Consider the following 117,900-nt stretch of genomic DNA (forward strand, 5'->3'; position numbering starts at 1 on the left):
TGCTCATGCTCTGTCTCTCTCCGTCTCAAAAATAAAAATAAAACATTAAAAAAATTTTTTTAAGTAAAAATAAGTAAAAAAGTATTTAAAGATACACAATGCGGGGCGCCTGGGTGGCCCGGTCGGTTAAGCGTCCGACTTTGGCTCAGGTCACGATCTCGCGGTCCGTGAGTTCGAGCCCCGCGTTGGGCTCTGTGCTGACAGCTCAGAGCCTGGAGCCTGTTTCAGATTCTGTGTCTCCCTCTCTCTGTGACCCTCCCCCGTTCATGCTCTGTCTCTCTCTGTCTCAAAAATAAATAAACGTTAAAAAAAAAAAAAAAGATACACAATGAAAATCTTCTTGCCTGGTCTATTCAGTTCCTATTCCTTTTCCCCAGTAACTAACTAATAAGTAACTAGTTTCTTTTTTTTTTTAATTTTTTGTTAATGTTTTATTTATTTTTGAGGCAGGAAGTACTTAGATCATTCAAGAAAATATGAATATATGTATGTATATATATGTATGAATATATATATATATGATATATATATATCCCTCCCTCACTTTTTACGTGAGAGCATGATATGTACATTGTTCTGTATCCTTGATTTTTTAATACAGTAATATATTTTGGATATTTGTTCCTATCAGAATATAAAGGCCTTTCTCATTCCCTTTTATAGTTGCATAGAGAACATGTGAATTCTCATTCTGATGGAAATTTATTCTTTTAATTTATTTTTAAAAAATTTTTTTGTTTATTTATTTTGGAAAGAGAGAGAGGCAGAGTGTGAGCAGGGGAGGGGCAGAGAGAGAGAGGGAGACCCAGAATCCGAAGCAGGCTCCAGGCTCTGAGCTGGCAGCACAGAGCCCGACATGGGGCTTGAACTCACGAACCGTGAGATCATGACCTGAACCAAAGTCAGACGCTCAACTGACTGTGCCACCCAGACACCCTTTGGAACTTCATATATTTAACTTATTGGGATCAGTGATCCTTCCAACTTGAATCTTTGTCTTTTCGATTGTGGTACCAAGAAACATTTTGCAGCGTCACATGATGGATGCCCTGTGTGAATTATCTAACTTTTGAGTATAATTTTGAAAATATCTAACTCACTTTAAAAATGAGTTAATTGAATTGCACCAAGAAGCATAAAATACCTAGGAATAAATCTTTTTTTTTTTTTAATTTATTTTTTTAATATATGAAATTTACTGTCAAATTGGTTTCCATACAACACCCAGTGCTCATCCCAAAAGGTGCCCTCCTCAATACCCATCACCCACCCTGCCCTCCCTCCCACCCCCCATCAACCCTCAGTTTGTTCTCAGTTTTTAACAGTCTCTTATGCTTTGGCTCTCTCCCACTCTTTTTTTTTTCCTTCCCCTCCCCCATGGGTTTCTGTTACGTTTCTCAGGATCCACATAAGAGTGAAACCATATGGTATCTGTCTTTCTCTGTATGGCTTCTTTCACTTAGCATCACACTCTCCAGTTCCATCCACGTTGCTACAAAAGGCCATATTTCATTTTTCCTCATTGTCACGTAGTATTCCATTGTGTATATAAACCACAATTTCTTTCTCCATTCATCAGTTGATGGACATTTAGGCTCTTTCCATAATTTGGCTATTGTTGAGAGTGCTGCTATCAACATTGGGGTACAAGTGCCCCTATGCATCATACCTAGGAATAAATCTAACCAAAGATGTAAAAGATCTGTATGCTGAAAACTATAGAAAGCTTATGAAGGTAATTGAAGAAGATATAAAGAAATGGAAAGACATTCCCTGCTCATGGATTGGAAGAATAAATATTGTCAAAATGTCAATACTACCCAAAGCTATCTACACATCCAATGCAATCCCAATCAAAATTGCACCAGCATTCTTCTCGAAACTAGAACAAGCAGTTCTAACATTCATATGGAACCACAAAAGGCCCTGAATAGCCAAAGTAATTTTGAAGAAGACCAAAGCAGGAGGCATCACAATCCCAGACTTTAACCTCTACTACAAAGCTGTAATCATCAAGACAGCATGGTATTGGCGCAAAGACAGACACATAGACCAATGGAATAGAATAGAAACCCCAGAAGCTAGACCCACAAACGTATGGCCAACTGATCTTTGACAAAGCAGGAAAGAACATCCAATGGAAAAAAGACAGTCTCTTTAACAAATGGTGCTGGGAGAACTGGACGGAAACATGTAGAAGAATGAAACAAGACCACTTTCTCACACCATTCACAAAAATAAACTCAAAATGGATAAAGGACCTGAATGTGAGACAGGAAACCATCAAAACCCTAGAGGAGAAAGCAGAAAAAGACCTCTCTGACCTCAGCCGTAGCAATCTCTTACTCGACACATCCCCAACGGCAAGGGAATTAAAAGCAAAAATGAACTACTGGGACCTTATGAAGATAAAAAGCTTCTGCACAGCACAGGAAACAACCAACAAAACTAAAAGGCAACCAACGGAATGGGAAAAGATATTTGCAAATGACATATTGGACAAAGGGCTAGTATCCAAAATCTATAAAGAGCTCACCAAACTCCACATCCGAAAAACAAGTAACCCAGTGAAGAAATGGGCAGAAAACATGAATAGACACTTCTCTAAAGAAGACATCCAGATGGCCAACAAGCACATGAAAAGATGCTCAACGTCGCTCCTTATCAGGGAATACAAATCAAAACCACACTCAGATATAACTTCATGCCAGTCAGAGTGGCCAAAATGAACAAATCAGGAGACTATAGATGCTGGAGAGGACGTGGAGAAACGGGAACCCTCTTGCACTGTTGGTGGGAATGCAAATTGGTGCAGCCACTCTGGAAAGCAGTGTGGAGGTTCCTCAGAAAATTAAAAATAGACCTACCCTATGACCCAGCATTAGCACTGCTAGGAATTTACCCAAGGGATACGGGAGTACTGATGCATAGGGGCACTTGTACCCCAATGTTTGTAGCAGCACTCTCAACAATAGCCAAATTATGGAAAGAGCCTAAATGTCCATCAACTGATGAATGGAGAAAGAAATTGTGGTTTATATACACAATGGAATACTACGTGACAATGAGAAAGAACGAAATATGGCCCTTTGTAGCAACGTGGATGGAACTGGAGAGTGTGATGCTAAGTGAAATAAGCCATACAGAGAAAGACAGATACCATATGTTTTCATTCTTATGTGGATCCTGAGAAACGTAACAGAAACCCATGGGGGAGGGGAAGGAAAAAAAAAAAAAAAAAGAGGTTAGAGTGGGAGAGAGCCAAAGCATAAGAGACTCTTAAAAACTGAGAACAAACTGAGGGTTGATGCGGGGTGGGAGGGAGAGGAGGGTGGGTGATGGGTATTGAGGAGGGCACCTTTTGGGATGAGCACTGGGTGTTGTATGGAAACCAATTTGACAAAAAATCATATATTGAAAAAAAAAAGAGTTAATTGCCTAATGTTTTATGAACTTACCAAAACTCTTCTTTAACTCTTATTTTCAGTATTAAAAGTATCTTAGGGTCAAAAGTACATAGTTTTATTTCATAGTCTCTAAAGGTATACTTTATTTTCTTTGGTTTCAAATAATATCATTAATGGTTGGCAAATAATATTTTTGCATAGTGTTTGATGTTTTACCAAGCACTTTCACATAATTTATTTTTTAATAATTATTCTTTTTTTAAAAATATATATTTATATTGAGAGGGACAGAGACTATGAGCAGAGGAGGGACAGAGAGAGGGACACAGAATCCGAAGCAGTCTCCAGGCTCTGAGCTATCAGCACAGAGCCTGATGCAGAGCTTGAAATCACAAATTCACAAATCGTCGTGAGATCATAACCTCAGCCGAGGTTGGACGCTTAACCGACTGAGCCACCCAGACGCCCCTCACATAATTTATTTTTTAACTATTCTTTATGACTATCCTGTTAAGTAGAAATCTTACAATAAAGAAAGAGAAAAGTAAAGTTCGAGGAAATTGTACCTTACCTAAGACCCCACAGCAAGTGTTGGACTCCATGTGCAGCTATTTTTTTTACTGTATTATAGGTTAATGGTTCGGTTTCAAAATTCATTTAATGCTATAACTTACAGATTAGTATTATCATGATCAGCACACATATATTGAACACAAAAATATGCATAAAGTAGGCCGTGAGAAATCTTAAAATCTAGATGAAAAGATAGGTCATTTACATAAAAATATAACTAGTATTCTGTAAGGGCAAATTAGTGATGCATATTATTTTAAGAGTTTAGGTGAAGATTAGATTCCTATGAAAAAAATGGAGGAACTGTGAAGGAAGGGTAGCATCTTGCTTGATAGGTAGAGGGAAAACCAGAAAACATTGACACCTAGAGATTTAAAAGGGAAGAAAAGATCAGAGGCGTAAGTAGGATTTGAAAGATAAGGAATGAGAGATAGTTGGTAGGTCTACATTGGAGGAGATATTAAATGTTTTGCTCAAAACAGGTCTCACTATAGTCTTTGGGCAAGAGAGTGTCAGGTACTAAGCTGTCTCTAAAAATTGATTTAACAGTGGATTGGACTAAGGAGCCACTAGAAGCAGGAAGATCGTTTATTTAATCCATTCAGTCAGCAAATGAGTGACACTATGCCGGTAACCAAGATAGGTAAATACTGGTCTCTGACCCCAGAGAATTCACTGAAGAAAGACAGATGAGCAAATAAATAACTACAAATTGTGCTAAATGTTAAGGAGAAAATGTACAAGGAGGAGGTAGAGCGTTAAGGTGCAGGGACTTAATTTAAATAGGATGGCCAGGGAAGCATGTTCTGACATGTGACATTTAGGCTGAAACCTACAGGATTAGAAGGAATCAGCTGCTGGAAGAGTTGGCAGAAGCGTCTTTCAGACAAGAGGAAGAAGCTGTGAATGGTTCTAGGGTAGGAAATAACACATATGTTTAAGAAACTGAAAGGCCTTTCTGGCTGAAGTCTAGTGAAAGCATAAGAGACTGTTAAAAACTGAGAACAAACTGAGGGTTGATGGGGGGTGGGAGGGAGGGGAGGGTGGGTGATGGGTATTGAGGAGGGCACCTTTTGGGATGAGCACTGGGTGTTGTATGCAAACCAATTTGACAATAAATTTCATATATTGAAAAAAAAAATGTAAGGAATTTGAATCAAATTCAAAATATAATGGAAACCAATGAAGTGTTTTTATTTTATTTTTTTTTAATGTTTATTTTTGAGAGAGAGAGAGTGAGAAGGGGAGGGGCAGAGAGAGAGGAAGGCACAATCTGAACAGGCTCCAGGCTCTGAGCTGTCAGTACAGAGGCCAATGTGGGGCTCGAACTCGCGGACCACGAGATTATAACCTGAACCGAAGTCAGAGGCTTAACTGACTGAGCCACCCAGATGCCCCCAATGAAATGATTTTAAACAACAGAGTGATATGATCAATTTAGTCACTCCCATTGCAGTGTGGAGATTGGATTGAGAGAGGGAAAGTATTTAATGGTATTTAGAAAAATTTGGAAATAATACAGGCCTGGGGAGGTGAGGACCTGAATAGGGTCCTCAGTATGGACTAGTAAGGAAAAATGAATGAAAGAGATATGCTAAAAGGGGAAAAAACTGTGGTGTCTGGGTTTAGAGAGAAACAAATGAAAACAGAACCATGGGTTCCAACTTAGGTTAATGAAGGAATGAATCTAGTTGAAAGTATATTTATTTCAAGTTAGTAGCAATGATGGTACCTCAGAGACTATCCAGAGAAATAGGCACATGAGAAAAGCTGGAGATGCAATTTGGCCATGTAATTGCCTCATGGAGGTAACAGCTGGATAACAATCAGGAGAAATAAATCTCAGAGATGATATAGAGAAGAAAAAGCAATGACCAAGACCTTCTAGCCTAGATTCTTAATCTGTTTAGTCAATTTCATTACTTTGATTGTTTTATCAATCTTTGAGTTAATGCTAATCCCCTTAAGGTAAAATGAGAAAGATTGTGGTAGGTAAAATGTGAAAGATTTTACCATTTTATGGATAGATGTCGCATATCATACATAAGTCACTTCTCTTTAATTGATAAATGTAATATAATTCCTGAAGAGATGTTTTTGTGGGAAGGTGTTGGAGGAAATGATTGACAGCATGATCTTAAAGTTCTTCCAGAAGAATAAGAAGAGAATAAGGAGAAATAGGAGTTGGAAAGGATGTGGTGAAATGAATGGCTTTTTTTTTTTTTTTTCACTACCTACGTATTTGTGTAAATTGGGCCAATTCTTCTGAAAGAAAATTCTAAGAGGGTTCATTATTAAGATTCCACTGAATTTTGGTTTAGGAAGATAGGATGCAGTGGAATACTATGTGGTCATTTAAAAATAATACTCCTAGAATAATATGCTGACAAGGGAAAATGTTGAAAATACATTGCTAAATGAAATGAAACTTGATATTAAAGAGTATTAAGACCAAACACCGTTAAAATGTTAATCATTAAGCACGTGGCACGGCGTGTACTAATTCTGTAATTGGAAGGAAGGAAGCTAATTAAGACGTGAGAGCAGGTAGTCAGCTACCCAAATTGTACAGAGGACAGTGAAGGCTAAGATTATTAGATCTGACAAAGAAGGGGATTGAGAGGTTATTTGCTGTTCTTTGTAATAGCAGAAGCATTGTGCTCTGCATCAGAATGTTTGACCTGTAGTCTAATGTTTTCTTCCTCATGATCTTGGACAAATCACTTCATCTAAATATAAAATACAGGTATATGTGCTGAACTATAGATAATAGTACATGTCCTATATATTTCATAAGATTTTTTTGTGGCTGTCAAAAGAACTAATATAGAAGTACCCCATAAGTTATAAAAAGTGTCAAATGTAAAGTAGTATTGTTCCAAGAGAGCTATGGGAGCTTAAAATAGAGATTGGGTGATGAAATAGGGGCAAGAAATACTAAATTACTCATTTGAGAAGCTCAGTAATACAGAATGGAGGGAAGTAGAATAGTAGGTAGGCATGACAATAGGATAGAGGAATGGAAACATTAAGGGAGCAGAGGAGAAAATACATTAAATAGTCAATAATCAAGTAACAATTAGTGAGTCTATTTGGTATGCATAGTAGAGATCGTAGAAGTATTATAGCACAAGGGTCTTGTGCTCACAAGGGAGATTATGGTGAGATTAGAGAAAAAAAGACATTTAGAAGATTGTATACTAGATCATGTGGCACCAGCCATAAGAGCTACAAGAATTTAAGTATAATGAGAAGAATACATCTTATATATACTGATATTATGCCATTATTATATATAATGGTATATCAGAACGAACTATGATAATCTGGGGAAGCCTAAAGGAGCAGATAGAGCTTGAACTGGTTGCTGGACTGGGGAGAGAATTTAGATGTATATTCTAGATGAGGAGACTAGCCTGCCCAAACAAAACATGTGAGAATGACTTAGATGTCTATGAGGAATAAAGTAGAAAGATGTGGGATAGATTTGGGAATGCACAAAATCTGAATGATAAAATACCTACTTTATAACATTGCAAATTATAATATGGCTGAGTTTGTCTTTCCCCAAATACATAATGGAATTACTAACTACCTTATAGCTATCATATTTTTAGGTGTCTATTTCTAGGCAGAAAAGTTTTACCTGAATACAAAGGCAGTGTCAGCAAATTTTGTACCTAGGAAGTACAGTCATCACAGTCAGAAGTTATAAATCCATATTCCAAAGTGCTAAATTCAGATTGATTATATACTATTAGAGAATAAATACGGGTTTTTCCTAGACAGAATACATAACTACTTAAAGTGATAGGAAGGATAGTTAACCTCTAAAAAAAAAGCTCTGTAGGATCTTTCACAGCATCAGAAATTACTATCATTAAGACATTCTCTTGTATTACCTATCTTAGGCCACTATTAAAGTATTGTTATTAAATAAGAAGGAAACTGACATGGAGGGGGAAGCAAAGCTCTCTCTTCTGTTAACAATTATTATTGTTAAATTATTAAAAAATTATTAAAAAATATTAAAATTTTTTAAATAAATTATTTAAAAAATTATTTAAAAAATAACAATTCTAGGTTGATGGGGGGTGGGAGGGAGGGGAGGGTGGGTGATGGGTATTGAAGAGGGCATCTTTTGGGATGAGCACTGGGTGTTGTATGGAAACCAATTTGACAATAAATTTCATATATTAAAAACAATAACAATTCTATCAGCAGATTAATTAGCTGTTACTTGTGTATACCAAGGTTCTCAGATCTAAGTACAAGAGAATCAGTATAAGACAAATTAAGTTTAATAAAGGAACGGGAAAGAGGTAGATTTGAGGTGGCAGTGACTAGGGGCAGCAGAGAGATCCCTGGACACATACCGAAAGGATGTAAGAAACTTGAGAGGCAAAGATAGATGGACAGAAGGAGACAGATAGCAAGGCTTAATTTCTACTACGAGTTTGCCCTATAAGTGATCTATTTTGTAGGTATAAAATGAGAGTTAGATGTGTATGTACCTCAAGAGAATATTTAAGGTGAATGCTTAAAAAAATGCTAGGTATCTATATTAGTTTTTTGAATCATAGTTTAAGCTAATTGTTTAGAATTTGCATCTAAACTGAAAGTATTTTCTCTTGATAGAGGTTAATGAACTTGCAAAGGCCTTAAACAAAGTCACCAATGAAAAAGTTGTTGTTGATGATATAAAACCTATACTGAAAGGCTTGGGGATTTATTTGCCAGAGGAAGAATTGCAGGAGATGCTTACATCCATTTCTCTTGATAGTAAGTATTTCTTTTCTGAGTCATTTATTACATATCACACTTGTGTTTACTTTCACTCATAAACCCACAGAGCTGATTGATTAGGAATCAAATGCAGTGAGTTCAACAACATTAGATTTTCCCTATTAGGCTTGGGTGAGAATTTGCTTTGGATTATTCTCATATTGAATTATCCTAGGGATGTATAATCTTCCTGTCTTCATCCCATTGCTTTGCCTCCTGAGGTTTGAATCATACGTTTTTATTGGACAGGAGCTGTGCAGCTCTCTCAAGCCCCTGAAATGCAGGGCCAAGCCTTAGTGTGGTGACACACACTTACCAGTTTGGTTTCCCCACAGTCCTCAAAGGGCTACAGTGGTGTTTTTGGAATCCTGCCAGTGGGAGGTTTAACTTACATGCAAAGCAAAGGGGTACTTTTCTTCTTCTTCAGTTCCAAATACATGGCCAATAAAAAACAAAAGATGCACACTTCCTTTACTAATATATCTTTGCTTATAAGTATATATATAGTCTCCATTAGGTATTTCGGTTGGGGTTTGGTTTATGGTACTTGTAGGGAATATCTTCTTCCTTCGTAACATAGATAGTGGTAGTAGGACTTGTAATGCTGAAAAATTCAGAGAATGTCACATACCAAAAAACACTGGTCCCAAGTGGTTAAAATATATGTAAAATTCATAAAACACTCATTGGCTCTACAACAAAAAAGACTGCAAGAGTTATCATAATCATGTTCCTTTTTATAGTCTGAGGTGTGTTTAGCAGAATCAGAGTTAGAAAACAGGACTAACTTGGTTCTGAAGATTTGGTAAGCATGCATATCTTTTGAGCTCATCCCTTTGTATCTTTGGGTTAAAGACCATTCATTTCTTGATGTTTCATTTTCAGATGAGGGGAAAGTGAACTTAAAAGATTTCCTGACTCAGTTAATGAAAATGCCATATTTTACAAAAGTTCAAAGTAAGTGAGAATTTTTTAACAATAAAAATTTTGAGTGGAATCCTTTAGTTTTGATTATATGCATTTGTGCAGTTTTCTAATGCTGAAACACATCATGTATATAACAAATGTACTCTGGATGATGAATCAGTAAGGGATCCTAGTCCTGACCTTTTCTTGACTTAAATTTTATGAACTTATAGTATTTTTCCATCACTCAAAAGGGATTAACTAAGTGTTAATAGCTGAATGAATAAGGAAACCATAAAAAGGATGAGATCATGCCATTGGAGACAACATAGATGGACCTAGAGGGTATTATGCTAAGTGGAATAAATCAGACAGAGAAAGATGAATGCCATATGATTCAAATTATAAGTGGAATCTAAAAAAAGCCAAACAGGGGCACCTAGCTGGCTTAGTTGGTGGAGCATGTGACTCTTGATCTCAAGCTTTTAAGTTCAAGACCCAAATTGGGGGGGCGCCTGGGTGGCTCAGTCGGTTAAGCGTCCGACTTCGGCTCAGGTCATGATCTCACGGTCCGTGGGTTCGAGCCCCGCGTCGGGCTCTGTGCTGACAGCTCAGAGCCTGGAGCCTGTTTCAGATTCTGTGTCTCCCTCTTTCTCTGACCCTCCCCTGTTCATGCTCTCTCTCTGTCTCAAAAATAAATAAATGTTAAAAAAAAAAAAAAAAGACCCAAATTGGGTGTAGAGTTCACTTAAAAATACAACGAAGAATTATAAATAAATAAATAAATAAATAAAGCCAAACAAACAACAAATAAATAAATAAGCAAATAGCAGAATCAGACCTATAAATACAGAAACAACTTCGTGGTTGCCAGAAGGGAGGGTCTTGAGGGTTGGACAAAAAGGGTGAAGGTGAGAGGGAGATACAGGCCTCCAGTTATGAAATGAATAAGTCACAGGAATAAAAGGCACAGCATAAAGAATACAGTCAATGATATTGTAATAGTGATGTAATGGGACAGATGGTGGTTACCCTTGTGGTGAACAGAGCGTAACGTATAAACTTGTCAAATTACTAAGTTGTATACCTGGAACTAATGTAACATTGTGTGTCAGCTATACTAAAAAAAAAAAAAAAAAAATCAATGTTACCTTTTCTTTTTTTATCCTATTATATGTTCATAAAAATGGGATTTTATCATGAGAAGATTAACTATTGAAACATGTAGGAATATGTTGAAACATACAAGCTTCCTCCATATTTTGTAAGAGGTATTCTTCTCATTATTCCACTGCCTTAGCCATGAGGCATTGAATGTAATCTGGTTTTAATGTGTTCATTTAATTGACATCTCCAACTGTGAGATATCTGTGATATCTGTGGAACTTCTGGGTCTCCTTGGAGCCTTTGTTCTTGAGATTAATTGAAATGGCTTAATTTCCTCTAAATTTTAATTCCCGAGATTGAAACTGAACAAAATTCAGAAGGCCTAATTTAGGTAGCTACAAAAATGAAATTATTCCCTAGATTGTAGGTGTTTAGGATGTAACCAAAATGGTATGTTTTTTCAACTGACAAAATATTTTGTCCTTAATCTCTGGTTTTCTGAATGGGATCTATAAAACTCTCCTAGGTATGTTGTTTATAAGCAAATCTCTTACAGGATTAATGTTTATGATATGATAGTGTTTATCATAATACATTTAAAATTTGTTTTCTTACTTGAACAATTGAACCATGATACTTTCAGAAATGAATGTTACCTTTTTTTGGTATTGATAGCAGTGCTGATCCTTCCATTATTTGGGGGACTTTTTGTATGTATGTGTTGGATATATCCAAGTATCCATTGAATGAAAAAAATTAAGAATAGTCACATCAAACTATGGCTGGTTATCTAATTTTTGGCAAGAGAATTGCTAGAATTACTTTTATGCTTAGTTATCCTAGCTTTAATGGAATTCCCAGCCTCTGATATGCCAGAGATGAGTATAAGCGGATGTCCTGAGATTCCTTTATATGTAATCATTCCTCAATCTCAAATTAAATATTTACAATGCCCTGTTTAGCCTAGCGCCTAAACGTTCTATGAAATCAGATAGCCTGCACTTCACACTTGGCTTTACATTTAATAACTGTGTATGCTTAGACAGACTAGCCTCTCTAAGGCTAGGTTTCCTTATCTGTTAAATAAGGGAAATATTGGTAACAACCTCACAGAATCTTTGTATTAAAATGGGATGGTGGAGGGGTGCCTGGGTGGCTCAGTCAGTTAAGCATCCGACTTCAGCTCAGGTCATGATCTCGCGGTCTGTGGGTTCAAGCCCCGCCTAGGGCTCTGTGCTGACAGCTCAGGGCCTGGAGCCTGCTTTAGATTCTGCGTCTCCTTCTTTCTCAGCCCCTCCCCCACTCTCACTCTGTCTCTGTCTCTCTCAAAAGTAAATAAACATTCTAAAATTTTTTTTAAATGATAAAATGGGATGGTGTGTATAAAGCACTTAGCATAGTGCTTAGCAAGCACTAAGCTGAATACTTAATAAGTGGTAGAAGTAGCAGTAGTAGTACTACTAGTAGTAATTATTGTCACTCAGGACCCACTGAATATTACATATTTTTTAACTTCGTATATTGCATATTTTTTTGAATATAGAAAAAGAAGGCCCCTTGAAAACTTTGGCCGCCATTAGGAAAAATGAGGTCACTCCTGATGATCTAGACTCCATGATGAAAAATATAGGAGTTCCATTATCCCAAGATGCGATTCAAAGATCCCTGAAGAATGTGGCTATCACGGGTGAGCATTTAACATTTCTAGGTATCCTTTATCTTAGCTGACATGCATGTGTTTGAACTTTTCAAGAATCCTTAAAGGGTTTATCCACTTCATGGATTATCCGAGCTCTTTTCTACCAACTACCCACTTGGGTTCTACTTATTTTAAGTAGCATCATACAGAGGAGGATCTATACGGTAGGAGGGTATGTGTCTGAATGATACGCATGAGTCTGTCTTTTTGATGGAATCTACAAAATATCAAACGTTTTTCAGTATAGCAATTACAGTTGCCAATCTCTGTTCATATTCCTTGTTCTCTGACATGCATTTTTTCTTTCAGAAGATGGGAAAGTGAATTTAGAAGGGTTCATTGGCAATTTAGTCAATTCAGGATTTTCATTTCTACCTGAAAGTAAGAATTTTCAGTTGAATGGAGATAGCTAATGATATGTAGGTTATAGATCTCTTGGGAAAACCCTAGCTAGATTTTGAGATGGTCTTAAACTGATTTACCACTGGCATAATTGTCTAGTATCTTTACTCCACACATGTCAAATGTGTATGTAGCACATGAGAACATGCCCTTTAGAGAGCTCTAGTTACCTCTTCTGCCTAGTCTGAGACCAGAGTCTTAACTGCAGTTATCTTTCCACTGAGGACCTTGTGAAGAAAAAAATCACATTAATTAGAATGACTAAACCAGCACTTAGAATTACACTGTTTGCAAGTTACTCTACTTTAACTCAAGTGTAATTGTGTGAGACATATTAAAATGATAAATAGTGGGTTCCTGATATTGATTTACAATAATTCTTCTTTAAGAAATGAGTGAAAATCTTTGTTACTGTTAGGAAAATTTTTCTTCAGGTTTGTTTTTTTTCTTTTGTTATTTCTTTTTTTTCTCTTTTTTTTTTTTTTTTTAACGTTTATTTATTTTTGAGACAGAGAGAGACAGAGCATGAACGGGGGAGGATCAGAGAGAGAGGGAGACACAGAATCTGAAACAGGCTCCAGGCTCTGAGCGGTCAGCACAGAGCCCGATGCGGGGCTCGAGCTCACAGACCGCGAGATCATGACCTGAGCTGAAGTCAGCCGCTTAACCGACTGAGCCACCCAGGCGCCCCATCTTTTGTTATTTCAACGTTGTTTTCTTTGGTTATTTCTTTGTATGGGCTCCATGTTTTTGCCCCTAGTTTCTCTTTATACACTAATTCAAAGTTTAATTTTAGCACAATGTTTGTCAATTATAATGTTAAGGACCCTTTTCTTCTTTGGGTTTGCATAGTATTTCTGTAACCTTAGGCCTCTGAATTCTCTGATAAGCTGCCCTTTCTTGCCACGATGGTGCTGAAAAGGAAGGAATGATTTACATTTTGCACGTGTAAGTGAGAAGAATATCTCTGACACCAAGCCAAAATTATACACACATTCAAACCACTTCATATCGTCCATTTTTAAGTGCCCTCTATGGTTGCAGAAATTCAAGGTTTACTTCTTTGACCATGTCCACCTACTTTTGGATAAGCACATATATGTAGCTTTGATAAGCAAAAAAATATTTATGAAGAGATGTTTTGTAGAGATGCCTGGGATCCAGACCTGAGCTGAGATCAAGAGTCGGATGCTTAATTGATTGAGCCACTCTGGCGTCCCTAGAAATGCCTTTTTTGAGACAACTTCCTAATAGTATATATCAACTGCTTTTGGGAACTGGTGTTAAAAATGGCCATATCAAGGGGCGCCTGGGTGGCGCAGTCGGTTGAGCGTCCGACTTCAGCCAGGTCACGATCTCGCGGTCCGTGAGTTCGAGCCCCACGTCAGGCTCTGGGCTGATGGCTCGGAGCCTGGAGCCTATTTCCGATTCTGTGTCTCCCTCTCTCTCTGCCCCTCCCCCGTTCATGCTCTGTCTCACTCTGTCCCAAAAATAAATAAAAAACGTTGAAAAAAAAAAATTAAAAAAAAAATGGCCATATCAAGAGTGTCACTATATCTTCAGAAGATGTTGCCCATTAGATTATTTAGTGATGAAAAGTGTCTTGAAATTTAGATGATTGATTGATTTTTTAGAGAGAGACAGGGCAGGTATGCTCACCAGCAGGGGAGGGGCTGAGGGAGAGGGAGAAAGAATCTTAAGTAAGCTCCATCGTGAAGCCTGATGTGGCTCTCCATCCCACAATTTACCATGAGATCCTGAGCTGAGCTGAAATCAAGAGCTGGATGCTTAACTGACTGAGACACCCAGGCACTCCTTGAAATTTAATATCAGAAAAAAAAATCTCTCTTCCAAAGACCAGTGTGCTTCTTTGTGTAGGTAATAACCCGAGTTCCCCTTTATGCCTTAGCTTCCAAAAAGTTTCAGATCTAAACTTAATATTTAAGCACTATTAACCATGTTGGCCTTGTTTGTTATTTACTACCTTTTTCTCATGTGTTTTTGATGCTCACATTTCTAATTATGATTGTTATATTTTCTATTTCTCCATGAAATTTTGTCAGTTCTGTTATATACTTTTTAGACTCTCTAATTTTGCTCATCTGCATTTATGATTGTTATATCTTCCTGATGAATTGGCTGGCAGAGAATACCGAATGTATCATTTTGGAAGAGAAATCACTTTTTCCTCTGAGTACAAGCTGAAAATTGATTCCCCATTCTATGGCTACATGACTCCTTATTTACCACATTTTTTTAATGTTTATTTATTTTTTTGAGACAGAGAGAGACAGAGCATGAACGGGGGAGGGTCAGAGAGACAGGGAGACACAGAATCCGAAGCGTGCTCCAGGCTCTGAGCTGTCAGCACAGAGCCCGACACAGGGCTCGAACTTACAGACTGTGAGATCATGGCCTGAGCCGAAGTCGGACCCTCAACCGACTGAGCCACCCAGGTGCCCCTACCACAGTTTACATAGTGGCTCCTAACTGTTCCCTCAACATCAGCCAGTAACACTTCTTGTCTAATATCATATGGGCTGTACTGGGTTAAATGTTCCTGTGCTTATAGCCATATTCTCTTTAAAATGATCAAAAGAACATGTTTCTATTTCTGATAGAAGAACTGAAAGTGTGCATCTGAATACATGTCAAAAGACTCTTCTTTTCACACTGAAATGGAATATAGCGATGTGAAGATAATAGGAAGTATTTTTCTGAAATTGAAAATTATTAGCATTTCCCATTCTCGTAGCTTTTACCGCTTCTATTTTTCTCCTAGGAAGTAAGGTTGATGACAGCAACTTAGACACTTTTCTAGGAAACATGAAGATGGAGATGTCAGGTAAAGAATTTTGTAAGATTCTGAAGCACCTGTCAGTTGAAGGTGACATTTACATAGACATCGTTCACATGGTTCTATGTTGTGAGAAGTCTTTTTATTAATGTAAACTTCTTAGATATAAAATTCTTATAGAAAGAACCATAGAAAATGATAAAAAATAATAAAAAATTACCTTAAGTGTTATGCTTTAGGCTCTCTTCCTTGAGAATAAATTTTATGGTTTCCAAAAGTTCCATTTGGGAGGTGTGGAAGAAAGATGGAAATGTATTTGTTTTGTTAGTACTTTAGATCCAAACTTACGTTTCTAGGAATACTTTGGCAACCTTTCCTCTGTATCACTGATTCAAAAAGCATCATTAAGATCCCACAATATTCTTTTTATTATTTAAAAAAAATGTTAATGTTTTCTATTTTTGAGAGACAGAGAGACAGAGCATGAACAGGGAAGGAGCAGAAAGAGAGGGAGACACAGAATCCAAAGCAGGCTCCAGGCTCTGAGCTGTCAGCACCGAGCCCGACGAAGGGCTCGAACTTTGGGAGCGGGGTAGCACCCTAAACTGCCACCGTTACCATGTATACCCAGTCCAATCCACCAAGAAAGGCCTGGCACACAACATTCTGTTCTTTAAACTTTTTTTTTTCAATTTTTCCTCCTTTCTCCTTTTAAAATGCTATTCTGCACTTTGAAAACAGAATCAAGACATGATGAAGAATCAGCTTCTGAAGAAAAGGATTACTATAGAATAAATACAGCTGTATTACACTGCTATTAAATAGCTCAATGCAGGAAAAAATTTACAAGATACAAGTTTGTTTGTGTTTTTTACAATATTAAAAGGCAGGAGTTTCAACTTTATAAATCTAAGAACATTTTATGCATAGGGTAACGTGCATTACTGTTATTTAAGGAAACACTGACAAATCCTTTAACTTGCAAATCTGATTAAAAAATATCAAAATGTTGAAAGTTGTGGAACAACCTACCCATTAAGCAATTTATCTACTATTTTTATATGATTACAAAATGTGAGGGGCACCTGCGTGGCTCAGCCGGTTTAGTGTCTGACTTCAGCTCAGTTCATGACCTGGCGGTCGGTGAGTTTGAGCCCCGCTTCGGGCTCTGTGCTGACAGCTCAGAGCCTGGAGCCTGCTTCAGATTCTGTGTCTCCCTCTCTCTCTGCCCCTCCCCCTCTCACGCTCTGTCTCTCTGTCTCTCAAAAATGAATAAATGTTAAAAAAAATCAAAATGTGATAAAAAGCCCTTATCTTGCCTCCCCCCTTTTGGTGATATGATCATACCTGGGACAGTCATAAGATTGGCCAAGGAGGGTGATGAGCGAGCAATGGGAACCACAGCTAGGACCAGACAGGGCTCCACAGGCAAGGGGAGCATGAAAGAGGAAGGGCCTAACTGATATCGACAGGGAACTGGATGTGAAGGAAACAGGACTAAATGAATCAGTCTGTAAAAATAGAATTTTACAGGGAAGATGACTGCTCATGTCCTAGACCCCCTAGTTTGCAGAGAAGTGGGAATAGAGGTGAAGTAGTCCTAACATGGACTTTATAGACCAGGGCAGGTAATAAAAGCATTCTGAATGGAAATACTGGTGTGTGGGGTTATGTACCTGGTGGGGTGGAGCACAGAAAAGAATATGAAGGCATGGGCGGGGGTGGGGGGGAGAGAAATACAGTTGTAGTAAAAATCATGGGAAATTGTTGATTTCTTATGCTGTTTCACAGTTAAGAATTTCATGTGTTTGAACCTCATTATGATCTCTGTAATTTGTACCTCATTTTACAGCTGATGGAAGAGTTGAACCTAATAAACTAATGAATAAAGCTGAAGCTGTTACAGGTAAGAAGTTGATATAAAACTGAGAGAGCGATGCTTTAAACTTTTTTTAATGTTTTATTGATTTGCGAGGGGGGGAGGGGCAGAGAGATGGGGAGACACAGAATCAGAAGCAGGCTCCAAGCTCTGAGCTGTTAGCACAGAGCCAGATGCAGGGCTCACACCCACGAACCATGAGATCATGACCTTAGCTGAAGTCAGACACTTAACCAACTGAGCCACCCAGGCGCACCTGAGATAGTAATGCTTTTAAAACATATTTTTGCAAGAGTATTCTCAGCAATATTTTTTAAAGTATTGAAGTATAGTTGACATACAACGTTATACTAGTTTCAGGTGTGCAATGTAGTGGTTCAATAATTATCTACTTAACTAACTGCTCACCATGGTAAATGTCGTTACCATCTGTCATCATGCAACGTTATTATGATATTACTGACTATATTCCCTATGCTGTACTTTTCATCTTTGTGACTCTGTTCACCTATTTCATGTATCCCCCCCACTCCCCTTTCCTCTGACAACCAACAGTTTGTTCTCTGTATTTATGAATCTATGGTTTAAGAAAGTGCAACTGGGGGGAGAAATAGAGATAAAGATCTCTCTCTCTCTCTCTCTCTCTCTCTCTCTCTCTCAAAAGAAGGTTCAAGTGTTCTTGCTGCCTGCTGCACACCCCCATCATCTCTACCCTCAACCCTTCTTTCTAATCAAACCCTGATAGGAGGTAAGATAGAAGAAAAACTCTAGATGTGTTGATGGGATGGGAGTGAGGGTATAGAAAAAACCAAGGAGACCTTTTGTCGTGCTTCCTATTTGGAACTCTGGGATGTCACCACCTCACTGAGTGTCCAGACAGGATGCCATTTTCACCAGAATAGATATTGCGGTATGGTGTTCTTAGGCAGAGGGAGGGCTGGAAACAGGCCACCGCTTTGCCCCCTTTGGCTTTGTGTGGTATGAAGGATATCCAGTTTTCCCACGTACTCCCAGTAAGCAATGTAGAAGGTTTCTCAGAGATGGGGGTCAGTGGGTCTGCCATGGGACACCAAGTCAAAGGGAGAGGTGATCCCTCCAGAGGCTATGGAGTAGACAGTATGGTCTGGGGACTAACAGAATACTTGACTGAGACACAGAGGACCTCATCACCAGTGAATGCTAGGGCTTAGCCAACCAAGTTAGTGAAGGAAGGACCAAAGAACCTTGACTTTGCTAAAAAACAAAACAACAATGACACAGACCACAACGACACAGACCACAAGTTTCTCAGGCCATCAGCTTCAGCAGGAGATGTCAGGACTCATGAAATGTGGATTTTGTTGAAGAGGCTATCGAGAATCCAGAGGGCAACCCAAGGTCTGGCCGCCCTCCTTCACGGGCAGCAGGACCCCCAAGCTTTCCCTGATACTACGAGGAGGCCTCTCAGAGCGGAAGTGCGGAAAGGTTTGAAAAACTGAGAATTTCCCAAAATAAACTAGGTCAACCAAAAAGGAACTTTTTATTTTAAACCGGAAGAAACTAGGTTAACTCTATTTTTTAAGTTTTTGTTTAAATTCCAGTTAGTTAACATACAGTGTGATACCAGTTTCAGATGTGAAACTGTTTCTCCTCCATCACCTGTTTCTCCTCCCCTCACCCACTCCCTTCAGGTAGTTAACGGACTTTTCCCCTCCTCTTCTTACCAAACAGGCTATGGGAAGAAGGAGGAAAGGGAGCTTCCTTGTGTCATTTTTTTTTTCCCTTTCAACCCTCTGGTTCACAGTAAAATGAAATGTTAGATTTTCAGGTTTGCTTTATAAAAAGTAGCTTTTGAAAATTAAAAAAAAAAAAAACCCTCTTTCCTCTGAGTTATATAAATTCTATGGCTGAATAGAAAAGTTTTATGGAAGAAAAGGAATATGAAAAAGAAAAATACATGAGTACAATTTACGATGTCATACCTGTACCACATGTTTCAACATGGCAGGATGTCACTCACAGCTGCTTCAAGGGGAAAAGATTTTGACCTAGCTTTTATATTATTATGGAGATAGGTATTCGAGATGTATAAGCCAAATCAGAAAAGTGCTTCTTTATGAAACTTAAGCAGTTTCATGAATTCCATTTCTCTTTCTCTGTGATTTGAATTTTGCCTTGTCTTTAGCTAACAAGAAGCTGTATCATTATGAAATCTTACCTTTCCAAGGTGAGACTGATGATGAATCAACAAACCACTCGCAATGTATCACTTATTGTCTTATTTCCTAATCATGTGATAAAGAATCCTGATACTCTCCAACATATGGATTCAATATAATTGAAATTATTTTATCTTGGTAGGTTGTTTTCTTTGGGGCTTTTATATTGATCTTATTGATATGAATTTTAACAAATTTTCCAAGAGACAGAATTTATTATTGCAGGTTAATTGTGAAACGCAGAATAAGAATGTAATTATTCTGTGATTTTGGTTAGCACAGGCAATGATCTAGTTAGAGCTAAAAAAAAAAAAAAAAAAAAAAAAGGAAGCCAATGCTACTTTGGCTTAGATGTAGTTATTAAAATGTATCACGTGGGGCGCCTGGGTGGCTCAGTTGGTTAGGTGACCGACTTCAGCTCAGGTCATGATCTCCCTGTTCGTGGGTTCGAGCCCCACGTTGGGCTCTGTGCTGAATGCTTGCCTGCTTCAGATTCTGTGTCTCCTTCGCTCTCTGCCCCTCCCCCACTTTGCTCTGTCTCGCTCTGTCTCTAAAAAATAAATAAATGTAAAAAAAAAAAATTAAAACAAAACGTATCAAACGTCTGCTACATACCTGACAGAGTTCTAGATCTTTTCATAAGTGTTATTTTATCTTCACAGAAGCTCTGAGAGATAGTCTCATCTTTGTTTCATACAACAGAAAACTAGGACTCAAAGTTAGGTTATTTACCTAAGTTCCAGTAGATAATATATAGTAGAGAACAATATTCAACCCTTGTGTTCTTACTCCAACCATGGTGATTTTCTCATTTCACTGGAACTGCCTATTTATTTTTCTTAAAAATTTTTAACATTTAGTTTCTTTTGAGAGACAGAGACAGAGCATGAGTGGGGGAGGGACAGAGAGAGAGAGAGAGAGAGAGAGAGAGAGACATACAGACAGACAGAATCTGAAGCAGGCTCCAGGCTCTGAGCCGTCAGCACAGAACTAGATGTGGGGCTTGAACCCAGGAACTGTGGGATCATGACCTGAGCTGAAGTCGGACACAACTGACGGAGCCACCCAGGCGCCCCCTGCCTGTTTCTATCATAAAAATTATACACTGGAAAGTAATTCCGTTCCTTTAGAAGTTTATGGGGTATATGGTTATTTTTCCAAAAAGGTTTAAGAGAAGTGAGCTTAATTCTAACCATATTGAAGCTCTGCCTTAAACTGAAACATGTTCCATGGATCTTGCATATTTCTGCCAAGTCTATAATGAATGGGTAAAATATATGGAACATTTCAGCATTAGTAGGCATTTTCATATTTTTTTCTCTTTCCCTAAGGAGAGACAGTAGCTGTCAGAGACCTGGACAAGATACTAGGGAACATGGGCTTTGAACTCACCAAAGAAGATTCTGGAGAGATGAAAAGAAAACTTCCACTTTATGGTGACTCATTTTAGATATAAAAAGTCTTTCAGGAAAATTTGGTCTCGAGGGTCTATGTAAGAGTTATTCTGAAACCAGATTAATTTTGTGATGTAAAATCTTAGGGAAAAATGTAGTTCTAGAACAAGAACTAATCCTGTCTTCCATTTTCTGAATGTATATAGAATACAAAGCACTTGACTAGACTGATTCCAAGACCATCTTTCACATCTGGGAATGTTGAGGAAGCACAGTTAAACGACGGAAAAGGAAATAAATGCAAGCCCACTGTGTACCCTTCTCACATTCCCCATCATTCCTCTCTTCTGACACAGCCCCATAATACTACTGAAAGTTCTCTCTGGGCACCAGTAACCTGCCATTTGCTAGTTGCATTAGACATTATTGACTTTTTATTGGAGCTTTCTACTGTCTTTTGTATCAGTGATAATTCTCACCTTCTTGAAATTATTCTCCTTTGGCTTCTGTGTTTTTTTCCTCCTAACCTGGATCTTCTCATTTTTTGATTTTCATTTTGCATACTCTACCTGGGTAATCTCATCACTGTCTTTTGTTCAACCTATCATCTACATGCTTATGACTGTAAATCTGTGTTTCTATACAGCTTCAAACTGGTGTATCCAAATGCCTGCTACACATTTCTACTTGGATATTCCGTGGGACGCTTCTTTTTCTCAACTGAACTGAATTTAGAATTTAGAACTGAATTCAGTATTTTCCTGTCCAGTCTCCTAGTCCTGTATTCTCAATCTCATTTGTGCTCTCCCTATCCATCTATTCACCTAAGCTAGATATATGGAATTCATTTTTGATTCCCCCAATTCCTGTCAACCACGATCTGGATTATCTGCCACCTAATTTTGTAAGTTTTACCTTTATATAAACCTAAATTTAAAAATTGCTGCACACAGATGGGTAGATGGATGGATATGTGACAAGCCAAGTATAGTAAAATGTTAAATAGTAGAATCAGATGGTGGGCATATGGGTGTTTATTGCACAGTTCCTTCAACTTTGCTATATGTTGACAAATTTTCATAATAAACCATTGGAAAAAATCCCATATGTAAATCCATCAGTTTCTCTCACTCCCTGCTACCACTGCCCTATTTTAGGTCCTCTCATTCCTGACTTCAGCTACTACAAGGGCTTCCACAAAATATTAGACATTAGAGTGATCCATATAAGATGCAAATCTGATGACATTCTGCACCAATTTAAAATCCTTTAATGGCTTTCAGTTTGGTACTTGGGAATGTCTCAAGTCCTTTTTATGGCAAACAAGTTCTTTCATTATCTGGGTTGGCCTTATCTGTCCAATCTAGTATTTTACCCTCACTAACATTGAACTTTTATTCCAAGCATACATATATCATGCTTTTTGTCGCATCTTTGTTTTGCTTATACTTTCCCCGCTATTCAGAGAGTTTCCCCTTCCCCTTTGTTTGACCTACTCCTCACCATTGCTTATTAGAGTTGAGGGCACTTTTTCTAGTAAGTTCTTTAAATACGCAGGCTCCATTAGATGTCTCTTCTCTGTGTTTCCACAATAACTGCATACATTTTTCATTATAATTGCCACATTGTGTAAATGTATGCTTCTTTGCCTGTCTTGTCACTTTAATGTGACCTTAGAATAGAAAAGGGTATTCTGTATCTAGTACCTAGCAGAGTGTCTGGCCTATAAGTAAGCACCCTATAAATGTTGAGTGAGAGATGATAGAGTAAATGAGCGAAAAAGTGAATGATTCCTAAGGAAAACAAAAACTGCCTTTGGTCGGGCCACTAATACTTACTTCTAATACATTGTAATCATTTGCAGCAATTCTGAGCAACAGGGAGAATCAGAGTATATTAGCAGTAAACCAGAGATGAAAATAGACTTTTCTTCACTAGAGACTCATACTTAAGAGTCATAGCATTACCAGAATCGAGGGCCTTTAGAGAATTAACTTGCATGGATGGTATTTTCTATCCTGTTTATAAGGACTAAAATAGCTGAGTAAAAGCATATTTTTCCATGGGCCAGACTTTATGGTTCAAGGGTCAAAGGCCAGCTTACTAAAATAGAATCAATGTCTTGGGGCACCTGGGTGGCTCAGTCGGTTAAGCGTCCGACTTCAGCTCAGGTCATGATCTCACAGTCCGTGAGTTCAAGCCCTGCGTCAGGCTCTGTGCTGACAGCTCAGAACCTGGAGCCTGCTTCGGATTCTGTGTCTCCCTCTCTCTCTCTACCCCTCCCCTGCTCACACTCTGTCTCTCTCTGTCTCAAAGAAAAATAAATTAAAACATTAAAAAAATTTTAAAAAGTAACATAGAATCAATGTCATAAAACTAAGAATTAAGCAATTCAAGTGAGCCCAAATGGTGATGTGGAATAATGAAATTCAGCTTATTTCTGGTTTCTTATTTTATAATTTTTTAAAGAACCTGCTTTGTATCTCCATTATGTCTTATTTTTTAGCTGAAGGGAAGACTGATCTAAAAACATTGATAGATTCAGTACAAGTTATTACAGGTCAGTGAGAAATTACTATAAATATGAGATCCCAAGTCTACACTAAATTATATTTTTTCCTGTGATAAATATTTTACTGAAGTATGAAACACGTAATTACTACATTGTATAGTGTGTCCAGCTTAAGAATTATTACAAAGTGGACATACATATTTATCTATCACCTGGATGAAGAAATACATTATCAGTAATACAGAAGATCCACTGTACCACTTCACAGTCATGTCCTCTGGACTCTCTGGAGGTAACTGCATCCTGTATTCTAGGACCACAGATTAGTTTCACCCGCTTTTGGAATTTGTATAAATGCAGTCATCTGATCTGTGTTCCATGATGTCTGACTTCTTTCACGTAACATTGTATTACATCTTATTCTCTGAGATTTGTCCACATTGTTGCATGTAGCGGCAGTTTGTTAGTTTTCATTGCTGCATATTGTACAGTCTACCAAATTACAGTCAAGGAGATCTTTAGAGAATGTGCGGTAGTAGGTAAAATGATTTCTGACTAGCTCGTTGTACCTGAATTGCCGTGCGATATTCCACTGCATCAGTATACCACAAGATATGTATCCAGTCTACCGTCACAGGACATTTCTAGTTTGGAGCAGTTATGAAGAACATATTGCTATGAATATTCTTGTATATGCCTTTTGGTGAACATATGTGCACAATTCTAGGCCATCCACCTAGAAATGAAATTTCTTTGTTGTTAGATGGGATTGTGTGTACTTGATTAGATGTTGTCAATCCATTTTCTAAAGCAGTTGTACCATTTGACACATCAACCATTGCTTTACATCCTTGCTAATACTTGGTATTATCTCTCTTCTCCGTTGTAGCCATTCTGGTGAGCATGCTGTGGTATACCACTGTTATTTTTGGATTTCCCTAATGATTAATGATGTTGAGCATTCATGTTTACTGGTTATTTGGATACCTCTACGATAAAGCTCCTTTCATGTCTGTTGCCTATTTGCTTGGATGTCTGTGTTCTACATACTGAATTTTTAAAACATTTTTTATTTGTTTTTTAAATTCAAGTATATTTATCATAAGGTGTTATATTAGTTTCAGGTGTACATTCTAGTGACAGCTATACATTATTCAACAGCTCTATACATTACTCAGTCCTCATCAGCTAAGTGTACTCTTCAATCCTCATTACCTACTTCACTCATCCCCCAACCCACCCACCCATCTGCCTCCTGGTAACCATCGGTGTGTTCTCTGTACTTCAGAGTCTGTTCCTTAGTTTCTCTCACTCTTTTTTTTTCTCTTTGTTTGTTTTTTTCTTAAATTCCACATATGAGTGAAATCCTTTGATATTTGGCTTTCTCTGATTGACTTATTTCACTTAGCATTATAGTCTCTAGCTCCATCCATGTTGTTGCAAATGGCAAGATTTCATTCTTTTTATGGCTGAATAATATTCCATTACATATATATTCCATTATATATATATTCCATTATATATATTCCATTACATATATATTCCATTATATATATATTCCATTATATATATTCCATTACATATATATTCCATTATATATATATTCCATTATATATATAGTCCATTATATATATATGTATATGTATATATATATACCATATATCCATTATATATATATATACACATATGTATGTGTATGTATGTGTATATATATATATATATGTATGTGTGTGTGTATGTGTACATATATATACACACACACACACACACACATACATACACACACACACACACACACACACACACACACACACTACATCTTCTTTATCCATTCATCAGCTGATGGACACTTGGGCTGCTTCTATAGTATGGTTATTGTAAATAATGCTGCAATAAACATAGAGGTGCACATATCCTTCTGAATTAGTGTTTTTGTATTCTTTGGATAAATACCCAGTAATGTGATTACTGGATCATAGGATAGTCTATTTTTAGTTTTTTTGAGGACTCTCCATAATGTCTTCCACAGTGGCTGCACCACTTTGCATTCCCACCAACAGTGCACGAGAGTTCCTTTTTTTCCACATCCTCACCAACACTTGTTGTTTCTTGTATTTTTGATTTTAGCTATCCTGACCGGTGTGAGGTGATATCTCATTGTAGTTTTGATTTGTGTATCCCTGATGATAGGTGATATTGAGCTTGTTTTCACATGTCTGTTGGTCATCTGTATGTCTTCTTTGGAGAAATGTCTGCTTGTGTCTTCTGCCCATTTTTTAATTGGTTTATTTGGGGTTTTGTTGATGTTGACTTGGTGTAAGTTCTTTATACATTTTGATACTAACTCTTTATCAGATACATCATTTGCAAATACCTTCTCCCATTCAATAGGTTGTCTTCTAATTTTGTTGATTATTTCCTTTGCTATGCAGAAGTTTTTATTTTGATGGCATCCCAATAGTTTATTTTTGCTTTTATTCCCCTTGCCTCAGGAGACATATCTAGAAAAAATGTTGCTACAGCCGATGTCAGAGAAATTACTGCCTGTGCTCTTTTCTAGATTTTTATAGTATTAAGTCTCCTATTTAGGTCTTTAATCCGTTTTAGTATACCTTGGTGTGGGGTGTAAAGTGGTCCAGTTTCATTCTGTTATATGTAGCTGTCCAGTTTTCCCGGCACCATTTGTTGAAGAGATTGTCTTTTTTTCCCATTGTATAATCTTTTGTCAAAGATTGATTGACCATATAATTGTGGATTATATGCCTAAATATGCTTTACATGCTTTCTACCCTTTTCTATTGATCTATATGTCTACTTTTATACCAGTACTATATTGTTTTGATTTGTACCGCTTTGTAGTATAACTTGAAATCTGGAATTGTGATACCACCTGCTTTGTTCTTCTTTTTCAAGATTGTTTTGGCTGTTTGGGGTTTCTGAGGTTCCGTATAAATTTTAGGACTATTTGTTATAGTTGTTACTGGTATTTTGATAGAGAATTCATTAAATCTGTAGATTGCTTTGCATACTATGGACATTTTAACAATATTTGTTCTTCTACTTCATGAGCATGGAATATCTTTCCATTTGTTTATGTCATCTTCAAATGTTTTCATCAATATTTTATAGTTTTCAATGAGTGGGTCTTTCACCTCTGTGGTTGAATTTACTCCTAAATATTTTATTATTTTTAGTGCAATTGAAAATGGGATTGTTTTCTTAATTTCTCTTTCTGCTACTTCATTATTAACGTGTAGAAATGCAACAGATTTCTGTATATTGATTTTGTACCCTGTAACTTGGCTGATTTCATTTATCGGTTCTAGTAGCTTTTGGTGGCTTTTGTAGTTCTTCTTTGTTCCTTTCTTCTCTTGCTTTCTTCCGTTGTGGTTTGATGGCCTTTAGTGATATGCTTCAATATCTTTTTCTTTTGTTTTTTGCATATCTATTACACGTTTTTTTATTTGTGGTTGCCATCAGGTTTATATATAATATCCTATGCGTATAGCAGCCTATATTAGGTACTGGTTGCTTAAGTTTGAACCCATTTTAAAAGCACTAAATTTCACCCCCCCCCCCCACACACACATTTTATATGTATGATTTCATATTTTACTTCCTTTTATTTTGTGAATTCCTTGACTGATTTCTATAGCTATAATTGATTTTACTGCTTTTATGCTTTAGCTTCCATACTGGTTTTATAAGTGATTGATCTACCACTTTGGTTATGTTTGTATGCCCCCGTGAATTTTTTTCCTTTCCTAATTTGCTTGCTCCTGATTATGGCCTTTCCTTTCCAAAGAATTCCTCTTAACATTTCTTGTAAGACTGGTTTAATGGTGAGGAATGCCTTTTACTTTTGTTTGTCTATCTCTCCTTCTATTCTGAATGATAGCCTTGCTGGATAGAGTATTCTTGGTTGCAGGTTTTTTTCTTTCAGCACTTTGAATATATCATACCACTCCCTTCTGGACTGCAAAGTTTCTTCTGAAAAATCAGCGGATAGACTTAAGGAGTTTCCCTTGCATATAACTTTTTTCTCTTGCTGCTTTTAAAGTTCTCTCTTTACCACTATTTTTTGCCATTTTAATTATTATGTGTCTTGGTGTAGACTTCCTTGGGTTTATTTTGTTGGGGACTCAGAGTCTTCTGAATCTTGATTTGTCTCCTTCTCCACATTAGGGAATTTTTCAGCTATTATTTCTTCTAACAAATTTTTCTGGCTGCTTTTCTCTCTCTTCTCCTTCTGGGATCCCTATAATGCTAATGTTATTACATTTGATGGTGTCACTGAGTTCTCTCTTCTCATTTTATATTGTTCTTTTACTCTTTCCTTTTCAGCTTAGTTGCTTTCCATTACTGTTCTTTCAGTAATGATCTGTTCTTTTGCTTCCTCTAGTCCACTATTTATTCACTCTAGTGTGTTTTTAATTTTAGTTAATGAGTTCTTCATCTCTGGTTCTTTTTTTATATTTTCTAATATCTTTGTTGAATTTCTCACTATGATCCTCTACTCTTTTCTCACATCCAGTAAGTATCTTCATGACCATTACTTTGAATTCTCTATTGGGTATATTGCTTATCTCTGTTTCATTTAGCTCTTTTGCTGTGCTTTTGACCTGTTCTTTCATTTGGGACATAAGCCGCAGTTTCATTTTGTCTAACTCCCTGTGTCTGTTTCTGTGTATTGGGAAAGTCAGCTATGTCCCTGATCTTGAAAAAAGTGGTCTTATGAAGAAGAGGCCCTGTAGTGTCCTGTTGTGTAATGTCCCCTGTTCACCAAAAACTAGCATTTCAGGTGTCTTCTCTGGGTGTTGCATGCCCTAGGGCTGTGATTGTTGAGTCATGTTTGCCATCAGTTGTCATCTGCAATGGCCTTCTTTGCCTGTTGTGGACAAGGTTTGGTCCCTGTGATGTTAAAGGGCCAGTCTGGGGCCACCTTGGGCTTGAGTTGGGTCAGACCAGATGCCTGGCCTCACCCCATTTGCCAGAACTGTGGTTGTACCAAACTTCAGGGTGCTCACTTTCTGCTGCCCGCTGTGAGATCATCGTTGGTGGGTAGAGCTGGCAGTCAGAGGTCTGTACCCATCCCAGAGCTGGGAATATAGTCAAACTGATGTGTGTGATTATATTCCCTCTCCCAGGGCAAGAGTCACTTGGGAGTGGTCCTGGACAGTGTTGGAGCTGCCTGCTGCTTACAAAATGAGAGGCATCTAGTGCTGCTTTGGATGGACTCCTGCCCAGTGGGGATGGTTGGAGGGAGCAGCCTGCAGGAGAATGCAGGAGTGGGTGAAGCGGTGTTAGCAAGCTACATGGCAAGTGTTCCAGCTGGTTCCTGCAGCTGTCTGGGTATCTGGATTAGGGTGGGGGTAGGGGAGAGAAATGGTGCCTGCCAGGTCTTTTATTCTTGGAGAAGTCTCCTAAAAATCCCTGCCCTTCCAGGAGAAGTTCTGAGATTAGTAAATAAATCTCCTTTCTCAATATCCCAGCCACTTTTCAAACTGCCACTTCTATGCTGTATCCCTGCAGGGCTGTTTGTTATGCTGTCTCTTTAAGGATGGAGACTGTTTCCTCTTGCCCTCCAGCTCTCCCAGAGCCAAGCCAAGTGATTTTTAAAATTCTAGGTGTTAAGCTCCAGTGATTGTAAAAGTTAAAAAAAAAAAAAAAAAAGTTAAGCCCCTCTGTCTTTCAAAGACAAATATTACGGGGGTTTGTCTTTACAGTGCAGGTCACCCATGTCTGGGGTGCCTGGCAGGAGATCTCTTCCTCTCCCTTTTCCGTACTTGTGGCATCCCTCACATTTGTGGTTGGTTTTCCTGGGGGTCTGGTTCTAACCACATCTCCATTATTCCTCCCATTCTTTTCATTGTGGCCTCTTCTCTTCAATTAACTGCGGAGGGTCTGTTCTGACCGTCTTCAGGTTGTTTTCTGGGTTGGTTACACTGATACGGGTGTATCGAGGGGTATCCATGAGACAAATGAGCTTAGGATCCTCCTACTTTGCCATCTTTCCCAGAAATTCATATTGCATTTTTCATTTATCTTTTACCTGTTTGTTTTTTTTAATGTACTCTAGATACAAGTCCCTTGCAGGTTATATAAATTATAAATATCTTACTGTATAGTTTAACTTTTCACTTATATTTTATCTTCTTTTTTTTTGATAGGGAAAAATGTTTTTTAATTACACACTCAATCCATTGGATGTATTTCAAAATACCCCCCAAAACACTTTTCTTCATTTATCAGTGAAAGAAGTTAGAAAGTAATGTCAAAAAAATAGCATATGGCAATCAAATTTCCCTGAAAGTCACAGTCACGTATAGAGTACATCCTAGAAAAGAGGAGGGGCCAGACAGGTTCTCCCTACTTTCAGGAATTTCATCAAGTACTGGACCTACTCATGGGTGGAGAGAAAAGGCAACTTTTAACTATGAGTATGTTATTAAATGAGGCGTTTACTATACTCCTTCCTAAGAGTACCAGGTGGGGGACAAGTGTTCTAAACTTGATCTAGGAAATGGAATGTGGAGTCAGTCCATCCTCTTCCCTCTAAGAGCTGTCCAGTGGCTAATGAATTTAAAAAACATGACTAAATAAAAACAAATGCCCCACATACTCTCTCCTCCCCCCCCCCCAATAAAGGTAAAAGAAAAAACCTGGATTTCCCAGATTATTCTCCAGAATAATAGTTGCTTTATATATTTGGTATAAGTGGGATGTTAAAGTCCTTTACTGTTAGTTCATTGCTATCAATTTCTTCCTTTACATATCTATTAATAGTTGCTTTATGTATTTGGCTGCTTTCATGTTGGGTACATAAATATTTGCAACTCGAGAGTGGATGGAGCCTGGGAGTAGCTTTAACAACCCAAATTCGTCGATTACAGAGTCATCACAAGCATGCCTTGCTTTTAAACAACAAAAAAAATATTTTTGAAACAACAAGATAAAAACCTAGTACTAATCACTTTCTGACAATACACAATTACTGAATTAACTAATATTGAGAAGGGGAAGGGAATCATACCTATGGGCCTTGTCTCACACAAGTGCATGTTTGTAGGTGCAAGGCACTTGTCATTATTGCAGAAATGAATTTTAATTTTTCATCTTTAGTTTAACATTGCTTTTAGTACAATGCTGACACCAGCAGTGCAGAAAGGACTCTGGAGAGTTGTTCATAGCAGCAGCTCTCCTTTGGTTCTGGAGGCTCCAGGCCAGCCAATATTGCCTCGTCACATACATTCTTTAGGCCTTTCTGTGAGTGCAGAACCCGCCACATATTTGACCACCTTCAGGTCATGGGCCAGCTTTTCACATCATTTCAGCAGTCTCCGGAGGGATAGACTTCTCTTTGTTCTTGGTTTCTCAATCGTAGAGGAGTCATCTTTAAGATCAATTTGGGTCCCAACAAGCAAGAAAGTCTTGGGACAGTGGTAAGTTATCTCAGGCACCCACATTTCCTTCACATTTTCGAGTGAGGAGGCAGAGATCACTGAATAACAGACTGGAATACATTTGTAGAAATGTATTCGTAAATACGTTGAAATACGTTTGTAGAATAACTTGGCAGTTGTAATCTGTCATAGTCCTCTTGCCCCGCAGTATCAGAAAGTCCAAGAGTGTATGGCCCCCTATCGATCATAATGGTGACTGCATAGTTGTCACCAAGAGTCGGTACATATTCAGAAATGTGTTTGTTGTGTAGGATATCAGGAGACACGTTTTACCAACAGCACCGTCACCCACAGCAACGCACTTAATTGTCTGCATTACTGAAACAATTTTGTATCCACTTTAAATATTTCAAATTCGGTGGCGATCTCAGCTTCTCCGCAGGGGCATTGGCAGTGCCGTGTGGTGTCTCCTCTTGTATTTTATCTTCTGATGAACAAAAGTTTCTCTTTGACACGTAGTTGAATTAGTCAACCTTTTTTCTTTTATAGTTAGAATGTTTGGGAGCCTGTTGAAGAAATCCTTCCATACACCGCGGTCATGAAAACGTCTCCTATTTAACTTCTGGGAGCTTTATTATTTTCCTTTCACATTTAGATCTATAATCCACTTAATTGATTTTTCTATATGATGTGGGATAAGGGTCCCTTTTTCTTCTAAATGGATATTCACCATTTATTGACAAGGTGATCCTTTCCCTACTTTAATGTAAGGCTAGCTTTTTCATAAATGAAAGATAATAAATGTGTTGCTATATCTGGACTTTTTATTCTTTTTGTTCTTTGTTCTATTTGCTGGTCCTTGCACCAGTATACCTACTATTTTAATGTAGATTTAATATGTCTTGATATCTGAAGCATAAATCCTCCCAATTTTATTTACTTCTTTAAACTCTTCTTGGCTATTCTTAGTAATGTCCTTTTTGTCATTAGAAATATTTATTCTTTGTGCTTTCTCTCTTTTTTTCCTTTGTCAGTCTTAGTGCAGGTATGTATCACTTTTGTTGGTCTTTCCAAAACCCAACATTTGGTTGTATTGATTTTATTTAAAGTTTGCTTTTCATTTCAGTAGTTTCTGCTTTTGTCCTTAGAACTTTTCTTCTCCTTTTGAGGGGTTTAATTTGCTGTTCTTTCCTAACTTTTTAAGATAGAACCTTGGGTTATTGATCTTTTCATCTTTTCTATTACATGCATTTAAGGCTGTGAATTTCCCTCAGCACGACCTTACCATATCCTACAAGTTTTAATATGTAATATTATTATTTTTACTCAATTCAAAATATTCTAACTTCCAGTATGGTTTATTTTTTTGACACATGATTTATTTAGAGAGGCATTCTTTAGTTTCCAAAGTTAGGGGAGTTTCCTAGTAGCTTTTGCTATTGATTTCTAGCTTAATTTCCATACCCTATGTTAAGTTATTTGTACCGATCATCTTTATTACTCTAATAATTTTTAAATTATATGAACCTTATTCAATTGTGAAATATTACTTTATAACCATTATTATGGGAGCATCTCTTTTACCAGTGTTAAAGAAACACTGTTCATTTTGTGTCTGTAACTGACTGCTTATTTTTTAGCAGGTATCATTATGCTTTATTTCTCTTTAATAATTGGAAATTATGCTATTTTTTAAAATGTCATCTTTCTCTACTTCTTTTGTTCTGCAGGAGGAGAAGTTGACCTCAGTGACCTGGAAAATGTCTTGCAAAATACGGGGATAGAGTCCTCACCAGAGCATTCGGAGCTAAAGAAATTACTTCCAATTAATGGTGGGCATTTCAAATATCAGAATAGTCTTCAAGAGAGTTAATATAGTCATCCAGGGAGTTGTTCAGCCATTGCAAGTATCAGGTAGAATCTTGAGGGAATTAGAATTATAGCCTAAAATTTTTTTATAATCCAAATCTCCATGTTTATTCTAGATCACTTAGAAGTTAGAGTTAAAAATACCCATAATTCTAAAGGTAATTATTTTTAATATTTAGGAATACATAAATTACCATTTAAAAATATGTCTAAATCAAGAGGCTCATCAATCATCAGTCTTGCCATTTGGACTAAGGAATATTGATAGTTATTTTTCCTTCCATTGAGATGCCTTGGGTTGGAGAGGAGGACGAGGAGAGATGTAGAACTATACTTACTAGTAGAGGGGGTAAAATGTGGACTCAGAAAAAATACAACATAAGGAAGTGTTTTTTCTTTGGCCTGGTAAATATTAATAATTGTCTCAGGTGCTAAAGAATTGATTTACCATATTAAGAATTTCGTTTACATTTTTTGTTTTATTATTTCTAGAAGATACTAGGTAAATTTTAGGAGCAAATTATTTTATGCTGTATATTTCTGAACTTGGATATTTGATATTGTTTTAGCATGTCTAGATGTTTTCTCTATGACCTAAATTATGTGTTTCTTGCAGCTACAGCTAGTAGAAGAATATATAAGACTAGTTTGCTGAATTGTGCAGATGTAAAAGGTGAGTGAGATTCAAATAAAGATGTCAGATTGAGACTCTTGTGTTTTGCTTTTTTTCTTATTAAATATTGCCCCCTGCCATTCTCATATATATTTCCACGATTAGTTTTAATACACACATATGTTCATACTGATTAAATAATTTTGTCTTGTTTTTAAAAGGTGTTCTAAATATTTAGGTTTACCTAGATTTTTGATGTAGAAATAATAAAATTTAGGCCCAGCTATAAAAATTTAAGATAGTATATCTTGAAATACAGTGACCAAACTGAATCTCCTTGTATAAATGTTTATATAAAAAAAACTATTATGTTTGCAGTTTTGCTGCTAAAATTAACCTGAGTGGTGTCTCAGCCTTATTCTGATGTATTGTGTTATGTAAGCTTATCTTCAGTGTAGGATATTTTGGGTATAAATGAATAGATAATTTTAGTCCATTAGTATTTCTCTTTAAAAATTTAAATGTCCTTAGCCTCTTTTTTTATGATGAAATTGATACCACCATACATTAGGAATTTATATTATATTTTGATTTTTATTTTAATGTCCTCATATCTTTCTCTTTTGTTGGGTTGCAAGATGATGACCATGACCTTGACTCTATTCTTGAAAACATGGCAATCAGACTTACAGCTGAGGAACTTAATGATGTACCAGTTGCTTCAGATGCTTCAGATGTACCAGTTGATGGTGAATGATTTAGATATCATTATGCCTTCATGAAAATTTGGGTTTTGCAGCTGACATTTTTTATAGGACTTATGTAGCTGAAATAAGAATTATTTTTTCTCTCAATATATTAATCTAAAGTTGATACTTATTCGTTTATTTAACAAACATTTACTGAGCACTATATATCATGTATTCTGCTCAGTGCCAGAAATACAGTGACCACGAAATACAGACATAGTCCTTGACCCAAGGAACGTAATGTCTAGTGTATCACAATTCTTAGTATTCTAGTAGAGGCTGAGAATGTTGCTGGGGCCTCAGTCAGGTTAGTAGTTTTCACAGGAACAAGGGCTTTGGTTTCAGCCAATATGAATGACATTTTTGCTACTTCTATGTAGGTATGGATCATCATATCCTTGGACCAGACTTCACGATTCAAGGTCAGTATTGTATGTATTAAATAAAATATAAGGATTGAAGTGTGATGTATCACAAAGTAATCCCCACTTTAAATAAACCAAAAAAGAATATATTTAGCTGAGCACAATCCACTGAGGTCAAGCAGTATCACCTAGAAACATTTTACTGAATACTGCCTCTTACCTGGAAAAATATTTTTTTTCACTTGATTCATATACTATTTAGTTATGTCTTTGCCATGGGTTTTATACCCTTCTGATAGGGTGAGTTTTTTTTCCCCAAAAGATATTTTTTTAAATCATTCCTTAATTTTCAAGTACTACTGTGTACCAATGAAAAACATGTAGTTAGTTTTTTATTTGCTTATTTTCTTTATGCTTTTAAGTTTCCCTGGGACATCTGGAAAAAATAATTAAGTGGGACTATCAACAATTGCCAGAGGTTATTTTTAGCTTCAGAAACTCACTTGTCGATGTCAGATAAAAGGCAGAATAGGAGCCACCGAAAAACTCTCTCCTCCATAAGAGCAATGAGCAAACTGGCAAAAATTGTCAAAATTAACATTTTCAGAACTGGAAATTAACCAAAGGTTTGCTGCAATCTGGGGAGGATTTAAGAGAAAAAAGACTGAATCTCAGTAAGAATAGTGAGCTTTGTGATATTTTAATTTGCCCTATTCCCATCCTCTGTCTCACAGCTCCATAATAGCCTTGAAAAATAACATTTTCTATTTGCAGTGAAAACTAGTAGCCTGGAAACCACTGGAGGGAGCAGAGGGGAACTGGAGCTCTTTCAAAGCCTTATTGCCAAAGAACTGTCATTATTTGGTCTGTTTGGTGGTTCCTTGGAGTGAGGCTTTATATCTGTCTCCCTTTATGTATGAATTGATAAATGAATAATCCATGAGTATGGAAAGATGAATCAACTGAAAAGAGCAGAAAAGAATAAGAAAAAATAATAATTGTTTGGAGTCATAAAGAACTAATAGCAATTACTGCAGTGGTAGAGTAATAATTAGTCAGCAGCCATACTGAAATGGACGCAGTGATTAGAAAGAAGAGGAGAAAGTATGTTAGTAAAAGACATGAGATGAGAATTATGGCCTTTACTTCTTTTACTCTTGGTACCTGCATGAGTCTTGTCCCTGCCAGAACAAAGATGAACACAGAGAGCATGAACTGTCCTGTAGAGTTTATGAACTAGTGTGGCATCATAAAATGTTTTTCCTAGACTCCGAGTCCATTTTGCAAATACAAATTGAACCCCAGAAAGCCTGAAATTAAAAATTAAAAATGGACTCAAATAAAATAGTGGAAATACTGGACTCTGCCTTAAGTTTTTTTACAGTATGGGTACTTTATGTTTTCATTCTAAAGCTCTATCATTTTCTGGATCCCAACTAAGTCTTTTTTTTTTTTTTTTTTTTTTAACAACTAATGGGAACTTTGATGTTGGTATCTTAATGGATGGAATGGGTGGAATAAAAGCCAAAACAGGTAATAGAATAACAACTAAGAGTAAGATGCTACTAGAAATCTAAGAACCAAATTATTTCCACTAAATTACAATATAATGCTCTTTCCACATCATGATTGCATGGACTTTTAAAATCTGTCTTACACATCTTATAAAAATGTTTATGTATAAATGCCTACAGTTAGATAATAGATTATCAGAACTCTTAGCAATAAAACTTCAGTGCTCTTTGTTGTTTCCCAAGTCATTATCTGAAATCTCTGCCAATAATTAGCATACCTTCTTTTATGGCGGAAAGCTAAATTCCAGTTTAACACAGTAAAAAGTGAAGGAAAGTTTTGGTAAAGTTAGAGGCGATCTCAAAGCAATAAAGGTGCTGATAAAACTATTTAGATCAGCAATCTGTATCATTCTAATGTACTGCAAAGTTTATACTCAAATCGCATGCCCTGTTGCCCTGCCTATCATTCAGAGATTATGCTAGAAATAACGAGAAACCTTCTCTGTAGGCCCAAAGGCCTATTTTTTTAGGCTGGGTCTCTTTTCATTCAGCAGTTAGCTGTAATGCTACAAAGGCAATTTTTTTTTTTTAATTGTGTGGAATCACGACATCATTCACAATAATACCAGAAGTCTCCCTTCTTTTGCTTTGAAGGAGAGGTTGAGGTCAATGACATGAAAAAAGTTCCAGGAAACATGGGGATAGAACTCAAAGATAAGAAACAGGGAGAGTTGGTGAACAATCTGCCAGTCGATGGTGAGAATTTCTCTAATAATTCTATTTCATATCTAAGTGAAAAAGATTGTCCAAAAAAATCTTTTACAAGGTAATGACTGTTTTCTCTTACGAAGAAATACCAACGGTGTCATCTCATTCTTAGTTGGGAATGAGGTGGCTTTAGTCAGAAATCCTGCGACCATGGTTGAGAAATCCTGGCTATTATTCTTGAATACACTGTGATTCTGAAATTTTAAAATGAGAAGAGGAAAAGGAAGGCATTGAAAAGTATGAAATGGAAATAAATGAGAAATTACAAAGAATAAATGGATGGGAGGGGTTCTGCCTGTTAGAGGGCCAGCAATAACTGCCTTAGGTGCCAATGAATGAAGAGTGGCCTTATTTTCTCCATTTCATATATTTTTAAAAATTATTGAGAGTATATTTGTACTGTATGGAAATGTAAAATCTGACTTTGTGAAATGATGGCTTCTCTGTTGCTTAATAACGAATTTTGGTGAGATTTTGATTTGTATGCTTCTTAAAGCTGATACATCTGTCAGGATAGGCTGATGGTTGGCACGGAGGCCTTTTTCATTAATTTATTCTAAACCAAAGGATAACTGACATATAACATTAGTTTCGTGTGTACAACATAGTGATTCAACAATTACACACATTATGAAACACCATGGGAAGTGTAGTTGCCTTCTGTGGTCATAGTTATTACATTATTGACTCTGTTCCCTATGCTATACTTTTCATCCCTCTGACTTATTTTCTTTATAACTAGAAGTTTGCACCTCTTAATCTTCTATTTCACCTAATCCCCCACCCACCTCTACTTTGGCAACCACCTGTTCTCTCTATTTATGAGTCTGTTGTTTGTTTGTTTTACTTTTTAGATTCCACAAGTAAGCAAAATCATACGATATTTGTATTTCTCTGTCTCACTTACTTCATTTATCATAATAGCCTCCAGGTCCATCCATGTTGTCATTAATGGCAAGATTTCATTCTTTTTTACGGCCGAGTAGTATTCCATTATGTGTATGTGCACCACATCTTCTTTATATCCATTCATCTGTTAATGGACACCTAGGTTGCTTCCCCATCTTGGCTATTGTAAGTAATGCTGCAGCAAACAAAATGGCATAGTATCTTGCCAAATTAGCGTTTCCATTTGTTTCTTGTAAATACCCAGAAGTGGAATTACTAGACCACATGGTACTTCTATTTTTAGTTTTTGGAGGAACCTCCCTACTATTTTCCAGAGTGGCTGCACCAATTTACATTCCCACCAATAGTGCACAAGGGCTCCCTTTTCTCCTCACCTTCACCAAGACTTATTATTTATCTTTTTGATACTACCCATTCTGATTGGTGTGAAGTGATATCTCATTGGGTTTTGATTTGCATTTTCCTGATGATTAGTGATACTGAGCATCTTTTCATGTGTCTGTGGGCCATCTACATGTCTTCTTTGGAAAAGTCTATTCATGTGCTCTGCCCATTTTTAAATTGGATTATTTGTCATTTTTCGGTGTTCAGTCGTATGAGTTCTTTGCATATTTTGGATTTTAACCCCTTACTGGATATATCATTTGCAAATATCTTCTCCCATTCAGTAGTTGCCTTTTTGTTTTGTTGATGGTTTCCTTTGCTGTGCAATGAAGGCCTTTAAAGATGAAAATATACATAAGATGTTAAATTTTGATACTTGCCACTTTTCAGATATTTTGATAAGATATTTATGCTTCTTTTAATCCGCCCGTGCTTTTGCAGACAATGTATGTTCTATCCTGGGGGATAGAGTTCCATAATTTATTGAAAAGTTTACAATTTGTGGCAAAGAAGAACATAAGTCTAGTCTGAAAAGTGATTATAATAAACAAAAAAATTAGTAATGGTTAAGGAAATTTACTCAGAAAAAGAAATTTTTCTCTGGGTATCATCAACAAAAAAATCATGCTTATTGGATGGAAGGATGAAATTTGTTATCCCCACTGGTGTATTTCACTGAGAAGCTCACCGATTACCTTTAAAGCTTTCTGCTCTATGGACTGACCAAAGGAAGATATTTTACTCTAACTCTATTATTGAACATATTTTAAATATTTGAACAATGTATTTAGCTATGTTTTTTGTGCTAGAACTTGTAACTGTATATTATACACGAATTAATAGTTTTGGTCACATTTAAGAGTGACTACATTTTGGTGTTATTTCTTTCAGTTTCCTAGGGGTGAGGATGATTGATATCAACAATCATGTTGATATAACAACAATCACTGTTCTGGAAAACATGAGGTTGAATCTTACAGAAAAGGAACCTAAAAATATGAGACAGAATCTACAAATTAATGCTGAGCATTTAATATAGCATTGAACCACTTGGGAAGTCTTGGGCGTATGAAGTGATGGAAAGACTCTCGAAAGCCACTAATTTGGCACTAAGAAGACATTTTAAAAACTCACAGAACACATCTCTAAATAGAAATGAATGCTATCCTAAAAACTTATATTAAGTTTATTATATCAACAACTTCTTTCACTGTGAATCATAAGTAATGCTGAGGTTTCCACAGGCCACAAAAGGCCAGAGAAGAGTCAGGGGGACAGGGAGCATGGAAATAAGATGAAAAAAAATCTTAAATTGGAAAATCAAATCTAGGTCTATACCGCAGACACTGAAGTGAAGGACTGGCAATTGTTCAGTGGAAGTGACCTGGGAGTTCAGGAAAATGAGAATGGCTCCTGTTCTTGTCTGCAGCAATGAGATCTGTGGTCTAATAGCCCTAAGGTGCTAAAATATACCTTAGCACCTTTTGCTGTCTCAAGCTGTCCCAAGATAAGGTGAAAGGAGACAGGTTCTGGTTTTACCCATCCTATTAAATTTTTCCAGATAATTAGAAAAGTCAAATGAGTCTTGGTACTACTATTTAAAATGTTAAATGATAATATGAAGACATAAATTACACTTTCTCTCTTTTTTCATATCATTAGCACGGGCTGATTAAGTTAATAATACACAGAAACGAATGCATTTTTAATATTGTGGAAACATTCCATTTTTCTTATTTCCCATCCCTATTGCTTTCCTAAGGTGGGAAGGTTAATGTGAGTAACTTGGACAGCATTCTGGGGGAAATGAGGATTAAGCCCCCAGGAAAGGAACAGAAAAAACTGACAGAAAACCTGCTACTTAATGGTGAGGATTTTAGAAATAACTGTGTCTTTGAAGGGAGTTAGCGCTTGTGAACATGCATACCAGAATTTCTAAAGCACTCAGAAGATATTTGCAGATCTTAAGGAGGGATTAATTCCTAATGTAAAAGTCCTATTTCTTCATTTTTATAAACTCCAGGGAGCAGAATGAAGTTCTGTTTGTAGTTCATTGTTTCATTTAACACTCTCTGAAAAAACTTCCTTTCTCCCATCATCCCTATATCCTCAAAATATTTAGATTTATATCTTCAGATCAATTTTCTCACTCAAATATTGTGTGTTATAAGTTTTATAGGACACTTCTTTCTTTTTAAAGTTTATTTTGAGAGACAGAGACAGAGAGAGTGGGGGAGGGTCAGAGAGCGAGGAGAGAGAGAGAATCCCAAGCAGGCTCTGCACTGTCAGCACAGAGCCCAACGCAGGACTGAATTCCACGAACCATGAGATCATGACCTGAGCTGAGATCAAGAGTCAGACACTTAACCAACCGAGCCACCCAGGTGCTGCGTAGGACATTTCTATGACTGTCCTTCAGACATCATAGATTTTGTCAGAAACTGAATTCATAGTTTTCATTGTGGTATTTGACCAAAGCAGCTACATGGGGCTTTTAGAAATATGTTGGGGGAATATCTGGTTGTTACAAACTGTTGTCACCAAGTGATTGTAAAAGTGGATGCTCTTAGCATCATATTCCCTGAGCGTCAAGGATACTCAGTGCTGTGCAATTCATCGGGCTTTTCAACACAATGAAGAATTATTCCTCAGGAAGATGCCAGTGGCTCTTCCAGTAGCTGAGAAAACTCTGTTTTTATACTCTTTTACAATTGTGGTACTATCGTTATTACCCTAGTAATATAAGCTAAAACACCGAGAGACCTTTCCTCACCTCACTCTGACTTAACTAGTTGTATTACAAATGAGTACCACTCTTGCCTTTTATAAAACGTGAGCTTCTTTTGTCAGAGACCCTGCCTGATCCTTCATTGTAAATCTTTCTCCCCCGACCCAGCAAAGTATCTTTTACATATTCGCTATGTAATAAATATTTGATTAATGAATAGAATAAATGAAAGGAGTTTCTTCCCCAAATGAGAGCAACAAATAAAAAGAATGGCAATCCTAGCGAGTGATAGTACAATATTAACAGATGCCTCAAATATTTGCTGACTTTTGTACTTGAATAAACCCTTTGTAGTAATCTTATACCAACTGTTCTTTGGTACCGAGACGCTCTCCTGGTTATCCCACACAGAATCAATTGTCTTCTGACATTATAAGAAGTACTGCTATTTTGTTTGTGTTTGGGAACTTGTATTCTGAGGGAAGCTTGTTTATTTATTTTGTATTTATTTATTTGGATAGAGAGAGACCGAGCATGCGGGGGAGGGGCAGAGAAAGAGGGAGGGAGAGAACCCCAAGCAGGTTCCACACTGTCAGCCCACAGCCTAACGTGGAGCTCGATCCCACAACCCTGAGATCATGACCTGAGCCAAAATCGAGTCAGATGCTTAAGTGACTGAGCTACCCACGTGCTCCGCTCAAGGAACCTTGTAACCTATTGCAGTCTCTTCAATTCTCAATGACATGGTAAAAAGGTGGTTTCATAGACAATACAGAGATAGAGACCGAAACTTCTCTTCTTATTTTCTTCCAATTTCTTCTTTGTCATCTCCCCATTCTACCCCATGTCCTTCTAGTCTGAGTCACTGAATGTCCCTTTTTGGGTTATCATTTACTTTATTGGGACTAATTACAATTTCATTATAGTTAGTAGCTTTATCAAAGGACTTTGTGAATACCCAGAACACCCCAAAAGGAAACCCTATATCCTTTAGCTATCACCCTTTTATTCTCTCCCCACCACCCTACAAGCCCTAGGCAACTTACTAATCTATTTTCTGTCCCTATAGATTTACCTATTCTGGACATTTCATATAAGTGGGATAGTATGTAGTCTTTATGATTAGCTTCTTTCACTTAGTATGATGGTTTCAGGTTCATCTATATTGTAGCATGTATCAATATTCGATTCTTCCTTTTTTCCAATTTATTTATGGTGGTAAAAGGCACATAACATAAAGTTTATTACCTTAACCATTTTTAAGTGTCCAGTTCAGTGTTATTAAGCACCTTCACATTTTTTGTGCAATGACTACCACCATCCGTCTCCAGAATTCTTTTCATTTTGTAAAATTAAAACTCTGTATCCATTAGGGATGCCTGGGTGGCTTGGTCAGTTAGGCGTCCGACTTCGGCTCAGGTCATGATCTCACGGTCCGTGAGTTAGAGCCCCGCGTCGGGCTTTGTGCTGACAGCTCAGAGCCTGGAGCCTGTTTCAGATTCTGTGTCTCCCTCTCTCTCTGCCCCTCCCCTGTTCATGCTTTGTCTCTCTCTGTCTCAAAAATCAATAAACGTTAAAAAAAATTAAAAAAAAAAAAACCTCTATATCCATTAAACAAACACTTCCCATTCTCCCCTACCACGAGCCCCTGACAACCACCATTCTACTTTCTGTCTGTATGGTTTTGACTAATCTAAATACTTTATATAAGTGGAATCATGCAGTGTCTATTTTCATGACTAGTTTATTTTACTTACCCTAATGTCCTCATGTTTCATCCAGGTTGTAACATATGTCAAAATTTCCTTCCTTCTTAACACTGAATAATATTCTACTATATGTATATATGTTCATTCATCCATCAGTGGATACTTGAGTTGGTTCCACATTTTAGTGATTGTGAATATGTTCTGTGAACATGGGTATACAATTTCATTCCTTTTTGTTGCCTAATAACACATTCTGTTGTATGTGTATATGTTTTGTTTATTCACTCATCCTTTGATGGGCATCTGGGTTCTTTCTGCCTTTTGGCTATAATGAGCATTTCCAAATGTATACAAAGTAGGAAGAATAATATAATGAATGATAAAGAATAAAGAATAATAGAATGAACCTAGATTCAACAGTTATGAAGATTCATCTCACTTGCTTCTTATTTATTTATTTATTTTTTAAATTTTAACGTTTATTCATTTTTGAGAGACAGACAGAGACAGAGCATGAGCGGGGAAGGGGCAGAGAGAAGCAGACACAGAATCCAAAGCAGGCTCCAGGCTCTGAGCTGTCAGCACAGAGCCTGACGTGGGGCTTGAATTCACAAACCGCGAGATCCTGACCTGAGCCGAAGTCCAATGCTCAACTGACTGAGCCACCCAGGCTCCCCTCTGATTTATTTTTTATATTTCTGACTGAAATATTTCAAAGCAAATTTTCATTTAGTCCTTATATACTTCAGTATACATCTTCTTAAAAGTATGGATTTTTTTACATGACTGCAATACCATTATACAGCTAATTTTTAAATTTCCCTTCTTTAAAATATTTTTTACAGTGAGCTTATTCAAATAAAGAACCAAACAAGCTTTACACACTGCATCTATTATGACACTTAAATCTCATGTACTCTACAGCTATTCCTCTACCTTCTTCGTCTTTTCTTTTTAGGCACTGATTTTTTTTTAAGAAACTGGGTTGCCAATTGTCTTGTAGCATTTCTATATACTAAAAAAAGAAAAATTTCCCATATACTAAATTTACCCGTTTTTGTCTGTTTTCTCATCTCTCTTGTTTCTCTGTTGTCCGTATTCCTCATAAACCAGGAGTCAGCTCTGATGGCTTAGTTATTTTCATCTTCAACATTTTTTCACAAGAATACTTCATAAGTAATACCGTTTATTTCACATTGCATTCCATCGGGAAATACAGATCTAGTTTATCTTTTTGAAAACGGCTCTACAGTTGTCCCAAATCATTTATTTAAAAGTCTGTCACCACATCCTTGAATTTGAGATGCCATCCTAACTATATACTTGATTTCCACGTGCACTTGTCTATTTTGAGAATTTCCATTCTGTTCTATTGGTCTGCTTATTCATGCTCTAAATTGTGTTGAGTATAACAGCTTTATAATCTTTTGCTATGAGTAGATCTAACCCCTCACTCCTCAGCCCTTGTACGCACACACACACGCACACACACACGCTCCCTTGTCCACCCCGCCCAGTTCTGGCTGTTCTTTATAGAAACATCTTTTTTGTGTGACTTTTAGTAGGAGTGTATTTGTCTTGGTTTTTTTTCTTTCATTTTCCACTTGCTGTGTGACATATTTCCTGGTGAGAAGATTGATTTCTTAGGGTTTGAAAACCACTTATATTATGAGAGGACTTATCACATGTACGTGTTTACTGTTGTGCCAAGTTTAAATCCCAACATAGGGGCGCCTGGGTGGCTCAGTCGGTTGAGCGCCGACTTCGGCTCAGGTCACGATCTCGCGGTCTGTGAGTTCGAGCCCCGCATCGGGCCCCTGTGCTGACAGCTCAGAGCCCGGAGCCTGTTTCAATTCTGTGTCTCCCTCTCTCTGACCCTCCCCCATTCATGCTCTGTCTCTCTCTGTCTCAAAAATAAATAAACGTTTAAAAAAAAAAATTAAAAAAAATAAATAAATAAATCCCAACATAATGAAGAAATATGAAAGCATATCATGCACCCTTATTTCTTGTTTTCTGTGGTATAGAAATACTGACTAGCCTTTCAACTTTAACATCGAAATCTTCCACATTCAATACAGATCCGCGTTATTGTGAGTCAAGATTTAACCACGTGGTGATGTACCCACTTGGCTGTAGCTCCGGCCTCCATGGGTGCAGACAATGCCATATGCACGGTGTGCACCAGTAAGAGTGCCCCGTAGACACCGTGAGCTGCCCACTAGGAAGCTCGGGAAAGACACACCACCTCTACTTGGCACTAAACCGAGGATTGTCCCAAAGGACTTTCCCACAGCCCTAGATTCACTAGTGGGTAGAGGATGAGTTCCACGTGGTTCAAGGTCCCCTTCATGTTCCCATACAGCTGTCTTGTTTCCTTCCTCCCTCCTTCCTCCTCTTTCCCCCTTCTTTTCATTTCTAAACATTTTTTTTTCTCTTTTTCGGCTATCCTGGGTCATTTTGTATTGTTTCCTATCTCCTGCAGATGCAGATACTTTTAGCTTGTTTTCCATTGCTTTACACATAGGAAGCACAATAGTTTTGTAATTTGTGCCTGATAACTTCTAAATCTAAAGTTTTTATGAGCATGTTGCTGCTGCCCGTTATTTCTGCTTATTGTCTCTCAGGTAACTTGTTTCGTTCTGTGTTTGGTTCTTTTGAGCGTGAGCTATTTTCCTTGGAAAATTATAGAAAGAAACCTTTGAGGCTAAGGATGGAAGCATGTTCCTAAGGAATACTTGCCTTTGCTGCTGCTGGGCACTTGGACAGAATCACCCACACTCCATGAGGTCATCAACATGACAGTTCAAATCCAGATGGAGCAAGTATCATTAGAACAGAAACAGTAACAGGGCTCTGCTTACCTCCCTAGGTTCCTACTTTTGATGAGACTTTGCACTAGTAACTTACTCTCTTATCAGCTCTTTAGTACTTTTGAGGAGATGCTTTTTACATTTTATCCAAGATTTCAGTTTCCAGAGGAAGGTTGGTCTGAATAACATCGTCCTCCACATAAATGGAAACAGAACTTGATTATAGATTTTTGTCGGGAGTTGAGGCATCTAATCTGGGAGTTCAGGAAAAAAAAAAAAAAAAACCCTCATTGTCAGCCACAGTTTGATTTTACCATTTGCTGTGAAAGATTTGAAAATTGCTCATTCACCTGGAAGATTTCTATTCGAAGTCTAACATCCTTATTGACCCCCTTGATATATGTGAATAGACTATATTACATCTTGTTTTCCTCATGAGACTGATAATCATTAATGCACTGTGAGTAATGCGAGTGGTCACATTTTGGAATCAGTGAGTTTTCCCCATATTCTTTACTTTTTCACAAGGAGAGATTATTGATGTCGATAAAATGGATTCTCCTTTGCAAACTATGGGGATGAACCTTTCAGAAGAGGAAATTAATGATCTGACACGTGATCTACCAGCTGACGGTGAGTATTTAAGATATGTTTGAATTGGTTAGAATTGGTTAATCTGAGCTTCTATAAAAGAATCTCTGAAAACTCTACTTTGGCATTAAGAAGACGGAAAACATGAAAGATGACTCAGACTGAAAGTAAACATGTTTTGCCCCTTGACATTTTCAATAACTTCATTTCCACTTGGAGTATGGCCAAGGCCAAGGCCACTATTAGAACTGAACAAAATTAGAGAGAGACCCTGCTGTGGAGGGAAGGGAGTGGGGTGCATTAAATAGAAGAAGCTTTAACACAGAAAAAATTTTTAAAAATTATAGAGAAAAGAGAGCAGAGCCCAAAGTGGGAAATTATTTTTAATTTCTTTTAAGTAAGCTCTAGGCCCAGGGTGGAGCTCAGTTCACAACCTGAGATCAAGAGTTGCATGCTTTACCACCTGAGCCAGCCAGGTACCCCTAAGTGGGAGGTTATTAAAATAGCATTTCTGTCTTCGCCTCACCATTTTCAAGGACATGTAGAAAGCCAGAATAAGGGCGTTTGGGCGGTTCAGTCTGTTGAGCGTCCAACTCTTGATTTCGGCCCATGTCATGGTCCCAGGGATGTGGGATCGAGCCCTGCATCCAACTCTGTGCAGAGTGTGGCCTGCTTTGGACTGTCTCTCTCTCTCTCTCTCTCTCTCTCTCTCTCTGTCTCTCTCGTGCACACGCGCGCTCACTCTCTCTCTCTTAAAAGAAAAAAAAAAGCGTGATAAAGGAGGAATATGAAGTGTAGGACCTATTTCCTGCACCAAAGGAATAGGACCAAGTTTTCCAGATACCCTTGAGGGGAAAAGGAACAGTAACCACTCAGGCCTGAATGTGTGGAATGCCTGAATGCTCAGTGGCCCCCACCTATGCCTCTGCTTACATCCCCTCATTCTGAGCTGGATTCCATGGTTCAAGGACTGACTGTTCCCAAAGCTCTAATCTCCCTTGATGGGCTAGAGACAAAGTCTAAAGTTTAGTACATTCTGAATTGGGGCTAAAAGAATTCTCAAGCTAAATAAGCAAATGTTAAATATCAGCCTGAGAACGTTATAGTAGGGCTAAGAAGTATCTGTCTGGAACATTCCTTAACTATCATATAACCTTAGATGAATCAATACTTGCTCATCTTATTAAGGCGCATTTATTCACATCATTGTGTAAGATAAGCACTGTACCCTTAAAAATATTTTTGTTAATTCATTTAATTTATTCTCTAATTTTTACCACTAGTAGTATACAAGAAGGACCATGCAAGTGGTCTTCATTGTCTTGTTTTCTTTGCTTGCAATGGTGTATCCATGAATGAGACTAGATATGGAACAATCAGCTTTCATAATAGAAAACTATTTTTTGTCTATTTGAGATTATGGTGGAATTTTTTTTAATATTGCTAAAAAAAGCAGAATTATGGGTGGAAATATAGCTATTATTTGAAACTATCCTCTGGTATTGCCATTGATTTCTGTTCCTTATTTTAAAATAATAATTTCAGATCAACCAACATAATGAAAATCATTGTGAGATTAAAAAGTACACATGAAATAAAATGGACATGTGGAATGATTAATCCTTTTTTCTTTAAGTCAGAGTTAGAATTTTTTTAAAGTTAATTTATTTATTTTGAAAGACACGAAGAGAGCGTAAGCGGGGGCTGGGACAAAGAGGGGGGTGGACAGAGGATCCAAAGTGGGCTCTGTGCTGACAGCAGCAAGCCTGATGCAGGCTTGAACTCATGAACCGTGAGATTATGACCTGAACTGAAGTCAGATGCGTAACCGACCGAGCCACCCAGGCACCCCCAGAGTTAAAATTTTTAAGTTATTGCTTATTGGTGATCTGCTCATCTGAAGAGTTACCATCAGTATTGAGCTTAAAAAGAAGTTTTGTGAAAGATTAAGGCTCAAGCATAGAGCCCCAATTATATCATTTGGGACAGAAAGACCCCATTTAGGGCAAAGCTTTTCTCATACTGTGTCTGTCAGGACGGAGATATGAATTTACTGGAGAGGGCAAGATTCAGTTGAAGTAGGACCCAAGTTAAATAGCAAGTTTTACACCCAATAGGTGTTATCATCTTTGTTTCTGAGAATTTCCAGTGGCCCCATAAAACTGACATGTATCTTCATGCTTTCCTGACCTCACTAAATGGTTTTACTACAGAAATAACTTTTGGAGTATTCTGCCTCAAAAGATCCAGAAGAAAAACAAGGAAGATTCTCGTTAGCCTAGATTTAGCAACCAATGAATACATGTATATTTATCCTGCTCCCTGTTCTAATACTTGTTATTGTGTACATGTAAGTGTCACACAGCTTCTGCTAAGAGTCACTGCGTACTTCTAATACTTCAGTAAATATTTTTGAGTTATCCAGGACCTTCATTTGTAAATTTTCCACCGTATAGGGGTTTTTAGATATTGTATACTATAATTTATTACTTACAATCTAAAATCAGGAATTTTTCAAGTAACTTACCAACAGTGACAGTTTTTTAGGTCGTTTTTCTTTCTTGGCAAAATATAGATCTCAAAAATCATCTATTTGTGAGATATTTCTGTTCTTTAACATATTAATGTCTTTTTAAATATTAATTTGTATGAAATTCAATTGGGTGTCTACTATGAAAACTATGCACATCATTAGAGTTGGGAAGTTAAGCTCAAAATGAATATTGCCCTCAAGCAAATCATACGTCATGCAAATCAAGAGTAAACTGGTCTGCCTGGGTCAGTGAACATGAAAGGAAATAGTAATTAGAATCTCAGTAAAGAAAGAGATAATTTCAAAAGTCCAGTTGAAACAGTGGTGAATAAGATCCCAGTTTTAAATTTTGTTTTCCCTGGTGTGGCCCAAATCATCTTTGGTTTTCCAAAGTCTAAAGCTAAAAATAAAGTCTGATGAGAAAAGGTGACTTTTGAATCTCACACCTTTAGAGTTTTGCCATATGACAATGGATGAAAGCAGTTGTTAAAACAGGCACCTTTGTAACAAGTAGAATGATTATTTTCCATGTCCTTTTGTGCTCCTTGGGATAGGTGGGGGATAAAATTCAGTAGCCAATGAATGCCATTGTGCTTCCTGTTTTGCATTTCTCCGTGAATACCACTGTGTATTTGATTTACATTTTCTTACAGTTCATGGGAAGGTTGAAATGAGAACGCATATGGATGGAATGAAACCTTTTACAGGTAAATAAGAGACTGTCACTTTTGTCCTGGAAAATATTTTGCTCACAGGGATGGATGATCAAAAACAGTTTGGGGAAGGGGGTCAAAATGCCACAAAGCTCTCTTACTATAAGTCATCTTTTTCTCAATTCTGCTTTCACTTGGTTGATGTACCAAACTTGGACTCTTTTCCAGAGTTCTAATCAGTTCTAATCAGTTCCAGAATCAACTGATTCTGGTAGTTCTTTCTCACTCATTTAGTGTTTCGGTGGAAGGATAGTTTCATGAAGCAACCCACTCACTGCTCAGCTGTTTTTGCCAATGTCGCTCAATCTTTCAATAAGAAATTACTTTTAAGTAGATCTAGAGGGTACAATGCTAAGTGAAATAAATCAGTCAGAAAAAGACAAATGCCGTTTGATTTCACTCATGTGGAATTTAAGAAACAAACGAATGGGGCGCCTGGGTGGCTCAGTCAATTAAGCATCCGACTTCGACTCAGGTCATGATCTCATGGTTCGTGAGTTTGAGCCCCTCATTGGGCTCTGTGCTGACAGCTCTGAGCCTGGAGCTGCTTCAGCTTCTGTGTCTCCCTCTCTTTCTCTGCCCCTCCCCCACTCACGCTTTGTATTTCTCTCTTTCTACACAAATGAATAAACATTAAAAAAAATTTAAAAAAACAAAACAAAACAAAACAGAAACACAAGCCAAAAAAAAAACTAGACTCTTAACTATAGAGACCACATTGTTGCCAGAAGGGAGGCGGTGAGGGGATGAGTGAAATAAGTTGATGGGATTAAGAGTTCATTTGTTATCATGAGCACGGATTAATGTCTAGAGTTGTGGAATCATTATATTGTGCATTGCACACTTATTCCAGTTACACTGTAAAGCTTTGACAGGATCAAATTATTGTCATTATGTAGAAAAAAGCCACATTATTCAGAGACAAGAATAAATACAATAAATGATAGCTGAATTTATATGTTTTCCATCTAGTATCTTAATTTGCTGGCCAATTGTAAAACAAATTTGTTCTCAGCAGGGCAGACTTGTTCCCAGAAATAAAAGACCTTCCTTTTGTAAACACTAAGGGGTTATGTTCTATTATGTGACTTCCCCATAATTCTGTGTAAACGTGTTTCCTTTTCCCCTTCCATTTCCTCAGATGGGGGGGATGCATTATAATGAGAATGAATTTTTCACCATTTCATGGAATGATTATTCTCAGACATTAATGTTCTTGTATTTTCAAAGGAAAAAAGGTTCATGTCAGTGATCTGGAGAGAGTTCTGGGAAGCATGGGGATCGAGCTCACAGCTGAGGAGCTTAAAAAGCTGCAGGAAACTCTGCCAATGGATGGTGAGCTATACAGAAGCCACAAAGACTTTCCAGGGAACTTGGTTTTGTGGCCCGTGTGAACAATTTAAAATTTTTACCTGTCGAGGGCTTTCTGAAAAATCCTGAAATTGATTAGGAAAAGGCATTGTCATTTGGATTTAGTCTGCAGTTTACCAAACCCTTCAGCCATAGCTTTGCCATCTGAGTGTCAGGTAGTTGATCAGCCTATATCCTAAGGAAGAAAAGGAAGGAAACTGGAGGGGACTAGGAAAAGAAATAAAAGGGGAAGTCAACCGAAAAAGGAAAGATGTGTGATTGTTCCAACATAATAGTGTTTCCCTCAGCTGTCAGTCGCCTACTTGCCAGAAAATACATATATTTGTCACACTGAGACAGTTTTCTTTTCCATAACTTCTTTTTAAATTTAATACCGAGACAGAACACATTTCCCACTCAATTACAGTTGTTTTACTGAAGTTGTAAGTAAGTGAATGTTCATACCATTTCCCTTCTGACATGAATTGTTCCTTTTCCTCTAGCTGCTGGAAACGTATTTCAGAATGCAATGTTGGATGGGGTGAAATCCACTAAGGGTAGGTTAAAAGCCTGATAAGAAAGGCAGAGACATCTGAAATCTTCAAGGTTCACATTTATCATTTAGATGCGAGTCCCGTCTAGCTTCCTATGTATAGATTACTTAGTTACTTTCTTTTATTTTAAGTTTATTTATTTACTTTGAGAGAGAAAGATAGTAAGTGGGGGAGTACAGAGAGAGAGAGAGAGAAGGGGAATCCCAAGCAGGCCCTGCACTGACAGTGCAGAGCCAGACGCAGGGCTTGAACTCACCATCCCTGAGATCATGACCTGAGCTGAAATCAAGAGTCAGATGCTTAACTGACTGAGCCACCTAGGCACCCCAGTTACTTAGTTACTTTCATCATCATAATATTTTATGCTATAATGTCTCAATACATCTTTCTAGGAATCCATACTCACAACCCAAAAAATCTAATCATACACAGCAAATTATGAAGAAAAGGATTACCAAATTTTTAGGGAGTTGTGTAAGGAAAACTTGTTATGAAGGAAGATCGAAGGCAAATCCATAGAAACAAAAAGTAGATTAGGGTTGCGGGGGGCTGGGTGGAGAGGGAAGTAGGGAGTGACTACTTAATATGTATGGGCTCTCCTTTGGGGATGATGAAAATGTTTTGGAACTAGAAGTGATATCTGTACAACATTGTGACTATGTACCAAATTCCACTAAAGTGTTCACTTTAAAATGATTAATTTTATCTAAAAAAGTGCTAAGATTCTGCTTGTTTTTAAGGTTACCTTATGATCTTCACTCTGTTTTAATATTAGCTAGTTAATAAATTAATGAGGTCCTATCATCAAAGCTCATTCCTATTCTCTCTAATATTGGTTATAATCAAATCATGTAGCCTATCCCTTCATGAGCTGTTTATAATACAGGCTTCTATTCAAGGTTTAAAGGAAGAATTACTAATTCTGATTTTTCTGTTGATTATTTAATGCTCTTAGACATGTTAAATGGGAGTTCATACAGAAAAGTAATAATCACATAAGTACATTTTCTCTTTTGTTTTTTATTGTAATAATGACAAAGTGTATATATTCAGATAACAATTCACATTCAAAAATATATTTCTAATATTTTAAACTCATTTTTTTTCATGTTTCATTCCTGTATGTTTCCTAAGGAGGCAAAGTCAAGGTGAATAACCTGGACACTGTCCTGGAAAACTTGGGAATCAAGCTCACACAAAAGGAACACGAAGATGTGACAGAAAATCTACCACTTACCGGTGCGTGTTTCACATACTACTGTATCTTACAGGAGACTTTCTGCACTTGTACATGAGTGTGTCCATAATTAGTTTTACCTAGTATCGAAATGACATTTTTGCAAAGCTTAGAGAAGAAACTAGCCTTCTCTTCATTTCTATAAGCCCCATATCTTTAACCTCTTCTCTTTTGGATTCCAAGCATCACACACAGAACTATTATAACTACTTTCTGACCCAGTAATGAATTTACAAGAAGCAAAATGAATCTCATAGGCTATAGAATAGAAAGGAAGGAAGAAAAATATGACTAATTTCCCTATTATTAGTATCCCTCAAATAGTTGTGTCCTAAGCCCCATTAATCACTCTAACTTTTACAATTCCGTGTTACAATTTTCAGTGGACAGTATTATCCACACTCCTATTTCCAACTGTCATTATATGCTGAAAACTTCTAGATGTTTTTCTGCAGCCCAAATTCCTCCCCAAATATGGGTTGGGTAAAACCACATCCAGATTCCTGTTGGGTTGTATCTGCCAAATTCATTCTTGCTCAGCAAAGCCTCAGATCTTAAATTCACTATATTTAAAAATACCTACCAAAAACTATCTCCTAATTATACATTCCCTTTCTCAGCTGGTGGCACCATCATGTTCTCAGTAAAACAAATTTAAAAATTGACATTTTTCAGGGCACCTGGGTGGCTCAGTCGGTTAAGCCTCCAACTTTGGTTTAGGTCATGATCTCGCTGTCCATGAGTTCGAGTCCCGTGCTGGGCTCTGTGCTGACAGCTCAGAGCCTACAGCCTGCTTCAGATTCTGTGTGTGTGTCTCTCTCTGCCCCTCCCCCAATTGTTCGTTTTCTCTTTCTCTCTCTCTCTCTCTCTCTCTCTCTCTCTCTCAAAAAATAAATAAATATTTTTTAGAAAACCCGAATTGGTATTTTTCACTGCAACTTTTTCTTAGTGCCACATCTCATTGAATACCAAGTCCTACCAATTAGGAGTGCTGACTATTTCATACGTCTGTGATCTGACCCTTGCTTTCCTTTTAGCTTTATCTTATATTATTTCCTGCTTCCACATTGCCCTATAACACCTCAGTGTCTGAACCATAGTATTGGATATAGGCAGGGTTCAAGATTCTTATATAGTCGGCTCTCCACCCTGTTGCAAAGCAGTAGCTATAAATGGATGAATTTTAGCGGGAGCATCTCCTGATTTTATCATTTGCTGTACGTCAACCCAACTGCTCTATTACAGTATGTTTACTTGTCCGTCTCACCCCAGAAACTGACTTGTTCAGAAATTATATTAAATTTATTATTAAATATATTTTAATTTTTAGTGCCTCATATGGTGCCTGAAATTTAGTAGATAATTCATGAAATTTTCTTCAGTTAATATACAGATCTTCTTTGTTATTTAATGCTTGTACCATGGCATCTGATTTGATTATCCAATTGTCCTTTTCCACATACTCTCCAACTCCTAGAACAAAAATACTTAGGCATATTTCACCAGGCCAATTCTTGTCTATAAAATTAATCTCAAAGTTTACCTTTTCCAGAGCTCCCTGATCCCTGGAATTCACTTTATTTACTCTTCCTCTTAGTTTAAAATTCATCCTATTCACACATATATTATTATATACTCAGCATATTGTATAAAAAGTGAGTGTCTTTATGTCACTCTTCTTTGTTTATGAACTGTGATTTTCTTGTAAGTAGAAACCATACCTACATCATTTTATATTTAGAGGCAATAAATATTGAAGAATGAATGGAATGATGGAATAATTAGACTAAACAAATGAAAAACAGTGAAAAATACAAATAATTCAAAGTGACAGAAAGTCTTCAAGAGGAACGTCAAATATAGGCTGGCCTTCTAACACTTCATTTGAGCAGTACATAACCAAAGGGCTCCAAATCATTGGTATAAATGTTATCAAAGCAAAAAGACAATTGCCTAATCATCAGTCATGCAGTTTTCTGCTTTCCAAAGAAGGTTTGGCAGAAATTATACTCATTTTGAAACAACCAGCAACATCCTGGCCAATTTCATTGGTATACAAGGGAATACTTGTTCATACTTAGCACACGGGTGCAAACTTGGCCTTCTCTTGAAACCCCCCCTCAGAACCATCCTACTTCCAAGTTATTACCAATAAGGCATAATATTCTTCTAAAGTTTATTGCTTTTTTTATGACTCATGACCCTTTTTTAAAAAAAAAATAATTACTAGTGTTACACAAGGACTTCATGAAGCCTTAGGACATAGGAGAGCAAGTCTGCACATTCGACTCATCACGTAGAATTTTTATTAACCCATTAGCTTTCAGTGAACTGTTGAATCCCCTTTGTAACTAGTTATTATGTTACCACAAGTCCTTTCAGTTTGGAGACTCTCTGAAATATCTACCCATCTTTTAGGGTTAAAGAGAAATACATACGTATCTTTACACACAAGTGTATATAGTGTTAATCGAAGAAACAGGTCACCAATTTATGTGATCAAAAATCCCAAGACAGTTGTGATAGACAAAGAAACTAGAGAAAGACAAATTGGGAAAAGGTAAGAAGACAAGAAAGGTGGTCCCCAAAGACTCCTCTGACAAATGTGGCTGAACCAAAGCTGATAAATTGCTACACAGCCAAATAAGTCACTGGGACCTCTCACCCTGCCAGTAAGATGGAGAGCAGCCTTCAAATTCAAGAGGTTCATTCAAGACTCCATTTTGTCCAAGAGATAAAGACTCTCCCTCAACTAATGTGGAGTTAATTCTTTAAATCCAGGGTTTATATCCTTATAGTTGAGTCAGATAAAGCAGTGGAGCTAATGAACTTCGATCTCTTATTTCCCAATTTACCCTATTTTTTGTCTGTTTATATATGGCTCTCTGGCCTTATTACCTTATTTTGGCTTTCCTTGTAGCTAATGGGAAGGTTGAGCTCAGCACATTGATGGATGCAGTGGCCACTGTTACAGGTTAGTGAACAATTACTGTGACTCTAAGCTCCTAATTCGTACATTAAGTTATATTTTAATGCTCTATTCCAACTCTCCCTCACTACCTTTTTACTCTGCCATTTTACCATTTTATTGGGGAAGTGTTTCTACTTTAATTGTCTAAACTACGGGTTGGCAAACTCTGACCCTTGGGCCAAATCTGCTTCCGTTTGTGTAAACAATTTCATTGGAACACATCCAGCCCATTAGTTTGTGCATTATTTATGGCTGCTTTTACCATACAAAGGTGGAGCTGAGTAGTTGTGACAGAGATCATAAGTCCTACAAAACCTAGAATATTTCCTATTGTTTATAAACTTTTATAGAAAAGTTGGCTGACTCCTAGCCTAGAGTTTAACTTCAGAGTGATCTTACATCCTCGATTGTTATGGTTTACCACGGAGGGAGATTAATTTTAACGAATTATTTTTAATACCCTCTTTTACTCCAAGTAGTCCTTGTATATGTGATAAATTGTATGGAATTTTAACTTTTGATATTTACACTATATACTGAAGTGCAATGCTTGATAAAAAATTCTTTATCCTCTGAGGTTTCTTCCAAACAGTACTTCGATATGCATAATCTGAGTGTCATGAAGGGAAACTGACTTTCTGCAAACGTAGCCTCAAAGTACTAGCCCAGAGTGCGCAGGACAGAAAGGCTCATGGACCCAGTTAAAATGTTTGAGTCACACAGTATTACATCATTTAAAAACACACAGCAAAACAAAACAAAACAAAATAAAATAAAAACACACAGCAAAAATGGGGCAGAAATATGGAATACATTAACAAATTCAGGGTAGAGTGAATGGAAGGACTACACTACTTGAATCTAAGGTGTGTGATGTGCATAATAAGTTTTGTGTCTCTCTCTGTTCAGCAGCATTAGTTTTCCCTGCTGCTGATGTGGTTATAAGGACCAGAATTGAGATTCAAGCAGATGGACCACAGATGGAAAGTGCTCTAGCCTGTGACACAAACTCTTTCAGAAAGACTCAGGGTTAGGGGCACCTGGGTGGCTCAGTCAGTTGAGCATCTGACTCTTGACTTTGTATCAGGTCATGATCTCACAGTTCGTGAGATCAAGCCCCATGTCAGGCTCTGCACTGACAGCACAGAGCCTGCATTATGGGATATTCTCTCTCTCTCTCTCTCTCTCTCTCTCTCTCTCTCTCAATCTCTCTGCCCCTCTCCCCACTCTATCTCAAAGTAAATAAACTTAAAAAAAAAAACAAAAACAAAAAAAGAAAGACACAAGGACAAGTACCTGTAGCTAATAGTTGTAGCTTGCCATTAAGGCCATCAAAGAGCCATAGGTTTTGTGTTCCTTGAGCAGAGGACACAGAAGACCTAAAAATGGTGTCACCAATGGATTGCCAAATTAGAGTCATTTGAACAAGTGTCATAAATATTTTCCACATCTTGAATATTTGGTGCCTCAAGCAATTTTAGAGTATCGCAAATATTTAACGCTTCTTATACATTTAGCCTAGCATATATTTAGTGAACAGGTTCTCCATGTGCATGTAATGCCTCGTGAGTATTAAATATTGCTCAGTTCTTTCATTCCCTTCTATCTCACTTACATACCCTTTACTTAACTACTTGTCTGTACTGCAAAACATCTTAAAAGATGTAGCCCGTGTTTTGTAAACTACAAACTTGAACTAATGTACTTACTTCACTTGTGTAATAGAATTAAATGTTCTCAAAGGCAAATGCACATTATGCTGAATTAACATATTAAGTAGTGAAGTAAAACCAGACACAACACTCATAATTAAGGTAATAACAGAGACACTGAATTTTAAATATCTGTGATATTTTAAATAACTTGGAATCCCCCAAGCCACTTATATCTTGCTTAAATTGCTTTACTCAAAAAAAATTGCTTTACTCCATAATTATAGATATTGAATTTTTTGAGTAAAGGGAACAATTCTGTTTCCATGATGTCTGATGGCGCAAAGGTCTCATGCTACTTTGTTCATAGCTGTTGCATGATCTGCTAAATAGATAAATGACTTCTTTTTTTCATATTTTGGAGATTTTAGGTCATATCCAAACTTTTCATCTACTTACATTTCTTTCTTTGAAGGAGGAGAAGTTAATGTCAGTGATATTCAAAGTATTCTGGAAAAAATGGGGATAGAGCTCACAGATAAGGAGTGCTCAAAACTAAAGAAATATCTGCCAGTCAATGGTGAGTATTTAAAAAAAACAATGTAGCCTTTAAGGAACTTAGACTTGTGTTTATTTTTTGAGAAGTTCTAGAATTATTTCCATTTGATAAGAACAGGATTTAGAAGGAATTATGCAGTTCCAGTTTAAGAAGTAACCCCAGCAGTGCCACTTTATTTATAGAATCATTGGCCCCTTCAGTCACTAACCTGGTATTAAGTCAAGGAAGTGTCTATTCTAACTTTTGATTCTAGTCAGAAGGCATCCTCAAGAATAAACAGGGACATACAGGAAAGTAAAAAGAGTGAGAAAATACCAGAAAGGGAAAATGGGGAAATTAAAGGGAGGCCTAGGGAATTAAGATGTGTGTGTTTCAGCATAGTAGAGTGCCCATAATAACTCCCTCAGAAGCCAGGGAGCCATATTGAAAATTTTTTCTACTTGTTAATTGTTTTCTTGGTTATTTACAATTAAATTAGGCCTTTTCTGGGGGTAAATTATGATGTCTGTCTTTCCTAAATGCCTAACTTAATCTCTCATGGGTGTGGTCTGATTTCTTTCTTTCTTACAGCTGTTGGAAAGGTGTACCAAAATAGGTTGATGGATGGTGTAAAAACCCTTAAAGGTGAGTGACAGGTATAGCAAAAAAGCAGATGAATCTGAATCTGAAAAGCAGATGAGAAGCCTTTACCACTGTGTGTGTATGTGTGTGTAAAACTACATTCATGTTTTTTCCAAAGATCTTTTCTGTATTTATTTTACGAAATGGCCTCCTGTACCATTCTTTTACCTTAAGATGGAAGCAAAAATCCACATAAAAGTAGAACTCTTGAATAACTTCACCCTTAAGGAAATGGTAAACTAGAAAAATGTCTAATCAGCACAAGTAGGTAAAAGGAAGTTTATGTGTATAGTCATGGATTCTAAGATCATGAAGAAATGTCTTCTTTGAAAATTCATGACTATGGACCTATGTTCATGTTGGTTCCAATTCATATCTGCACTCCCTGCATGGCCCAGGAACTCACAAAAATTTAACAAAAAGTGAGGCACCTGGGTGGCTCTGTCAGTTGAGTGTGTGACTTTGGCTCAGGTCATGATCTCATGGTTTGTGGGTTTGAGCCCCATGATACGCTCTGTGCTGAGAGTGCAGAGCCTGCTTTGGGTTCTCTGTCTCAGTCTCTCTCCGCACCTCCCCCACTCACATGCACGTGCGTTCTCTCTCTCTCTCAACAGAAATAAATATTAAAAGAAAATTTTTTTAAAGTTTGCACCAGCATTGTAGTAACTCTAGTATTCAAGAAATTCATCCTCACATCATGGTCAGAAGAATTTTCCCTATAAAACTTTTCTTAAAATGAACTTGAAACAGAAAATTACAAAAGATGAAAAAATTTTGCCAAAAGGGAATTAAAAGCAAAAATGAACTATTGGGACCTCATCAAGATAAAAGGCTTCTGCACTACAAAGGAAACAATCAACAAAACTAAAAGGCAACCGTCGGAATGGGAGAAGATATTTGCAAACGACATATTGGATAAAGGGCTAGTATCCGAAACCTATAAAGAACTCGCAAACTCCACACCTGAAAAACAAATAACCCCGTGAAGAAATGGGCAGAAGACACGAACAGGCACTTTTCCAAAGAAGACATCCAGATGGCCAACAGACACATGAAACGATGCTCAACATCCCTCATCATCAGGGAAATACAAATCAAAGCCACACTGAGATACCACCTCACGCTGAGTGGTCAGAGTGGCTAAAATGAACAAATCAGGTGATTATAGATGCTGGCCAGGATGTGAAGAAATGGGAACCCTCTTGCACTGTTGGTGGGAATGCAAACTGGTAGAGCTGCTCTGGAAAACAGTGTGGAGGTTCCTCAAAAAATTAAAAATAGATCTACCCTATGACCCAGCAATAGCACTGTTAGGAATTTACCCAAGGGATACAGGAGTGCTGATGCATTGGGGCACATGTACCCCAATGTTGATAGCAGTGCTTTCAACAATAGCCAAATTATGGAAAGAGCCTAACTGTCCATCAACTGATGAATGGATAAAGAAGATGTGGTTTATATATGCAATGGAATACTACATTGGCAATGAGAAAGAATGAAATCTGGCCTTTTGTAGCAACGTGGGTGGAACTGGAGGGTATTATGCTAAGTGAAATAAGTCAGGCAGAGAAAGACAGATACCATATGCTTTCACTCTTATGTGGATCCTGAGAAACTTAACAGAAGACCATGGGGGAGAGGAAGAGGAAAAAAAAAAGTTAGAGAGGGAAGGAGGCAAACCAGAAGAGACTCTTAAAAACTGAGAACAAACTGAGGGTTGATGGGCGTTGGGGGAGAGGGGAAAGTGGGTGATGGGCAGTGAGGAGGGCACTTGTTGGGATGAGCACCGGGTGTTGTATGGAAACAAATTTGACAATAAAGTATATTTAAAAAAAATTTGCCAATATATACGATAAAAAATGGAACCCCCAAAGACTTCATATGATACAAATATTTTAGATAGTCCATAAAATAAGTATGCTTTAAATGACTAAATTCACAAAAGGAAAATGGAAATACTCTTAAAAACTAGCACAGGAAAAAATGGATTTGAAAGGAGTCAAAATTTCTAGAAATGAAACGTCTAGCCTGAAAAATTTAAAAACATAATGGTTTTATTAGCAGATGTAAATGAAGAATTAATTGGATTACTGGAATAGAACTCTGAAAAAATTACCAAGATTCCAGCATAGAGACAAAAACGTTACAAACAGGAAGGAGGAGTAAGAGGCCTGAGGGTCAGAGTGAAAAATCTGCCAATTTATCCAACAGCATACAAAAGAGCTAACAGAGACAAAGAAAGAAAATGCTAATTTGAAGACCTAACAGTTGGTAATTTTTTGTGATTGTTCAAAGACATGGGTCCTAAAACACAGGGCACGTAATGAGTCCTAAAATGTTGCTTAAGAGGTCTCTGGTTAATCATATCGTAAGGAAGTCACAGAACACCAAAACAGAACAAAACAAAAAACCCTACGGGCAACCACAGTGCATTCTGACTACCTACAAATGAACAATTAGACTTATAGTGGACTACAATGAGATGCCACCTTACACCCCATAGGATGGCGATTTTATAAAAAGGGACAGAAGCGCCTGCATGGCTCAGTCAGTCAGTTAAGCATCCAACTTCAGCTCAGGTCATGATCTCACAGTTCGTGAGTTTGAGACCCACATCACGCTGTGCTTTGGATCCTCTATCCTTGCTCTGCCCCCCCCCACTACACCCCGCTCATGCTTTCTCCACTCCCCCCACTCAAAAATAAACATTTAAAAAAATAAAATTTTTCAAAAAGGAACAGAAAATAACAAGTGTTGGTGAGAATGTGGAGAAGTTGGAACACTTGTGCGCTGGTGGTGGAAGCGTGAAATGGTGCAGCCACTATGAAAACCAGTATGGCAGTTCCTCAAAAACTTAAAATTACTACATGATTCAGCAATTCCATTTCTGGGCATGTGTCTTAGTTCATTCAGGCTGCTATAATAAATTTCCAGGGACTGGATGGCTTATAAACAACAGAAGTTCATTTCTCACAGTTCTGGGGACTAGAGTCCAAGATCAGGATGCCAGCATGGGCCCTCCTTTGGGTTGTATTTGTACAGTGACTTCGCATTGTATCATTTCAAGGTGGGAGGGGCAAGGGATCTCTGCAGGTTATCCTTTATAAAGACACTAATCTCATTCATAAGGGCTCTGCCCTCATGACCTAATAACCTCCCAAAGGACCCATCTCTTTTTTTTTTTTTTTAATTTTTTTTTTTTTTAACATTTATTTATTTTTGAGACAGAGAGAGACAGAGCATGAACGGGGGAGGGTCAGAGAGAGGGGGAGACACAGAATCGGAAGCAGGCTCCAGGCTCTGAGCTGTCAGCACAGAGCCCGACGCGGGGCTCGAACCCACAGACCGGGAGATCATGACCTGAGCCGAAGTCGGCCGCTTAACCGACTGAGCCACCCAGGCGCCCCTAGGACCCATCTCTTAATACCATCAATTTGAGAATTAGGCTTTCAATATATGAATGGCAGGGGGTAGGGGGGCACACAGACATTCAGACTTTTGTAGTGCGTATCCAAATTTGTATATCCAGCACTATTCAAAGAGCCAAGAGATGGGCTCAGTCTGTGTGTTCATCAACCTTAAAATGGAAAGAAATTGTGACACAGGCTACAACATGGTGAACATTGAAGACATTTTGCTAAGTGAAATAAGCCAATCACAAAAAGACAGATACTGTATGATTCTATTAACGTAAGATAACCTGGAGCAGTCAGATTCGTAGAGACAGAGGCTGGGTGTAGGGAGGAATGAGGAGTATTGTTTGAGGAGTACGGACTTTTAATTTGGGAAGGTAAAAGGTTCTGGGATGGATAGTGGGTGATGGTTCTAAAACAAGGTGAGTATATTCCATGCCACTTAACTCTATCCTGAAAAATGGTTAAAATGGTAAATGTATGTCATGCATATTCTACTATATATATATTTCAGTCTCACAAAATGAGAGAAATTATTAGACATTTTTGGGAAAATTTATTCAGAGGAAAGAACCATGTAAACTGTTCAGCAAACAAAAATAATACTTTCCTACTGGCAGAAGCATATGAATTTTGTTTTCTGTATTTCTGTAAATCATCTTGAAGTTCTGCCACAGTCTTTAAAAGCTAATTATATGAATGGATTCCCACAATTACTCATTGGAGGAAATTCTAATTCCACCTTTATTACTGACACTCTTAGATACAACCGAATATACATTCGACCTTTTTCTTTAAGGTGAAACCAATATCTATAACACACAGTAATTCATAGCTATTGTCACATTCTAAGGTTATTCAATGTTGCTTACATTCTTCTCTTTCTTCCAAGGAGGGATTGTTGATGTTGCTAACCTAGACACTGCTTTGCAAAACATGGGAATGAATCTCACAGGAATGGAAAATAGCGATTTGATAAAGAACCTACCTGTTGATGGTGAGTAAGCATATAAATTTTTGCATCACTGAATATAACTTGAGTTGTGAGCTTCTATAAAATCATCTCTGAAGAAGTTTGTTTGCCAGTAAGAAGATATTTGTAAAAACTTAAAAATGAGCTCAGAAAGAAAATAAAGTAATATTCTTTCTTGTCATTTTATTAACATATTTCATCAATCTTTTTAATTCTGGATCCAAAGGAATGCTAAAAACATAGTTGTTTGATTAGGACTACAAAAAGTGAGGGAATAGATAAATAATTAGGGGTGAAAATAACATGAAAAACGGTCTAGAGGAGATACAGAAAAAATAGGAAAATAAAAGAGAAAATGTGGGAGATTAAACATGAGAGGCACATTCCAAAGCCGTATGATAGCACTCATTCATTTTCTCAGAGCGGTCTGCAAACACTCAGGCTGTAACATACGGAATTTTGCCTTTTTCTGAAGCTACATAATATCCCACTCCTATTTCAAATTCCATGATCTAAATAAAGGCCACATTCTCAGGCAGCTCCCTTGGAGAACTAGAAACACTGAAATACAATTGAAGCTGAATTAGGGCTGAAATGCAGTGGTTCAATGAAAATATTATGCTAAGTGAAAGAAGCCAGTCACAAAAGAGCGCGTATTGTATGATTCCATTTATAGGAAATGTCCAGAATAAGCAGATCTGTATGTACTACATATTAATGTTTCCATTTGGATTTTTAGAAATCTTTTCCTCATATAATATACTGACACTTAGTCCTGACACTTTCCCTGACACAGATAGATTAGTGATTGTCTAGGACTGCGGTTGGGGCTATAGATGGGAACTGCAAATTAATGGTATGAGGTTTCTTTTTTGATAATGAGGTTTCTTTTGTGGAATATGAAAATGTTCCAAAATTAGATTACAGTGATAGTTGCAGAATTCAGTCTATATCCTAAAACTGTTCACTTGTATACTTGAAATGGATGAATTTGTTTGGTATGCAAATTATATCTCAATAAATTGTTTAAAAATGAGTATTGGCCTGCTCTGTACTTTTAGAGCCAGAAGATAATAAAGAACAAAGATGACATGAAGCTTCTATTTACATATTTGTCATCTACAAATTAGACAAAAAATAATAATTTGTGCAAATGCAATGTCTTAGTTGTTTTTGGTCTAGTAAGGAAAAATGAATCTGAGATCCTATAGAATCCCAAATTTCTATCTTTGTAATATGCTTTCATGTTAATGTCTTTAAATATTGATTTAAAAATATACAGAATCTCTCCTTTTAAAATTATCTCAAGCCAATCACTGAAGTGATCATTAATTTACTCATAGGGAATAAAGGAGTAAGAAACTCTGTGTCAAAAAAAAAAAAACAAAAAAGTCAGGAACTACTAAGTACCAGCCTATTACATAAGGAGATCAATTGTAAGAGCCAGATACAAACATTAATATGTAGCACACAAAAATTGTAAATTCTGTTCCTTGTGCATGATGTAAACAGTGGAGAGTTTCCCAACGTATAGGAGTCATGAAGCAGACTCTGTGGGAAACGGTGACTTAATTTTATATCTCATCCTTAACTACCAGAGGTTTAATTTTCTGTAGTTCAATGAATCAAAGCTCTAGTAATATTTTAGAACTTCTGGCTCAAGATGAATATAGGATAAAATATTAGAGTATACATATATTGCTTTCTTTTTTAAATTCCATATTGCTAATGAGTGCCGGTGTTATATTTGTATTTGATTTACATGGCTCTCTTAACAGATAATGGGAAGGTTAAAGTGAAAAAGTTAATGGATGCATTGAAAATGTTTTCTGGTGAGTGGCAAGTTACTATAAAATTGTACTATTTTTAAAATATCTCCTCGACTTCCCCAAACTGTTTATATGTCTTTATATTATGTCTCATTGAATACTTGTTTTCAGAATCTTATGCTGTATTTATTTGTACAACTTAAATTTTAAAAATACAATGAAAATTCTGTGTCTTGGTAAGAAATCTGGCCCAAATGTTTTTAATAAAGCAATAATATCACTTACCTCACTAATATTCAAATAATCCCATACCTTGATAGGCATATATGAAGAGAAAAATCACATAATTTAGGATCTCCCCAGAATTCTAAGTTCCCCTGCCAAAATTATAAATTTCCATGATTTCCATCATTCTAATTTGCTGGCCAATCTTAAAAGCAAATCTACCCTCTGCTGCATTAGATGCACACAGATCCATCACTAAGAGAGTATGCCTTTTAGGAGATTAAGGACCTGTGTTCTATTTGTGGCCTCCCTGTGATTCTGTGTAGTTGTATGTGTTTCCTTTTACTCGCTCGCTACTTCCGAGCTGAAGGTGATCATTTTTTCATTATCTGGAATCATTAGATTCCAAATTGTCACGCACTGATGTTCCTGTCTTTTGAAAGGAAAAAAGATTGATGCCAACGATCTGCTAAAGGTCCTGGGAGCCCTGGGGATCGAGCTCCCTGAAAAGGAACTAGTGAGGCTGAGACAGACGGTGCCTATCGACGGTGAGCCATATAAGTCTCAGAACAGCCTTTCCGGGGACATTGGTTTTGGGGGTCATTGTCAGCAGTTCTAAATTGTTGTCTCTTTGTATCTCCTAAAAAGTACTGAAAATAATTTTTAAAACAAATTAAGTTTGCTGACGTACAGATTCAACCTGTCAACCCAGCTCTTTAACCATAACCATATTGCCATCAGAGTTGATGCAGGTTGTAATAACACTACCCAGTCACGCCCCTGAGAGGCCTGCATGATAGGAAGGAAACTGAGGGAAGTGAGACACAGGTTAAAAAAAAAAGGGGGGAGGGGACATAAAGAAGTAGTGATTTTTTTTTTTTTCCTGCACAGTATAGTCTTCCCAGCAGTCTTCTTTGTTGCTGAACACTGGGTACATTTTTGTCACAATTTTTTTCCTAAAATAATTTTTATTTGATGAGGAGATAGAACAGATTTCCTAGGGAAAGAGTAAAAAAGATTGCTCCTAGAATTACCCAGTTGCCCAAAAACTGTGTGTCCATGTTCTTTTCCTTTGGATATAAATTATGGTTTTTCTTTTTTAATAGCTACTGGAAAGGTGTATAAGAACAGATTGTTGGATGGTGTGAAGTCTGTAAAAGGTATTTAAGAACCATGATTAGCAGAAAAGTCTGCTAAATGTCAACACAAATATCAACACAAACATCTTACCCCCAGGTTTTGAGTCATGTCTACATTCCTGTATTTAGATTTTTTTTATTTCATTATGTTAAGTACTTTTGCATAATCACCCATGGTATAGTATTGCAAGGGATCCATTCACTCTTGGAGAATATTTCTAAATAGCACCCCCAAAGAATCATTTGAAATCTAATTTATACAACACATAATATACAGAATATCATAGGCAGTTTTTCTGAGTGTTTGCCCAACAACAATACAAAGGATTTTGGAGTGATCTTTAATAATTTTATGGCACAAATCAAGTTATTTTATTTTTTATTTTTTTAATTTATTTTTTTATTTTATTTATTTTTAAGGCAAAGAGAGACAGAGCATGAGTGGGGATGGGGCAGAGAGAGAGAGGGAGACACAGAACTGGAAGCAGGCTCCAGGCTCTGAGCTGTGAGCACAGAGCCCGACGCGGGGCTCGAACTCACAAACTGTGAGATCATGACCTGAGCCGAAGTCGGACGCCCAACCAACTGAGCCACCCAGGCGCCCCTCAAGTTATTTTCTATAAAACATTCTTTCCTAAAGACCAGTTAACAACAATAGCAGCAACAGCAAATGTGGAAAAGAAGCATGGTATTGTGGCCAAAATGCTTTTTTACTTCCTCTTCCTGTAGGTCCTTAGAAAAAGAGACCAGAAGGGGAAGTAGGAAGGGAAAGAGGAAAAGGGTAGAAGGTTTGCTGCTATTTAATGAGAGAAGCCTCTTGCAGGTGGCAGTTGGCCTCCTGACATGCCAGATACTTGGAATAATTCCAGTCAGCAACATTCCTTGGAGAATTTTGTGGTGAATGTGTTATTCGTGACACTTCTCTTTGAGAGCATTGAGTCCATTTTTATAGTCTTTTCATCTTTAATATACTTTTTGTATATTGCAATAGCAGAACATTGATGATCTGAATCTTGAACTATCCCTCTCAGCTGATACCTTGGCTTTGTTTTGGGGACAGACCTGCACAGTATTCTCTCTGTATTCCCCATGGGGACAGTCCTATCATTGCTATTCTTTTGGCCCCTCTTTTAACAGATGAGTATTACTTAATACTACAAATAGTAACTTTAAACACATAATCACAGCCTGTCACCCAGTAATGCTTCAACCTCAGAATATTTTTTAAGTAGGCTAAATGCCCAATGTGGGGCCTGAACTCACGACGCCAAGATCAAGAGTCACACATTCTACTGACTAAGCCAGCCAGGCACCCCCAACCTCAGAACATTTTATCTAAGTTGTTCTTGACATCATTTTAGGTGATTTACTGAGTCAACCTTATATGCCTGTTCACTAATACAAATAAATTGTACCTTTTCCTTTGTTTTTTTTATCATACTAAAATGCATGTGAGAAAAAAAATTATATATAATCTTTGGAAATCACGTAATATTTTTTTTTATGATTACTTCCTGTTTGTTTCTTAGGAATGGTTAAAGCCAATAACCTAGACAATGTTCTGGAAAATCTGGGAATTGAACTCACTGAAAAGGAACGTGAAGCTCTGGCAGAAAATCTGCCACTTAGTGGTAAGCATTGTAGATAATAATGAGCCTTAGGAGTTTACATTTATGGGCTTGTGTAAGAGAATGTATATTAACTAGTGATATTTGGTATACCAAAAGAAATTAGAAGCATTTGCAAAGATAGGGATGAACAGTCTTCATTTAAGAACAGATCACGTATTATTTAGGGTAAACTACATTTTTATTTAAAAACAAACCTGAAATTATGTCCCGGTTAAATGCAGCAGAAGTTAAATTCTTTCCCCCGTGAAAGTCCAAGGCGAGAGTATCTTTGGGTAACGGACAGTGGCTCTTCTCCATTCAGCGATACAGGGATCCAGGTTCCTTGCCTGTTGGATTCCTTTTTAAGGCCTTGTCATCGTTTCTATCGAATAATGGAATGGAAAGGAGAGCATGAAGGAGAGAGAGTGCACACGTTATTTCCTTAGCCATCCCTTTGTGGAGAACCGGTCACGTGGCTGCACCTAAATAAATGTGAGGCGGAGGTGGGGCGGTAGAGATGTAGTATCTGTCTGGGCATCCACTTCCATTTATGATTCTACGCTCTGAGAGGAAATCAGAGTATCGGTAGGTAGTTGGCTGCTTTTTGTGTTTTGTTTTGTATTCATTGACAGTTGCCTCAAATATACATGCACCATGTGATTTGAAGCCCAGGAGGCCTTCCCTAAAAAGTCTCCGTGAGACTAGAACTGAAGAAGATAAAATAAAACTAAATCAAATCAAAATAAATCAATAAAGGAACACTGTTTCCTAGTCATCTTCATTGAGGTTAACAGTATATATTTCCAGGTAACAAGCCCAACACCAGATTGCAGCAGATAGTTTTGCTTTGTCCCCAGCTGAGGACTGTTAATGCCTAAAGGAGCCTGTAACCAACCACAACTTAGACAAGCCTTAAGTTCCGCAATGGGGAAACTGGCTCATTAATAGAAAAAAGGTGTAGTCGGGGCGCCTGGGTGGCGCAGTCGGTTAAGCGTCCGACTTCAGCCAGGTCACGATCTCACGGTCCGTGAGTTCGAGCCCCGCGTCGGGCTCTGGGCTGATGGCTCGGAGCCTGGAGCCTGTTTCTGATTCTGTGTCTCCCTCTCTCTCTGTCCCTCCCCCGTTCATGCTCTGTCTCTCTCTGTCCCAAAAATAAAAAAATAAACGTTGAAAAAAAAAATTAAAAAAAAAAAAAAAAAGAAAAAAGGTGTAGTCTTAGGCTTCTTTGCTTCTCTTGCACACGCTTGGCTTCTCTGTCACCTGCCCATTCCAGCTTCATGTTCTTCAAGTCGAATCACTTACCTTCTCATTATGCTTTAAAACATCACTCAGAAATGTTAGAAAGACCTAAGGAACAGGGGTTATGGTTTATGCAGTCAGCTATCCTCTTGAGGCTTTTGGTTTATAGATTTGTGAAATTGTAGGCCTTCCTTTATTTTGCTTTGAGGAATGGTGGTGTGCAACCAGTGAGGTTAGTTGGACAGAGCCGTGATCTCAAGAGTGCCATGCTTGGGGTTTAGTGCTCTGATTTGGCCATCAAGAGAGTCTTCATAATTTGCTTTTAAATTTTTTAATGTTTATTTATTTTGGAGACTGAGAGAGAGCATGAGCAGGGGAGGGGCAGAGAGAGAGGGAGACCCAGAATCTGAACTAGGCTCCAGGCTCCGAGCTGTCAGCACAGAGCCCGACGCGGGGCTCGAACCCACGGGTCGTGAGATCGTGACCTGAGCCGAAGTCGGCCGCCCAACCGACTGAGCTGCCCAAGTGCCACAAGAGAGTCTTCACAATTTTATCTTTGAATTTGTGTTTCCTAATTGAAGTCTGATGGGAAACTAGAGCATGGCTGGGGCTTGGCACCCTGGTTCAGGCATGTTACTGCCCCTGCCATTTAGTCCCCAGGATGTATTCTGGATCAACCACTCCACAGCCTCTGGTATGGCCAACCTCCCTTTCACCACCATGCCTGGCAACATCTGCATCCCCTGACCCCAGCAGGGACCTGGGCATGGTTGCAGGGAGGGCTGGCATTGGCAACCTGTACCTGAAGGCATCTTGTGACAAGACATGGCAGCAGCAGTCCCCACTCTGGGCTGGCAGGGTCAAGCCTGTTCCTCATCCCCTTCCAGGTATCTAGTGTGTCCCCATGTCAAGGCTGCATTACTCTTGGGAGTCGCCTGTCCATAGTGAGTTGAGGCAACCAGTGCATAGGAAAGTGAGACACGTGACTCAATTTTCAGATGTGTGGTTCTGGCGGCAGGAGGAAGGAAGGAAGTCTGCTGCTAGTGAGCCTCGTGCATGCTGAGTAATGGGACCACCCAGGGTGCCTGTGAGGTTCTGCACTCAACCCTAGAAGATGCCATGCCTGTGACAGTGCAACATTTACCAGCTGACTTATAAATAAAAACTAAAACAAAAACACCACCATGACAGTTTGGGAACAAGACTGTGGAAGAAAAAAAAAAAGCAAAGCTTTTTTTCCTGATTTTTGAACAAGGGGTCCCACGTTTTCATTTTGTACTTGGCCCAGTAAATAAAGTAGCTGGTCTTAGGGGGTTGATCAATCCTTCCTGATATTGGAACAATGCCATATTGCTATAACTCTCTAGCTTTAGCTAATGATTTCTTTTTTCCCAAACATAGAAAGGTAGAAACATTTACCCAAACTTTATGCATGTGCTGGTAACAAAAGATTGAGAACACATAACCAGCCATTCCAAGTTAATAGTTGAAATAACTAAAGAAAAGTATTAGTAAAAGATAGAACATGAAAAATGTTTTCAACATCAACCATGGGAAGAAGCTTGCGTTTGCATCAGAAGGGCTATCAGAGACCAAACAACATACTTAGCCTACTGTAACATTCCTGCAAGCATAAGACAGAGAAAGCTTTCTTGGGTTAACCCTCTATCTACCATAGAATGAATTCTTTGCAATCAATCCATTGCATAGAAGTTTTTGGCTGGTGAGATTAAATTGTGGGGAGAATCTCTATTTCTTAATTTAGCTCCTTTATCTTTTTATAATATTGCCAAATTATGATATTTCTTACAGCTAATGGGAAGACGGAGCTCAAAAAATTGATGGAAGCAGTGGAAACTATTACAGGTTAATTAGAAGTTTCTATAAATCTAATGTCTTTATTCTTTAGCTAATTTATATTTTTATAGAGAACCATCATTTTCACATTCCCTTTTTTATTCTATTCTACCCATTTTTCTTCTATATTGATGAATATCTGCATACAGTTGCCCAGAATTACACATTAGAACATTTGCATTTTAGCACTAATTTTTCAGTGTGAATTTATAGTAGCAAATTTCTTAGTTTCTGGAATATTTGCCAAGAATAGTCACTATTCTTGATTTTGAAAGCCTAAATTTGAATTAGCATAGCTAATGATACAGCAAACTTTCACAGAGATAAAATTCCGTTATCGTTAAGAGATTAGGGGAGAGATGATATCCTTAGAAAATAAATGGATCTTATGCCTACAGTGTCCTAATTTGTATTATATAAACTGCATCAGTATGTCTATTACTTTACTAAGCGTAAGAGAGAAATTCTATTTCTACCCCCAATTAATGACAGTGGCGAACAGTTAACATATTGTGTGTGTTTGCTCATTCAGCTATTGTAGCTGAAGCTGCAAAGGGTCAACAGGTTTGGGGGGGGCTGTGGTTAGGCCCTTCTCTCTACTAATCTGTGACCATTTTGTTATGTTGAAGGGGGAGAGGTTGATGTCAGTGATGTAGGAGATGTTCTGGAAAACATGGGAGTAACTGTCACAGATAAGGAATGTGTAGAGCTCGTAAAAAACCTGCCAGTTAATGGTAAGCATTTAAAATATTAATATGGTCTTGAAGGAAGCACGCATTTCTTATTTTGTTTATGGGAACTTCTATATACTTTCTGATAGCATAGAAAAAATGCTTTCAAAAACTACTTAGTATGAATGATTTCACTCATGTAATTATGTATCTTCACATACTGATAGATAATATGTAGGTATATTCTAGGTTGTTAACATGAATCATCTAGGGACTTGTGGCTGCACCATAGACTCCGAAGGAAGAAATAGAAAAAGGCACTTAAAAAAAACAAAGACCGAAAAAGTACAGCCATTGTGATATGGTTCAATTTATACACTTATGTACGCAAATAATTTTTTTAAAAAAATGAATGGTACGTTTTCACCTTAAAAGGATGCTATCTAATGGTAGAACATCAGTAACTGTAAGCTGAGTGTATATGGGGATTCATTGTTTCTATTCTACTTTTGTATATATTTAAAATTCTTTACAATAAAAACATTTCAAGAGAAGATTTTTAAGAAGGAATTCCATTAATTTTTAGTTGGAAATCAGTTGCTGCTTTATTCACAACCTGCCATCAGGGCTAAGAAGTACCTTTTGTAGTTGTGGTTCTATAGATGGGGAATTGTAAAAGTTATACTGGGTACTAACTAGGTGAGAGAACAGAAAAGGACATTAGAGAGCTGAAAAGGAATTTAAAAAAAAGCACTAAGATTACAAGATTAACATGCTTAAGTGTCAATAATTGAATAGAGTGGATACATTGGTGGCTATATCATTTTTAAAAATTTGAAAGTAAATTGGAAATTTTCTAGAGAAAATTACAAATCCTCCTTACATTAAATAATGACTTGCTGCCTTGGTGAATCTCCACATCACTTACTTGTGTATGACCTGATTTATGTTTCCACGTAGCTAAAGGAAAAGTCTACAAGAATAGGTTACTGGATGGTTTGAAGTCTCTTAATGGTAAGTGAGAAGCATAATACAAAGCCAGTTGATTCTAAGAGACACATTATACTATGTCCTAGATATCCAATTGTGAACTTCACTAACCTCCTTAAATACTGATATCATTCCTAGCTTCTGATATAGACCTGTGAGCAAATCCTCTCCATATAGAAATTTAAATAATATTTTACATAAGAGAAAATAAAGTCTGTGTCAGAACAGTAAAATTAAAGGGAAAATATTTGGGGAATTTGGTTAGGCGTTGAGACAATCAATAAAATAAACAAAAATGAGCCCACTTATTAGTGAGAAGATAAAATAATGTTTTTCATTACTATGAATTATTAAATAGTAATGCAGGCCCTTTTAAAGCTTATGCTTTGTAAACCTGTCCCCATGATCCCACTAAAGAAAGAGGTTCTTTTTAAAGAGCTATTATCTATTATTATCTATTATTGACCCTCTTTGTACTATAGACACTTGATGTTCCTGCTGAAAATAACATTAGTATATGTCAACAATTTGATGTATTTGTTAAAACAAGTCAACTGTCATGCTATATATGAGCCTATTTAAGTTATTTAAATCCAAAAACTATACAGCATGCTAATTGACTATAATAAAATGCATTCTGGACAATTAGTTCAAGATTTCAGTTTTGTTTTTTTTTTTCTGCAGACGGAAATTTCTAAGAACTAAAATCCCCCAAACAAAAATTTTAGAAAAAGATCCCTTGCCTGCAAAAGAAAAATATTTCTGACAGGGGACACCCTTTATATTTCCACCTACACTACAGCCATGTGGGCCCATAGGTTATTTAAATATAGAAACTGTATTTTTCTTTCCTTTGGCTATTTCTTGACCATTTTGCTTTTCTAAGGAGGGATTGTTAATGCCAATAAACTTGATTCAGTTTTGAAAACCATGGGATGGAAACTCACAGAAGATGAAATTAAGGATCTCAAATGCAACCTGCCCACTGATGGTGAGCATTGAAAATATTTTTAAGTTCTTTGGGAAAAATCTTACCATGATGATTAGATTCCCAGCTCATTGTTCTCTATGGATCTTGGTTATGGGATTGAAGAAGTTCTACCCTTTTCCATTATTCTTCTTCTCACATCTGAAGAAGGCATTGAAGAATAACCCCTTCTTGGGGGCTGGGGCAACTTTCTTAGTGTACTTCCTATTTGTAGAGGGCAGGAACCCCACTTTAAGTCATGAACAGAGTACCTTTTAGTTTAAGTTTTACACTAAAATAGGGTTGACTTTTTATCTGATTGATTACGACTTGCTTAATGTGCCAGTAGTTACATCTACAATTCTTTTTGAGATGTGCTTCTCATTAGATTTAATTGTAGACCCCTTGAGTTTTATCAGACTACCCTGAGGAGAAGCACAACCTAAGATGCTTGTTCCTGAATTATTTTTTCAAATTTGGAGGATTTACTAGGCACCATGTTAATCAAATCAGAGGTTTCAACAAAAGGAATGATGATCACACTCTTCATATTGTCTTTGCCAGAAGCCTTAGTTTTGAATGCCCTTGGTCACTAAAAGAAATTCCAGGTGTTATCTTCGATTTGTAGAAGATGAGAACTAGTTCATTTTTTGTGCCATGTCACACCCAGACTCTCTGGATTCTCTCTGTTCTCCTTTATCCTTGCTTGCTAGCCAGCCAGTTGTTTTCTGGGTTCATTTCTTTTTGTAGTAACTTGTCCGTTGCTGCCAATATCAACCAGATACTCTAGTAACACTGTATTTCCTAGCTTCTTCTTCTTTTTTTTAAAGTTTATTTATTTATTTTTGAGAGAAAGAGAGAGAGGGAGTGGAGGAGGGATGCAGAGAGGGGGAGAGAAAGAGAGAATCCCAAGCAGGCTTCAGCATGGAGCCCGATGTGGGGCTCGAACCCACAAACTGTGCGATCATGACCTGAGCCAAAACCAAGAATTGGAGGCTTACATGACTGAGTTACTCAGGCGCCCCACCCAGCTTCTTCTTTTAAAGTACAAGCATATTCAGTACATTATCTGCCTTCTAAGTTGTTGAAATTGATAAACTCACCAACACCATTGCAAGGCATGGGTTCATTCCAGGCTCCAGTAACAATTTCTTCACCAAACACTTCCAGGACCAGAGCCAATGCCACATAGTTTTGGTGTTTTTGCTACTACTTTTGTTGTTGCTAAGACAGCAACACACTTGTGGTTCCAGTTCCTTTTTTTTAAGTTTCTTTATTTTGAGAGAGACAGAGATGGCCTAAGCAGGGGAGGGGCAGAGTAAGAGGGAGAGAGAGAGAGACAGAGAAACCCAAGGAGGCTCCTCAGTGTCAGTGCAGAGCCCAGCATTGTGCTCGAACTCATGAACTGTGAGATCATGACCTGAGCTGAAACCAAGAGTCAGACGCTCAACCGACTGAGCCACCCAGGCGCCCTGTGGTTCCAGTTCCTATTATCAGCTAGCTATGCCGCAGTAGCAACAAACAACCCCCAAATCTCAGTGGCAACAGAGTTTTTTTGCATGACACTCAATATTAGATACTGCCCATAGGTTGGCTGTCCATCTGTTCTCTACTATAGGGCATAGGATGCAAGAACAGTCCCTGTCTGGACAGTGTCACTTTTGTAACAGGAAAAAGAGAGATGATGGAGCCATGTGATAGTTCTTAAAGTTTCTACTCAGAAGAGACTCAAATATTTCATTTGACAAAGCAAATTGCATGGTATCATTGGGAACAGAAATATAATCCTCCCATAAGACAGACTTGATACAGAGGGGAAGAGAATATTGGAACAAACAAGATATATTCTCTTAAAACAATGGTATCTGAAAATGCAAGGAAAAGCAATTTATACCCATTTTGATGCATTTTAAAATTGATTCCATAATTACAGAACATCTAGTCAATTTAATATATGGAGCCATCAAAAGAACCAGTCAGCTCTATTCTTATATACAAACATATGCATAGAATATCTCTAAAAAAGATACACAAAAAATGTCAATGTTTGTTCCTTAGAAGGAAGAGAATTCTGACAATGGAGATGTTTATAAAGGAGATATATTTTTCACTGTATTCTTATTGGTAACATTTGAGTTATGTAATTTATGCTTATGCTGCCTAGTAAGAATACATTGATTTAGAAACATATTATGCGAAAAGCATGATTCACAAAAGGAAAAAATTGATAAATTGTACTTCATTAAAATTAAAAGCTTTCACTCTGGAAAGCTGTGTGGAGATGGTGGAAGACAACCTACAGTCTGGGAGAAAATATTTGCAAATGATACATCTGACAAAGAAGCAGCATCTATGGCAAAACTCAGCAATATAGGGGCATCTGGTGGTTCAGTCAGTTGAGCGTCTGACTTTGGCTGAGCCTCGTCTTGGGCTCTATGCTGACAGCTCAGAGCCCGGAGCCTGCTTCAGATTCTGTGTCTTCCTCTCTCTCTGCCCCTCCCCCTCTCGTGCTCTGTCTTTCTCTCTCTCTCTCAAAAATAAATAAACATTAAAAGGGTTTTTTTTTTTTTGATTTGAGAAAACCTCAGCAATATAAAATACAGACAAACCAATAAGAAGATGGGGAAAATATATGAAACTATATGAATGAAAATACATTGCACCAAAGAGGATATACAGGTATCAGATAAACACATGAAGAGATGCTTGACGTCATTAGGTATTAAGGAAGTGCAATTTGAAACTGCAGTGAGATATCACTGCATACCTATCAGAATAGCTAAAATAAAAAATAATGACAACACCAAATGTTGATGAGGATGCTAGAGAAACCGGACCACTCATACTTGGTAGTGGGGATGTAGTGATACAATCACTATAGAAAAAGTACCAGTTTCTTACAAAACTAAGCATAGAGCTACCGTAGCAATTACACATTTGAAACTTATGTTCGCACAAAATCTGTACATGAACGTAAGAGCCAAAAACTGGAATCAGCCCAAGTCTCCTTCAACAGGTAAATGACTAAACAAACTTGTGGTACATACATATTATGGAATACTATTATTCATCAGTAAAAGTACACTATCTGATTCATGCAACATCTTGGACAAATTTCCAGATAATTATCCAGAGCTAAAAAAAGCCAACCTCAGAGCTTACATACTGTAAGATCTTTACATATCATTTTTGAAATAACAAAATTTTAGAAATGGAGGACAGATTAGAGCTTGCCTGGATTTAGAGATAGGGGATTGGTGGAGGCAGAAGGAGGTGGATGTGGTTATAATAGGGTCCTTGTGGGACTGGAACTGTTCAGTATCTTGACTGTGGCAGTGCATACATGAACCTACACAGGTAATAAAATTGTCTGGAATTTAATAATACAGAGACATACACATGAGTACAAGTAACACTAACGAAATCTAAATAACATCGGTGGATTGTCTCAATGCCAGTATTCTGTTTTTGGTATTATTCTATGGCTTTGTAAGTCTTATCATTAAGGGAAGCTGGGCAAAAATGTACAAGGCATCTCTCTCTATTTTTTTCTACTAACTTCATATGCATCTACAATTACCCAAATAAAATTTTCAAAAAAAATATTAAATTGGAAATAAAATCTGTTAGTCTATCAGTGTGATAACTGCCCCCCCCCCAATTGCTAATATAAAGGATTTGTCTTCAAAGTGCTTAATAATTTATCTTGTAATCCAAATGGAGGAAATAAATCTTTCTGGGTCTGTTAAAACATCAGGGAATATTGAATGAGAACACATTACCTGAGAAAATCACTGCTGAAACCCAAGTTTAAACATTTTTGAATAGCATGTACCAAACATAACCCCGTTGTCATGGCCTGATAGAAATAAGAAAGTTCTTCAAAGTCTTAGAGCTAAAAAGTAGACCCTGGACAGCAAATGGCTTTTGAATCTTATCCCTTGACTATTGTAGGTTTGATTTTTTATAGAAGGATTAAGTCATAGTTGTACTGTTGACGTTATATTTTTCATATTCAACTTCTTTACACTCATTCTCAAGAAGAGGGTAAAAGTAGAGAATATTGTTAGTACGGAAGTGTTGCTGGAATATTTTCCTCTCCTATTACTTGTGTGTTTCACTGTCTCTTCTTATTATTTGCATTTCTTCTTACAGTATATGGGAGAGCTACAATGAAAAAGTTGTGTAGTGGATTAAACGCTTTTACAGGTCAGTGGGAAGTTATATAAAACCAAGATCTGCAGACTTTATATAGTAGTATAGTTTTAAATCATATTTTTTACCATTCTATTGCTGGTTTGTAAATTGTAGCTTTCAACCTTTTCTAATGAAACATTTGCTCCTAATGTCCCCCAGTTTACCTTTATATATAGTAATTAAAAGCCTATAATTTACTAATAACTTCTGAACTTTCTGGAGTTTTTATACTAATAATACTCACTTCAACATTATTAATAGATTCCCAAGTCAGAGTATATCAAGCAACAGCAAAATAAAGCTTTTTTTTCCCATTCTTGGAACTGGAAAGAATTATGCTGAGTGAAATAAGTCAGAGGAGGACAGATATCATATGTTTTCACTCATATGTGGATCTTGAGAAATTGAACAGAAGATGATGGAGGGAGGGAAGGGAAGAAAATAGTTACAAACAGAGAGAGAGGGAGGCAAACCACAAGAGCCTCTTAAATACAGAGAGCAAACTAAGGGTGGATGGAGGGGTGGGGGAGAGGGGAAAATGGGTGATGGGCATTGAGGAGGGCACTTGTTGGGATGAGCACTGGGTGTTGTATGTAAGCCAATTTGACAATAGATTATATTCATTTAAAAAAGCTTATTTGTTGTCAGTATCAAGAGCAAATAACATATTTCAGAAAAAAAAATTTAAATATATAGTATTCTCTGGTAAGATGTATAAATGAATTGATGTTGATATTTCATTAATCAGACAGTTATTTAGGTAAAATCTATTCTCTTCGACTTTGACTTCTTGTCAGATTAAGAAATCATACTTTTCAGTATTTTTAAGCAAATTTGATATATGACCCTTCTCAATTCTGTATGGATGTATATATCTTATTATATCTTTGAACTTCCTCAAGTTAGGAAGAAACATGCTTAACAGTATTAAATTATTACTTGAAATAATTCTATAAAATTCTTGAATGATCACGTTTCATATTTTCAAAGGAAAAAACATTAATGTGCAACATCTATCAGATTTTGTGAGGAACATGGGTATTGAGCTAACAGATAAAGAACAAAAGAGGCTGCTAAAGAAGCTTCCAGTTGATGGTGAGCCATAAAGATACTTTAGTAGCTTTCTAGAATACTTAGCTTTATGATACCATGGGAGAAGTTTTAAAAGTTCTCTTTTAGGGGCGCCTGGGTGGCTCAGTCGGTTGAGCGTCCAACTCTCGATTTTGGCTCAGGTCATGATCTCACAGTTCGTGAGACTGAGCCCTGCTCCAGGCTCTGTGCTGGCAGCATGGAGCCTGCTTGAGATTCTTTCTCTCTTTCTCCCTAGCTCTCTCCGCCCATCTCCCACTCACTCTCTCTCTCTCTAAATATATAAACTTAATTTTTTTTATTTCTCTTTTAGCATTTAAAAATATATATATATATTTAAAGTAATTAGAAAAGGCAGATTTTAAGTTATATCTATCAATCTATATATCTCTATCTCTCTATATAACCCAGGCCACCAGGGGCAAAATAAATGCTGTCATGCCATGCCCTCTAGCCAATGACAAAACTATAAGAAAAAAAATGAAGGAATGTGATTAGGGGAGAGAATTTTAGAAGAATTGGACAAGAGAAATCAAAGGATAAAGAAACCAGCATAGGGAGACTGTCAAGTGTTCTGTCAGGGGTTTAGAATGGCATAATTGTCACTATTGTATCCCGTCTCATTTTTTTGTTGTTATTAGAGGATGAATAAGAACATATTTACTCAGTAAATGAAAACCCTCCCTGAAATTCTGAAGTATATGTATTATGTTTCTGAGCATCTATATAATGCTTTGTCTGACATAGAGTGTGATTTGCATTGTAGCTTCTGGGAAGATCTATCAAAATAGATTGTTGGATGGTCTGAAGTCTTTCAAAGGTGAGTTAATGAGCAGTTTGAGATTTAACATTTTAATTTATATCATTAGAGCTTTACCCAAGCCATCCTTTTATGAGCTGATTTTTAAATGTAGTTTCTTTATTTTAAAAGAGGTATTTTGTGATGAGTTTTTTTAAATCTTTGTAGGTCCCACATTTTCTTGTATTTTTCATAACTTAATCTTGAAAGTGTAAATTGAATTCTAGGTAGATAAAACAAAACATGAAGAGAATGGTAGGTAGTCTGAAAATTAGTTAAGCAAAGAAAATAAAAATAGTTTCTATTGTTAGAAATATTGGACATTGTTTCCTGATAGAATCCAAATCATAAATTAATGTTCATTATAATTCCCCTAAAAAGAATGTGTTTTTAGTGTGAGATTCAGTTAAGACAAAAAAAAAAAATGTAGGCAAAGGTACCAACTTGTGCCTAGGATTTGTTTTGGTTTTGCTTTCCCTCCTAGTGCTTAGTCCAAAAGAAGAGAAGAACATAAAGAGAATGAAGAAATGACTTAAAAGCTCTGCCACTTGGTACCTATTGAGAGGAGTCACCTGTCAAAAGAAGAGTGCCTCTTTGCACTCCTAGGCCCTCCAGAAGAGTGGGAGCAGGATTATTTTTTAATTTAATGTGGAAGTTGTCCACCATGCTGCCCATTTGATAGCATCTTGCTATGTGTCTTTATCAACTAAATCGTCACCTTAACAATGAGACAATGATAGCCAGATACTTGTCGGCCTCCCTGTAGTTCTCTTTCCCTATCTATCTAGTTTTTCTAGTCTCTAGGCCTCCTGTTTTACAATTTTAATAATAAATTTTCCTTTCCATGCACTCTGAGCCTCAGCTCCTGCTTCAGCTTCAGAACATTTTTAACTAAATTTTTAACATTTTAACTAAAGCCCTCTGTAAACTACCATGCTAGGTAGTTTACAAGATAATTATCTATTCTTTTTAACTAATACAAATAGTTTTCTATCTTAAAATATTCACCAAAAACTCGGTGTTCATAAACTGTTTCACAGTATGGATAAACCAGGCATAAAGTAATTGTCAGGTTCCAGTGGAAAGCAGTACAAGTTTTTTGGCAACTGAGAGTTTTTTTTCAAAATCCTTCTCTACTGCAAATTCAATTAGTTGTCTTTAGCTTAAGTTGCAAAATCCCTTCATAAATTATTTCTTGTCCATAGTTTCATCAAGGTAAAGCTTAAGGCTCTTTAACACAATGTTAAAATAGAGTTTGGTACTCATGTTTCAAAGCAATATTAATAGTACTGAAAAGGATTCTATTTTTCCTTATTCCTAGTTTTTTCATATTAATAGTAAAAACATTTTCAATATAATAGTAACAGAGCACTGATAGATTTCTAGTATTTAATGTTCTTTCATATTTTAATATTTTTTGTCATTCTTTGTGTCTCTTTCCTAAGGAGGGAAGGTTGAAAGAAGTAAGGTCAATACTGTTCTAGAAAACATGGGAATCGTGCTCACAGGAGAGGAGCTTCAAAGTCTAACAGATAACCTACCAGTTAACGGTAAGCACTGTGGTTATTACTCTGTGTTTCTGCAGAGCTTTGCCTGTGAATGTGCATATGAGAATTTTTGAAATTAGGATTATTTGATGCTGAAAGGAAATGTATCTTAGAGTAGAACCCATTCTAAAGTAAAAAGAAATCCTGCCTCATTTTTAAAATGTAAAGTTATCAACATGTTTTCATATAGAAACCAGAGAAGCCAGAATGTTTATCTGAGGAATAGTCAGAATGTAGAATAAAACTTCTACGGATTAAATTTAAAAGTGATCATACGCTTGCTAACGCTTCATTTCTTAGTTCTTCCAATCTGAACCATTTGCTTTTTTGCTTTATGTGTTCTCCCTGAGTGATTTTATGAACCCCTACTTTTAACCATCTGTTTGAACCATCAGTTATATTCTTTCCAGTCTTCTCCCCAGTCTTCAAACTATTTTATTCTAAATCTTCTGAGACATTTCTATTTAGTCCACCCCAAATAGCTGTTCAAGGATAAAATTCGTAATCTAATATATTCCATATCTTTTTAAACTGATCATCCTTTTTTCTCCTTCACTGACCCTGCCAGAAATCTCTGTCCACTTAATTACTTGCTGCTGCCTATTTAAACTCCTAAATATTTTTAAAATCCATTCCTACTCTTTAGCCCTGTATCACTACCCTTATTTCTATTTCTTTTTATCTCTTCTTAGACTGCTAGATAACTCTCTCTCTCTCTGCCTATAATTTTGTTACTTTTAAATCCACTCTACACACAGTGGGCAGAATGATCCATTTCTATGAAACTAGTTGGGGTTTTTTTCTCCCCATCTTATCTTCCCCTCTTCTACTTTTCTGTACCTTCTTTCAAAACGTTGAAATAACTCAAGGCTCTGATGGGTTCTCTAAGTGATCTTACCTACTTTTTGAGCTCTGAATTCTATCTGTATGGTAATGAATCACTGATAGATATTCCTAACCTAAAACACTCCTTGGATCTCTATTTGGCTTATTTACTACCTATTTGCAATCTCCACTTGGATAGCTCAAATAACTTGTAACTTAACTTGTCTTAGTCTGAGCTCTTGATTTTTCTACTAAAACTCATTCCTTCCCAGTATCATTACAAGGCATCACCACTGGAGTTTGTCTTGTGATGTCTTTGTCTAGCTTTCATATTAAGGTAGCACTAGCCTCATAGAATGAATTGGTGTTTTTTCCCACTTCTGTTTTCTGAAATAATTTATGTAGGACTGATATTATTTCTTTAATTATTTGTAATAATTTACCAAAGAAGCCATCTGGACATAGTCCCTTCTCTCTGAGAAAATTTCCAATGCTTAATTTTCTTGTGTGTTACAACACTATTCAGATTTTCTGTTTCTTTTTTATTCCATTTTGGCAGCTTGTGTCCATTTTGGAATCTATTTCATGTAAGTTGTTTAATTTCTGGCATAAAGTTGTTCACAGTATTCCCTCTTTAGCCTTTAAATTACTGTTAAGTTCAATAGGTTAATCCTTTCTTTCATTACTAATTTTAGTCATCTGTGTCCTCTCTCTTTTTTTCTTGGCTAGTCAATTTTGATGATGTTTTCGAAGACTAAATGTTTGGTTGCATTGAGTTTCTCTGTCATTGTTCTCATATCCACTCTAATCTTCATTATTTTCTTCCTTCTGCTTGTCTTTGGTTTGGCTTGCTCTTACTTCCCTAGATGAAGATAAAGACTTAATTATGGATTTGAGATCTCTCTTCTTCTCTAACATAGTTATTTAAGGCTATAAATTTTACTTTAAGCGCCACCTTCACTGTGTCTCATGTATTTAATTTTTATTCAGATAAAAATACATTCTAATTTCTCTTGTAATTTCTTCTTTGACTCATGGATTACTTTGAAATGTGTTGTTTGATTTCAAAATATTTGAATTTCTCGGATTTCCTTTGGTTGTTCATTTCTAATTTAACTCTGTTGTGGTCAGCGAGCATACTTTGCATGATTTCAGTCCTTTGAATTTTGTTAACACTTGTTTTACGATTTAGCATACAAGACAATCAGACGCTCTTTGGAGTCTCCAAAAACTTCTAACAGCGTAAAGGGATTCTGTGACCAAAATATTTGTTTTAGAGCCTTTTTTTTTTTTTTTTTTTTTTTGATAATTCTAACACTTGAGTCATCCAAGGATTGGCATGTGTTGATTGCCTTTTCACTTGATAATTGATCTCATTTTCCTAACTTTTTGTATGTTAAATAATTCTGAATTGTATCCTCAACTTTGTCAACTATTTTGTTGTGTAGACTCTGGGTCCTTTTAAAATTCATTGAACAATGCTGGTGGGTTTTGTTTTAGCAGGTAATCAACTCTGAGATTCAGAACACAAATTCCATCTCCCATTTCTCTGGATGGTTCCAGTCTCAGTTCATTCTACAAAGCTTTGTTTTACTGCTGTGGGTCTGTCTGCATGTGCCACTTGGGTTAGTCTGAGACTTGGGCCCTGGTTTAAATCTTAATTCAGTTCTCAAAGCCGTTGCAAGAATGCTTTCTTTGTATCTGTCTCATGCATGCACAACTCAAAAGTGAGCCCAAGACTTTTACAGATTCATACACAGAATTAGGGGATCCCTTTCTCCATTGTTCTCTCCTCTCTGGAATTACGCCATATTTTCCAACCTGAAGGGGCCTCTTTTCCAGGTTTCCCTGGTCAAAGAGATGGAGTTTTTATCAATCTTAGCTTCCTGCTCTGCCTCGCAGTTCTGTGATTGGGGCCCCACCCTCAGGACAAAGACATTAGGGAAAAGAGAAAACAAAAACAGAAGGCTCACTCCCCTTGCCAGTCACTTCTGCAAGTTTTGGTTCTCTTCTACAGTCTAGTGTTGTTGCTTTTTGTGTTTTCTTTAGACTTTTAGTCTAATCATCAGGAAAAATAGATTGTAGAGAGCTGATACGGCCATGGCAGAATCAGAATCAGCCTCATATTTCATTATTTAAAAAATATATATTCTTTAAAATTAAAAAAAATTAAAAAATATATATATGTAAATAATACTTTCACATTTTAGCATGTGAATCAGGATGCATCTTATAATTGTTACCAATCACATAGTAGAGTTATTACATTCTTGTCATTGAGTCTGCATTTGTGAATTTGGTTTTAGCCTGTCACTGTGGCACGTTACCACTTTAAGTTGTGTATTGTTGGTACCCCATGTGTTGAGTTTAATTGCTGTTTAAAAACTTCTCCAAAAAAATTGTGCTGTCATTAAGAATTGAAGGGAAAGTTGTGTCTACAGGAAAAGCATGGAAACAGTGGCAAAGTATAAATTTATGATTAGTGAAGAAAACATCTCACCATTGGAGGAAAGACCACAATTCTGTTTTTCAAAATTTTATTGCAAAGCTACAACAAAATGCTTTTTGGACCTAAGAAAGAAAGAAACCCACAAGTAGAAAATCTATACTACCTGTTGTTAATGATGCATACACAAAAGAATTGCCTATGATACACCATACAGTGTAAGTGAAGGCAAAAGAAACTGCCAAATCCCTCACAAAGGTAAAATAAAGTTCAAAGCAATGAGGATGGACATCAGACATCAACTTGTCAAAATTTCTTGTTAACTTTAATTGCACCAAAAAGAATGAAATGGGAATAAATTTAACCAAAGAGGGAAAAAAATCTGTGCTCTGAAAACTATAACACATTGGTGAAAGAATTTGAAGATGACACAACAAACAAATAGAAAGATATTCCATGCTTAGGGATTGGAAGAACAAATATTGTTAAAATGTCCATACTATCCAAAGCAACCTACAATTCAGTGCAATTTACCAAAAGCGCGTTCTACAAAACTAGAAAAAATAATCCTAAAATTTGTTTGGAACTGCAAAAGACCCCAAATAGCCAAAGTAATCTTGAGAAAGAAAAACAAAGTTGGAGATATCACAATTCCATATTTCAAGATCTACTTCAAAGCCATACTAATCAAAACAGTATGATGCTGGCATAAAAATAGACACATGGATCAAAGGAACAGAATAGAGAGCCCAGAAATAAACCCGTGATGACATGGTCAATTAATCTATGACAAAAGAGGCAAGAATATACAATAGAGAATAGACAGTTTCTTCAACAAATGGTATTGTTGGACCATTTGTCCGGAAAACTAGACAGCTACATATAAAATAATGAAACTGGACCACTCTTTAATACCATACACAAAAATAAATTCAAAATGTATTAAAAACCTAAATGTGAGACCTGAAACCATAAAAGTCCTAGAAGAGAACACAAGCAGTAATTTCTTTGATATCAGCTGTAGCAACATTTTTCTAGATATGTCTTCTAACACAAGGGAAACAAAAGCAAAAGTAAACTATTGGGACTACCTCAAAATAAAAGTCTTTTTGCACAGTGGTGGAAACTATCAACAAAACAAAAAGGCAACCTACTGAATGGGAGAAGATATTTGCAAATGATATATCCAATAAGGGGTTAATATCCAAAAAATATAAAGAACTTATACAACTCAACACCAAAAACAAAATCTGATTTTTAAAATGAGCATAGGATCTGAATAGACACTTTTCCAAAGAAGTCATACAGATGGCCAAAAGACACATGAAAAGATGCTCAGTATCGCTCATTATCAGAGAAGTGCAAATAAAAACCACAATGAGATATCAACTCAGACCTGTCAGACTGGCTAAAATCAAAACAATGAGAATAATAAGTGTTGGTGAGGATAACAATTGTTGGTGAGGATGTAGAGGAAAAGAACTCTTGTGCACTACTGATGGGAATGTAAATTGGTACAGCTACTATGGAAAACAGTATGGAGGTTCCTCAAGAAATTAAAACTAGAAATACCATATAATCCAATAATTCCACTACTGAGTATTTACCCAAAGAAAACAAAAATACTGATTCAAAAAGATAGATGCACTCTATGTTTATTGCAGCATTATTTATAATAGCCACAATATGGAAGCATCCTAAGTGCCTATCAATAGATGAATGGACAAAGAAGACACACACACTGGAATATTACTCAGCCATATTTGTCAAGAAAGATGAAATCTTGCCATTTGGGACAACACGGATGGACCTAGAGGGTATTATGCTAAGTGAAGTAAGTCAGAGAAAGACAAATATATCAATTCACTCACACGTAGAATCTAAAAAAAAGTCAATAAACGAACAAAAAAACAATCAGACCTGTAAATACAGAGAACAAACTGATTGCCAGAGAGGTGGGGATGTGAGTATTAGCAAAATGGATGCAGAGGAGTAGGAGATACAGGCTTCCAGTAATGGAATGAATAAGTCGTGGGAATAAAAGACACTGTATAAGGAATATAGCCAATGATATTGTAATAGCGTTGTATGGTGACAGATGGTAGCTAGACCTGTGGTGCTATGGCATCACGTGTAAAAACCTATCAGATGACTGCGTTGTACACCTAAAACCAATGTAGCCTTATGTGTCAACTACTCTCAAAAAACATTTTTAATTTCTTGTTAGCTTTAAATAAAAAACTCTAGTGGAGCCCTCATCTAAGAAATGCTGTGTCACCAGTGCTGTTGATAGCACACTGGACAATATTTTGGAGACAAAAGCAGACACCAGTGATTCTGAGTTGAAGAGCTGAACGGCAATTTAAAAGAATTAGATTCTAAATATGAAATTATAGTAATTGCAAGTTTATCTCGCATATTTTTATGTTTACATAAGCATGACATTTTAATTTTTTTTAATTTTTAATTTTTTTTAATGTTTCTTATTTATTTTTGAGAGAGAGAGAGAGACTACAAGGAGGGAAGGGGCAGAGAGAGAGGGAGACACAGAATCGGAAGCAGGCTCCAGGCTCTGAGCCGTCAGCATAGAGCCCGAGGTGGGGGGCTTGACCTCACAGACTGCGAGATCATGACCTGAGCCGAAGTCGGACGCTCAACCAACTGAGCCACCCAGGCGCCCCTGCATAAGAGTGATATTTTAAAAATCGGTTTAACTCTTGGGGCGCCTGGGTGGCTCAGCCGGTTAAGCGTCCGACTTCAGCTCAGGTCATGATCTCGCGGTCCGTGAGTTCGAGCCCCGCGTCGGGCTCTGGGCTGATGGCTCAGAGCCTGGAGCCTGCTTCCGATTCTGTGTCTCCCTCTCTCTCTCTCTGCCCCTGCCCCGTTCATGCTCTGTCTCTCTCTGTCTCAAAAATAAATAAAACGTTAAAAAAAAAAATTAAAAAAAAAATCGGTTTAACTCTAAACATTCAATGATATAAAATAAATATTCTAAATTATAAGGAAAAAAAAGCAAGTTAGCCGATTTCCAGGCCTAGATGATTTTCATATTCTTCTTACAGTTTGTAATCTATCTTTTACAATAGGACATATGTATATTTAAAATACTTTGCTTAAAGGCAACAACCTCTTTGACCTCAGCCACAGCAATTTCTTGCTCGACACCTCTCCAAAGGCAAGGAAATTAAAAGCAAAAATGAACTATTGGGACCTCATCAAGTTAAAAAGCTTCTGCACTACAAAGGAAACAATCAACAAAACTAAAAGGCAACCGATGGAACGGAACGGGAGAAGATATTTGCAAATGACACATCGGATAAAGGGCTAGTATCCAAAATCTATAAAGAACTTGCAAACTCCACACCTGAAAAACAAATAATCCAGTGAAGAAATGGGCAGAAGACATGAATAGACACTTTTCCAAAGAAGACATCCAGATGGCCAATGGACACATGAAACGATGCTCGATATCACTCATCATCAGGGAAATACAAATCAAAGCCACACTCACGCTGAGATACCATGTCACACCAAGTGATCAGAGTGGTCAGAGTGGCTAAAATGAACAAATCAGGTGATTATAGATGCTGGCCAGGATGTGAAGAAATGGGAACCCTCTTGCACTGTTGGTGGGAATGCAAACTGGTAGAGCCGCTCTGGAAAACAATGTGGAGGTTCCTCAGAAAACTAAAAATAGAACTATCCTCTGACCCAGCAATAGCACTGCTAGGAATTTACCCAAGGGATACAGGAGTGCTGATGCATAGGGGCTCATGTACCCCAATATTTATAGCAGCACTTTCAACAATAGCCAAATTATGGAAAGAGCCAAAATGTCCATCAACTGATGAATGGATAGAGCAAATATGGTTTATATATACAATGGAATACTACTTGGCAATGAGAAAGAATAAAATTATGCCATTTGCAGCAACGTGGATGGAACCAGAAGGTATTATGCTAAGTGAAATAAGTCAGAGAAAGACAGATACATGTTTTTACTCATGTGGATCTTGAGAAACTTAACAGAAGACCATGGGAGATGGGAAGGGGAAAAAAAAGAAATAGTTACAAACAGAGAGGGAGGGAGGCAAACCACAACAGATACTTAAATACAGAGAACAAACTGAGGGTTGATGGAGGGTGGGGGAGAGGGGAAAGAGGGTGATGGGCATTGAGGAGGGCACTTGTTGGGATGAGTATTGAGTGTTGTATGTAAGCCAATTTGACAGTATATTATATTAAAAATATATATAAATAAATAAAATACTTGGCTCGACAATAATAGATAATAATCTCCTAATTTAACTTGTTATTTATGGAAAAGGAAAATTACTATGTGGTGTATATGGGAAAATTTCAGGCAATTTGATCAGAGTCTTCCATAAAAGTACACTATCTCTGAATTTTGTTTACTCAGCATACCAGTTTTTCCAAACTCCGAAGTCCTTGAAAGTAGAAAGTGTACTTTAATTATCTTTGTACCCTTAAGACCTAGCATATTTCAAATATTAGATATGTAATTTGAGGGAAATGGTTCTTCTCTAACAACTTTGCACATCTCCACCTAGGCCACATAAATATATCTTGACCACAGTCTTACCAAAGTCTTTCTTGAAAGCGTCACAGTTCCTCCTGGAACAAGGGGAAGTAGACAGCCTTGTGAAGAGCTGCCACCAAGCAGTATCTCCATCTGTTTCCCTATCTACAGGAGACGGTCACAGGGTCATTTCTCATTCATCTCCCTAGTTTCAGTTGAACACAACTTTCCGCCTCCCTCCCTTAGGATACAGCTGCAGATTTCTGTATAAGTCTATAAAACTTGCTGCGTACCATTTGAGTGAGCTCCCCAGCAGCAGAACAACTCATCGTATGTCCCACCAGTCCACTGTCCAGCTGGTTCCGTGTTGTACTCTGGGACTAAAGTGTCAGAGATCCAACACCATGCTGATCTTACTTCTTGGGTATAAGTAATAAACTATCTTAATCCATTTGGGCTCATTGTCTCATTACCATCAAAATCTGTGGAAATGTGACGAGCCAACCTAGCAGTTTGAGTGGCAATCTTTGTGATCCTGTTAAATACCATACCTCTTCTTAGGAACTTCTTGACCACTTGTCAGTAACTAATGTATGATGACTAAGTAAATAAAAGTAGTGGAAAATAGAAAAAAAAAAGGGAAATTTGCCTATAATGAGATGAATGAAGTTTTTTAACAATTGCTTCAAAAATACACCGGTCATATGTCACTAGCCATTCCATGATTATCATAGTAATTGAAAAGGCTTTTTAAAAAAATTATATTGGGAATATATGAAAGATTACTTCATTTTTCCTTTTATTATACAATGATAGGTAGGCTTTATGGATATACCATAATTGAGCAGGGTCATAGAACATGGCCAACATCAATAATAGTTTCTTCCAGGTTTATAAAGTAGGGTGAATCTAAACAATTCAGGAGTATAAATTGCCTCTGAGTGGACTCTATCTTCTAGGGCAGGGTCAGCAATGTTTCTATAAAGGGCAAATAATAAATATTTCAGGCTTTGTGGATGATGTCATACTTCTCAATTATGTTGTTGTAGTACAAAAGCAGCTATAAACAATGTGTAAACAAATCAGTGTGGCTGTGTTCCAATAAAATTTTATTTATGGACACTAAAATTTTAAATTTGTGTAAGTTTTATGTGTCACAAATAATATCCTTTTGGGTTTTACAATCATTTGAAAATGTAAAAATGATTCTTAGCTCATGGGCCATATAAAAATAGGTGGTGAAAAAATAAAAAGATACGTGGCAGTGGGCTGGATTTGGCCAATGGACGATAGTTGGCTCACCTCTGACAGGGAATAGGGCACGTCTTCTATCATAGAATTTCTGAAGAAATGGATTTATAAGTTGAGGATTGACATAGAGCACAACGAAGAGAAGTCGACTTTCACAATATAAGGTTTTCATACTCTGTTTTTCTGAGTCTGCATCATTTTATTATTTTTATCTTTACCTTTTTTTTTATAGATAATGGGAAGGTTGATCTTGATAAATTGATGGATGGAGTGAAAACTCTTACAGGTGAGAAGTTAATATAATCTAAGAATATAAGTTTTACTCAAATTTATATTTCAAAGACTTTTATTTCTTTGCTTATTCTACCATTTTATCCTTCATTTGATAGATCGCTTTTTATCTAATTTCTTAGAGTTAGACTTTTAAATCTCTACATGTTAGTAATAAAATTTAAATTCTGGGGTGCCTGGGTGGCTCAGTTGGTTAAGCAGCCGACTTTTGATTTTGCCTCGGGTCATGGTCTGAGGTTCATGAGATCAAGCACCACATGGGGCTCTGCCCTGAAAACATGGAGCCTGCTTGGGATTTCTGTCCCTCTCTTTATCTCTGCCCCTCCCTCACTCATTCTCTCTCTCTCTCTCTGTCTCTCTTTCTCTTTCAAAATAATAAATAAGAATAAATAATTTCAATTCTGTGTCTTGGTAGCAAATTCTTTTTTTTTAAATTTGACATTAATATATGACACCTCTTCTATGTTGGGGAAAAATATTCTGTATTAAATCAGTGAATAGTAGAGTTAGGACGGAGAGGAAGATGGCGGTGTAGGAGGATGCTGGGCTCACCGTGTCCTGCTGATCACTTAGATTCCACCTACACCTGCCTAAATAACCCAGAAAACTGCCAGAAGACTAGCAGAATGGAGTCTCCGGAGCCAAGCGCAGACGAGAGGCCCACAGAAGAGGGTAGGAAGGGCAGAGAGGCGGTGCGTGCTACGGACTGGCGGGAGGGAGTCGGGGCGGAGGGGCAGCCCGCCGGCCACGCAGAGCCCCCCCCCCGAGTCTGGCTGGCAGAAGCGGAAGGGCCAGACGGAGTGTGTTCCGACAGCAAGCGGGACTTGACATCTGGAAGGTTATAAGCTAACAGCTCTGCTCAGAGAGTGGGAGGGCTGGAGGACAATGGGAGGGAGAGTTGCTGAGCCCCGGAACGACAGAGCTCAGTTTGGCAGGGAAGAAAGGCACTCGCCAGCGCCATCTCCCTCGCCCACCCCCCAGCCAAAATCCCAAAGGGAACCAGTTCCTGCCAGGGAACTTGCTTGCACCACGCAAACACCCAACGCTGTGCTTCTGCGGACCCACACCTCCGGCGGCGCACCTGACTCCCTCCAGCTGCCGCAGGGCCCCTCCCAAAGCGGATCACAGAAGGAGAAGCGAGCTAAGCCTGCCCCTCCCGCCCCCATGCACCTTGCCTATCTACCCCAGCTAATACGCCAGATCCCCAGCACCACAAGCCAGGCAGTGTGCAAGTAGCCCAGACGGGCCACGCCACCCCACAGTGAATCCTGCCCCTAGGAGAGCGAAAGAGAAGGCACACACCAGTCTGACTGTGGGCTGGGGGCAGACATCAGGTCTGACTGCAGCCCCACCCGCCAACGCGAGTTATTCAAGACAGCACAGGGGAAGTGCCCTGCAGTTCCGCACCACTCCAGGAACTATCCAAAATGACCAAACGGAAGAATTCCCCTCAAAAGAATCTCCAGGAAATAACGACAGCTAACGAACTGATCAAAAAGGTTTAAACTGATCATTTAAACAATATAACAGAAAGTGAATTTACAATAATAGTCATAAAATTAATCGCTGGGCTTGAAAACAGTATAGAGTACAGCAGAGAATCTATTGCTACAGAGATCAAGGGACTAAGGAATAGTCAGGAGGAGCTAAAAAATGCGATAAATGAGCTGCAAAATAAAATGGAAATGACCATGCTTCAGATTGAAGAGGCAGAGAAGAGAATAGGTGAACTACAAGATAAAATTATGGAAAAAGAAGAAACTGAGAAAAAGATAAAAAAAATCCAGGAGTATGAGGGAAAAATTAGAGAACTAAGTGATGCACTAAAGAGAAATAATCTACGCATAATTGGTATTCCAGAGGAGGAAGAGAGAGGGAAAGGTGCTGAAGGTGTACTTGAATAAATCATAGCTGAGAACTTCCCTGATCTGGGGAAGGAAAAAGGCATAGAAATCCAAGAGGCACAGAAAACTCCCTTCAGACGTAACTTGAATCGATCTTCTGCATGACATATCATAGTGAAACTGGCAAAATACAAGAATAAAGAGAAAATTCTGAAAGCAGCGAGGGATAAACATGCTCTAACATATAGAGGGAGACCTATAAGACTCGTGATCGATCTCTCTTCTGAAACTTGGCAGGCCAGAAAGGAATGGCAGGATATCTTCAATGTGATGAACAGGAAAAATATGCAGCCGAGAATTCTTTATCCAGCAAGTCTGTCATTTAGAATAGAAGGAGAGATAAAGGTCTTCCCAAACAAACAAAAACTGAAGGAATTCGTCACCACTAAACCAGCCCTACAAGAGATCCTAAGGGGGATCCTGTGAGACAAAGTACCAGAGACATCGCTACAAGCATGAAACCTACAGACATCACAATGACTCTAAACCCATATCTTTCTATAATAACACTGAATGTAAATGGACTAAATGTGCCAACCAAAAGACATAGGGTATCAGAATGGATAAAAAAAACAAGACCCATCTATTTGCTGTCTACAAGAGACTCATTTTAGACCTGAGGACACCTTCAGATTGAGAGTGAGGGGATGGAGAACTATTTATCATGCTACTGGAAGCCAAAAGAAAGCTGGAGTAGCCATACTTATATCAGACAAACTAGACTGTAAATTAAAGGCTGTAACAAGAGATGAAGAAGGGCATGATATAATAATTACAGGGTCTATCCATCAGGAAGAGCTAACAATTATAAATGTCTATGCGCTGAATACAGGAGCCCCCAAATATATAAAACAAATACTCACAAACATAAGCAACCTTATTGATAAGAATGTGGTAATTGCAGGGGACTTTAACACTCCACTCACAGAAATGGATAGATCTTCTAGACACACGCACGGTCAATAAAGAAACAAGGGTCCTGAATGACACATTGGATCAGATGGACTTGACAGATATATTTAGAACTCTGCATCCCAAAGCAACAGAATATACTTTCTTCTCGAGTGCACATGGAACATTCTCCAAGATAGATCACACACTGGGTCACAAAACAGCCCTTCATAAGTTTACAAGAATTGAAATCATACCATGCATACTTTCAGACCACAATGCTATGAAGCTTGAAATCAGCCACAGGAAAAAGTCTGGAAAACCTCCAAAAGCATGCAGGTTAAAGAACACCCTACTAAAGAATGAATGGGTCAACCAGGCAATTAGAGAAGAAATTAAAAAATATATGGAAACAAACGAAAATGAAAATACAACAATCCAAACGCTTTGGGATGCAGCGAAGGCAGTCCTGAGAGGAAAATACATTGCAATCCAGGCCTATCTCAAGAAACAAGAAAAATCCCAAATACAAAATCTAACAGCACACCTAAAGGAAATAGAAGCAGAACAGCAAAGACAGCCTAAACCCAGCAGAAGAAGAGAAATAATTAAGATCAGAGCAGACAGTCGGTTAAGCGTCCGACTTCGGCTCAGGTCACGATCTTGCGGTCCGTGAGTTCGAGCCCCGCGTCAGGCTCTGGGCAGATGGCTCAGAGCCTGGAGCCTGTTTCCAATTCTGTGTCTCCCTCTCTCTCTGCCCCTCCCCCGTTCATGCTCTGTCTCTCTCTGTCTCAAAAATAAATGTTAAAAAAATTAAAAAAAAAAAAGATCAGAGCAGAAATAAACAATATAGAATCTAAAAAAACTGTAGAGCAGATCAACGAAACCAAGAGTTGGTTTTTTGAAAAAATAAACAAAATTGATAAACCTCTAGCCAGGCTTCTCAAAAAGAAAAGGGAGAGGACCCAAATAGATAAAATCATGAATGAAAATGGAATTATTACAACCAATCCCTCAGAGATACAAGCAATTATCAGGGAATACTATGAAAAATTATATGCCAGCAAACTGGACAACCTGGAAGAAATGGACAAATTCCTAAACACCCACACGCTTCCAAAACTCATTCCCATTGTATACATACCCCATATATACCCTCATATCCCATTGTATATATACCCCACATTTTCTTTATGTATTCCTCCATCAATGGATGCTTAGGTTTTTTCCATGTCTTTGCTATTATAAATTATGCTATAATGGATGTGAAGATGCAGTTATCTCTTCAAGACATAGATTTTGTTTACTTTGGATATATACCCAAGTCATAATTTCTGGATCATATGTAGTTCCATTTTTAATTTTTTGAGGAACCTTCATACTCTTCACGTTGGCTGCACCAATTTACACCTTCACCAGCAGTGCACGAGGCTTCCCTTTCCCCCACATCCTTACCAGTACTTTCTATCTCTTGTCTTTTTGATGATAGCCATTCTAACAGGTGTGGGGTGATACCTCATTGTGGTTTTGATTTACATTTCCCTGATGATTAGTGAGGATGAGCCACCTTTTAATGGACCTGTTGGCCATTTGAATATCTTCTTTGGAAAAATGTCTTTTCAGATATTTCACCCATTTTTAAATTGTGTTATTTGGTTTCTTTGTTATTGAGGTATATGAGTTCCTTATATAGTTTGGATATTAACCTCTTATAAGATATATGGTTTGTAAATATTTTCTTCCATTACATAGGCTGTCTTTTCATTTTGTTGATTCTTTTTTTAGTTATTATTATTCTCAAGTTAGTTAACATACAGTGTAGTCTTACCTTCAAGAGTAGAACCCAGAGATTCATCTCTTACATATGACACCCAGTGCTCATCCTGAAAAGTGCCCTCCTTAGTGCCTGTCACCCATTTACCTCCCCTCCAAACCTCATCAACCTCAGTTTGTTCTCTGTGTTTAAGGGTCTCTTATGGTTATTTTGCCATGCAGAGAAGCTTTTCAGTTTGATGTAGCCCTACTTATTTGTTTATTTTTTATGTTGTTGCTTGTGCTTTATAGGAGTCACATCCAAAAAATCATTGCCAAGAGCAACATCAAAGAGCTTTTTTCTACGTTTCCCTTGGGAGTTTTATGTATGATTTCAGGCCTTACATTTAATTCTTTAATTCATTTTGAGTTGATTTTTTGTGAACAGTATAAGACAGTGGTCTAATCTCACTCTTTGTCATGTAAATATCCAATTTTCCTAACACCATTTAATGAAGACACTCTTTTCTCCATTGAGTATTCTAGGCTTGCTTGAATATTGTTGGCTTCTGTGTCAAATAGAAGTTGGCCATATATGTATGAGTTTGTATCTAAGCCCTTGATTCTCTTTCATTGGTCCAAGTGTGTGTTTTTATGCCAGTGCCATACTGTTTTGATTACTATAGCTTTATAATATAGTTTGAAGTAAAAAATTGTGATCGTCCAGCTTTACCCTTCTTTTGAGGATTGGTTTAGCTTTTGTGGTTCCAAATGAATTTTAGGATTATATTTTATGCATGTGTAAAAAATGCCATTGGAATCTTAAGAATTACATTGAATCTATAGATGGCATTGCCTTAGTGTGGACATTTTAATGTTAATAATTCTTCTAATCTATGAACACAGGATATCTTTCTATTTGTGTCTCTTCCAAATTTACTCCTAAGTACTTTATAGTTTGTGATGCTGTTGTAAGTGAGATTATTTTCTTCATTTCTTTTTCTGATAATTCATTGTTAGTATATAGAAACACCATTGATTTTTGTATGTTGATTTTGTATCCTCGATCTTTACTGAATTCATTCATTAAATTTAACAAGTTATTATTTTTTTTTTTTTGGTTGAGTCTTTAGGATTTTCTATACTTAAAATAATGTCATCTGCAAATAGACACACTTTTACTTCCTTCTTTCTTTCTTTCTTTCTTTCTTTCTTTCTTTCTTTCTTTCTTTCTTTCTGATTCTGGTGACTTTTATTTCTTTTCTTGCCTAATTGTTCTAGCTAACACTTCTAGTACTATACTGAATAGGAGTGGTAAGAGTGAGCACTTGTCTTATTTCTGATTATAGAGGAAAAGCTTTCAACCTTTCACTGTTACAGTATGATGTTAAGTATTGAGTATTGTCATACATGGCCTTTATTATGTTGAGATTCTTTCCTTCTCTACCTAATTTAGTGACAGCTTTTATCATGAATGGATGTTGAATTTTGTCATATGCTTTTTCTGCATCAATTGAGATGATCATGTGATTTTTATCTTTCATTCTATTAATGCAGTATGTCACATTTATTGATTCGCACATGTTGAAATACCTTTGCATCCTAGGCATGAATCCCACTTAATCATGCTATATTATCCTTTTAATGTGCTATTGAATTGGTTTGCTAGAATTTTGTTGAGAATTTTTGCATTTATATTCATCAGGGACATTGGCCTATAGTTTTAATTTTTTTGTAGTATCTTTGTCTGGCTTTGGTATCAGGGTAAATGCTACCTTGTAAATGAGTTTGGCAGTGTTCCCTTCTCTTAAATTTTTTGGGAAGAATTTGAGAAGGATTGGTATTAATTCTTCATTAAATGGTAAAAATTCAGCAATAAAACCATTTGTCCTGGACTTTTGGGGAAGAAGATTTTGATTATTGACTCAATATCCTTACTTGTTTTTGGTCTCTTCAGATTTTCTGTTTCTTCATGATTCAATCTCAGTAAGTTGTATGTTTCTAGGAATAATTTATCCATTTCTTCTAGGTTGTCAATTTTGGGGTCTCTGCTCAGGCACCATTATAACCAGATCTGTAGGATGGACTATGCAACTTCCCAGGTGTTCTGGTTAGGCTTCTTGGTCAGATAAGGCTGGAAGCTATATTCATCCCTGGTCAGGACTTTGAATTTCCTTCCCAGCCCAGTCTCTATATCATAGGCTCCTTTGCTGATAAGTCTTATTGGCTGGGTACCTGAGTCAGGCAGGAGTATCCGTCAATATCCCTGGCCAGATAGTGCCACTAGCTCAGTTCTGCAGAGAGGCAGAGCCAATGAGTGGGCTCTTCACTCAGGCACTGCTGTAAGAGGGGCTGTAGGGTAATCTACACAGTCTCTGGGATGCTCTCAATAGGTTTTCTGGTCAGGCAGGACAGAGGACTATCTATACTCAGCAATAGGCAGGAGCCATGAATTTGCTTCCTCATCTGGATGGGGTGATAGAAGAGGCTCCAAGGTCAGAAAGGCTTATTGGCTCGGGACCCAACTCAAGCAGAATGGTTCCCTGGCCAGAGGGACCACCATCTTGGCTCTGCAGATGGGCAAAACCACTGTGTCAGATATCTACTCAGGCACTGCTGCTAGGAGAAACAATCTGCCAAGATCCACGTGCTGGTTAATGTAAGCCATGTTTCCCTTCTCCATCTCATTCTGATCTCAAATGGTTAAGACCCACGGATACCTCCCCCCCCCTCCCCAATACCTATGGGACAGGACCCAGGTGGGCCTTCCAGGAAGCAACCCCCAACTCTGGAGGAGCTGGATGTCTACCTTGGGCTCTCTTTTTCCCACCAGAGAAACCATAGCTCTGGGAAGCCCTCTCAGTGCAGCACTATACTAGCCTGGGAGAGGGGCAGTGCAGCCAGAGCATAGCTGATTGTCTTACCCTTCTAATGTGGTCCTTCTCAGTCTCTGTGGTTCAGGGAGATTCATCAGCCTCACAACCATATCCTGGGATTTTCACAATGGTGTCTTGTCTGTGGATACTTGCAAGATGGTCTTTTTGTGAGGGGGACTGAAGTCAGGAAAAACTTATGTCACCGTCTTGATGACATCACTCTCTATATATTTCAATATAAATGTAATTTTGTAATAATAAAATTAATTATAATTTAAAGTTAAAGAAAATTAAAATAAAATGCAAATTGGTCCATATCATTCCTGAACTTATAACCACTCAATGATTCTATATAACCTAGTAGATAAAGGCTAAGCTTCTTAAAATTACTTACAAATCCCTTAATAATCTGAGTCCAACCTACCTCTCTTGTATGAACTTTCCTTTCCCAAATCCATACTTTATTCTTCTGCAGTGCTGAACCGACTATAGTTCTCCATGCACTGCATATGTATATGTTGTATATGTTGTACCCAGGTGTGGTTTTACTTTATATTTCTCAGCCCCTCTTCCATGTAGAAGACTCTTTCTATGCATCCCCCTTTCCTTTAGTTAAAATCTGATATTTTAACTTGTCCAGGCACTACATACTCTATGATGTATACATTTAACAGTCTAGTTTGAATTAGTGGTTCCTATATGAGCTATGGCACTCATGGCTCACAGCAGTACCTGAAGTGCTACCAGAGAGCTGATAAATACCAATGATCCAGAAACACTGGAAAAATAGATCAGCTTAAATCCTTGAAATTCACAGATTTAATATAAGTATGTATAAAATTATGATATTAATGGAATTTATGTGGAATTTTCCATCAACATATATCCTTTGTATATGTTTTTTGGAGCTCATGACATTGATTACATGTCTCAATTGTCCCTTCTCTTCATAGCTAATGGAAAAGTTGATCTGAATAAAGTGATGGATGGCGTGAAAGCTGTCACAGGTGATTGAGAAGTTAATGTAAACATAGGATCCTAATTTTTACAGTACTGTTTTTCTTCATGCCTTAATTGCTAGGCTAATTCTATCATTTTTACCTCCTATTTGTTTAAGGTTTTCATAGCCAGTAGCCCAGAAATTGGAGAATTTTCTGATGTATTCTTCACGAATACGCTTCATTTTCCTTATTTTAAGACAGCCAAAACGTACAATAAAGGGTGAAATGAATCTTTGGAAAAGACCCTGGTAATTACTTAAAGGAGAGGTGATACATTCTTCATGTCAATAGAATTATGAAGATAAGCCATCTGCAGCTTGAAAATTGGCAAAAGAGATCTATAATACCCACTTTGTGTCATTGTCATTTTGAGTATGTTAGTCCAAGCCTCCCAAGAAGCAAAAGCCGGGGCAGGGTTAAACATGCCAGGACATTATTAGGGGAAATGCCTGCGTAAGAGAAAATAAGGAGGATGCCTGAAAGGCTGGGAGGCTGTCAGACTGCAGGGCAAATCTGGCACCAGGTGAAGGAAAGAGGAAGAAATGTTTGGGCGGAAGCATCCTAGATTGTCATGCAGTCTGAGGAGGGCCTGGCAAAAGTGCTTTCAAGAATCCTCTGGTTAGAATCACCATTCTGTATCTTCCAGGAACAGGGCTCCCCTAGTATCTTGGCTGCACTTGTGATTGGCCAGTGCCAATGATACATATGGCATTAGTGCAAAAAAACACAGGTTAATTTCAAAGCAGAAGGTGGGGCCCTTGGTTAATTATGTTCTCCATAGTTGGAACTCCTGTGGATACATTCTCATGACCACCGTTGAGAGTGCCATCTCTCTCTCTCTTGTTTTTTTATTAAGTATAATTTATTGTCAAATTGGTTTCCATACAACACCCAGTGCTCATCCCAACAGGTGCCCTCCTTGATGCCCATCACCCACTTTCCCCTCTCCCCTACCCCCGATCACCCCTCAGTATTGTTCTCAGTATTTAAGAGTGAGAGTGCCATCTCTTATTAGCCTTTAGAAAGCTGGGGCACCTGGGTGGCTCAATCGGTTAAGCGTCTGACTTCAGCTCAGGTCACGATCTCATGGTCCGTGAGTTCGAGCCCTGCGTCGGGCTCTGGGCTGATGGCTCAGAGCCTGGAGCCTGCTTCTGATTCTGTGTCTCCCTCTCTCTCTGCCCCTCCCCCATTTATGCTCTGTCTCTCTCTGTCTCAAAAATAAATAAACTTATTTTTAAAAAAGGCAATTATGTTTCCATAAATGACATTATCTCCATGTATTTGGGCAGAGCTCAGTGATCATTACTTTCCCCAGCTCATAATCCTATTGTTTTAGCATCATAATTTAGTTTAATTATTTGCAATAATTTGATTGTACTTAAATTCCATGTATGTCATTGTTTTGATCTTTTTGTTAAGGAGAAAATGTTGATGTCAGTAGCGTTAAAGCTGTTCTGGGAAACATGGGGATCGAGCTCAAAGGTAAAGAATGCTTGGAGCTGGTGAAAACTCTTCCTTTTAAGGGTAAGCATTTTAAATATTGATGTATTCAAAGAGTGGTTTTTTTTAAGTTTATTTATTCATATTGAGAAGGTGAGAGCATGTGTGAGTTGGGGAGGAGCAGAGAGAGAGGGAGAGCGAGAGAATCCCAAGCAGGCTCCGCACTGTCAGCACGGAGCTGGACTCGGAGCTTGATCTCACAACCCGTGAGATATGACCTGAGCCAAAACCAAGAGTTGGATGCTTAATTAACTGCGCCACCCAGCTGTCCCCAAAAAGAAGTTTTAGATTTCTGCGTCTGCGAGAAGCTCTAAAATTACCTCCATTTCCTAAGTTCTAGGATATAGAAAATCCATTTCAAAAAAAAAAAAATGTTTTTTTAGAAAGTCCACTTATACCTGAAATGAATCCCTAGGTGGTTTTACTTTTAGATTAGGAAGCAGCATTTCCATTATGATGAGTCTTTTTATCAATAGGGAAAAACAAAAAAGGAAAAAACAAAGGTTAAACTGGGATTTGTGAAAGAAGAAAGGATTAATAATTGGAAGTGAATAAAGGCAGGATTGGGAAGAAGAACAGAGGTGTGCATGATGTGCTAAATTTCACCCAATTTTCTCTCAAATTTTATTAAAATAAGAGAAAACTCTCGAAAAGTCATTTTTCCTAATTTCTCTGTGATTTTCCACATTTCTCTGTGACTTAAATTCTGCCTTTTCTTACAGATGATGACAAGATCTTTCAAAACAGGTTGCTAGAAGTTGTGATGTCTCTAAAAGGTACGTGAGCGGCATAATGAGAGTGTAGACCAATATGGGATCCTTGCTTTTATACTGTTTCCAAGGTATCAGTGGTTGCTGCTATACTGATCGTATATACTGATTGCAAATTTATGCTCCCACTGAAGATCAAGCTTCACGGTAGCTGCTGATCTTTTACTTTATATCTAGGAAGAAAGCCTTCTACTTTCTCAAGATTCTTCCAAACTTTTCAAGAGAAAAAATACCAGATTTCAAGTTTGCATAGCAAAATGTGACAGACAAGAATTAGTACTGATTCAGGGAATTTAATCAGCTGCAGATAAATACTAAACTGGGAATTCAGTCATCAAAACCTATTGTTTAGAAGTAAAAAATGTTTGCCTCCAGAACTAGAATTCACTTAGCATTTATTCAATGATATTTAAAACTTTGTATTTTGTAGTCTGATCCCCAAGACAAATCTCACGAGAAGTGACCTTCGTTCTAATGTCATAGTTGACTTTCTCTATAGGCATAATAAGGTCCTTAGTCTCTTGTTCTAAAATTGCTGTGGTTTTTTTTTCTCCACATTTTAGAACAAGGATTATTAACCTTACTACTAAGGGGGGTCTGTGAATAGGCTTTAGAGAATATATGACCCCCCCTGAAATGATATGTAATCTTTGTGAACACTAGCATATAGCTCATGAAATTCACAACAGGGCATGTGTCTCTAAAAGGTTTATGAACCTCTTTTTTGAAGTTACATAATTTTCTTCATGGACTCTCTTTCCTTAGATGGGAAAGTCAATGTCAACGACTTGAATGCAATACTGGATAATATGGGAATCAAGCTCTCAGATAAGGAACTTGAGGCTCTGACTCAAAATCTCCCTGGTGATGGTGAGCAAGTTTCCAGATACCATAGTTCCATGTTGGGAGAGCTTGGACAATATAGGTTGCGGGGAAAGGGCCCTTAGGAATGGTAATCTACACTGATAGTAAGAAGCTATAAATATGGGCAAAGCATGTAAAGAGCATATAAGCAGCCAGCTACCAAGTCACCGTGAAAACATTGCCCTTTGTATGAATGTCTTTTATGTTCTTTACCCATATTATGGTCACTAGAAGACAGTCTTCCACATTTTAAAAAGAAAAATGCAGGCCACTTAGATGACAGTACTTCTGAATTTCTTCCCATTACTAATGCATATAGCTTTGAAATAGTATAGAACTATAAGTAAAATTAATATTTTTGAAATGGCATGTTGTTATGTTTAGGCTTTTCTTTCTAGTATTAATGAAGCCAATGAAAACTGAATAAATTAATAGCCTAGAAAGATATTCTTCAGTAAATAGTTCTTAAGTAAGCATATATAAAGTACTTAAGATAATGCCTGGCACATAGTAAGTTAGGATTTATTATATTTACTCCGACATTGTCTTTCACAATATTTCATGAGTCTTTTATATCTCATTATGACTTTAATTTTCTTCTACAGTTGATAGGAGGACTTCTCCTAAAACACCGATGAAGGAACTGCAAACTTTTACAGGTAAATGAGAAGTTGATGTAAATCTAGGGTTTCAGTCCTTTATAATAGTTTTTTTCAGTGGTATTTCTGGTATCTTATAAATTCTGATGTTTTATTTTTAAATATATGAATCATGGATTGACATTAGGAAAGTTTCTACACTAGGATACAAGACTATATGTCAATTTTAAATCCTAAGTTTTCTGTTACTTGTGCAAGTAATATGCTTCGGGTCACAAATGTTTAAATGAAAAATATCTAGAAATGTATAGAAAATGGCATGGTGAAGCTTAGAAATGATCAAGATAATGTATTCCTGATATCATCAATAATTCTTACCAAAGCAAATGTTTTTGAAGAATAATTTATATAAGAATCTGCGTTATCTTAATTCACTCATCAGATTTTATTCTGAAAGTTGTTTTTTTCCAGCTTTAGGAAAAATGGTCTTCAATTTATAATAAATGTGGTATTTTATTACCATAAGATACCATAAGATACGCTCATAAAGATATGCTTTATTACCATAAGATATGCTCAAGGGTTCTGCAATTGAGAATATCTTCGCCTAACACCTCATCTTGAAATTAGGATATCATTAAACTTCATAGTACATATTTTACAACTTGATATAATACCAGAGTTCCGAAAGCTTATATGTCTATTGTTCCCTCTCTTAAAAGATGAGAAGGTTGATTCTAATAACCTGAAAATTTTCCTGGGAAGCCTGGGGATTGAGCTCACAGATCAGGAAAAAGAGAAGCTACTGAAAACACTGCCAATTGATGGTGAGATTGATAGAGGTGTCATGGAGGTCTTTTGTTGGTCTTTAGGTCTGTGCAAATATTTTCAACTTTGTTTCTATTTATTTTTCCCCAAAAGTATAAAAGAAAAAATATTAAATTGAGTTATAAGTATATAGCAACCTGTCACTGTCGCTTAGAATTTATATTGGAAGTTAAATAACCCTTTAGACAAGAGTTGACATTAACAGATAAACATATTGTTACCTATCAAGCTACTAATTTGTTCATATCATGAGAAGAGAAAAAAAAAGAAAGATTGGAGATCCATGAAAAAAAAATAAAGATGGGAAGCAGAAATTTAAAAGCAAAGGGAAGCTATACTCATGTTTGAGCAAGGAGACTTCCTCAGGTACTGGAATAAAGAGGTTTGTCACAAGGAGAGAGGTTTCTGTTTCCAACCTTCATTATATTAGATGAAATAAACTAAAAATTAGAGACAACTCTTCTTAAAATGTTATTTTTGAAATTGTTTATTTAAATTATTATTTATTTCACACCATTTTTGCGATTTCATGTTAATTTCCCCATTGCATGAATTATGGCTTTTCTTACAGCTGCTGGAAAGGTATATCACAACAGGTTGCTAAAGGGTGTGAAATCTCTCAATGGTGAGTAAGACCTAATTAAAAGTCATACTGTCTGACATTCCCCAACTTGACAATTTTATTCCAATTATGAATCCTGGCTCCTCACTTTGGTATCATTCCTTATTTATGATTCTTGCAGTCTACCCACATTTTAACTGATAACAGCGTATATTTTATCTTGTAGGAAGTTCCATATGGAACTTGCATTTTTTTTCAACTCTGTACACCCCTTCTCTATGCACGAAAAAATCACTTCACCTTAAACAAACAAACATAATAAATAAATAAATAGAAAGTTGATATGCATGCAGACTTTTGGCATAATACACTTTTTTTTCATGTTCCTACCTTCTATCTTTCCTAAGGGGGAAAGGTTCATGTAAATAACCTGGACAACACCCTTAAAAAATTGGGACTTGAGCTCACGGAAGAGGAACTTGCAAAGCTGTCAAAAAATCTACAAGTTGATGGTGAACACTACAGATGACCTCAGGCCGTTTTTTAATTTTTCCTTTATATCTGATATGTTTGAAAATAGATTTAATTGACAGATACATGTTAGAAAGCTTGGAGGAGAGCCCAATTTTATTTTTTTTACTGAAGTCTTTAATTTTAATTCCAATATAGTTAACATAGAAAATTATATTATTTCAGGTATATAATATATTAACAATTCTATATATATGTGATAAGTATACTCTTTAGTCCCCATCACCTGTTTCACCCATTCCCCCACCCACCTCCCCTCTGGTAACTACCAGTTTGTTCTCTATAGTTAAGAGTCTACTTCTTGGTTTGTCTCTCTCTTCTTTTTTTTTTCTTTGTTTACTCATTTTGTTTCTTAAATTTCACATATGAGTGAAATCATATAGTATTTGTCTTTAACATTTCTCTTAGCATTATACTCTTTAGCTCCATCCATGTTGTTGCAAATGGCAAGATTCCATTCTTTTTTAAGGCTGAATAATACTCCATCATACACACACACACACACACACACACACACACACACACACACACATATGTTCTACGTCTTTATCCATTCATCTATTGATGGACACTTGGAGGAGAGCCCAATTTTAAAGTCAGAATAAATCTTGGATCTTCATTACAATTAACCTAAAACAGCATCACCTCTCCGTAAATATACCAAAAACTGCAGAGGGTGCTGTCAGGACTCTAATAGTCTAAACAATAAGAAAGCAAAATAATAGGGATCTGAAAATCTATTTATAGAGAAGTCAACAAGCCATTCTTCTATCTATCCTCCTGTCTAATGAAATCTTCATTCGAAAACGTGTTCAAAGATTTTTATCATAGTGCATGAGACCTTCAAGCTCCATCTGCCTGTGTGGACATATCTTCTCTCATTTTTCTACTGTTCCAGCCATGTTGAGCTGCTTGTAGTTTTACCCACATAGCATGATGTCCCTGGACATTTTTCTCAACTTCTCCTCCATGTGAAGGCTCTTCCATCCTTCCATATTTCATATCAACTGCTCTGATACATTAATGTAGTTCACACACATCTCCTGCAGGAAGCAATCTTAGAACATACCAAGCTGGATTAGTGGTCCCTTCCTCAGCTGTTTGTGGGTACATGAAGTAAAGTTACCAGAATACCTGGCCAACTCCAATAGTATCTTCAGCTATGGCTTATAATGGCATCCAAAATACTAGGAAGAGCACACTTTTCCTGACCCAGTTTCTAGTATACAAGAGACCTTTGTATTGATGGAGATCATCTTAACTCCCTGAGATCCAGGCATTTTCTAAATGGTCTCAGGTAAAATGAAGATGTAAGGAATTTTTAATGGAATTGTTTCCTTAAAATATATGTCTTAAATTTGTCTTCTGGGCTTCTGACATTATTTTCATTGTGCCTTTTCTTGTAGCTAATGGAATGGTTGGTCTGAAAGAGGTGATGGATGGAGTAAAAGCTACTACAGGTAAGAGAGAAATTATGAATCTAAAACATTTAGTATTTATAATAATTACATTTCATCATTATTCCTCAATTGCCATATTAGTTATGGCATTTATTTCTTGGTTCATTAAATTACTAGCAACTCATTTGTTTTCTGGTATATTTTTTATTTGTATATTTTGTTCTTCTCTTTTTTAGAATGGCCAAACTCTGTACTAGTGAAATAATATATGAAGTAAAATTTTGATAAAGACTACAGATAACTGACAAAAAATGAGACTAACAGATCTTACCTTATTTTATACATTTATTTGAATAAGTAATTTATAATATTCCAATTGAATAGCAGATACATAATGTAAATCTCACAGGGTTCAGAGTTGCCTTGCCATTGTCATTGTGACTGTGACTTCTTTTATTAGCACTTAGAGATCAAATTCTTTTTCTGTGAAAGTCATCGTCAGTATATTTGGAGAGGTCTCATTGGCCTATGCTCTTTATTCTGTACCGATTCAATCTATATAGCCATAGATTAATTTTCCCTGTTTGGAGTCATTAGATGATCCTTTAAATTCGTATATGTAATGATGTCTATTTTTTTAAGGAGGGGAGGTTGATGTCAAAGATGTGAAAGCTATTCTGAAAAACATGGGAATAGAGTTCACAGATAAGGAACGTTTGAAGCTGCTGAAAAATCTGCCTTTCAATGGTAGGCATTTATATACTGATGTGACCTTAAAGTTTTCTTTGAAGCTTTTAAAGATTTTTTAATTTAAATTCCAGTTAGTTAACATACAGTGTAATACTAGTTTCAGGTGTACAATTTGGTGATTCAACACATCCACACATCACCCTGTGCTCATCACAAGTGCCCTCCTTCATCCCCATCACCCGTGTCACCCTTCCCTCACCATCTTCCCCTCTGGTGACCATCAGTTTGTTCCCTATAGTTAGGAGTCTGTTTCTTGGTTTGCCTTTCTTTTTTACCCCGTGTTTGTTTTGTCCCCTCTTAAGCTTTTTTTTTTTTTTTTTTAGAAACTCAAACTATCCCCATTTGCTAAGATGCAACAGTAAATAAACAAGCAAATGCCAAACAAAATAATTTAAATGTTCACTTATTGTAGAGGGAAATTTCCATCTATGCAGTTTAACTCTCTGTTTTGGAATAATCATCCCCATGATGCTGACTCATGCCATCAAGGGGACTACATTTCTGAGGCTACCCTTACCTTTTTAGATACCTATAGGCAGTTGTGGGAAGCAACCAAGGGAAAGAAGTGGTGTTAGACCGGAAGGGGATAAAAGGTCAGAGGTGATATTTTCCAAAAAAGCTGTGCATGTTATAGAGTGCCTTGTATGCTAAATTTTAGATAGACTTACCATATTATAAACTTTCCCTAATTTTCTCTCAAACTTTATTTTAATGAGGGAAGTTTCTAGGGCAAATCATGAAAATCTCAGTTTTACTAGAGTTTTAGTGAATAGCCACATCATTTCTCTATGACCTTAATTGTGTTCTTTATTATAGATGATAACAAGGTCTTTAAAAACAGGTTGCTAGATGGTGTGAAGTCCCTTAAAGGTGAGTGAGAAACATAATAAGAATACAAATGAATATGAGATCTTCATTTTATACTGTTTCCAAGATATGAATTTGAATGCTGCCATCTGTCATATGTACTGATTGCAAATGTATGCTTTTTTGGACCTCAATCTTTATTTTAGCAGTTGAATCTGATGTTCTATCTTGGAAGTAAAGCACCACACTTTCTTGTCATATTCGAAATTTTCAGGAAGAGAAATATCAAATTTCATGTTTACATGGGAAAAAATATAAATGATTAGCAGTGATTCAGAGAACTTAATAAATAGAAAAAACTAAATTGGAAGTTCATTCATCAAAAGTCAACCTACTATTGTTTAGAACTACATAATGTTTGCCTCCAGTACCAGAATTCCCTAAGCATTCATTGAACATCATTTTTTTCAACCAGATTTTTTTTAATTCATTAAGAAAATTGAGGCTGGCAAGAGTGATAGCCCTCAGCTTTACATCTTCAATCCCTCCCTATTCAGGTATCTTTAAGCACACCCATGTTAGTATAAAGGATGAGTGAGAAGTCCCTCTTCCTCCTCAAAGCTTACCAGGATGCCCTTGACTCCACTGTCTCCCATATCTTTTAAGACCTTGCCCCACTGGCCATTTTCAACCTCTTCAGCCCATTTACATGTTCAACATACACCATCCTATAAAATAAGCAAACTAGAACTCTCCACACCCCTTTTTGGCCACAACTCAATCTCTTTCTTCCCTTTTTCATCCATTTCTTGAGAGACTTTTCTGTACTCTGAGCCCATATTTCTGTACCTAATTCTCAAACTAATTTCAGTATTAAATGCCATTTAAAACCTTGTGTTTCTGTAGGCTGGTCCCCAAGACAAGTCTCAAGGGAAGTAGCCATAGTTCTAAATTTGTAATTGACTGCTTAAAATATTTTGTCTCTGTGCTAAAATTGTTGAACATTAATTTATTTTTTTCACTTTAGAGCAAACATTTTCTGTTTGGTCCGAAGCAAATTTTGTGAATAATGATCTACTGCTTAAGAAATTCACAATGGGATATGTGTATCAAAAAAGTGTAAGAACTTCTCTTTTGAAGTCATTTAATATTCTTTATGGACTGTCACTTTTCTTAGGTGGGAAGGTCAATATGAACAACCTGGGCACTGTTCTGAACAACCTGGGGATAAAGCTTGCAGATACGGAACTTAAAGATCTGGCTGAAAACATGCATGTTGGTGGTAAGCATATTATCATATATACTAGTTAACCCTAGAGAGAGGTTAATTACAAGAAACTTGGGTGGGGGGGGGGAATGCCCTTTTTCATAGGGAAAAGGGAAGGCCCAAGAGCAGTGTGAGACACCATATCAATGACTAAAACACAGAGAATGTCATTTGAGGTTATGAGTATCCAGTTAACAAAGTCAAAATTAAACCAGTTTTTTATATGTGTGATATGTATGACTTTTATGTTCTCTGTAAGTATCATGTTTAGTAGTTGAGTCTTTCCAGTTTTGAATACAAGAATGCAGATTCTTTAGACACATTCACTTCTAAGTAACTTCCCCTTACTAACACAAATAAATTTGAGATATTATAGGCCAAACTGCACCATTGCGATAGCGTGGTTTTCATGTTTAGAATTTTCTTGTTATTCATGCTTGTCTTAGAATAAAAGTTGAGTAGAATAATAATCTAAAAAGTGTGTTCAAAAATATTTGTTTAAATAAATATTAGCAATTATGATGGGGCCTGACACATAGTTAAGTGCAACTGTTATAGTTCTTCCCATGTTTTCCCACAAACTTTTGTATTATATCTAGAATGTAATATTTGAAGTCTATATAATATATGAGATCCATAATATATGGGATCTATAATATACTGCGATTTTATCTTCTCTTATAGTTGATGAGAAAATTCCTCTAGAAACACTGATGGAAAACATCACAGATTTTACAGGTGACTGAAAAGTTACTATAAAATTAGGATTCCAATTATCTACATTAAATTTTGGTTTTTGCTAATATTTCCTGGTACTTCATCACTGACTTGTAAATTCTGGCATTTCTCTATATTTATTAATGAAATATTTGCTTCTAGTGTTACATGTATTGATATAAAATTATCTGATTTTGCAATGAAATTACCATACGATTTCTTGCTTTCAAATTCTACAATCTCTGTTGTTTATGCCAATAATGTAATTCACTTCGCCAGTGTTTAATAACCACAGTATAGAATGGCACAGCAAATTAGAGAGTGAAGCCTAAAATTGATGGAAGTAATGAATTTATTGTATTTATCATATAATTCTTATTTTTTAAATTAAAATACTTTTTCAAAGAAAAATTCATATAAGCATCTATTTTTTTAATTAATAGATCAAATTTCAATCTGAAAGTAGTCTGTCCTGATTTTAGAAGACTCTCTTGTTCACATTAAGAAAATAAATTTGACCTATCATCTACATTGATTCTGTAGTTGAAAATGTTTGTTTGTTTTTATTACTGTAGTTTTCAGTCTGAAAACAAGGAGATGGTATTAATTATCCTAAAATAACTTTTTTCATTAGAAATAATTACTATTATCTGGAGGCGCCTGGGTGGCTCAGTCGGTTAATCGTCCGACTTCAGCTCAGGTCATGATCTCGCAGCTTGTGAGTTCAAGCCCCGCATCAGGCTCTGTGCTGACAGCTCAGGGCCTGGAGCCTGCTTCAGATTCTGTGTCTCCCTCTCTCTCTGCCCCTTGCCCACTTGCTCTCTCTCTCAAAAATAAGTGATAAAACATTTAAAAACTTTAAAAAAAAAGAAATGATTACCGCTATCTGAAATGAAGATGTATACCAAATTTCTTATTTTCAAAGGTGAGAAGATTGAATCTAGTGAGCTAAAAAATGTTCTGGGAAATCTCGGAATTGAGCTCACAGATAAGGAACTAGAGAAGCTGCTGAAAATCCTGCCAATTGATGGTGAGTCATACAAGTGTCTGTGGGAGCTTCCAGGGAAATTAGATTTTTACAGATCTGCATGAAAAGTTTCACTTCTTCTCAAACATGATGGAACATTTTTAAAAAACTAAAATGTAAGCTACATCTTAAAACAGTAAGTGTCGTTTAGAGTTTATTTTAGAAGCCAAGCAACTCCTCAGATGTAAGTTGCCATCAGAGCCAACAAATGTCTACTGTCACCCTTCGGGGCTTATACCATAAGAAGGAAAAAGAGAGGGATAAGCGGGCAATGGAAGAAATTAAAAATAAAAGAATTAAAAAGAAAGGAAAGAGATATTTGTACAGTACAGTAGGCCCACTCAAGGGGACCAGCTTATCATATTGAAAAAGCCTTCTCTTCCTTAATTTCACTGTTCTATAAAGATGAAAATTTTAGGTGAAACATTTTTTAAAAAATTTTTAATGTTTTTTTTTTTTGAGAGACACAGAGTGATAGAGCACGAGCAGGGGAGGGGCAGAGAGAGAGAGGGAGACACAGAATCCGAAGCAGGCTCCAGACTCTGAGTTGTCAGCACAGAGCCTGACGCGAGGCTCAAACTCACAAACTGCGAGATCACGACCTGAGCCGAAGTCAGACGCTTAGCCACCTGAGTCATCCAGGCACCCCATAAGTGAAATATTTATAATGGTACTACTGAGTTATCATCCACATATTGTACAAGTAACCCAATATAGCATACAATTAAGTGAATTCTGATGTATTCACCACATTCATCACAACAATCAATTTTAGAACATTTTTATTATCCCAGAAAGATATTCCATACCTATTAACAGTCACCTCCCAATTTCTCCATCTCCCTCAGCCCTGGGCAACCACTAATCTATTTTCTGTCTCCATCAGTTTCCCTATTCTGGATATTCCACATAAATAGAATCATATAATATGTGGTCCGTAGTGACTAGTTTCACTTAACATAATGTTTTCCAGGTTTATCTCTGTCCTGTTATGTATTAATACAGTTGATGCTTGAACAACACAGGGGTAAAGAGCGCTGACTCCCTGTGCAGTCAAAAATCTGTGTATAACTTTTGACTCTCCAAAAACTTAACTGCTAATTGCTTACTGATGACCAGAAGAAGCCTAACTGATAACATAAAGTCAATTAACATACATTTTGTTGTTATATGTATTATATACCCTATTCTTACAATAGGTAAGCCAGAGAAAATAAAATGCTAATAAGAAAATCATAAGGTGGGGCACCTGGGTGGCTCAGTCAGTTAAGCGTCTGACTTGAGCTCAGGTCATGATCTCATGGTTTGTGGGTTCGAGCCCTGCATCAGGATCTGTGCTGACAGCTCTCTCTCAAAACTAAATCAACATTAAAAAAATAATTTAAGAAAATCCTAAGGAAGAGGAAATACATTTACAGTGCTATACTATAAAAAAAAAAACCACGTATAAATGGACCTGCACAGTTCAAACCTCTGTTTTTCTAAAGTCAACTGTACTTTGTTTCTTTTCACTGCTGAAAAATAGGCTATTCTATGGATATAACACATTTTATTTATCCATTCATCGGTTGATACGCATTTGGATTGTTTCCACATTTTAGCTATTATGAATAATTCTCCTATGAACGTTCATGTACAAGTTTTTACATGGGTATATATTTTCATTTGTCTTGGGTATATACCTAAGAGAGAAATTGTTGGGTCATATGGTAATTCTGTGTTTCACCTTTTGAGGAAGTGCAGGCTGTTTTCCAAAGAGGCTGCATTACTTTCCATTTCCACCAGCGGTGCATCAGAGTCCCAGTTCCTCCACATCCTGGTCAACACTTGTTACTTCTGTCCTTTGATAATATCTTAGTGGGTATGAGGTGGTATCTTATCTGGTTTCGACTTGCATTACCCTGATTGCTAATGATGTTAAGCATCTTTTCATGTGAATATTGGCTAAACGTATACCTCCTTTGGAGAAAAATCCACTCATAACCCTCATCCGTTTTTAAATTTGGTTATCTTCTTATTATTGAATCGTAGAAGTTCTTTATACATTCTAGATACAAGTCCCTTATATTTTCTAGATATAAGTTCCTTATCAGATACATGATTGCAAAAGTTTTCTCCTGTCCTGTGAATTATCTTTTTACTTTCTTGACAGTGTTCCTTGATGCACAAAAGATTTTTAACTTTGATGATGTCCAGGGTATAACTTTTTCTTTTGTTGCTTGTGTTTGGGTGTCATATATTAAAAAAACGTCTAATCTAAGGTTAAGAAAATTTACAGTTATGTTTTCTTTCAACATTTTTATAGTTTTAACACTTATAATTAGGTCTTTGATCCATTTTGAGTTACTTTTTGTATAAAATGTGAGATAGGGATCCAAAAGAATATTCTCTTTGCATGTGACTGTCCAGTTGTCCCAGCACCATTTATTAAAAACACTGTTCTTTCTTCATTGAATGTGCAAGTACCTTTGTCAAAAATCAGCTGACCAAACATTGGAAGGTTTATTTCTGGATTGTAAATTCTATTCCATTAATCTATATATCTAGTTTTATGCCAGTACCTCACTGTCTTGATTACTGTCACTTTGTAGTTTAAACTGAAAAGTGTGAGTCCCCTACTTCTTTTTCCTTTTTAAGATTATTTTTGCTTTTTGGAGCCTGAGCTTTACCATATGAATATTAGGACCACCTCATCAGTTTCTGCAAACAAACCAGCTGGAATTTTTTATAAGAATGTATTGACTCCATGGATCAGTTTAGGGAATATTGTCACATTCACAGTATTAAGTCTTCCAATCCATAAACATAGGATGTCTTTTCATTTATTTAGGTCTTATTTAATTTCTTTCTATAATGGTTTATAGTCTCCAGAGTATAAGTTTTGTACTTCTTTTGTTAAAATTATTCTTTTTTTTTTTTTTACATAGTTCTTTTTTTTTTATTTTTTTTATTTTTTAATATATGAAATTTACTGTCAAATTGGTTTCCATACAACACCCAGTGCTCATCCCAAAAGGTGCCCTCCTCAATACCCATCACCCACCCTGCCCTCCCTCCCACCCCCCATCAACCCTCAGTTTGTTCTCAGTTTTTAACAGTCTCTTATGCTTTGGCTCTCTCCCACTCTTTTTTTTTTTTTTTTTTTTTTTCCCTTCCCCTCCCCCGTGGGTTTCTGTGATGTTTCTCAGGATCCACATAAGAGTGAAACCATATGGTATCTGTCTTTCTCTGTATGGCTTATTTCACTTAGCATCACACTCTCCAGTTCCATCCATGTTGCTACAAAAGGCCATATTTCATTTTTTCTCATTGCCACGTAGTATTCCATTGTGTATATAAACCACAATTTCTTTCTCCATTCATCAGTTGATGGACATTTAGGCTCTTTCCATAATTTGGCTATTGTTGAGAGTGCCGCTATAAACATTGGGGTACAGGTGCCCCTATGCATCAGTACTCCTGTATCCCTTGGATAAATTCCTAGCAGTGCTATTGCTGGGTCATAGGGTAGGTCTATTTTTAATTTTCTGAGGAACCTCCACACTGCTTTCCAGAGCGGCTGCACCAATTTGCATTCCCACCAACAGTGCAAGAGGGTTCCTGTTTCTCCACATCCTCTCCAGCATCTATAGTCTCCTGATTTCTTCATTTTGGCCAGTCTGACTGGCGTGAGGTGGTATCTCAGTGTGGTTTTGATTTGTATTTCCCTGATAAGGAGCGACGTTGAACATCTTTTCATGTGCCTGTTGGCCATCCGGATGTCTTCTTTAGAGAAGTGTCTATTCATGTTTTCTGCCCATTTCTTCACTGGGTTATTTGTTTTTCGGGTGTGGAGTTTGATGAGCTCTTTATAGATTTTGGATACTAGCCCTTTGTCCGATGTGTCATTTGCAAATATCTTTTCCCATTCCGTTGGTTGCCTTTTAGTTTTGTTGGTTGTTTCCTTTGCTGTGCAGAAGCTTTTTATCTTCATAAGGTCCCAGTAATTCACTTTTGCTTTTAATTCCCTTGCCTTTGGGGATGTGCCGAGTAAGAGATTGCTACGGCTGAGGTCAGAGAGGTCTTTTCCTGCTTTCTCCTCTAAGGTTTTGATGGTTTCCTGTCTCACATTCAGGTCCTTTATCCATTTTGAGTTTATTTTTGTGAATGGTGTGAGAAAGTGGTCTAGTTTCAACCTTCTGCATGTTGCTGTCCAGTTCTCCCAGCACCATTTGTTAAAGAGACTGTCTTTTTTCCATTGGATGTTCTTTCCTGCTTTGTCAAAGATGAGTTGGCCATACGTTTGTGGGTCTAGTTCTGGGGTTTCTATTCTATTCCATTGGTCTATGTGTCTGTTTTTATGCCAATACTATGCTGTCTTGATGATGACAGCTTTGTAGTAGAGGCTAAAGTCTGGGATTGTGATGCCTCCTGCTTTGGTCTTCTTCTTTAAAATCACTTTGGCTATTCGGGGCCTTTTGTGGTTCCATATGAATTTTAGGATTGCTTGTTCTAGTTTCGAGAAGAATGCTGGTGCAATTTTGATTGGGATTGCATTGAATGTGTAGATAGCTTTGGGTAGTATTGACATTTTGACAATATTTATTCTTCCAATCCATGAGCAGGGAATGTCTTTCCATTTCTTTATATCTTCTTCAATTACCTGCATAAGCTTTCTATAGTTTTCAGCATACAGATCTTTTACATCTTTGGTTAGATTTATTCCTAGGTATTTTATGCTTCTTGGTGCAATTGTGAATGGGATCAGTTTCTTCATTTGTCTTTCTGTTGCTTCATTGTTAGTGTATAAGAATGCAACTGATTTCTGCACATTGATTTTGTATCCTGCAACTTTGCTGAATTCATGTATCAGTTCTAGCAGACTTTTGGTGGAGTCTGTCGGATTTTCCATGTATAATATCATGTCATCTGCAAAAAGCGAAAGCTTGACTTCATCTTTGCCAATTTTGATGCCTTTGATTTCCTTTTGTTGTCTGATTGCTGATGCTAGAACTTCCAGCACTATGTTAAACAAGAGCGGTGACAGTGGGCATCCCTGTCGTGTTCCTGATCTCAGGGAAAAAGCTCTCAGTTTTTCCCCGTTGAGGATGATGTTAGCTGTGGGCTTTTCATAAATGGCCTTTATGATCTTTAAGTATGTTCCTTCTATCCCGACTTTCTCAAGGGTTTTTACTAAGAAAGGGTGCTGGATTTTGTCAAAGGCCTTTTCTGCATCGATTGACAGGATCATATGGTTCTTCTCTTTTTTTTGTTAATGTGATGTATCACGTTGATCGATTTGCGAATGTTGAACCAGCCCTGCATCCCAGGAATGAATCCCACTTGATCATGGTGAATAATTCTTTTTATATGCTGTTGAATTCGATTTGCTAGTATCTTATTAAGAATTTTTGCATCCATATTCATCAGGGATATTGGCCTGTAGTTCTCTTTTTTTACTGGGTCTCTGTCTGGTTTAGGAATCAAAGTAATACTGGCTTCATAGAATGAGTCTGGAAGTTTTCCTTCCCTTTCTATTTCTTGGAATAGCTTGAGAAGGATAGGTATTATCTCTGCTTTAAATGTCTGGTAGAACTCCACTGGGAAGCCATCTGGTCCTGGACTCTTATTTGTTGGGAGATTTTTGATAACCGATTCGATTTCTTCGCTGGTTATGGGTCTGTTCAAGCTTTCTATTTCCTCCTGATTGAGTTTTGGAAGAGTGTGGGTGTTTAGGAATTTGTCCATTTCTTCCAGGTTGTCCAATTTGCTGGCATATAATTTTTCATAGTATTCCCTGATAATTGTTTGTATCTCTGAGGGATTGGTTGTAATCATTCCATTTTCATTCATGATTTTATCTATTTGGGTCATCTCCCTTTTCTTTTTGAGAAGCCTGGCTAGAGGTTTGTCAATTTTGTTTATTTTTTCAAAAAACCAACTCTTGGTTTCGTTGATCTGCTCTACAGTTTTTTTAGATTCTATATTGTTTATTTCTGCTCTGATCTTTATGATTTCTCTTCTTCTGCTGGGTTTAGGCTGCCTTTGCTGTTCTGCTTCTATTTCCTTTAGGTGTGCTGTTAGATTTTGTATTTGGGATTTTTCTTGTTTCTTGAGATAGGCCTGGATTGCAATGTATTTTCCTCTCAGGACTGCCTTCGCTGCGTCCCAAAGCGTTTGGATTGTTGTATTTTCATTTTCGCTTGTTTCCATATATATTTTAATTTCTTCTCTAATTGCCTGGTTGACCCACTCATTCGTTAGTAGGGTGTTCTTTAACCTCCATGCTTTTGGAGGTTTTCCAGACTTTTTCCTGTGGTTGATTTCAAGCTTCATAGCATTGTGGTCTGAAAGTATGCATGGTATAATTTCAATTCTTGTAAACTTATGAAGGGCTGTTTTGTGACCCAGTATATGATCTATCTTGGAGAATGTTCCATGTGCACTCGAGAAGAAAGTATATTCTGTTGCTTTGGGATGCAGAGTTCTAAATAGATCTGTCAAGTCCATCTGATCCAATGTATCATTCAGGGCCCTTGTTTCTTTATTGACTGTGTGTCTAGATGATCTATCCATTTCTGTAAGTGGGGTGTTAAAGTCCCCTGCAATGACCACATTCTTATCAATAAGGTTGCTTATGTTTATGAGTAATTGTTTTATATATCTGGGGGCTCGGGTATTTGGCGCATAGACATTTATAATAGTTAGCTCTTCCTGGTGGATAGACCCTGTGATTATTATATAATGCCCTTCTTCATCTCTTGTTACAGCCTTTAATTTAAAGTCTAGTTTGTCTGATATAAGTATGGCTACTCCAGCTTTCTTTTGGCTTCCAGGAGCATGATAAATAGTTCTCCATCCCCTCACTCTCAATCTAAAGGTGTCCTCAGATCTAAAATGAGTCTCTTGTAGACAGCAAATAGATGGGTCTTGCTTTTTTATCCATTCTGATACCCTATGTCTTTTAGTTGGCGCATTTAATCCATTTACATTCAGTGTTATTATAGAAAGATATGGGTTTAGAGTCATTGTGATGTCTGTATGTTTTATGCTTGTAGTGATGTCTCTGGTACTTTGTCTCACAGGATCCCCCTTAGGATCTCTTGTAGGGCTGGTTTCGTGGTGACAAATTCCTTCAGTTTTTGTTTGTTTGGGAAGACCTTTATCTCTCCTTCTATTCTAAATGACAGACTTGCTGGATAAAGGATTCTCGGCTGCATATTTTTTCTGTTTAGCACACTGTAGATATCGTGCCAAGCCTTTCTGGCCTGCCAAGTTTCAAAGGAGAGATCAGTCACGAGTCTTATAGGTCTCCCTTTATATGTGAGGGCACGTTTATCCCTTGCTGCTTTCAGAATTTTCTCTTTATCCTTGTATTTTGCCAGTTTCACTATGATATGTCGTGCAGAAGATCGATTCAAGTTACCTCTGAAGGGAGTTCTCTGTGCCTCTTGGATTTCAATGCCTTTTTCCTTCCCCAGTTCAGGGAAGTTCTCAGCTATAATTTGTTCAAGTACCCCTTCAGCACCTTTCCCTCTCTCTTCCTCCTCTGGGATACCAATTATGCGTATATTATTTTTTTTTAGTGTATCACTTAGTTCTCTAATTTTCCCCTCATACTCCTGGATTTTTTAATCTCTCTTTCTTTCAGCTTCCTCTTTCTCCATAACTTTATCTTCTAGTTCACCTATTCTCTCCTCTGCCTCTTCAAGCCGAGCCATCGTGGTTTCCATTTTGTTTTGCAGTTCGTTTAAAGCGTTTTTCAACTCCTCG

The 117,900-nt window shown here is 37.1% G+C and overlaps 1 protein-coding gene across 1 annotated transcript; it reads left to right on the plus strand.

Annotated features, from left to right (window-relative positions):
- Window positions 1-18,883: 18,883 nt before the first annotated feature.
- On the plus strand, window positions 18,884-110,213 carry LOC145715201 (uncharacterized). Its single transcript, XM_081794901.1, has 8 exons — window positions 18,884-19,019; window positions 90,044-90,097; window positions 101,562-101,666; window positions 106,223-106,327; window positions 107,147-107,200; window positions 108,315-108,419; window positions 109,089-109,142; window positions 110,047-110,213. The coding sequence occupies exons 1-8, from the start codon at window positions 18,884-18,886 to the stop codon at window positions 110,211-110,213; spliced, it is 780 nt and encodes a 259-aa protein (XP_081651027.1).
- Window positions 110,214-117,900: the final 7,687 nt, after the last annotated feature.

Source organism: Panthera onca, assembly GCF_046562875.1.
Source record: "Panthera onca isolate mPanOnc1 chromosome E1 unlocalized genomic scaffold, mPanOnc1 haplotype 2 h2.Chr16_ul_9, whole genome shotgun sequence".
In the NCBI taxonomy this organism is placed as follows: domain Eukaryota; kingdom Metazoa; phylum Chordata; class Mammalia; order Carnivora; family Felidae; genus Panthera; species Panthera onca.

Bases quoted from the DNA above. Each gene is read 5' to 3' on its own strand.
- LOC145715201 (XM_081794901.1), top strand. From the start codon at position 18,884: ATGTGGATTTTGTTGAAGAGGCTATCGAGAATCCAGAGGGCAACCCAA. The intron at 90,098-101,561 runs GTGAGAAGTTAA...CTCTTTCCTTAG, and splicing joins TGGAGTGAAAACTCTTACAG to ATGGGAAAGTCAATGTCAAC. The intron at 107,201-108,314 runs GTGAGTGAGAAA...CACTTTTCTTAG, and splicing joins TGGTGTGAAGTCCCTTAAAG to GTGGGAAGGTCAATATGAAC.